We start from the raw sequence: 121,854 nt of genomic DNA, 5'->3' as shown, positions 1-121,854 counted from the left end.
ATGCCCTAAGTTCGAAAACGAGAAGGAAAAAAATTACAGCAGAGCGGAAATTTTTTCGACTTTCCATACAAGGCTGATGATTTGAAATCGATTTTTGTTATGTTTTTAAGCACTTCACACATCTCATTCTTCGTAATCAATGCTCCGATTGAGTTGAATTTTTTACTATAACTCGCCTACATATGTATAATATATCAAATAAAAGTCGAGAAAGAATTTTTAAATTGTTTTTTTTTTCTTATTGAAAACATCACATTTCTTCATATATTTTTGGAAATTTTGCTAAAATTTAACCCTCTACTTCCCATGGTTGCTCTAGAGCACCATCAGTTTTCGACGAACTCGAGACAAACGGAAGTAGATGAATATGATGCAATCGTTTTTGGTATATGATTGTAATCTCATTAGGTGAACCCAACTCCCAACTACTTGTTTCAATAGTGGAACTATTGATAAACAATCAAAATACTATTGATTTACAAATAAAATTTTTTTCATTGATTTCGAAAAATTTGGCCTATTTGCAATAATTTTTGTTCAAGCACTTTTTTTGGAAACGCTTTTTTGCTATAGAAATAGTCGTTCAAAGTCGTGGGAAGGAAAGGGTTAAGGAGATCGTCCCTAAAACTCGCCAATATCTTGAAATTCATCAATCTGACACAAAACCTGCTTTCAGATGATCGAATGGTATTATGTTCATCTTTTAATTTATGGAAAAATAATTAGAATTGGTTGAACAAAACGCAAGATATTTGAATTTGAGTAAATTTCCTATTTTAAAAATTTGTATAACTTGATACCGTCAGTGTACCAGTAGCCGATCATGACCCAATAGCCGCTCACTGTTGCAAAAATCAAGTTTTCACGCATAAATACCCCCTTTTCGTCGCTGATATTCTTGGACAATATAAATTATATGAAAGCAAAGCCATTTTATGCAATATTTACCAAATAACATACATTTTAGAAACAAAACAGTAGAATTTTTGAGCGGCTATTGGACCCAAAAAAGCTGTAGGAAATTTTATGTGTTCCAATAACCGCTCACGCAAAAAAATACGTGAAAATCGTAAAAATTGTCGAATTTAGTACACAGTGTATTTGATCACTATTATACACTCCCGCTGAATAGGAATAAAATAATTGTAAAAACATAGAGTTGCAAAAATAATTCACTTTTCCGCAAACGTCTATTTAAAAGATGGCATACATTTGTCCGTGAGCGGAATTAGGACCACTTTGGTCTCACACAAATTGTAATAAAATCATACTTTTATGAAAAGTTCTACATAAGTTTTGTTTAGTATCTGATTGTACTTAGATTAAACTAACTTAAAATGCAAAAACATTACAAATTGGCTTAACAGTTATTTAACAGATGACGTTTTTCTGCAAAACTGGCCTTAGATGAGCGGGATCTGGTACCCTGATGGTATTAAGCTAAAACTCAAAAACTGTTCTACTTATTTTTTTTGAAGAACTGTTTCGAAATCAGCGCTAAAATGTGCTTCAAAAATTTTGGTCGTTGACAGAAGTTCACGACATTCGTTTTATTTTGTAAACTAGTGTAATTCATCCTGGAGTTCTAAGGGTATTCCTTCCCCAGAAATTTATGCAGGAGTTCCTCCAGAAATTTCTGTTAGAGGTCCTCGGGAATTCCTCAAGGAGTTCTTTAGAAAGTCCTACAGGAGTTCCTCGGGAATTGCTGCAGAAGTTCCTCGGGAAGTCCTCCAAGAGTTGATCGGGAGTTCCACGGGAATACCTCCAGGAGCTCTTCGGGAATTCCTTGGTAGTATTTTCAGGAGATCCTCGGTAATTCGTCCAGGAGTTTCAAGGATATTCCTCCAGTAGTGCACCGGGAGTTTCATCAGGAGTTCCTTCAGGAATTGCTCGAGAATTCCTTCAGGAGTTCCTCCAGCAGCTCCATTGGAAATCTTCGAAAATTTCTCCTGGAATCCTAATGAACACCTCTAGAATTTCCACGTAAATTTCTTCGGGAGTTCTTGGGGAGTTCCTTCAGGAGCTCCTAGGGAATTCATCCAAGAGTTCCTCGGGAAATCATTCAGGAGTTCCTTGGTAATTTTTCAAGTAGCTCCTCGGAGTTTTCCCAGGGAATTTCTGCAGGAGTTTCTCCGGAAATTCCTGCTGGAGGACCTCTGGAATTCTTCCAGTACCTCCTCGGGAATTCGCCCAGGTTTTCCTCGGGAATTCCTCGGCACTATTCCCAGGAGCTTCCCGGCAACTCATCCAAAAGTTTCAAGGATATTCCTTCAGAAGTTGCTCGGAAATGTCTCCAGGAGTTCCTCTCGCAGTTCGACTGATTTTTCTTCTCGGGATTTCCTCCAGAAGTTCCACTGCAATTCCTACTAGAGTTCGTTGGAAATTGCTTCAGAAGCTCATCGGAAATTCTTCCAAGAGTATCTCGTGAATTCCTCAGAAATTGTTCCAGAATTTCTGGAGAATCCCTCCAGAAGTTGCTCTGGAATTCTTCCTAAAGTTCATCAGAAATTCGTTCACTAGTGCCTCGTGAATTCTTTCAGGAGTTTCTCGGAAATTCTTCCAGCAGGAGTGTCTCAAAAATTTCTCCAGGAGTTCCTCAGAAATTTCAACGAAGTTTCACGAAATTCCTGCAGGAGATTCCCAAGGAACTCCTGGGTCAATTCCAAAGGAACTCCTGGAGGTACTGCCGAGGAACTCCTGAAGCAATTCCCGAAAAATCCTGGAGGGATGCCCGAAAAACTCCTAGAAAAAATCCAAAGGAGCCACTGGAGGAATTCCAGAGGAACTCTGGGAGAAATTTCCGAGGAAATCTAGGAGGAATTACTGGAGATATTTCTAGGGAACTTCCGGAGGAATTTCCGAGGATCTCCTAGAGCAAATATCAAGGAATTCCTGGAGCTATTCCCGGGGAACTACTGAAAAAAAAAAACTCGGAGGAGTTCCCGAGGAGCTTCAGGAGAAATTTTCGAGGAAATCCAGGAGGAATTTCTGGAGAACTCCTGGAGGAATTCCCATAGAATTCCTGCAGAACTTCAGAAGGAATTCCCGGGGATTCCCTGGAGGAATTCCCGAGGAACTCCCAGAGGTTTTCCCGAAGAAACCAGGAGGATTTTCCCAGGATCTCATGAAGCAATTTTCGAGGAACTCCTGGAGCAATTCCTAGGACACTCCTGGAGAAATTTCTAAGGAACGTTTGGAGAAATTTCCAAGTAACACCTGGAAGAATTTCCTAGGAATTCCTGGAGGAATCCCCGAGGAGCTCCTGGAGTAGTTTCCGAAAAACTCCAGGAGGAATTTCCGAGATACTTCTGAAGCACTTTCCGAGGAACTTCTAAAGGAGTTTCCAAGGAACGCCTGGAGATATTTCCGGGAAAACCTTAAAGGAATTTACGGGGAATTTTTGAAAATATACTCGACAAACTGCTGGGGGAATTTCTGAGGAACTCGTGAAGGAATTCCTGAATGAATTCAGAGGAACACCAGGAAGAATTTCCGAGGAGCTCCTGGAGATATTTCCGGGGAACATTCTGGAGATATTCTCGAGCTGGGGAATCTCTGAGGATCTAGTGAAGGAATTCCTGGACAAACTCAGAGGAACACTAAGGAATTTCCGATGAACTCCTGGAGGAATTCCAGAGGAACACCTGGAAGAATTCCCGAGGAACTCCTGAAGGAATTTCCGAGGAACTCCTGGGGATATGCCCTAGAAACTCCAGGAGATATTTCTGTGAAACTCCCAGAGGATTATCGAGGAATTTCTGGAGATATTCCCGGGGAACTGTTGGAGGAATATCGGAGAAACTAGTGAAGCAATTCCCGAAGAAATCCTTGAGCAATTTCAAAGGAACACCTGGAGGAATCCCCGAGGAGCTCCTGGAGTAATTTCCGAGGAACTCCAGGAGGAATTTCCGAGATACTTCTTAATCATTTCCCGAAGAACTTCTAAAGGAGTGTCCGAGGCACTCCTGGAGAAATTTCCGGGGATTTTTTTTTTTGGAAATATACTCAAGAAACTGCTGAAGAAATTTCTGAGGAACTCGTGAAGGAATTTCTAAATGAATTCAGAGGAAGAAAGAAGAATTTCCGAGCAACTCCTAGAGATATTTCCAGGGAACCCCAGAGGAATTACCGTGGAATTTCTGGAGATATTCTCGAGGAATTGCAAGAAGAATGAGAAACTCATGGAGGAATTTCCCAAGGATACCTGGAAGAATTCTCGAAAAACTTCTGAAGGAATTTCCGAGGAACTTCTGGAGATATTTCCGGGGAATTCCTGGAAGAATTTTTTGAAGATATTCGCGAGGAACTGCTGAAGGCATTTCTGAGGAACTCGTGAAGGAATTCTTGGACGAACTCAGAGGAACACCAAGGAATTCCAGAGGAGCTCTTGGAGGAATTTAAAGGTACTCTTGGAGATATTTCCGGGAAACTCTTGGATGAATTATCGAGGAATTTCTGGAGATATTCTGGAGGACCTGCTGGAGGAATAACTGAGGAACTTCTGAAGATATTCCGGAAGAACTTCTGCAGGAATTTCATAGGAATTTCTGGAGATGTTTTCGGGCAACTTCTGGAGGAATTATTGAGTAATTTCTGGAGATATTCTCGAGGAACTGCTGGAGGAATTTCTGAGAAACTAGCGAAGGAATTTCTGGACGAACTCAGAGCAACACCAAGAGGAATTCCCGAGGAAGTTCAAAAGGAATTTCCGAGGAACTCCTGGAGGAAGTTCAGAAGGAATTTCCGAGGAACTTCTGGACGAATTTCAGAGGAACTCTTGGAGATATTTCCGGGGAACTCCTGGAAGAGTTATCAAGGAATTCCTCCATGGAGATATTGTCGAGGAACTGCTGGAGGTATTTCTGAGGAACTCCTGGAGGAATTCCAGAAGAACACCTGGAAGAATTCCCGAGAAACTCCAAGAAGAATTTCCTAGAAACTCCTGGAGGAATGCACGCGGAACTCCTGGAGATGTTTCCGGGGAACTCCCGAAACAATTATCGAGGAATTACTGAAGATATTCTCGAAAAACTGCTGGAGGAATTTCTGAGGAATTAGTGAAGGGATTCCTGGACGAACTCAGAGGAACTCCAAGAGGAATTCCAGAGGAAGTTCAGACGGAATCTAAAAGAATTTCCTGGAGGTATTTCCGGGGAACTCCTGGAACAATTATCGTGGAATTTCTGGAGATATTCTCGAGGAACTGCGGAATTTCTGATGAACTTCTGGAATAACTTACGAAGAACATCTGGAAGAATTCCCGAGGAACTTCTTAGGAAATTACCGAGGAACTCCTGGAGATATTTCCGGGGAACTTCTGGAGGAATTCTCCATGAATTTCTGAAGATATTCTCGAGGAACCACAGTTTTTGAGGCACTCGTGGAGAAAGTCCCGTGGAATTCCAGGATGAATTTCCGAGGAATTCAGGGATCAATTCCCGGGGAATTCCTGTAGGAATTCCTGAGGAACCCCAGGAGGAATTTCCGGGGATCTTCTGGAGCAATTCCCGAGCAACTGGAGGAATTCCTGAGGAACACATGGAGATATTTCCCGGGAACTCCTGGAAGAATTGGGTTCTTTGAGGGTATCCAGCTTATTTCATAATCAGAATCTCCGTATAAAAATTAGGCGAATTCCAAAATTTCATAATTTTTGGTGCCCGAGAACTATTTTTAAAATGCATTTAAAGTTTGTATGGAGAATTTGTTTTGTTCAGGGCGAACTGTTATTTTATCGATTGAACTCATTCTATCCACGGAAATTAAAACTGTTTTGTTTATTTAACCATCAAAACAAAAGAATTGGAACGCAATAAAATCACGTTATACTCAGAAAAATTAGCTCTTTCGATTAGGCTATAGAAAACAGCAATATTTAATACTTTAAACAACCCAATTATCGAGAAATTTCTGAACATATTCTCGAGGAACTGCTGGAGGAATTCCAAAAGAACACCTAGAATAATTCCCGAGGAACTCCTGGAGGAATTATCGTGAAATTTCTTGACTTATTCTCGAGGAACTGCTGTAGGAATTTCTGAGGAACTCCTGGAGAAATTCCCGAAGAACACCTGGAAGAATTCCCTAGGAACACCTTATGGAATTTCCGAGGAACTCCTGGAGATATTTCCGGGGAACTCCTAAAGGAATTCTCCATGAATTTCTGAAGATATTCTCGAGGAGCTCTTGGAGGAATTTCCGAGGAACTCGTGGAGGAAGTCCCGTGGAATTTCAGAAGGAATTTCCGAGGAAGCCATGGATGAATACCCGGGGAACTCCTCAAGGAATTCCCGAGGAACTCCAGGAGGAATTTTCAAGGAACTCCTGCAGCAATTCCCGAAGAACTTCTGGAGATATTTCCGGGGAACTCCTGGAAGAATTATCGAGAAATTCATGGAGATATTCTCGAGGAACTGTTGGAGAAATTTCTGATGAACTCCTGGAGGAATTCCCGAAGAACAATTGGAAGAATTCCCGAGGAACTCCTAAAGGAATTTCCGAGGAACTCCTGGAGCAATTATCGCGGAACTTATGGAGGAATTTCTGAGGAACTCCTGGAGATATTTCCGGGGAATTCCTGGAGGAATTATCGAGGAATTTCTGGAGAAATTCTCAAGAAACTGCTGGAGGAATTTCTGAGGCACTCATGGAGAAATTCCTGGAGGAATTCCGAGGAAGCTCAGAAGGAATTCCCGAGGAACTCCAGGAGGAATTCCAGAGGAACTCTTAGAGGTATTTACAAGGAATTCCTGGAGATATTTCGGGGGAACTCTTGGAGGAATTCGCTAGGAGCTTCTGGAGGATTTCTCGAGGAACACATGGAAGGAACTCCTGAAGGAATTCCCGAGGAACTCCTGAAGGAATTCCCGAGGAACTCCAAGAGAAATTTCCGAGGAACTCCTGGAGCAATTCCCGTGGAACTCCTGGAAATATTTCCGAAGAACTTCTTCCGAGGAATTATCGAGGAATTTCTGGAGATATGCTCGAGGCAGGCCTGGTAGTGAGTCACTTTTTAGTGATTTGTTCACTATTTTTCAGTCAGTCACTAAAAAGTCACTATTTGCATGAAAAAGTCACTAAAGTCACTTTTTTCAGTAAAATGGTCACTAAAGTCACTATTTTCGTAAATATGACAACATTTAGAAGAGCATATAAGAATTTTGGTAAAACAACAATACCAAAATTGCTGCACAAATTTTCCCCAAAAACTTTGTTTAAAAAAAAATTCGGCTGCGCCGCTTATTAAATCATTATTATGTCGACTTTTAGCTATTATTTTATTGTATGTATTTAGGAGAAGTGAAGATGGATTTGTAGCTAAGATTATAGATGAACATCTGAATTACTATACTTTTCAATAGTATTTAACACTGCAATATTCAATCTTCATTTAAAATTTCAGTTTAATTATATCACCCTATATCCACGTATTCAAAAAATGGTAATGATTAAATGTGTGAAATAAGTTTATCGGTTCAAACACACAGTTCCCCTGGATTGGTTTATCTCGAGTTAATTGGAAGTTTTCAATAAATTTTAGAGTTTGCAGGACAATTTCTGTTACAAATGCGAAATAAATTTCTGGAAATTACTAGAGGTAGTTGTGACGTCATTTGTTTAGCAGCATTTCGCTGAAATCCGAAAGCGTTTATGATGGAGTTCATTTGAGAGTTTCTGATAAAAATTTCCATGCACGTGATTGTGAAAAAAAATTAAGTTACTTCAAGAGTATTATGTATTTGAAATGAGTCCAGAAGCTTGTTCAAAACATTTCTTAAAACATTTCTTCAAGAATTTTTTGTTCATTTCAGAGTTTACCGATCAAACTGTTTTTTTCAAAGTATCCATAAGTTTCACCAGAGCTTTAATGATTCATTCAATTCTAGAAGTTCCTCCAAAATATGTTTGGCTGCGTTTTTCAGGAGTGCAGTATGAATATCTTAAATATTTCAGTAAGATTTTTTTTCGAGAAATTTCTTGTCGTAGCGTATGCCAGAGCTTTTATCTAAAATCTTTTTCAAATCTATTCTAGAAATTCAGCATTTTTAATCGATTAAAACCTACAGTTCTTCAGGTTTTTTCTTACGGAATATTTACTCGAATTTATTGCATAGTAATGGAGTAATTGTAAGATTACAACTGAAAACTATCATAATTTACTTTTGAACTATTGTTCCCATTACAACAACTGTTAAAAACAACTGTTAAAAAACAACAGCTATCCAATTGAAGGTTATTCTTAGAAATAATTTATTGCTGCCCACACCCATATTTATCGTCATTAGGGAAAGGAAGAATAATTCTTCTGAGGCACGAAATTTCTCTTAAAATGCCAGACAAGTTTAAACATTAATTAATTCCGTGTTGTCCTGTTTTTCCAGAATATTTCTGCATGAGTTGTGTCAGATGTTTGTCTCGAGAATCTATCGTTATTGTGACCTTAGGACCATTGAAAAACGTGAGACCAGTGGCGAATTTCGGCGCATAATTTCTTTGGAGAGAGGGAAATTTTCTTGCTGATGGGCAATAGAAAAAAATCGAATGAAGTTTACATTGGAATATAAAATTAACAATGGATTCTTTCAATCTCAGCAGTCAAATTTCATGGGTTTAATTTAAACATTTAGACAAATTTTATAATCACAATCTATCAGCACATGAAGTAACAAATATCAAGCATCGAAGGAAAACTTTTTTTTTTACCTGGTAACTAATTTGCTTGAGATTTCTGCTTGTCAGAGATTTTCACGGAACTTATTACCTGCAGTTTTGGTGTAATAATCAAACTGGGCTCTGGGCTTGGATTATACCCAAGAAACAGAAGTAGCTGAACAACAGTTTCTTAAGCTAAAATTTGCTTAAGAGTTGTTTATTCCACTCTTATACAGCAAAAATGTTTGCTGGGTATCTTCCAGGAAGCTTTGATTTCAGACTTGTAGCCGATGTACTTTGCAGTAACGATTGGAATAGCTGAATGTTTCAGCAATGGCACACAGTCCTGTAAAATCAGGTCTCAAAGTCATCTGATATACCACAAACGAATTCATCAAATGTTTTTTTGATTATTTTGGTCACTAAAGTCACTATTATTTTGCCACCTGAACGCTACCAGCCCTGGCTCGAGGAACTGCTGGAGGAATTTCTGAGGAACACGTGAAGGAATTCCTGAAGGAATTCAGAGGAACACCAGTTTCCGAGCAAATTCCGTTGGAATTCCCGTAGAACTGCTGGAGAAATTCCCGAAGAACACCTGGAAGAATTCCCGAGGAACTCCTAGAGGAATTTTTGAGGAACACCTGGCGGAATTATAGAGGAACTCTTAAGGATTTTACAAGGAACTCCTGAAGATATTTCCGTGAAGCTCCTGAAGGAACCCTCGATAAAAAAATTTGGTGAATTCCTGGAAAAATTCCCATCAAACTCCTGGAGGAATTTCCGAGTAACTCCAGGAAGAATTTTCGAGGAACTCCTTGAGATATTTCCGGGGAACGTCTGGAGAAATTCTCCATTATTTCTAAAGATATTCATGAGGAACTCTTGGAGGAATTTCTGAGGAACTCGTGAAGTAATTCCCGTGGAATTCCAGGAGGAAGTCCCGTGGAATTCCAGGAGGTATTTCCGTGAAATTTCAGTAAGAATTCCCGAGAAACTCCTGGAGTAATTTCCGAGGAACTCCTGGAGGAATTCACGAGGAGCTCCTGGAGGAATTCCCAAGGAACTCATGAGTGAATACCCGGGAAACTTCTCGAGGGAATTCCCGAGCAACTACTAGATCAGTTCCCGAGGAACTCCTGGAGATATTTTCGGCGAACTCCTGGAAGAATTATCGAGGAATTTCTGGAGGAATTTCTGAGGAACTCGTGAAGGAATTCCTGAAAGAATTCAGAGGAACACCAGGAACGCTTCCGAGCAACTTCCGTTGGAATTCCCGAGGAACTGCTGGATAAATTCCCGAAGAATACCTAGAAGAATTCCCGAGGAACTCCTAGAGGAATTTTTGAGGAACACCTGGCGGAATTATAGAGGAACTCTAGAGGAATTTACAAGGAACTCCTGAAGATATTTCCGTGAAGCTCCTGAAGGAATCTTCGATAAAAAATTGTGTGAAGTTCCTCAGGAACTCCTGGAGAAATTCCCAAGAAACTCCTGGAGGAATTTCCGAGGAACTCCAGGAAGAATTTTCGAGGATCACCTGGAGAAATTCTCCATTAATTTCTGAAGATATTCATGAGGAACTCTTGGAGGAATTTCTGAGGAACTCGTGAAGTAATTCCCGTGGAATTCCATGTGGTATTTCCGTGGAATTTCAGTAGGAATTGCCGAGGAACTCCTGGAGTAATTTCCGAGGAACTCCTGGAGGAATTCACGAGGAGCTTCTGGAAGAATTCCTAAGGAACTCATGGGTGAATACTAGTGTGGGTCATCGGAACCGTTTTCTCAGATCAAAGCTTTTTTGGTTCCATTTCGGGTCCTCAGTACCTGTGCAAAATTTGAGCACGATCGGTTGCGTCTACACTTTGCGCATTGCAATTGAAATTTGTGTGGGATTTTGTATGGGAAAACATACTTTTTTGCATTTTAGCCATAAGTTGAAAAAGTTTGTCTGAAACTTTTTAACCGATAAAATGATAGCCTAGGATGTTCTGAAAAAAATTGTTGAAGACCGCAAAGCGATCCGACGCTTGTGTCAATAGTTATAACCAACGAACCGCATGCATGTGTTTATGTTTTAACATGTAAAGGAATAACAATAGCAACAAAATCATGCTGTTTCGCCAAGCAATGCCAACGCTATAACTTTTTTCATAAGCATCAGATCACTTCTCGGTCTTCGACAAAGTTTTTCAGGATACCCTAGGTTATGTTTTAACTTTATAGGTTACACGGTTTTAGAAAAATTTGAGCTTGTTATGAGAGAAATGCAAAAAAGTGTGTTTTCCCATGTAAAACCCCATACAAACTTCAAACGCGATGCGCAAAAGGTAGACATAACCGATCGTGCCCAAATTTTGCACACTTGTTTGGGTCCTGAAATGGGATCAAAAAAGCTTTGATCTGATGGGATACCATTGAATTTTTCATTTTTCCATATAAACGATGACCCACTCTAGTGAATACCCGGGAAACTTCTGAGGGAATTCCCGAGGAACTCCTAGAGCAGTTCCGGAGGAACTCCTGGAGATATTTCCGGCGAACTCCTGGAAGAATTATCGACGAATTTCTGGAGCGGACAGGACAGCATACATTCGTGCAGACGTCCATAAGCGAAATTGCTTCAACTGCTCTTATACCATCAAACATTCTCAGCACTCCTCAGTATTTTCATATCTTAATTCACAGTAATCTTTACATCTAATCTCTAATTTTAAGGAAATTCTAAAAAAAAAGTGAAATTTCCTCAAATATTCAAAATTGATAAAAAATGTCATTCAAATATTGTCTTTCCAATAATTTGAAACTATAAGTTCAAACATTTGAAGTTGATTCAACGGAGTTATCAATTATCAATAATTATTAATCCCCCTGGAATAAAGTCATGTCTCAGGCCTTTTTACTTTATTTCTAACATAGATGCTAGATTCACCCATTACACGTTCCCGTTCCGGTCGGGAAAATTTTCTCGACTCCCTGGGTATAGTGTATCATTGTCCTTGCCTCACAATATACAAATTCATGCCATGGCAGGCACAGAAAGCCCTTCAATTAAAAACTGTGGAAGTGCTCATAGAACACTAAGGCCAAGTCCCAGTAGGGACGTAGAGCCACAAAGAAGAAAAAGCAGCATTTCCAAAAAAATATTTACTCGCAAAAATCATCCTATGATTTTCAAAGACCGAATTTGTACAAACATGCTTTGAGATTGAAAACGCCCCAAATTGAGCACTGAGTAGGATGCTAAGTTTGGGTTAAATATTTTGGAAGATCGTGTTGATGGTAGGGTCTGGGACCATTTGGGCAGGAGCACCTATTTTGGGCACTTGCTGCTACAACTCAGTCAATTTCAAACCGATTGACTTGAATTTTTGTTGATGGCTAGATACTGTGCCTAGCTGATCGTGAAAATCAAGTCAATCGGTTAAAAATTGACTGAGTTATAGCAGCAAGTGCCCAAAATAGGTGCTCCTGCCCAAATGGTCCCAGACCCTATCTGGATCAAAAACAAGATAATTACGGAACCTGTGATTGGCTGACTATATCAGATTACATCAATGCAAAAGCCAGCTTGATACAAATGGTTCTCTTGAAATTAATTTAAAAATTACCTGCAACACACCTCGCATTTTCCGTAATTAATGTCAGCTTCCCCGTAGCCATCTTCCAAAGCGGCAGCATCATATGGGCCTCGTAAGCCATGTTCCTCCTTAACGGCCTCTGAAAACGATTGAAAATGCGACGCGTCCAGGTTACTGCGATTTCGGCAGCTACGCTGAACCTTCCAGATTGCCACCAAGATCGTGATTTTCAAGTCTCCTGTGCTGGCGATCTTGTGCCAGGGCAATTCCGAACCATCTTTGGCCGGTTAGACGCAGACGGCGGTGATTTCTATTACAAATAGCTGCTCTTCATTTGCTTTCCCCAGCTGACCTTGAGGGAAGTGGTCCATGGGTTTGGAATCAATTTGCCCGGATCAACGACCTTCAACTCCGAATTGATTTATTTTACCGGGAATTCGACCAGATGAACCGATGATTGAAATTGGTCGATCAGCAGGAAACTTACCCTTGTTCTTGCCAGGGCGGAGAATATCTTGGCTGGCTGGCGGTTTTCTGAAATCAAGAAACAAACAAATATTGTTATTTTGGGAGATTTTTTGTACTTACTTTTACTTACAAAATAAAATAATTAACAAAAATCAACGACTCGCAACGCTCGCAACAACTGAGGAGAAAGTTAAAAATGGCCGCTTACTTGCCTGCGCGCTGGCCGACGACAACATCACCGCTAGGATGGGCAGCTTTCGTCTTATAGGGGGTTTTTGGTTGAGTTGTTGTCGTTATGCAGTTAAACTGGTTATTGTTTGGTTTTAAAGAACATGTGTTGAAGAATTCTTCAAAAGCAATATAAAATTAATTTTGCTGCTTGGGTAGTTTATGTTACGACATGAACTGCAACCGTCGAAACTTGCTAAATGCGATATTCCGTATATCATCAACCACCGTAACTATTATAATCAAATTAAGCCAGCCCCCTCCCTACACCTGTCTGTTTTAGCTCTTCTACCCCTATTGCATTTTATCGTACCCCAGAAGTCTCCTTATACACAGCTAGTTTCGATTACCGACTTCGGTAAAATTTTACTGGGTTTTTGAACTGCTGACTTCTCGGTAATGTTGCCATTACTGAAGAGTCAGTAAACTGGTAAGTTGATCATCTGTCAAAAAAATACTGGGCAAGTCAGTAATTGTTTAAGGGCGGACGGGACGGTCGGGGAAATATCCACCATTGCTCTGTTGCTACTAAGATGGTAATCTCAGATTCTACTTCATATTTTGCAACAAAAACCTATCACTGTGTATGCTCACTTGCAGTGCATATGCTGATTGTTTTTCAGCATCTTCAGTGCGATAGAACTCGAGATTACCATCTTCAAAATCGCGAGGCAAATTGTTAGAAAGAAAGGCAAGATAGGAAAAATAACACGGCGTCCCGTTTCACCTTAAGGGCAATTTTACCGAACTTCAGTAATTTGTTTGTTTACCGTGGATTACCGAGTTTTTCAGTTTTCCTAAATTACTCCCGCATCCCTTACCCCGGCTTTTCATTTCTAGTTTATTCGTATTTCATTCTGGCATTCATGAATACAGTGAAGAGGTTCGATTTTCTCTGCATTCCCGCCAACATGTGAGCGGAATGTGAGGGATCTGCGTCGAATTTGTGGAAGAACACGGAGTTGTATCGGTAGGTAATAGTATCCGGCTGGAGAAGCCTCGTCAGCACCTTCGTCGATCTAGTTGTTGTTGCTCCAAGATAATCGCCTGATCACTTGTTTCACAAATTTAACGCTGATATTCACTGCTTACCTGGCAGTTGGAGGGATTACAGAGAAAATCAAACCTCTTGTCCGTTCTGAAGACATTGTACAATTCTTTTGCATCTGGCTACTGCTGCTGCTGCTGCTGCTAGAAATGCTTACGCTTTGACAGCTTCTCGGTGGCGCAGTCGAATGTTTACGTTTATTTCTCGCGAAAGCTCAGTAGAAAAGCAAAAACTACTGAAAGTCGGTACTTGGCTTTACTGATTTTTTGACTGTATTCAGTAAAGTACCAACATTACTGTAGATCAGTTGTTGCAGTTGCCATACTCAGTAAAAAGTGATGTCTTTTCACTGAAAGTCAGTAAATGTTCGTGAGGAATACTGGATTTCCGCTAGTTTTGTGATTTACAATCTGAGCCCGGTTGAAAAAATTACCGAAACCCTAAATCATAAATAAGTGTGTATGTTTATAGCTGAGTGGTGCGAATAGAAACGGTTTTATTTTTCAAGCTAGCTAACACACACCTACACACTCCCGGCACACAGCTTGTAAACACGCACGAGCGTTCAATTTTCTTGCAGCCACCTCTCTCAGCGCGGTTGTCAAACACGCCGTCGCGACGCTGTTCGGAAATGGTAAACATGATCAATCCACCATTATTCCAATTTTGTTCTTCTGTTCAAAGTTTATTATTTTCCATTCGCGATGGAAATTTTGATGAATAGTTGTTACAAAATTAGTCAAAATAGGCTCAAAACAATGTTTATCCTTCTCCTCGCTTTCCAACGGCTTGACAGCGGCAAATGGAGATATCGTGACAACAGTTTCGATTACATCCTCAGCCCCTAGATAACAATACTCTTCAATCAATCACACAGGTTCAACAAGGTTTAACATAGCTTCCATTTTCAATGTTTGGCTCCCGATGTTTGGCTCCCGCTGAGAGAGCATATTGAGTCAGTCCGCGACACTCAGGTTTATAGGGCCCATATAGCCGAGGCGGTAAACGCACGGGTATTCAGCATGACCATGCTGAGGGTGACGGGTTCGATTCCCGGTCGGTCCAGGATCTTTTCGTAAAGGAAATTTCCTTGACTTTCTTGGGCATAGAGTATCTTCGTGCCTGCCACACGATATACACATGCAAAATGGGCATTGGCAGAGGAAGCTCTCAGTTAAAAACTGTGGAAGTGCTCATTGAACACTAAGTTGAGAAGCAGGCTTTGTCCCAGTGAGGACGTTACGCCAAGAAGAGAGAGAGAGAGACCATATGTTTATAATATCCTCTTTTCAAATATTTTTTCATGGACGCAATTTTTTCGTGTAAAATCAAGTGTAATTTTAATTTCGAATGTTTATTTCCTGAAACTACGTTTTAGACAAATGGACTATATTCTCCATTTATTAAAAGTTCAAAAAAGTTCGCATATTTCAAAATATTGAGAGCTAGATTGAGGGTGTCCATTCTGCCCCGGGTGTCCATAATGCCCCGCCTACCCCTATTTTAGAGCAATGAATTTAATCTTAATTGGAACCATCATAATCTTGGTTTAAACCATATTTAACGTTGAACTTTTCGTCATTGAAATCATCGTCATCATCAAACATTTGAAGGCAGTTTTTTGTTTCAAAACAAAAGTTTTTGCTATGAAAATATATTCACTGTACTCCACATGAGGAATATAATGCAGTGAATATATTTTCATGACCCTTGTTTTGATTTGCAGCGAGAAAACTGCTTTTTATTTTCCGAAAAATGATGACGGATGCTTGAGCCTTAATCTAGGTTTGAACTACTACCATCGCTACTGTTCCTCATCGTAATTGACGAGATTCTGGTTGATGTGATTGATCGTGAACCAAATCGTGGATTGCTGTGGCAACCCAACGGTGCTCTGATATGCAGAGCAAGCTCGATGATCTTGCCAATCACTCCTCAGCAACGTCAACAAGACCAAATCGTTGGATGTATCGTTGGAGAATGTTGAAGGCTTCCAATATCTTGGTAGTCAAATGACGGCACCAAGATCGACATAGGTGCACGGATCAAGAAGGTGAAAGCTGCTTTTGCGAGTTTAAGAAATGTTTGAAAAAAAAACAACCAGATTAGTCGACGCACCAAAATCCGAATTTTCAACTCGAACGTGAAATCTGTGCTGCTATACGCCAGTGAAACCTGGTGTGTATCAGTGGGGAACACGCAACGGCTGGCGGTCTTCATTAACCCTTTATAAGGCCGAGAAAACTAGAAGAGTTGTCATCGCATACTATTATGCAAATGATTATATACATGATCACATGTACAAAACAATTTTTGTTTGAAAGAAACTCTCAAAAATCTAGGTGGCAATATAGTTGCCACTGCCCGTTAACCCCAAAAACGAGCTTTTGAGGTGGCAATATAGTTGCCACTGCCCGTTTAGACCACCAGCGCTGGTGGACATATTCTTGCCACTGCCCGTTTAGGGTACTTTTCTTCTTTTGACTTCGACAAAAAGCCGGAAAAAAGATTTTAGAGTGGATTGGGGCTTAACCCATAATATAAACTGTGCAGTTCAGCTCATGTCAACCCAGAATTTGATTATTTCCTAAAATATTTACCAAATCTATAATTTTACAATAAGTTTGAGCTAATTTTCTTCACGCGGTCAAAATTAGCCATATTTGAGACTACAAATGGCTCCTAAATTATTGTTAAAGCTTTGTTTAGTACCAAAAAAATACCAGGCGTTGTTAGTAGTCCCAATTTTGCGTAAACCAAAAAAAAAAAGTTCGAAATAAATTGTTATAAAACAGAAAAAAATACAAACAGTAGATGGCAATATAGTTGCTACTGCCTTATAAAGGCTTAATAGATGTCTGCGGTATATAATTCGTGCATGGTGGCCTCACAATTGGATCACCAACGTGGAGCTCCATCGTCGATGTCATCAAAAGCCGATAGCGACAGAAATTCGGGAGCGAAAGTGGAGTCGGCCACACTCTCCGCAGGGGTGGAAACAAAATCTGCAAGCAACCGTTAGCCTGGAACCCAGCAGTACATCGCAGCAGAGGCAGACCCAGGGGCTCATGGCGGCGCAGCCTCAACGACGAAATCAAGCAAGTCGACAGGAAATTTGACCTGGCCACAGATCAAGGCGATGGCTGGCAATCGCTCAGGATGGAAATCCTTCAATTCGGCCCTCTGCACCACCGTGGGTGCCCAGGACTGAAAGTAAGTTTGAACTACTGGCGGCAGCAGCTCAAGCAATTCATACAACTGCCAATTTTATGCTAAACAATCAAAAATCACTTGAATCTGCTAGGTAATTCTTATTACTATTTTTCATTAGGCAATGGAATCTCAACTCAGAATGTTCAGAATTCTTCAGGAATTTGGAAACTAAATTTGGAATTTTCCATCCCCCAAGAGTGAACAAAGCAACCACTAGCGCAGTCTGTCGGCCAACACTGGGAAATCGCCCCCGTTTAATAGTTCAAACCTATAGATTACGAATGGTTCAATTCAAGATAACATTCTCCAAGCACGAATCACGTAAATTTATTATGAAAAGCCGTATACTACCGTTTTTGGGAAAACAATTGCCTAAAAAGTAGGTTCATAAAAAATCCAACATTTTTCGTAACATTTGGATATGTTTCCTTGTTATTTATTGAAGTAGAGTAGTTTATTGCTTGAGTTGCCTTCAAATCTATATATATAAAAATGCAGTGGCATACGTGGGACCGCGCATAACTTACAAACGGATGGTCCGATTCGGGTCGTTTGAGTTTTGTTCTGTTAGTTTTCACCCAAGGAAGGTTCATAAGACAAAAAACATAGAAAAATTGGGAGTTTTTTAAAAATCGGGTTTTCGTGCATTTTGAACGGGGACTTGGACTTGACCAGGGACTTGAAACGTCAAAAAACGCAGTAGGCAAGACAAAGTTTGCCGGGTACAGCTAGTGATTCATATTTTTGAAATGTTTACATTGGAGGTACCGAGAATAGGGCACTGCACTGTTTTGATTTTGTATGGGACTTTGACGTTTCGTGGCCTTGTTGTTTACAAAATTTCTGTAAGAGTGAAAGAGAAGGAGAGATTTTCATGCAGTGCCCTATAAGAGGTGATATTTTTGTTTGTTTGTTTATAGAAAGGCTACACAACTACTATCGTGCTTGATGATTGTTTGGAATAAGAATTAAATAAGAAGAGCTAATTTTGAGCTGACACGCTAAGGGGCCTTAAAGTATCTAACACTGCTTTTACAATTGTGTATGTAAACTTGTATCTTAATTATGTTCATTATTAGGGACAATGGAAATTCGCGGCAAAATTTCATAATCTTCGCGGACTACTATTGTGAATTTCGCGGCAATTCCGCGGTCTCATATTTTTGACCGTTTTGTTGAAAAAAAACTACAAATTTGCATGTCATATGAATAATTTACTTTGTTTTGTGAGGCGTAATCATGAATTCCCCCAAAAAAGCAACAAATTTGATAAAAAGTATAACCAAGCATACTGTCTAATATGTCATAAACTCGTAACTAACTTCACAGTTAAGTCTACAGTTATCAGTCAATTTATGCTACAATATTTATAATTGATCGAAATTTGCAGGGTATTTTTAAAATTTTACCAAATTTCGTGGCCATAGTCCAATTTCGCGGTTTCCACGATATCGTGAATTTCCATTGTCCCTATTCATTATTAATAGTAGTCTGATAATCCAAGTCTAGTGATTTTTTTTTCCCAAGGAATAGAAAGAGTTGGTGTCATAATCAATACAATACTTGAAACTGGAAACCCCTTATTTCCCCCTATGGGTTATAGGGAGGGGCGGGACATTCGAGCCTACTCATCAGTGGAAAGGACTTGATATGCTAATCGTTTTAGCATAGGGCAGATACAAGTCTACTGGTAGACGTATCGCCCAGCGAAACAACGCAGATTGGCCACGGCCAGGGGGTGCATTGATTATAACAGAATAACAGAATAACAGCTAGAAGCTGTAATAAAGAAACTGTTGGTTTACGAACACGGCTTGTCGGATATAAACATTATTGTCAAAACAAACTTTAAGCGGAATATATAGCTACTACACAAATTCTTTACAACTATCCATGTCTGTGCTGGGAAATTATTTAGGTTGCTTTTATTGCACTTTAATTAAATGGCGGAAGGTTTGCCGGAAGATGTGCAAATCGAGCAAGAGTCCCAGCCACTACAACAGCTGTGAAGAAGAATCTGTTGGCGCAACCACACAGCTTGTTCAATGTAAACATTATTGCGTTTGACGATTCACAAGCTTTTGCAGCAAGATGAAGCTAGGTTAGATTTCTTGTGGCACAATTATGAAGCCTTGTCTGGAGTAAAACAAAACGGGCTATTTTCTATGTTATTTACACACCAAATTTTTCGAAACGCTTCCAGCATAAAAAAAATCAGCAAAATAAATTGCTGAATTTCAGCAATTTTTTTGCTGAACTTCAGCACAACGTTGCTGATCAACTGTCAAAATTGCTGGATGGTTCAGCAAGTTGAAAAATAATTGCTGATATTCAGTAAATTCATATTGCTGAATGAAATCAGCACAAAAAAAATCAGCAAAATTTGCTGAATACCAGCAAACAAAATTTGGAGTGTATATATAGCAGTGTGGCAGCGAGGACATCATCGGGACCAGTGGATACGGAGATCGGGAGTTCGATTCCAAGTAGCGGCAAGTACTTTAATTATGCAATTTTAAAAGTGATAATTCCAGTTCCACATGTATTGCGTCACGGTATCCATAACCTAATTATATTTAATCGTTTAATTTGGGGATGCCGTAAAACTGTTATTTAACAACTGCGAAAAGGCTGAAAAAGCGCCTTCTCAAGATGTTATTCAGTTAGTGGTTACATAGGAGCCGAGAAAAGAGCTATGACTAGGTGGCATAGAAGCTGATCGCACAGCATTTACAAGTGGATTAAGTTCGCCAGATTCATTAGTATAGGGCTTGCATAGAAGCTTTCGTCCATATGTACAACACAGTAACTCAGCATCAAGCCGTATTGAGGACGCTTTGTTGACGTTTACATTCACAATAAATGTTAGTTAGGTGGTTGGTTCTACCTCCGGTCTCGTCACGATCTTTGAGTTTATCGTGGTAGTCAGCGTTTTTTTTTTATTCTTAATCACTTAACCTAATTTACAGCTCTTTTGTCCACTAGGGTACTACGTGAGCGATTCCAATTGGACGCTGCACTTCCACTTTGTACAGCGCCTAAATGTATTCTATTCTATTCTACTTTATTGAACTGGTTGCCTTTGTGCTTCTTTCACTCTTCTACCCTGTCCATGGTAGAATGATGAGCACGGTGATGCTGATGTGTGTCTGCTGTTCCTTTTCCCGTCCAATTGGGGGTCCATTATGAGTTGCGGTTCGCCGATATCCAAATTCCGGGTCCGTTAGAGCTATATGCTCCGAAGAGGGTCAGGTGCCAGCTGCTCTCGGGGGGAAGAGCAACTGACGAAAAATTGCAAGTGCCGGGGCTGGGTTCGAACCCATGACCATCCGCTTATGAAGCGAACGTGTGGACCACTGCGCCACGGGCCCCGACTGATAGTCAGCGTTTGTTGATATAATAAAGTGGGATCAAGCGCGAAGTATAATTTGAAAGAACAAACGTACAGATGAGGTCCCTCCCGGATGACGGCTTTTCGGGTCCGTATGAAGTTGATCACCAACATTAACTTCATTTCCCGATCAGCCTAGATAGCTGTGTAGTGTCGGTAGCGGTTGGTTCAACTGGCTAAGAATAGCATCAGGTGACCCCTAATTCAAGGTGCTATGCGGCTTTACGCGGAAGCCGCGAAATCCGCGAAATTGGGCTTTGGCCGCGAAATTTAAGAAATCCCGCGAAATGTCGCGATATTTGACAAAACTGTGAAAATACCTCACATAAGTATTTCCAATAATTTCAAATTTCTAGTCACAAATTGACAGATAATTTTCGACAGTTTGGGATTATTTACGATTCCGTATCTGTATATTAAAAGTTCATTGCATGCTTCTTCACTGATTTTTCATCAAATTTGTTATTTTTTCGCTGTATTTATTTTTGCGTCTAACAAAATTAAATTAATTATTCATTTGACATGCAAAATTGAAGTTTTCTTCAAAAAAAAAAAAAATGGTAAGAAACATGGGACCGCGACATTGCCGTGAAATTCACAATAGTATTCCGCGAAATTGGTGAAATTTTGCCGCGAATTTCCATTGTCCCTATTAATCACAAACGGAGCCTGTGGAGTACCAGGGCACCCTCCATAGTGTTTTGCCCTTACTGCACTAACCGGAGCAATAGTGCGGTGGACTTTGTGTTTCTCCGAGACAATCAGCTGCCCTTCTTCAATCTCATACTTGAGGCTGAATAAGGGCGGGATTATGAAGATGTTATTAATTAGTTTACACCTAAATCACAGAGAACAGACGAACATGCTCGAACAAAATTGCTTGAAAATCTTGTGTAAAGAAAAAACAAGCTCAGTAGCGACATCGACGGTGACTTTCCCACTAAAAAACTTGTTTCGACACCATGATGGCACTTTCTGAAGAAATATTTCACAAGCGCACCTTTAAATTTTCCTACTCAGATTCTGAGCTGTATTTGCTTAAATAACAAGAAGTTTCTGATTATTTCGCAAATCCAGCAACAAAATTTGAGCAACCCATTGATAATTAGTTTCATTATTTTCAATAAGAAACAAGTTGAACAAGAATTCAATTAATGTTTTCCAAATGAAACCAACACATTCTCTTGGTGGAACTATACTAGGGTGCATACTTGATGACACAAGCGCCAAAAGGTAAAACAACGGCAAATTTGTACCCCGATTCGAAATTTGACAGCGCCGCGTAATGGCCACATTCCCAGTTATTTCAAAACAACCGTTGCAATGCTTTACACAACTGCACGCTATGAGCTTGGACGTCTGTTCTCTGTGCCTAAATGGTTTCGCATTATGCGTTTTACACAGTGTATTCTGTGCATCCTCGCCTTTGGCGCACTCAAATCGATACCGATCTGGCTTTATTGTTGCTGTTCTTTTTTGTGCTGTGATTGATAAGAGTTTAATCTTGCCTAGTTTTGGTAGTGGCTACGGTTAGGATAGCTCAGATCAATCTTCAGCACAAAAGAACAGCAACGATCAATCTTTGTAGACTTATGTAAAATGGTACAGCCCAAGTGGCGTTAGTACAAGAACCTTACTTTTGTAAGGAAGGCGAATTTCTATCTAGGAAACCTTGTGAATCCGAAAAACACTCATCTCTGAACTAACTACTAGAGATGTATGTGCTATCACAATCGATGTATCTGTTAGAAACCTCAACAGGAAATACGTTTATTGTTCGGTTTATTTACCGTATGATGAATCATCCCCTACGGATGCTTTCAAGCAAGTCATTGCATACTGCACTTCAAAAGGCCTTCCGCTAATTGTTGGTGGTGATGCTAATGCTCACCATATAATCTGGGGCAGCTCAGACATCAATTTGAGAGGCTCCAGTTTGATGGAATACTTAAGTAGTACAGATCTTGGATTACTAGGCAACCGCCGAACATCCATGGTATCTGTTAGAGAGGAAGTGTTAGACATTATGGTTTGCTCTAGCAGAATTAGTCACGAGCTGACCAATTGGCATGTGTCAGATGAAGAATCTTTATTAGGTTGTCCCAAAATTTGCACATGGTCGAAAAGCTTGGGGGCTCACCCTGCAAATGATAGCTAAGGGTGTTAGAAACAAATTTTTGTATGACGGCAACTTTCAAAAATGACGTTTAGAGGTCGCCCCGGCGAGATTTTTGAAAAATGGCCATTTTTCGTAATAAATTTCATACAAATATTTTTTACCGTACAAAAATTGGCAATACCCACTATTTTTATATTTTTTACAGCTTGATATGGATCCAAACTTCATGGGAAAAATAATTAACGACATGTTTTGCAGGTAACTTTTTGATACTGAATTTTTGAAATTACTAAAATTTATCATTTTTTGATATACTTTGCATTTTACCCATCATAAAAAGTATCTGAACCTAATGCTAATTTAAAACAATTCTCATAAAAAGATAGGAAATTTTATGAGGAAAAACTTTGCCGAAGACAGCATGGCGTTTTTTCTATCCGTTTTAGAGTTATTCACGATTTACTATTTGGTGAAATCTGGATTTTTAGGTATTTAAAAAAAATCACAAAAGAACTGCCCAAAAACACATACAAAGTAAAAAATTACGCATGCTCAACAAGTTTTTGTCTTGATTGTGTTTAGGAATTATGGTAGCATCATTCATTGATTTTTTCTTTCCGTTGACAAATCCATTTTCTTTGATCTAGAAAGGCGCATACTAGCGAGAAACTTTATCATTAAGTACCATTTTGAGATGCCTCAGTAGGCCATGGCATTTATAACGGTTATGTACTGACAATGGTTTATACGAGCATAATACACATTCAAACGCACGGCACATTTTCTATATCATTTGAAGGTGATACATTCCGCAAAACATGTCGATTTTGTTTTTCAATGATGCTGTTCAAATCGTTCAAAGACATGAATAAAACGTAGGGACGAATGACCAATAGGTTAAAGTCCCTCTCCAAAACTAAATACACACATGAATAAAACGTTCTAGTAGTCCCTATCATTTTGATCAGCATATAGGACGATAAAAATGACGTCACTTGTTTACGTCCAAAACTGCTGTTTACCAATAATAGCCTACCTTGTCTTTTTGTATGCTGTGTATGTGTTATGGTAATCAAGTTGTTCTAACCTTGGATAACATTACGGTAACTCACTGGTTCATCTCATCCCACCCGTTTCAATTTGCCTCGGTGTATCTTATTTTCGGTGTTGATAAGATAGTAGATCAGTAGATGTTAAAAAAAGACATGGGCTGCTTTTCAGAATGTCTTGAATTGGGACTTAGTATCTAAAAATTGGTATTCTTACGTAAGATGTTCGTAATCGCGATTTGAATATGTCATGGATCAACGTATTCGCCTTTATTCACTTTGCCACTGTTTCCTGGGCTGTTTCACTGGTCCAGGACTCATACGTCTTCATGTAGAAAAATATTTGAGAATGTCGACAGGAAAGTAAGATAAACGCGAAAATATGGCTCAACATGTTGTGGAGAATATCTTTAAAAAATCAATAGGTTGTACGAAGCTTGTCAAGAGAACTAGCTTTTTAAGAAATCTTTGCTAGTTAATTTCCATATGAAGGGATTGAAAAAAAAAAAATAAAAATCAAATAATGATGTCACCATAATTCCATAACACAATCAAGACAAAAACTTGTTGAGCATATGTGATTTTTTACTTTGTATGTGTTTTTGGGAAGTTCTTATGTGAGATTTTTAGAAAAATACCTAAAAATTCAAATTTCACCAAATAGTAAATTGTGAATAACTCTAAAACGGATAGAAAAAACGCCATGCTGTCTTCGGCAAAGTTTTTCCTCATAAAATTTCCTATCTTTTTATGAGAATTGTTTTAAATTAGCATTAGGTTCAGATACTTTTTATGATGGGTAAAATGCAAAGTATATCAAATAATGACAAATTTTAGTAATTTCAAAAATTCAGTATCAAAAAGTTACCTGCAAAACATGTCGTTAATTATTTTTCCCATGAAGTTTGGATCCATATCAAGCTGTAAAAAATATAAAAATAGTGGGTATTGCCAATTTTTGTACGGTAAAAAATATTTGTATGAAATTTATTACGAAAAATGGCCATTTTTCAAAAATCTCGCCGAGGCGACCTCTAAACGTCATTTTTGAAAGTTGCCGTCATACAAAAGTTTGTTTCTAACACCCTTAGCTATCATTTGCAGGGTGAGCCCCCAAGTTTTTTAACCATGTGCAATTTTGGGACAACATAATCTTTATCTGACCATCGCTACATCTTGTTTGAACATGTGAATGTTACTTCGCAAACTTTGCGTTTCAGGAACCCCCGGTCAACCAACTGGGATCTCTTTACCGATTTGATTGCAGCCAAATTTCATGGATACTCACCATCAATTGACACTTCAAGTGATTTAGATGATGTCGTTGATACTACAACGGCCTTCATCATGGAAGCTTGCCCTCTGCGATCTGTATTCTCATTCCAATCCGAACAGCGGACTAGTACGGACGCGTGTGCGGTAACGAAAAGTTTATTTTCAAGCGTATAGTGAGTCAGTGAGCGTTGGAGATTTTTTCTCCTGTCCCCGTGATGGGTGATTCGGCGGCGAGCTCAGCCGCGATCAGTGAGTCGAAACGAGGGAAGCGAAAAGCGTCCCGCGAGTGCAAGTAGTGAGAACGAGAGTATTGCTTCGAAAAAGTTCCTCTCGAACATTATTTGCTCCGCACTAATGGATGGCGATGCCGGAAACCCAACGGCAACAACAAAGAAGCGAAAGCCGAAGCCTCAGCAGCAGCTACAAATACAGGAACCAGTGCGGAAGGAGAAGGTTCCCCCTATCTTCGTGAAGGGTGATCTGCCAAACCTGCGCCCCTCCCTTCGCGACTGCATATCTAATGGGTACTTCCGAGGCTCATTTCGACTGTGCAGCGACGGCGTGAAACTAATGCTGGAATCCAGGGCGTGCTTCGAAAAAGCAAGGGGCTACCTCTCCAAGCGGAAGTGGGAGTTCTACACGCATGACATGCCCGGCACCCAAACACTGAAGGTTCTGCTGCGAGGGTTGGACGAAATGGCCGAAGGAGATCCTCGCAGCGAACTGGAGCGCTGCGGTCTGAAACCTGAAAAGGTTTTCAAGATCGCTCGACACGACAGGTCCAAAACATACCGTGACCAGCTTTACCTCGTTCATCTCGAGCGCCGATCCACCACACTGAGGGACCTCCGAGCAATCAAGGTAGTCAACAGTACCGTGGTCGAATGGCAGCGATACAAACCGAAACATCGCGAAGTAACCCAATGCATGAACTGCTTGCGATTCGACCACGGTACCAAGAACTGCTTCATGGCTCCCCGCTGCTCGACGTGTGGTGAGAACCACGAAACAAATGGTTGCGGCCAAATAGAAGAAACACAACCACAATGTGCGAACTGTGGGGATGAACACCGAGCCACCGCCCGGAATTGCCCGAAGCGCGCGGAATTCCTGGAAATCCGCAAACGGGCTTCTACCAAGACCCAACCAACCAAGAAACCAGCGGCGCCCCCGGCGCTCAATGAAGCCAACTTCCCACATTTTATATCTGGAGAACCGGGACCAGACAATCACTTCTCAGACTACCACAACCAAACGGGAGGAATTGTTAAGTCCACTGACTTAATCGACTTTACTAATAATTTCACTGATAACTAATTATAATTCTCGGGGGGTTTCTTCTGGTGGAATTAAAACAGTTGTTGTTCGTTTGGAGTACAAAACTTAAGAGAGCGTCAACGCTCGGTTTATTTACATTTATAGTTTTGACAGCGCTGATGCGCATTCGCTTGCGCGTACTCTCGCGCAAGCGATAACTGATCATCAATGATTATAAATGATTGTTCGAAAGCACTCTAATATAAATTTACAAAAAGTGTTGTTGTAAGACACATTACCACATATCGCACAACCACGACGACTAATCCCGGTGCTACCACCGCTCCAACCCCAACAACGTTTGACCGCATCCGCCACCTCGGTTCCATCGCACGCACGGGCCCCTCAGGCACCATCAATCAACCAATGGAGTCAGCCTCCTCCAGGTCTCCGTCGACCACAGGACAACGCGCGTCTTCCCCCCGAGGATTCCGCTTCTCTCTACACCCCACAGCAGCTAGCTCCGCTATTCAGCGACCTTGTGGCTCGTCTGCGTAGCTGCAAATCGCGTTTCGACCAGATCTACGCTCTGGGCCTTTTCGTCGTCGAAAATGGCTGCTAGAGTGGGTCTGGTCAACTGGAATGCTTGTTCGCTTAAGAACAAAACACTCGAGCTGCGCAACTTCCTGGACGAAAGGGAGATCGATGTGACCTTCATCACGGAGACCCACCTCAAACCCGAGGTAAGTGCATACGTGCCAGGTTTCCGATTCATTCGTTTGGATAGGACTAGCTCCCGGGGGGATGGGTTGCCATTGCACATCAACTGCCGCCTGCTGCCGAGTCTACAGCTAGAAACAATCGAAGCCGTTGGAGTGGAAATTTCCGCATCCATCGGCGAAATTGTCCTCATAGTGGCCTACTGTCCCACGCAGGCTGATAATGTGGACATGAAGAGTGCCCTTCGCAGGGACATAATCAAGCTGACTCGGCGGCAGGAGCAATTCATCATCGCAGGAGACCTCAATGCCAAACATGAGAGGGGAATCCTCGGAAGAATCAAAACGGCATCATCTGGGGCAAAGACCTGGAGGAGGGCCACTACAGTGTCCTGGGCCCGGACAGTCCCACCCGGTTGACACGGTCTGGAGCCCATGCGACGCTGGATATCTTCGTGACGAACATCGACATCAACATCGGAGAGCCGGTTACCTACAACGACCTCAGCTCGGGCCACTTCCCGGTGGTGGCCGAAGTTGGGTCGACGGTAAATCGGCACTCGATCTCCCGGCGCGACTACCACCGTATCAACTGGGAACGATTACAGCAGTGCGTCGATGATCATGTCGACGCCTGAAGGCATCGATCGGCAGCTCCGGAGCATCGAGGAGGCCCTCTCTTGGGCCCGAGAGCAGCACGTACCAGTGGCCCGTCAGGTAAGCAGCACCCTTTCTTCAACCCACCATAGGGGGACAGTTGTCAGTCATCGTCTGATCTGTTCGGACGTCTTTTGCCGCAGAGCAGACTCTCGTACTCGATACGCGGTAAAGCAGCATTGTTAGTTGTGAACAATGAATGCTATACGGAAAAACACACTACCCAAGTAACCACAAGCATTATATCAGTGCACGAATAAGACTGCATATCAACCTTTGCAATGCGAAATGCAGTAATTCTACACTTATCATGCAATAATCCTTTAGATTGGCATTATCAATGTTTTGATGCATTACATTTTTTCGTTACATTAGGGTGTATTAAAAGGTGATATACGATAATTCAATAATTCAACACTGCAGAAACTGTATAAATGCAATGTACAAACTAGCAAAGGTTGCTCTAACAATACAATTATAAAAGCTTGACTCTAATGGTAAACAAATGAAATCAAGAAGAGCTAACAACTTCACGGTCAACTATAGCGGTCTTCAACACTTCTGGTTGGACTCCCGACCAACTTAATCCTCGTTTGAACCACCGATCGACGACTTTCTTCGGCAACACCATTTTAGAGATGACCTTTTCTCTTTTCTGATGATCACATGCCAATAATGATGGAAACCGCAATTAGCATAATGTTATGAGCAGTGCACGAAGGGTGTTTTAATTTTCTTATATTGGTTAAATATCTTCTAGAATGCATTATGTATTTATCAGTGATTTATCAGAATGTGATTACAGGGATTCTATTACATATGCCATAGTCGTTTTGCCCTCTACTGCAATGGTTGAGGCAGAAGAACATTTTCCTTTTAGTTAATGAAATATCTCTTGTTACCACTGTAGCAGAAACGGTCTACGGCACCAGCGCTCATGGAACTCATCTAGCGGTCTTCAACACTTCTGGTTCGACTCCCGACCCGGCAACAAAAAAAATGGTTAAAACATTCATCTGGGGGGGCATTAGTACCGTCGATAACGAAACGGTGCTAAAAATAGATTTTTGTTTTGGTTTTTCGTGTTGCACGTATTAAACTGTGCTAATGCAAATGTACAGCACATGCATTTATGTCACTTTAGCAATGGCTGTCAACGTGCTGCAATATGTGGCACTAATTTAATTTTAGTGGGGCCCTTTTCGACTTTAATATTGCTTCAATGATGTGTTTAAAGTAGTGCAGCATTATTTACACAATTCTAAATATAAATATATGGCCAAATTGATGCACTTATATACGGCTTCGTGGTTACTTGGGTAGTCGTCGATTTGAGCGTTCTTCCCGTTCGACCGAGTGCGGGAATCATAAAACAATTTCTCGATGAGAAACTGAAGCTGGACATAGGTTCTGTGAAGAACCTTCAGCTACACACCATCCGTAAATGCGTGCTCATCGAGATGTGTAGTTTGGAAGCAGCGGAAAAGCTAGCTTCGGCCCACCATCTCAAGCATTTAATTGTTGCTGAGCAGAAGAGCTTCAACATTCCCGTTTACATCGAGGACAGTGCAATTAACGTACGTATCCACGACCTTCCACCCGCTGTACCGAATGCAGTTGTTGCTGAACATATGCAGCAGTACGGAAAAGTGAAGTCAGTAGCGCGAGAACTTTGGAAAAAGTTCTTTCCCGGAGTTCCAAACGGCGTTCGTGTGGTGAGGATCGAGCTCGCCAAGCATGTGCCGTCTTTCGTTCGAATATCGGATCACATCACGACGGTTACCTACCGTTCACAAATTGCTACCTGTCGCCAGTGTCAGCGCAAAGCACATCCCGGTAAAAAGTGCTCCGAAGACAAAGGGGGGCACACAGTCAACCAACAGCCACCGATCGCACACAATGAGGCTGACAACCAGATGGATGTTACAAGTGAATTGGATCAACAGCGAGATCAACAGAAAAAGCGTTCCGTGAGCAGTACTGTCGCATCGTCCGTAAAATCGCCGCCGAGGAAAAAACAAGTCACGCGTGGGATTGAACACGATCGTCAAACGACAGCAGCTGAGCCGATAGAGGGTAATCGAGAAACCGACAAGAAGGAAGACGAAATTGTATCACATGACGACAGCGATTCAGACTCCGGCCCAGATCCATCATATGATGACGTCGACGCTTGGTTTGTTAAACTTAGGAAACGCACAAGGAAACAAGAGAAACGCATTGCCGAATTGATGAAATCGTAATTAAGTAGAATCGTAGAATTGTTTATACGTAGTTTTTTTTTAAGTATATTAGGACATGAATGCACCCCTTGGTGTAAAATGTCGTTAATAAAGGAAAAAAAAAAAAAAAAAAAAAAAAAAAAAAAAAAAAAAAAAAAAAAAAAAAAAAAAAAAAAAAAAAAAACCATAGGGGGATAATCTGCTCAACAGACACCCTAACAGAAGGTTAGGTTAGTGTAGGTCTGAGGCCGTCTTCTACAACAAAAGTAAAAGCCAGGACTACTCTCTCCTCGTACCCACTAAACCATTCCTATGATCGCCAAACCCTACGTCTCTCCGGAACCACCAAGAAGGTATTGCTTCAGAGAGGGGCTAGTGCACATCGCACCCTCAAGGTTAGCTGCGTAGCCTAGCAGCAACGAACATCGATGACTCGCTCTGGAGAGTCCATCACGGTAACATGCTGGCGCTTAGCCAGTTTCCCGAGTGGTCCTCGCCACTCCCTTTGTCCTCGGAAGGCGGGGAAAGGTCAACCCCGCCCGCGCCCAACTGCTTTGAAGACATCAACAACTGATGCCCACGTGCAACCCAATCTTACCTGCTGAAGGCAAGGGTATCACTACCCTTCAGGCCCTATCAGCTGCACCAGAAGGTTGCTGACAGCAGGGTCTCCACCTGCCCCGACCCTTGCCGGGGACCACTTTCCAACCGCAGGCTCGGATCCAACCCAGTAGACCGACGCCACGACAGCACCGCTACCGGGACTTCCTCTCCGCGGCCACTTAATCGCTGTAAGGGTCGATCTCGATCGCAGGGCACCGGTATGACCTACGAAGCCGACTCCGAGCCCCTGGACCACCTCTTGTACTGCATCTGAACTAGCCATTCTCCGAGTCCATGCGCCATCTCCTCTGTAGCTCCCAGACGATATGGGTGATAGCCGTTGAAACGGCGTTCCAGCCAAACTCATCCCTACACATCCTCTGGACCAAGTTGTCCGGGTTTGTGTCCTCCCCGCATGTGGCAAGCATGCGGTCACGCATTGTGCGAAAACGCGGGCACACGAACAAAACGTGTTCCGCCGTTTCCTCTAAACCATTGCACACTGGGCATTTGGGAGAATCCGCATGCCCGAAACGGTGTAGATACTGTCGGAAGCAACCATGACCTGTAAGGACCTGTGTCAGGTGGAATGTAACTTCCCCATGGCGCCTATTAATCCAACTATCTACCCTCGGTATCAACCTATGGGTCCACCTTCCTTTGGTGGAACTATCCCACGCGCGCTGCCATTTGACCATAGAGGCCATCCTGGCAGTCCTGCGTATGCCTCTTGTGCCGCGCATTTCGAAGCACTCCATGTCCTCACTGATAAGAATGCTGATAGGCACCATACCAGTAATGACGCAGAGAGCGTCGTGTGACACGGTACGGTACGCGCTTGCAACCCTCAGACACATAAGCCTGTAAGTACTTTCCAGCTTCCGTCGGTAGCATTTAGTACTTAGCGCGGTGCCCCACGCCGGGCCGCCATACCTCTTGTCGAAACAGCAGATGCGTTCTAGTCTGGCAATTATTAACTACGTCACACTTCACTTTTGTAATTAAATTCGCTTTTGACAATAACAAGTTCGCAAACGTTCGGTTTAGCAGAATTAGATGATACGTACTAGTAAACTGATCTTAAAGCTTGTAAGGAGGATCCTGCAAAGGGTCCTAAAATCCTTGGCTTTTGCGCCAGACGACGAAGTCTTCTGCCAAGAACTCCGATTTACTTGCCCAGCTAGCTTGCGTTTTGCCCAACCACAGGATCCTTCTTCACTCTCTTCCCAAACTCCCAAATAACTGACCGAAGTCCAATTCCGTCAATTCCCAAAATTCGTTAAGTAACTATTCCTGATATTCTTCTATATCACTAATTCATCCAAGAAGGACCGAAAAAAAATATGAAATAAGTAGAATTGAGAAAAACGTATTTATTGAGGAAAACAACCAAGAGAAAGAAAATCGTTCAATGTTTAAAATTTCGGTTTCGTAGATAAAATGAAAACAGACTAACAATCCCCTCATCTATCTCCTAGAAGAGCCAGCTGCTCACTGATTGACCATCGCGAGTTCTCCCGGAGCAATCCGCTAGCCTACGGTACCGGACTTCACGATGGTCACTCAGTCCCTGCTCGTGACGTCACTCTCCTGCGTATGATCTTCGTGAGTCTTCCTATCCCCTAACACTTGTCTTTTCCCCTACTATTTATAAATGTCGTTCCCTACTGGTGTCTGGTGTAAAGGTGTGTGTCAGCGGTTCTCTACTTACGGTTGGATGACGAGTCGACTCCTAGCCACCACCCCCCCCCCCCCCCCTTCGAGATGGTTTCGTCACTGTGGTGGCGGCCGATGACGAACGAGTACGAACACCACCGCGCTTGTCGAGAGTAGTGGCGCCGGTGGGCGCCTGAAGGTAAATCGTGACCTGGATGCGATCACCACGAGGATCGTTTCGGGAGATGTGGAGCGAGCGAGTTGAGCGAAGGCGCCGCCGAGAGACGCGAGTGGACGATCGCGTTACCGTCGCCGTGGGGCGAGTTGATGACGATCGTGATCGTTCCACGAAGGCAGCGTCCCGTAGAAGGGTTGCGGTATTGCACCAGAACGAGGCGAGTATCGGTGACGTCGTAGGACACAATCGATCGGTTGCTGCTGGTCGATAATATTCTCGTCGTATGGCGTCGCTGGGTGGTATTTTTACGGAGGGCCTCCGATTTCCGGACGTGAGTCGGGCGGATCCCGCTGGCGTTGGGAAAACTTTCCCCCTATGGACTTCTCCACGATTTTGCAGTCAAGTGTAGCGTGTGACGCACGTGGGCCGAGCTCTCTTCACCGATGACCAACGCTCTCTACACGCAAAAAAATCCGTTCCGATATACGTGAACTCTCAGTCACGGCAACGGGAACAAACGTGAACTATGCATAGCAACGATAACAACAATAAGAAATGCACACCGTGAACTAGATTTCACGTTTTCTAGAACGCCCATATTGATAGCTGGAACTAGTTCCAGTTCACGGTGTATTGACGATCTTGCGCCAAATACGACGCACAGGCAAATAAAATTGTCCCATCACAAAATATGCACACCGGTTTCAGCATACATTGGTTGATGTCGCCGCTACAGTTTTCCAGTAACGGAGCGTTATTTTGGGGTGGTGTTTCGACTAATCGGTTTGTTTATGCACTGTTTCCTTTGTTGTTGGATGTGTGAGCATTGTGTTGTCAAAGATTGAACATTTGCACGATCGTCGCGAAATCCTTGCAAAGCTCAATATATTTGCTTGCTCTCATATTTGCGTTTGTTTGTTCACGTTTATCAGAACGGTTTTCTGAGCGTGTAAATGTGCCTATAGTGGTATGCGACCACGAGGCGATAGGCCCACCTAGGGTGATTCCGCCAAATACCACCAGCTTGTCAATCGTAGGTTCACGCTCTGGAATCGATCGCACTCGCACTTTTGCCTCGGACACTCGAGTTCGGGGCGCTGAACCCAACGTAGATTCGCCACTAGGAGGTGGCTAAACGGGAAAAAGCTCCATGAGGATCCAACACACAATTTCCATACACATGACTACACATTTACCTGTGGTTCACTGCTTCTTATTCTCAGGACTTGTTTTTTTCTCTAACGACTCACGATCTCTCAATCTCAAAGATTCTACAAAAATTTAATAATTAATTCACTATAGATTTTTTTCTCAGTATGCTTACTTTCGGATACACTTTTATGTTTCGCGACTCACGATTTTGATTCAATTTCAACTTTCAATTGATTCTGTAAATATTTTAAAACATTAAAACTTTTTTCTCTTCTCATTTGGTTTAACTTTATACACACTTATAAAATTCAAGGATTTTCTCACTGCACTTATTTGGTTAAATATTCAACTTTTCGGCTCGGTGGTCCAAAAGGGAAAGATCCCAAGTAACCATGACGCTTTATATAGAGCATTATTTTCGCTTTATAGTGTATTATATGACATGCGATATAAAGTTGTTTTGTCATATAGGCACCATTAAAGTAGGTTTAAAGTCGAAAGTGGCGCTACTATTGTTGATTTACAGCAAGCTTTACTGTGGTGATTGCTAAAGCATATAAAATGCTTGTACCTTATAGCTAATGCAATCAAATCGCATGGAATGCACACTTAATGCATCATGTCAAAAAAGAAAAAAAGTATGTTTATCATTTTTCTATCTATTTTTATCTTCCGATACTCTCACTTTGATGTTTTTTATTGTATTTCGGGAATTGAACCTAGACTGCTGAAACTGACCACGATGAAACTCGGACGCGCTAATGCTGTGTGCTACGATACCATGTATTTTGCACCTGGAAAAATGTGCAACATAAAGTAAAGTATACTTAGCTAGTGCCTTATTAAGTTGTGTTTTCAGCAACTCTAAAAAATGTGCCGGGGTCTGAATGCCATCAGTTATGTTACTCTCGAATATAAATTCGTCTGTGTTGATTCTGTTTTTTTTTTTGTTTTCATATGTGCTCACTTCTACCTAAAATACAATAAATAAGAAACAATACAAACAGCGCTTCAATTCTTCCTTTTATGAAATCGGGTTAAACAAGGAAACCGATACCCCACATAATATTTGTTCCCTCAGCATCTGATTATTTTCATGTCCCAACCAGAAACCCAAAAAACCATACATAATATAAATTTTCACACAGCAACATCAGAGCATGATAATCTAAGTGCTCCGCAGCAATCCATGAAAATTTTGGTTTGTTTTGAATGGTTCTGTTTCTAAAAGTGTTTTACAGTTTTTTTTTTCGAACTGAGCGATATTTTTCTGTTTACAACGATGGAAGCTTTGGTAAAGGCACATATAAAGTAATAAATGCTTGCATTATTGATTGCTATAAAGCTTTTAACATGGTAATGCAATGAAGCATTTAACAACGGCTCTATAGAACTATACAGAACTGTCAAAATCTCGTAATGCTTCAATGCTTTCATAATGTAGAATAAACGCTTCATTACTTGACAGATGTAAAATAAAAGTTATGTTGCATTAGCTAAACTATAATACGATGGAATTAATGTTATGATATAATGCTTGTGGTTACTTGGGATCTTCTCAATCTCCCAGGTCCACCAAGTAACTTCTTCAATTCATTCCTTTCTTTATTTTCTTATATTTCAGGGTTTCCTGTTCTGGCTTGAATCTGATTTCTACAATAAAAATTTTCTGTCAATCATCATCAACTGTTCTAGGTTTCCTGTTGATCGTAGTTTCTCCTCCCACATTTATTTCTGCCAATTACCCACACTACTATAGCAAATTGATTCGAGCACTTTTTACTTTTTGCCTATTCCACAGGCGAAACTGAAACTAACGCTTCTTTTGAAACGACGGATTCTACACCGATCCGTTCGTTTCAAGCTTACAAAAGCTTAAAACTAAAAAACGAGCTTAGTTCTATTAGTTCTAGTACTACAAGCTCACCATTTGATAGATTTGTCAATCTGTGACTTTTAAGTGCCGACTGTTCGGCTTGTCATAACTAGATTATCAGAACAAGCTATGATAGAGATTATCGAATAATTATAACATTGCAGAACGCCATTGATGTAGAAATAACAGTGCGTAATTGATCAATCGGTTTATCAACGGAGTACACAGTGCCCCTCCCTTAAGGATCGGACATTTGTGCCGTAGCTATAGGTTCTAGAAGGCTAGACCAACGGTATTAGAAACTCACTTTTTATTAAGTCCATAGTTTGCAACATCGTCGTACTCCGTCCGGTAGACGGTTCGCTCAGCGGGGGTTAAAGTGCAGATCGGCCAGATCAGGGGCAGAGGGTGCGTTGTAGAGGTTTCAACCCGGGATATCCCGGGACAAAAAATCCCGGGATCTTGAAAAATTCGGGATTTCCCGAATCCCGGGATAACATTTTTCATCGTCCTGAAAATCCCGGGATTCCCGGGACGCACATTTCTTACACATATTTTTCGCTATGATTTGAATTTGGAGAATCTCTGAAACGTATTCGAAGAGTCGTGATTTTTTTTTTTTCAAAATCGCCTTCAACAAAAAATCACGAAAATGTTACATAAACCATTTCATCTGTGTGTGGACATCAAAACTCGTTGAAACTCGACTGAAACAATGCTGGAGCACTTCATTTACGGTTTTGATAGCATCAAAGAGAAATTTTTCGAAATAAGCCTTTCTAGACTTATGTTGGACATGGACAATGATTTTGAAGCTGCAAAAAATCATCAGGAAGCTCTTCAGCCAATCAGACTCGCTTCGGAAGCATTGGGAAGACGAGATGCTATATTATTGTCTACGGAAGGCAGCTTGAGTTTCTTGTATTCGAAGCTTACAAAAAGTAACTCCAATGTTGGAATTTCCGACCTCTTTCATGCAATTATGAAAAGAATCAACAATCGGCGCCAAAAGTAAATAATAACAGCGCTATAGTTCCTTTAAGGTCTTCCGTCGTCAACGCAAGTGCCAGCAGAACTGGAAAGCTTATCGAAAACGCAAATGATTAAGTTCATCAAGTTCATCAAGAATCAATGATGCTGCCGAGTTGAATGCTGGATTGTCCCGAATGCATAACACCATCGAGCATGCGCGAAGAACTGGAATCGACTATAAAGTAATATGGCAACCCGTCTTAGACTGATTCGGAAATGATTGAATTGCGAAAGAGTTGTCTTTTTTTGAGCTACATGGTAAGTTGACCCCGAATCTTAAAATCGAACTCCGGATATATCCGTTCTAAAAAGCGACCCCCACTGTTCGATGAAATCATCAAAAACATTTGCTTCTTGGAGTCGTATTTTCAGAGAACAAATTCAAATTGATAAGACCAGTTACTTGATGTGAACCATTTATTTATTTGATATGATGAATATAACATATTTCTGATGCAAAAATATGTTTTTAAGCAGATTGAAAAATTTCCCGGGATCCCGGGATTTCCCGGGACAAGCAACAAATTTTATCCCGAATCCCGGGACAACCAAAATGGTCGGGAAATGGAACCTCTTGCGTTGAGATTACAGAATTACATTTGAAAATAGTTATATTTAGTAGCTACATTTCCCTAAAATTCGCTAATAATATGGTTCTGAATATAGTGCCAAATAAAAGATTCTTAAAATAGAGAATCTCTAAAAAATACGTCTATATCTATTCTATCTATCTATATATATATATATATATAAAAATGCAGCGGCATACGTGGGACCGCGCATAACTCGCGAACGGATGGTCCGATTTGGGTCGTCTAAGTTTTGTTCTGTTAGTTTTCACCCAAGGAAGGTTTATGAGGCCTAAAACATGGGAAAATTGAGAGTTTTTGAAAATCGGGTTCTCATACATTTTGAACGGGGACTTGGGCGCTTGGATGGGGACTTGAAACGTCAAAAAACGCAGTAGGGAAGACAAAGTTTGCCGGGCACAGCTAGTATACTATAAATTCTTAAGGTAAAACATCAAGAAATCCCAATGCAATTTTGCATACAAACTTTAGAGGCACAAATCTGACGAACGAAGCATCGAACCAAGCCACACTTGATTTTCCTGGCTTTGCTCACTTGTAAAAGAAGGCAGCTTTTCCAAATCGAGCGCATTTGTTTACGAATTTTTAAGATTTGTGCTCTTGAAAACGTGAGTAGGGGTCCAAGTCGGCCATTGTGGCAGCCATATTGGTATTCTTTGAAGTTTCTCCTTAACCGGGTGTTGAATGAAAATGTTTTTAAAAACTTTTTTTTTAATTACAAAAAAATACTGTAAAAATAAAAAGGGTTCGTGCCAGGAACTACAAAGCAGTGAGAGTTTGACGATTTTGATGCAATTCAAACAATTCGAATCCTGTGTCGAGAAATGTGAACTTAGGGAAAATATTTTTCTACAGCTTCAAGGGTGCGATTTCTCCAACAAGTTTGGGAACCACTGCTTTGGACGAATCAATAGTGATATGTAATCACGTTCAAATGTATGCGTGCCTTTTTTGTAGATGTAGTTGTGAAACTGCGAGGAAACATTTGTACTCCTACCCCGGATGTTAGGTTTATTATTGTTTACCTGTTTTACCCAATTTGATTGGGTAATATTTGCATATGCAATCTGAATAGCCTTTGAATTAGAGTGCATTTTTGTGTGAGGAAAAACTCGTGCTAGTGTTCGTGTGTTGAAATGTCACTTATCTCTATATACGTTTTAGTGTTTTGGTGGCTTCTTTTCTTCTACGGTGAGTGTAGGCAACGAAAAATGGATGTTAAACGACGGCGAGGTGGTCATAAATTAGTGAAGAGTGATGAAGTCAATTTCCGTTCATCCTGGATTTCTTTCAATTCAGTCAGACAAAAAATATATATTTAGAATACATGTTTATTGATACACAAAATGAACACTTGCAGTAAATGTACTTAACCTATTATTAGCGATCCCGATTTATTGCCATGCCTAACTATATAACTGTATACGGATTTCCTAACAATTTCATTGGCACTTACATAAAGAGCATACAAGCACAGAGAACAGACGAACATGCTCGAACAAAATTGCTTGAAAATCTTGTGTAAAGAAAAAACAAGTTCAGTAGCGACATCGACGGTGACTTTCCCACTCAAAAACTTGTTTCGACACCATGATGGCGTTTTCTAAAGAAATATTTCACTAGCGCACCTTCAAATTTTCCTACTCAAATTCTGAGCTGTATTTGCTCAAATAACAAGATGTTTATGATTATTTCATCAATCCAGCTACAACATTTGAGCAACTCATTGATTATTAGTTTCATTATTTTCAATTAAAAACAAGTTGAACAATAATTCAATTTTTGTTTTCCAAGTAAAACCACCACATTCTCTTGGTGGAACTATACTAGGGTGCACACTTGGTGACACTAGCGCCAAAAGGTAAAACAACGGCAAATTTGTACCCCGATTCGAAATTTGACAGCGCCGCGTAATGGCCACATTCCCAGTTATTTCAAAACAACCGTTGCAATGCTTTACACAATAGCACTACATGAGCTTGGACGTCTGTTCTCTGTGATACAAGTTTATAGATGAGATTTTTAAGCACCGTTTTTGAGCCACTACTTATTCGAAAATTCTCAGTTTTTGGCGTCACGCCTGTATGAGCAAATAAAATAAAATCACAGACAAATAGACGTAACACTTCGAACATTTTTCGAATTAAATCATAGTCACGGAAACATGTTCGCCCAATGCTAAAAGGACTGAGTTGGGCCGACCATCAATTAGGTGGCGGTAGTGGGCAAACGTCAAACTCGAGCAAAAACGATGCGAGCGCCACGGATGATCAATTGGCCAACTATCAAATTTTAAAATAGACCGTTAAATCGGTGTACGATGCAAAATATCAGAGTGTTACGTCTGTTTGTCTGTGATAAAATCGTTTACTTATACAGTATAACTATTAGGATCTACCTCGATGTCAATTATTCACAGGTCCGGGTGAACGTATATGTTTGCCTGTTTTTGGCGATAAAAATATGTAAACAAACCGATCAGCTGATCGCGACGTCACGTTCGCCAGAAAATTTGTTCGCAGCTTCTGGAACGTGACGTCACCTTCGGCAACTTCGTGCGATTTCGGCTTGCCGAAGTTGACATGACACGACTCCTACTTCAAAATTATCATATCACAAACTGTGGGATGCTGCACCGATGCACCTTAACCACACCATGGCCCATCCATCATACTAACAGTGGGCCGACGAACTTTGACAGTAGAAAACCAGAGCGGCAACTGCTGCAAAATAAATTCCGTTTCCGCTATTCATTGTAACGCGACTTTTCTAGTTATTAAACGTGCTAAAGAGTAGCTCTCGTTTTTATTCATTTTCTTCGTCCGATTGTTCCACGTTCCGGTTCTCGTGTCCGCTTCGGTGTCTGTGGTCGGTTCGTCCGCTGCGCTTCCTTTGCCCACAGGTTATGGGCGCCAGTGTCCGGAGAACGCGGAAATTGTGACGATTTCGGCCGGGAAAATAGTGAGAAAGATCGCGGGTCTCGTCGTGTGTGATTTCTGATCGGTTCGCTGGTGTGCGCGTGGCCTGCAAAGAAGAGCAAGATGGCCGAAAGTGCGAAAATTTCTTTCCCCAAGCTGAACGCCAATAATTGGTGCTCCTGGAAGCAGCGAATGGAATGGCTGCTGGAGCGGGAAGGCTTGTGGGAGGTTATTAGCGAGGCTAAGCCGGAAGACGATGAAATCGACGATGAGTGGAAAGTGGCCGACAGAAAAGCTCGTGCGAACATTGGGCTTTTTCTGGAGGAGAGCCAGTTTAAGCTGGTGAAGAATGCCGACAGTGCGAGGGAAATGTGGCGTGCTCTTCGCGACCACCACGAAAAGGCGACGATGTCGACCATAGTGTACTTTCTCGGGCAGTTGTGTAGTGCTAATATGTCAGAAGGGGAAGATATGGAAGTGCATCTCTCGAAGATGGAAGATCTTTTTGACAAGTTAGTGGCAGCCGGTCAAACCATCGAGGAGCCTTTGCAGATAGCGATGATTTTTCGCAGCGTGCCACCATCGTATCACACGCTGGTGCAAAGTCTGCAAAGCCGGGCCGATGAGGATTGGACGGTGGCGTTGGTCAAAACGCGTTTGCTCGACGAGTATCGCCAGCGGCAGCAGAGAAGTGACTCGCTCTCGCACGAGATGCGTGCCCTGAAGTTGGATGCAGTGAGTGAAAAGAAGAAGATCTGCTTTTACTGCAAGCAGGCGGGTCATTTCAAGGCCGAGTGTAAGAAGTGGTTGGCGAAGAAAAATGCGAGTGATTCCGGGAAGAAGAAAAGTGGAAAATCAGATGGTGAAGGCCAGAAGGCAAAACAAGCCAAGGGAATGGGCGGTGCAGTCTGTTTTTTGGCAAGTGCTGAGGGCTCTGAAGGCTGGGTGATCGACAGCGGAGCCACGAGCCATATGACAAGTGATTCCGCTTTCTTTTCGTCGTTGCGCACCGATTTCGAGTCGACCGTTACTCTCGCGGACGGTAATAAAACCAAAGCAAGTGGTATTGGTGACGGTATAGTGTACGGTGAAGACAGCAGTGGTAATCGTGTCGAGGTAACACTAAAAGACGTGCTCTTTGTGCCTGGCCTTGACGGCGGACTACTCTCCGTGAGCCGATTGGCTGCTAAGGGATTCACTGTGTGTTTCGGTGCGAAGAAGTGCGACATCAAGAACTCGATCGGTGAAACGGTAGTGATCGGAGACAAGGTAGGCAGTCTCTATCGGCTGCGCGTTCAGCAGTCTTCGCTGAAGGTAACCGGAAGGCATCACGAGCGCTGTCAACACACCTGGCACCGCCGGGTAGGCCATCGTGACCCCGACGTGCTCAAGAAGATGGACGCCGACGACTTGGTAAGTGGATTTAAGCTTTCTGATTGTGGTGTCCGAATGACATGTGAATGTTGTCTGAAGGGGAAACTTTCTCGAAAGCCCTTTCCCCCAGTGGTCGAACGCAAATCGAAACGCCCCCTCGACTTGGTCCACACTGATCTCTGTGGGCCCATGGAGACCACTACCCCATCTGGCAATCGATACCTAATGACTCTAATTGACGATTACAGTCGCTTTACTGTTGTTTTCCTCCTGAAACACAAAAGCGAGGCGGCAGGGAGAATCAAACAGTACGTGAGGTGGGTTCAGAACTTGTTCGGACGTAAGCCGCTCGTTATTCGCTCCGACGGCGGCGGTGAATATCAGAACCGTGAATTGCGGGAATTTTTTGAGGCCGAGGGCATAAAAGCGCAGTTCACCACGCCATATACGCCTCAGCAAAATGGCGTGGCTGAGCGTAAAAATAGATCGATCCAAGAAATGGCGATCTGCATGCTGGCGGATGCCAGTATGGACAAATTGTACTGGGGGGAAGCTGTGCTTACCGCAGTTTATTTGCAAAACCGATTGCCATCTAGAGTGATAGGCAAATCCCCCTTTGAGCTATGGAGCGGTTCGAAGCCCGATTTATCCCATATTAAGGTCTTCGGATCCACCGCATACGTACAAATTCCAGCCTCAAAGCGCTCAAAGCTCGATCAGAAAGCGGTTAAGCTAATCTTTGTGGGTTACTCGGACGAACATAAGGGATACCGGTTCCTGGATCCCGAGACGAACCGCGTGACCATCAGCAGAGATGCCAGGTTCATGGAACTTGGTGATGGATCCGAGCAAGTCAGCCCACATGACAAGGAGGTGATTCCCGAGGGTTCACTCAACGATATCGAGCTTCCAATTCGGAGGGATCCCGAAGCCAGCGGTGTACTTGAGGATGGCGAGGCAACGGAAGGTGGAAACACATCCCACGGAGATTCCGTAGCAAGCGGAGCTCCGGAAGACGGCGAGTCATCGGACGGATGGGACACTGCGGATAACGAGTCTGAACCACCTCACGAGCCTGAACTGCGGCGAGAGCAGCGGCGTACACGAGGAGTACTGCCGAGCCGATTGGAAGATTTCGTCGTTGGAGTTGCGGTCGAAACTGGAATGGAACCCACCGATTACCGTGAAGCACTGCGCAATAAGGATTGGAAACAAGCGATGGATGCAGAAATGCAGTCGCATGCGCAGAATGCAACATGGACGCTTGCAAAATTGCCAGATGGGAGGAAAGCCGTCGGGTCACGTTGGGTATTTCAACTGAAGCGGGACGAAGCAGGCCGGATTGTCAAGCACAAAGCCAGGCTTGTGGCTCAAGGCTTTAGCCAGCGCTGGGGAGTGGATTACTGCGAAGTCTTTGCTCCGGTGACGCGGCACGAGACGCTGCGAGCAATGCTAGCGGTAGCATCGAAGAACAATATGCACCTGAGTCACTTTGATGTGCGAACCGCATATCTTCACGGAATAGTTGAGGAGGATATCTATATGCGCCAAGCCCCAGGATACGTCGCCGCGGGAAAGGAGGAGTATGTTTGCAAACTACAAAAGAGTATTTATGGCCTCAAGCAATCGGCGCGTTGCTGGAACCGGGCGCTTCATGCGGTTCTAGTGAAGATGGGTTTCCGGCAATGCCAGTCGGACTACTGCTTGTACACGCGCGGACATGGTCAGGACAAAGTGCTGTTATTGGTGTATGTCGACGATATGCTGGTGGGATGCCGCAGCCCGGCGATTATAGCGGAGGTGTACGAAGCTCTGGCGAAAGTGTTAGACGTGACAAATCTCGGAGCGGTGAAGTTCTTCCTGGGTTTCAACATTCGTTGTGAAAAAGGAATCTACAGTATGCAGCTAACCAGCTATATCGAGGCACTCGTCAAGCGTTTCGGACTCGACGATTGCAAAACTGCGAAGACGCCGATGGAGGCCGGCTATATGAAAGCGGATGTTCTTGGTCAACCTTTCGACGACACGACGCAGTACAGGAGTTTACTGGGTGCGCTCCTCTATGTGGCCGTTACAGCTCGTCCAGATGTGGCAGTCAGTGTCTCAATACTGGGCCGCAGAGTGAGTGCACCAACGGACATGGACTGGAAGGCAGCCAGGCGTATAGTCAAGTACCTCAAGGGAACAAAGGAGATGCGGCTAGTGTTCGGTCCCGGAGATGGCTGGAAGCTCACCGGCTACTCCGACGCGGACTGGGCCGGCGACCAGGAAAGTAGGCGATCAACAACAGGCTTCGTGTTTCTCTTCGGAAGCGGCTCCATTGTCTGGGCGAGCCGCAAGCAGTCCTGCGTCAGTCTTTCCTCAATGGAGGCTGAATATGTTGCCCTGAGCGATGCTTGCCAAGAGCTGATTTGGCTGCGGCGATTAATGACCGATCTGGGGGAGAAGCCTGACGGTCCGACGACTGTATACGACGACAATCAAAGCTGCCTCAGTTTCGTGCAGGCAGAGCGAACATCTAAACGTTCAAAGCACATTGACACCAGGCGGCACTTCATTAAGGATCAATGTGAACGAGGAGAAGTGAATCTCGAGTACCGCCCATCGGAAGAGATGACGGCGGACGCGCTAACCAAGCCTCTTGGAGGGACCAAGTTCCTGCAACTGCTGGGACAGTTTGGACTAGTTGATGGCTAAGGTCATCATTGAGGAGGAGTGTGGGATGCTGCACCGATGCACCTTAACCACACCATGGCCCATCCATCATACTAACAGTGGGCCGACGAACTTTGACAGTAGAAAACCAGAGCGGCAACTGCTGCAAAATAAATTCCGTTTCCGCTATTCATTGTAACGCGACTTTTCTAGTTATTAAACGTGCTAAAGAGTAGCTCTCGTTTTTATTCATTTTCTTCGTCCGATTGTTCCACGTTCCGGTTCTCGTGTCCGCTTCGGTGTCTGTGGTCGGTTCGTCCGCTGCGCTTCCTTTGCCCACACAAACACCACTTTGCCCGATGGGCCTAACCTGGTGAAATTTAGAACATTGGATCTACCTATCAATCCAATAGGGGATGATCACTAAGCACAATAGTCAATGAATATTTCTGCAGTAAAGTTAGAAAGAACAGCTATTTCGATAACAAAAGTTAGAAGAACAGCCTATAAATTGAAGGAAAAATTTCTAATCAATCTCTAAATCAAATTTCTAAATCAATTTCTAAATCAAACTCAATTGCCAATAAATACTACATTAGCACAACTTGAAAGAACAGCTTATAAACAAAAGAAGGAAAAATTTCCTAAGGATATGTTAGTGGCTGGAATGCATATGATTTCTATAACAGCACTACAACCACAGAGAACAGACGTCCAAGCTCATGTAGTGCTATTGTGTAAAGAATTGCAACGATTGTTTTGAAATAACTGGGAATGTGGCCATTACGCGGCGCTGTCAAATTTCGAATCGGGGTACAAATTTGCCGTTGTTTTACCTTTTGGCGCTAGTGTCACCAAGTGTGCACCCTAGTATAGTTCCACCAAGAGAATGTGGTGGTTTTACTTGGAAAACAAAAATTGAATTATTGTTCAACTTGTTCCTAATTGAAAATAAGGAAACTAATTATCAATGGGTTGCTTAAATTTTGTAGCTGGATTAATGAAATAATCATAAACATCTTGTTATTTGAGCAAGTACAGCTCAGAATCTGGATAGGAAAATTTAAAGGTGCGCTAGTGAAATATTTCTTTAGAAAACGCCATCATGGTGTCGAAACAAGTTTTTGAGTGAGAAAGTCACCGTCGATGTCGCTACTGAGCTTGTTTTTTCTTTACACAAGATTTTCAAGCAATTTTGTTCGAGCATGTTCGTCTGTTCTCTGTGATAGTAGTCACCATTGTGCACAACCACTACCAAATATTTTTTCGAATAATGTATTCCACTTCGATAAATTTGCCTTTAGATGCTATTCGCCATACAATATTTTTGCGATTTACTTTTAGCGACTTTTCGCGCATAGAAGCTAGCGCCACATTGGTCGATGCGGAGAGTAGGAAAACAGCCGATGTAGTTAATTCATTAATGCGATCTGCGACCGACCCCGTCATTACATACGGCAGCAGCCACAGCAACTACGAGTGCGTGCGCACTCGATCAGATAAGTTCTACTGATGAAAGAGTAGGGGGATTCACTTACCAGCGTAAACCGCTGATTAATTGTTATTCTGATTGAACGTCGTGAACACCAAAGCAATAGGGTGGCCCACATTTATATGAAAAACAAAAATTTCGAAAAATGCCAAGTCTTACCTGCTGAAGCAGTTGTTTTGGACTCCCAGAAGCTACGTTCAAAATTTAAGCAAAATCGATCAAGCCTAAGGGAACAAGCTTTAAGTTTGTATGGGAATACGTGGCCAAACGTATGCAGAAATCTAAAGTATTCGATTTTTTCGATTCACTAGGTGGCGCTGTTAGCGTTTCATAATTAAACCCTTTGGTATTCTTGTAGATGACTAGGGTAGCGAACCACTTGGGCAGCGGCCGGTATTTTGGGCACTCTTCGCTATAACTCATTCAATTCCAAACCAATCGACTTGAAATTTTGTACACGGCTAGACTGCCCTTCTAAGCATATCTGTTCCATGTTGTTTTGCATTCTTACCGTGTTTTTCACAGTAACAGAGCCATTGGAAGTTAATTTATTTTTTTTTTTCATTTTGCATCACAAATTAATATTCCACGATAACGTCAAGCATCTTTCTGACATTGATTTTTAGTTGTCACTTGAGTTAGAGCGGTGGGACAGTATGCGTAGAAAAACAACATGGTACAGATATGCTTAGAACGGCAGTAGATACTATACGTATCTCATAGCGATCCAAAAATTGTGTCAATTGGTTTAGAATTAGCTGAGTTATAGCAGAAAAGCACAGAGAACAGACGAACATGCTCGAACAAAATTGCTTGAAAATCTTGTGTAAAGAAAAAACAAGCTCAGTAGCGTCATCGACGGTGACTTTCCCACTCAAAAACTTGTTTCGACACCATGATGGCGTTTTCTAAAAAATATTTCACTAGCGCACCTTTAAATTTTCCTACCCAGATTCTGAGCTGTATTTGCACAAATAACAAGATGTTTATGATTATTTCAAAATCCAGCTACAAAATTTAAGCAACCCATTGATAATTAGTATCATTATTTTCAATTAGAAACAAGTTGAACAATATTTCAATTTTTGTTTTCCAAGTAAAACTACCACATTCTCTTGGTGGAACTATACTAGGGTGCACACTTGGTGACACTAGCGCCAAAAGGTAAAACAACGGCAAATTTGTACCCCGATTCGAAATTTGACAGCGCCGCGTAATGGCCACATTCCCAGTTATTTCAAAACAACCGTTGCAATGCTTTACACAATAGCACTACATGAGCTTGGACGTCTGTTCTCTGTGAGAAAAGTTCCCAAAATAGGACCCCTGCCGAGATAGTTCCACCACAGAGAACAGACGAACATGCTCGAACAAAATTGCTAGAAAGAAAAAACAAGCGCAGTAGCGACATCGACGGTGACTTTCCCACCTAAAAACTTCTTCCGACACCATGATGGCGCTAAATCACAGAGAACAGACGAACATGCTCGAACAAAATTGCTTGAAAATCTTGTGTAAAGAAAAATCAAGCGCAGTAGCGACATCGACGGTGACTTTCCCACCTAAAAACTCCTTCCGACACCATGATGGCGCTAAATTAAGAAATATTTCACTAGCGCACCTTTAAATTTTCCTACTAAGAGATTGAGCTGTATTTGCTCAAATAACGAGATGTGTATGATTATTTCACTAAGTCAGCAACAAAATTTGAGCAAACCATTGAAAATTAGTTTCACTACTTTCAATTAGAAATGAGAAGAACAAAAATACAATTATTATTTCCCTAGTAAATTCATACATTCTCTGGGTGGAACTATATTGGGGTGCACACTTGGTGACACTAGCGCCAAAATATAAAACATCGGAGAATTTGCACCACGATTCGAAATGTGACAGCGCCGCGTAATGGCCACATTGCCAGTTATTTCAAAACAATCGTTGCAATTCTTTACACAACTACACTTCATGAGCTCAGACGTCTGTTCTCTGTGGCTAAATTAAGAAATATTTCACTAGCGCACCTTTAAAAATTCCTACTCAGAGATTAAGCTGTATTTGCTCAAATAACAAGATGTGTATGATTATTTCACTAATTCAGGAACATAAATAGAACAAACCATTGAAAATTAGTTTCACCACTTTCAATTAGAAATGAGTTGAACAACATTACAACTATTATTTCCCTAGTAAATTCACACATTCTCTGAGTGGAACTATATTAGGGTGCACACTTGGTGACACTAGCGCCAAAAGGTAAAACATCGGCGAATTTGTACCGCGATTTGAAATGTGACAGCGCCGCGTAATGGCCACATTGCCAGTTATTTCAAAATAGCCGTTGCAGCACAGAGAACAGACGAACATGCTCGAACAAAATTGCTTGAAAATCTTGTGTAAAGAAAAATCAAGCGCAGTAGCGACATCGACGGTGACTTTCCCACCTAAAAACTCCTTCCGACACCATGATGGCGCTAAATTAAGAAATATTTCACTCGCGCACCTTTGAATATTCCTACTCAGAGATTAAGCTGCATTTGCTCAAATAACAAGATGTGTATGATTATTTCATTAATTCAGCAACGAAATTTGAGCAAACTATTGAAAATCAGTTTTACCACTTTCAATTAGAAATGAGTTAAACAACAATACAATTTTTATTTCCCTAGTAAATTCACACATTCTCTCGTTGGAACTATATTGGGGTGCACACTTGGTGACACTAGCGCCAAAAGATAAAACATCGGCGAATTTGCACCGCGATTCGAAATGTGACAGCGCCGCGTTATGGCCACATTGCCAGTTATTTCAAAACAACCGTTGCAATTCTTTACACAACTGCACTGCATGAACTAAGACGTCTGTTCTCTGTGGTTGCAGTTCTTTACACAACTGCACTTCATGAGCTTGGACGTCTGTTCTCTGTGGTTCCACTTCCCTATATCACAGAGAACAGACGAACTTGCTCGAACAAAATTGCTTGAAAATCTTGTGTAAAGAAAAAATAAGCTCAGTAGCGACATCGACGGTGACTTTCCCACCTAAAAACTCCTTCCGACATCATGATGGCGCTTAATTAAGAAATATTTCACTGGCGCACCTTTAAATATTCCTACTCAGAGGTTGCGCTGTATTTACTCAAATAACAAGATGTGTATGATTGTTTCACTAATTCAGCAGCACAATTTGAGTGAACCATTGAACATAAGTTTCACCACTTTGAATTAGAAATGAGTTGAACAACAATACAATTATTATTTCCCTACACGCTAAGAAAATGTTACTCTAAAATGAGTAAGATTCAGACAAAACTGAGCTAAACTGGAACAGCTCAAAAAATGAGTAAATTGCATTTCCAGCGATAGCGCTGGCTCAAGTTAGAAAATCCAACCAATTTAAGCCGTATAATATTCTTCACATCAGCAAGAATATTATACAGCTTAAACTGATGAGATTTTCACACTTGGGCCAGCGCTAGCGCTGGAAAAAAAAAATACTCAATTTTGAGTTGTCCCACTTTAGCTCAGTTTTGTGTGAATTTTCTGACCGTGTAGTAAATTTACACACTCTCTGGGTGGAACTATATTGGGGTGCACACTTTTTGACACTAGCGCCAAAAGGTAAAACATCGGAGAATTTGTACCGCGATTGGAAATGTGACAGCGCCGCGTAATGGCCACATTGCCAGTTATTTCAAAACAACCGTTGCAATTCTTCACACAACTGCACTTCATGAGCTTAGACGTCTGTTCTCTGTGCCTATATGCCAAACAACTTTGTCGAAGACCGCCGCAAAGTGATCGATTAGGATCACACCACAGAGAACAGACGAACATGGTCGAACAAAATTGCTTAAAAATCTTGTGTAAAGAAAAAATAAGCTCAGTAGCGACATCGACGATGACTGTCCCACCTAAAAACTCCTTCCGACACCACACGCACGGTCAGAAAATTCACTCATTTTCGAGCTAAAGTGGGACAACTCAAAATTGAGTAAATATTTTTTCCAGCGATAGCGCTGGCACAAGTGCGAAAATCTTATCAGTTTAAGTCGTATAATATTCTTGCTGATGTGAAGAATATTATACGGCCTAAATTGGTTGGATTTTTGCACTTGGGCCAGCGCTATCGCTGGAAATGCAATTTACTCATTTTTTGAGCTGTTCCAGTTTAGCTCAGTTTTGTGTGAATCTTACTCATTTTAGAGTAACATTTTCTTAGCGTGCGGTCAGAAAATTCATACAAAACTGAGCTAAAGTGGGACAACTCAAAATTGAGTAAATTTTTTTTCCAGCGCTAGCGCTGGTCCAAGTGCGAAAATCTCATCAGTCTCTCTCTTCTTGGCGTAACGTCCTCATTGGGACAAAGCCTGCTTCTCAGCTTAGTGTTCTATGAGCACTTCCACAGTTGTTAACTGAGAACTTCCTCTGCCAATGACCATTTTGCATGCGTATATCGTGTGGCAGGCACGAAGATACTTCTATGCCCAAGGAAGTCAAGGAAATTTCCTTTACGAAAAGATCCTGGACCGACCGGGAATCGAACCCGTCACCCTCAGCATGGTCATGCTGAATACCCGTGCGTTTACCGCCTCGGCTATATGGGCCCTTAAGAAGAATATTATACGGCTTAAACTGATGAGATTTTCGCACTTGTGCCAGCGCTATCGCTGAAAAAAAAATTTACTCAATTTTGAGTTGTCCCACTTTAGCCACAGAGAACAGACGAACATGTTCGAACAAAATTGCTTGAAAATCTTGTGTAAAGAAAAAAACAAGCTCAGTAGTGACATCGACGGTGACTTTCCCACCTAAAAACTCGTTCCGACATCATGATGGCGCTTACTAAAGAAATATTTCACTAGCGCACCTTTAAATTTTTCTACTCAGAGATTGTGCTGTATTTGCTCGAATAACAAGATATTTATAATTATTTCACTAATTCAACAACAAAATTTGAGACACCCATTGTTAATTGGTTTCACCACTTTCAATTAGAAATGAGTTGAACAACAACATAATTATTGTTTTCCTAGTGAAACCAACACATTGTCTCGGTGGAACTATATTGGGGTGCACATCTGGCAACACTAGCGCCAAAAGGTAAAACAACGGCAAATTTGTACCCCTATTAGAAATGTGACAGCGCCGCGTAATGGCCACATTCCCAGTTATTTCAAAACGACCGTTGCAATGCTTTACACAACCGCGCTGCATGAGCTTGGACGTCTGTTCTCTGTGCTTTAGCTCAGTTTTGTGTGAATTTTCTGACCGTGTGGGACAACTCAAAATTGAGTAAATTTTATTTCCAGCGATAGCGCTGGCCCAAGTGCGGAAATCTCATCAGTTTAAGCCGTATAATATTCTTGCTGATGTGAAGAATATTATACGGCTTAAACCAGTTGGATTTTTGCACCTGGGCCAGCGCTATCGCTAGAAATACAATTTACTCATTTTTTGAGCTGTTCCAGTTTAGCTCAGTTTTGTGTGAATGTTACTCATTTTAGAGTAACTTTTTCTTAGCGTGTAGAAAAAAAATTTACTCAATTTTGAGTTGTCCCACTTTAGCTCAGTTTTGTGTGAATTTTCTGACCGTGCGTGTAAGATTTTCGCACTTGGGCCAGCGCTACCGCTGGAAATGCGATTTACTCATTTTTTGTGTTGTCCCACATTAGCTCAGTTTTGTGTGAATTTTCTGACCGTGAAGTAAAACCACCACATTCTCTTGCACGCTAAGAAAATGTTACTCTAAAATGAGTAAGATTCACACAAAACTGAGCTAAACTGGAACAGCTCAAAAAATGAGTAAATTGCATTTCCATCGATAGCGCTGGCCCAAATGCAAAAATCCAACCAATTTAAGCCGTATAATATTCTTCACATCAGCAAGAATATTATACAGCTTAAACTGATGAGATTTTCGCACTTGGGCCAGCGCTAGCGCTGGAAAAAAAATTTACTCAATTTTGAGTTGTCCCACTTTAGCTCAGTTTTGTGTGAATTTTCTGACCGTGTGGTGGAACTATACACGGTCAGGAAATTCACACAAAACTGAGCTAAAGTGGGACAACTCAAAATTGAGTAAATTTTTTTTCCAGCGCTAGCGCTGGCCCAAGTGCAACAATCTCATCAGTTTAAGCTGTATAATATTCTTGCTGATGTGAAGAATATTATACGGCTTAAACCAGTTGGATTTTTGCACTTGGGCTAGCGCTATCGCTGGAAATGCAATTTACTCATTTTTTGAGCTGTTCCAGTTTAGCTCAGTTTTGTGTGAATCTTACTCATTTTAGAGTAACTTTTTCTTAGCGTGTAGGGTGCACACTTGGTGACACTAGCGCCAAAAGGTAAAACAACGGCAAATTTGTACCCCGATTCGAAATTTGACAGCGCCGCGTAATGGCCACATTCCCAGTTATTTCAAAACAACCGTTGCAATGCTTTACACAATAGCACTACATGAGCTTGGACGTCTGTTCTCTGTGCTGTGGGTGTGCGCCAAGCGGGTAGTCCATTGCAACGGTTGTTTTGAAATAACTGGCAATGTGACCATTACGCGGCGATGTCACATTTCGAATCGCGTTGCAAATTCTCCGATGTTTTATCTTTTGGCGCTAGTGTCGCCAAGTGTGCACCCCAATATTATTCCACCCAGAGAATGAGTAAATTTACTAGGGAAATAATAATTTTATTGTTGTTCAACTTATTTCTAATTGAAAGTAATGACAGTAATTTTCAATGGTTTGCGCAAATTTTGTTGCTAACTTAGTGAAATAATCATACACATCTTGTTATTTGAGCAAATACAGCTCAATCTCTGAGTAGGAACATTTAAAGATGCGCCAGTGAAATTTTTCTTAATTTAGCGCCATCATGGTGTCGGAAGGAGTTTTTAGGTGGGAAAGTCACCGTCGATGTCGCTACTGCGCATGTTTTTTCTTTACACAAGATTTTCAAGCAATTTTGTTCGAGCATGTTCGTCTGTTCTCTGTGACTTCGATAGTTATTGCGGAGATTCCACCTGTTTAGACTCCTGCGCGAAAATAAGTTGCGTGGATTTTTCTTGCGTGGGCACACAGATATAAAAACAGACCGCGTCCTGGTTAATATTTTACGTTGTGTTGTTAGGTACACATTCGGTGAAAGTTTTGCATTGTAAACAAATATTTATAACGCACATACGCTGTAAATGAGCCTAATCATTTATTTGCGTCGGAATCTATAAATCTTCACAACGGGCAATATTTTGCGCCCGTTTAAAAATTACCCTACTCCCGACCAGGGTTAGTTTTGACAGTTCGATAGTTACTTTTTGTTCGCAATGATTTGGCTGCGTACTTTATTTTGTTCCAAATAACTACACGTCTGTCAAATTTCAAATGGGCCGCCGTCGTAGTTATTTTGTAACTTTTCGATGGAAAATAACTATCGAAGTGTCAAATTTTAACTAAAAGTTAAACGAAGAAGCGAAATGGTTCACAGTCTCAGCAGCGCGAGACTCGGACGTAGTCACAGCACAGAGAACAGACGTCCAAGCTCATATAGTGCTATTGTGTAAAGCATTGCAACGGTTGTTTTGAAATAACTGGGAATGTGGCCATTACGCGGCGCTGTCAAATTTCGAATCGGGGTACAAATTTGCCGTTGTTTTACCTTTTGGCGCTAGTGTCACCAAGTGTGCACCCTACACGCTAAGAAAAAGTTACTCTAAAATGAGTAAGATTCACACAAAACTGAGCTAAACTGGAACAGCTCAAAAAATGAGTAAATTGCATTTCCAGCGATAGCGCTAGCCCAAGTGCAAAAATCCAACTGGTTTAAGCCGTATAATATTCTTCACATCAGCAAGAATATTATACAGCTTAAACTGATGAGATTTTCGCACTTGGGCCAGCGCTAGCGCTGGAAAAAAAATTTACTCAATTTTGAGTTGTCCCACTTTAGCTCAGTTTTGTGTGAATTTTCTGACCGTGTACACGCTAAGAAAATGTTACTCTAAAATGAGTAAGATTCACACAAAACTGAGCTAAACTGGAACAGCTCAAAAAATGAGTAAATTGCATTTCCATCGATAGCGCTGGCCCAAGTGCAAAAGTCCAACCAATTTAAGCCGTATAATATTCTTCACATCAGCAAGAATATTATACAGCTTAAACTGATAAGATTTTCGCACTTGAGCCAGCGCAAGCGCTGGAAAAAAAATTTACTCAATTTTCAGTTGTCCCACTTTAGCTCAGTTTTGTGTGAATTTTTTGACCGTGTAGTATAGTTCCACCAAGAGAATGTGGTGCACGCTAAGAAAATGTTACTCTAAAATGAGTAAGATTCACACAAAACTGAGCTAAACTGGAACAGCTCAAAAAATGAGTAAATTGCATTTCCATCGATAGCGCTGGCCTAAGTGCAAAAATCCAACCAATTTATGCCGTATAATATTCTTCACATCAGCAAGAATATTATACAGCTTAAACTGATGAGATTTTCGCACTTGAGCCAGCGCAAGCGCTGGAAAAAAAATTTACTCAATTTTCAGTTGTCCCACTTTAGCTCAGTTTTGTGTGAATTTTCTGACCGTGTGGTTTTACTTCACGGTTAGAAAATTCACACAAAACTGAGCTAATGTGGGACAACACAAAAAATGAGTAAATCGCATTTCCAGCGGTAGCGCTGGCCCAAGTGCGAAAATTTTATCAGCTTAAGTCGTATAATATTCTTGCTGATGTGAAGAGTATTATACAGCTTTAATTGGTTGGATTTTTGCACTTGGGCCAGCGCAATCGATGGAAATGCAATTTACTCATTTTTTGAGCTATTCCAGTTTAGCTCAGTTTTGTGTGAATCTTACTCATTTTAGAGTAACTTTTTCTTAGCGTGTAGTGATCGGCAAGATGGCCCCGATCTCGATGAATGGGGATTTGGGGACAATGGCAGTTTTCGGTGGGCTGGAATGGCGGTCTTCAGCGATGTGGAGCTGGTTCGAATGATCAGGCGCTTCCTTCCGACGAAACCGGTCGACGACGGCAAGGCCGCCCTATTGTCGAACCGTGAAGGGAATTCTTCTTGGAAATTAGGGCCACAGCCCTTGACGTGGATGGCCTTCGGCCACAGGTATTGCGGTCCTTGACAGTTAGGTCTTGGCGACTACGGAGGTCACCTTGACCGGCGTGCAATGGAGGTCTTCAGACGCGCCAACCAGAATGTACTACAGAAAAAAGTACAAGACAAAAGGTCCTGGCGATGAGGTATCAGGATAATTGCTCCTTAATTTGGTTCGAGCTATTGAATTACCTGAACTGCGGTGAACGGTCTCTCCAACATATCTCGATTCACTACTCGCATAAGTTTTCCTTAAAAATTCTCAACTCCACAGAGCACTTCTGGTCTACACGCTCGCCTGATTAAAACTGGGCGATGGCCGCCCAACAATCATCCTTCGAACCCTTCAGCCCACTCGATACTCCATGACCCATCTTGTTGTAATTGTGTTACGCCATGTTACAACGGCCGTTACATATGGCCGTGTCGGACTGATAAGTGAGTTTGAATGCCGATGATGTTCGAATTTTTGAATGTTCGACCACATGGTGCATTTAAATAAACTACAGGGCTGTTACAGCAGTCGCGGATTTCGCGAAAATCGCGATTTTCGCGGATTTGTCGCGGATTTATGTGCCACGACGCGGATTTCGCGGATTCTTCAAATTTGGTCGCGATTTTCGCGGATTTGTCTGATTTTAGTCGCGCGTTTCGCGAATGGCTATCTGAATGGCTTTAAAAAATTTAAAATCGCGTAGCAGTTGCGTTCTAGTAATTACACTTTGTTGTAGTTTATTTTAGGGCTGTTTTTAAATTCTAGATTGAGTTTAAATAAAGGCGAAAGTAACATGAGAGAGTTCTCTTCACCGACTCTCTCTTCTGCAAATTAAAGTGACAAGATGCAAATTCAATCAAACTTTTTTACACTTAGACGCTAGATTGCATCGCAACCTAGCGATTTATGACCAAAAAGTTCAACAATACTTGCATCTTGTCACTTTAATTTGAAGAAGAGAGAGTCGATAAAGAGAACTCTCTCATGTTACTTTCGCCCTTATTTGAACTCAATCTAGAATTTCTCTCAATCTTATTTCCATCGCAGCTTCTGTCAAACGTTATCTTTTGCAGCTTCTATTTAGTTACTGTTTGTAATTAATTAGATTGTCGAAACTAAATTAAAAGTCATACTTCTCCAAGTAGTCAAAAGTTTTTGAAATTGAACGACAGCAGATATCACGAATTTTAACGAAGAAACGGCCGTGCAATTTTATTTAAACGTTTTATGGCTTTGCAGGAAAAAAACATATGAAGAGATAAGTGGTATCTCTACTATTTCTTGCGATGGTAAAGGGTTTCTTATTAATGTTTAGACTACTGTTATAATGTGAGAATCCATCATCATTTCCCACCTGTTGTTCAACCGACGCCTCTGTCATGAACTCTACCGAACTTGTATGCGCCAGCCACTGCGAAGTCGTGTGCGAAATTCGACTGTGATAATAATGAATTCAGGTCGAATCTTGGGTCGAATCAAGGTGCAAATGTCGCAATATTTTCCAGAAATCATTTTCTCAATTAACTCGAAAAAATAGATGAAATTTCCTGCAGAGATATCACAGAGTTTCAGTTGTAGATTGTTTGTGCTGTATCTATACTAGGATATAGTGTAAAATCTATAGCGCTAAGACTTTTCAATTTTCAATAAAATAAGTTATATCGAACAGATCATTGTTCTTCAAAGTTGAACTCGTGTGATTTTGTTGAACTTCATAGATTTCGTAAAAACAGAGACGATCTAAGCTTTTTTTCTATCTTTATTAAGACTTTTAAAAATGGTACTGAACAAATATATGGTCAGTCAAATCAAGTCACAATGCACTTCTCCATAGGAGTGAATCCAAAAGGCTCATCACGATAAACCTCAAGAAAACCCAAAAACTATTAGGTCTCAACAAAAAGGATCATAATATCTACACCGGACTAATAACTGGTCATCATTGACCCTGCAGATACCATATAGAAAAGATCGGAGCAATCCAAACCTCAAATTATGGCTTCTGTGACGAGGAGAAATAAACACATCCTCTGCTTCTGCTATTATAGTTCACTTAACCATCGTTCAAAGTTTTCAGCAAACCCATCTTGGGCCTACTGACATATGGTTCTTATCCCCCCAGAACGTGGTTTCACTAGAATCACAGAGAACAGACGAACATGCTCGAACAAAATTGCTTGAAAATCTTGTGTAAATAAAAAACAAGCTCAGTAGCGACATCGACAGTGACTTTCCCACTCAAAAACTTGTTTCGACACCATGATGGCGCTTTCTGAAGAAATATTTCACTAGCGCACCTTTAAATTTTCCTACCCAGATTCTGAGCTGTATTTGCTCAAATAACAAGATGTTTATGATTATTTCATTAATCCAGCTACAAAATTTGAGCAACCCATTGATAACTATTTTCATTATTTTCAATTAGAAACAAGTTGAACAATAATTCAATTTTTGTTTTCCAAGTAAAATCACCACATTCTCTTGGTGGAACTATACTAGGATGCACACTTGGTGACACTAGCGCCAAAAGTAAAACAACGGCAAATTTGTACCCCGATACGAAATTTGACAGCGCCGCGTAATGGCCACATTGCCAGTTATTTCAAAACAACCGTTGCAATGCTTTACACAATAGCACTACATGAGCTTGGACGTCTGTTCTCTGTGCTAGAATGGAAGAATCGCACACTGTAACTCAGGGTTTTTATTCGTCAATAACACCGTTCAACACTAAATGTTGTTATGGGATGAAAAAAAAAAGAATAGGGGTTTGGGACTCTAGCAATGTCATAGTGAATGATATTTTGAAAAATATTGGACCAGGCCTTCACAGTTTATGACCGAAGGTTGTATGGAAAATTTGAAGTGTTCATTTGATAAGTGCATTAGAACGCGCTGTGCATATATTTAGGCGTTAGACAATAACGAAACAAGCCTAAATACCAAAAACGCCTAAATATATGCACGGCACGTTCTAATGCACATTTCAGTTGAACACCTCAAACTTCGGCCATAAACTGTTATGGTCCGGCCAAATACTTTTCAAAAATTCTTTCACTATGGCACTTCTAGGGTCCCAAGGACTTATTCTTTTTTTCTCATCCGGTATTTCAGTGATAAACATGTTACTGAGATAACTGGCATTCTTCACCCGATAAACAAGAGACATGGTTGTTCCTTAATCTTTGGAAATCTCAATACACTTTCTGTAATATCACAAACAGAGATTGACAAAAAAAAATAGGTCTTATTGAAAAATCGTTGTTGAAACCAAGAGATCAAACTTTTCAGTACATAGTGTGAGAAATCGTATCCCACTTTACATTGCTGTTTTTGACAATTTCAGAGGATCAACGATTCCTTAAAACATGTCATCTGGTTTTATTTGAAATTTGAATATTTATGTTCATGTCGCGGATTTGTTTTCCGAGTCGCGGATTTTATTTCAGAAGTCGCGAATTTCGCGGATGATATTTTGGAAATTTTGTAACAGCCCTGAAACTATTTGAAGCTTGTAACAACGGTTACAAATGTGAATCTTCTTTGGTTTTCATACGTAGTCCGCGAAGTCCCTCCAATTACCGAGTAGCATGCCGGCCCTGAGACCCAGCTCGAGGGGTCTCATGCTACTGAGCTTGTTTCCGGGTGTAATTGGGAGCCACTGTGGCTGCGGAGCAGCCCTGTAAGTCTCTGTAGTTACAAACCAAATGCCTCTAGAATAAGGGACCATTCCATAACTTTTATCAGCTCGTCTACAACTTTTATGTTCCCACATCTTGCTGCCACCTTCAAGGGGGTCCGTCCTCTATTGTCAGTGTAATTGGTATCCGCCGAGTAGCCATTTACAAGCATTTTCACAGCATCCAAATCGTTAAGTTCAGCTGCCAAATGCAGAAGAGTCTGCCCGTTCTCATCTGGACAGTTGACATCTAACGAAAAATCGGCGAGAAGCATCTCTACAATATCCCACTGGCCGTGCATGGCAGCTGCGTGAGAAAGAGTTTGGCCGTAATTGTTAGCTGCATAGAGATTTGCGCGATGGTTATCAATTAACATCTTGACCCGTTGACACTCACCCGTAGTGATGGCAAGATGAAGAGGAGTATTTCCATCATTGTCTTGTGCATTGACATCAGCCGCATAGTCGTCTATAAGCATCTGTACAATTTCTATATCATCTACTTCGGCTGCCAAATGAATAAGAGTTTGTCCGTCTTTATTGGCAATGTTGTAGTCTGCAGAATATTTGGAATCTTTGTCAATCAACATCTTGACCATCTCCCACTCATCATTTTTGGCAGCAAGAAGGAGAGGAGTATTTCCATCGTTGTCTTGCGCATTGACATCAGCTGCATAGCCATCTATAAGCATCTTAACTGTTTCCAATTTTCCGTCTGCGGCTGCAGAATGGATAAGAGATTTTCCAAATTTATTGACAATTTTGTAGTCCATAGAATACGCAACAATCAACTTCTTGACCATTTCCCGTGTGCTATACTGGGCAGCATAATGAAGAGGAGTATTACCATCAAAGTCTTGCGCATTGACATCAACAGCATAGTCATCTATAAGCATCTGAATAATTTTCATGTTACCTCTTGCGGCTGCCAAATGCATAAGAGTTGATCCGAATTTATTGACAATTTTGTAGTCCATATAATACGCAACAATCAACATCTTGACCATTTCCCGCGTACTATACTGGGCAGCATCATGTAGAGGAGTATTTCCATCGTTGTCTTGCACATTGACATCAGCCGCATAGTCATCTATAAGCATCTTTACTGTTTCCAATTTTCCGCCTGCGGCTGCAGAATGGATAAGAGATTTTCCAAATTTATTGACAATTTTGTAGTCCATAGAATACGCAACAATCAACTTCTTGACCATTTCCCGTGTACTATACTGGGCAGCATAATGAAGAGGAGTATTACCATCAAAGTCTTGCGCATTGACATCAACAGCATAGTCATCTATAAGCATCTGAATAATTTTCATGTTACCTCTTGCGGCTGCCAAATGCATAAGAGTTGATCCGAATTTATTGACAATTTTGTAGTCCATAGAATACGCAACAATCAACTTCTTGACCATTTCCCGTGTGCTATACTGGGCAGCATAATGAAGAGGAGTATTACCATCAAAGTCTTGCGCATTGACATCAACAGCATAGTCATCTATAAGCATCTGAATAATTTTCATGTTACCTCTTGCGGCTGCCAAATGCATAAGAGTTGATCCGAATTTATTGACAATTTTGTAGTCCATATAATACGCAACAATCAACATCTTGACCATTTCCCGCGTACTATACTGGGCAGCATCATGTAGAGGAGTATTTCCATCGTTGTCTTGCACATTGACATCAGCCGCATAGTCATCTATAAGCATCTTTACTGTTTCCAATTTTCCGCCTGCGGCTGCAGAATGGATAAGAGATTTTCCAAATTTATTGACAATTTTGTAGTCCATAGAATACGCAACAATCAACTTCTTGACCATTTCCCGTGTACTATACTGGGCAGCATAATGAAGAGGAGTATTACCATCAAAGTCTTGCGCATTGACATCAACAGCATAGTCATCTATAAGCATCTGAATAATTTTCATGTTACCTCTTGCGGCTGCCAAATGCATAAGAGTTGATCCGAATTTATTGACAATTTTGTAGTCCATATAATACGCAACAATCAACTTCTTGACCATTTCCCGCGTACTATACTGGGCAGCATCATGTAGAGGAGTATTTCCATCGTTGTCTTGCACATTGACATCAGCCGCATAGTCATCTATAAGCATCTTTACTGTTTCCAATTTTCCGCCTGCGGCTGCAGAATGGATAAGAGATTTTCCAAATTTATTGACAATTTTGTAGTCCATAGAATACGCAACAATCAACTTCTTGACCATTTCCCGTGTACTATACTGGGCAGCATAATGAAGAGGAGTATTACCATCGTTGTCTTGCACATTGACATCAGCCGCATAGTCATCTATAAGCATCTTTACTGTTTCCAATTTTCCGCCTGCGGCTGCAGAATGGATAAGAGATTTTCCAAATTTATTGACAATTTTGTAGTCCATAGAATACGCAACAATCAACTTCTTGACCATTTCCCGTGTACTATACTGGGCAGCATAATGAAGAGGAGTATTACCATCAAAGTCTTGCGCATTGACATCAACAGCATAGTCATCTATAAGCATCTGAATAATTTTCATGTTACCTCTTGCGGCTGCCAAATGCATAAGAGTTGATCCGAATTTATTGACAATTTTGTAGTCCATATAATACGCAACAATCAACTTCTTGACCATTTCCCGCGTACTATACTGGGCAGCATCATGTAGAGGAGTATTTCCATCGTTGTCTTGCACATTGACATCAGCCGCATAGTCATCTATAAGCATCTTTACTGTTTCCAATTTTCCGCCTGCGGCTGCAGAATGGATAAGAGATTTTCCAAATTTATTGACAATTTTGTAGTCCATAGAATACGCAACAATCAACTTCTTGACCATTTCCCGTGTACTATACTGGGCAGCATAATGAAGAGGAGTATTACCATCGTTGTCTTGCACATTGACATCAGCCGCATAGTCATCTATAAGCATCTTTACTGTTTCCAATTTTCCGCCTGCGGCTGCAGAATGGATAAGAGATTTTCCAAATTTATTGACAATTTTGTAGTCCATAGAATACGCAACAATCAACTTCTTGACCATTTCCCGCGTACTATACTGGGCAGCATCATGTAGAGGAGTATTTCCATCGTTGTCTTGCACATTGACATCAGCCGCATAGTCATCTATAAGCATCTTTACTGTTTCCAATTTTCCGCCTGCGGCTGCCAAATGCATAAGAGTTGATCCGAATTTATTGACAATTTTGTAGTCCATAGAATACGCAACAATCAACTTCTTGACCATTTCCCGCGTACTATACTGGGCAGCATCATGTAGAGGAGTATTTCCATCGTTGTCTTGCACATTGACATCAGCCGCATAGTCATCTATAAGCATCTTTACTGTTTCCAATTTTCCGCCTGCGGCTGCCAAATGCATAAGAGTTGATCCGAATTTATTGACAATTTTGTAGTCCATAGAATACGCAACAATCAACTTCTTGACCATTTCCCGCGTACTATACTGGGCAGCATCATGTAGAGGAGTATTTCCATCGCTGTCCTGCACATTGACATCAGCCGCATAGTCATCTATAAGCATCTTTACTGTTTCCAATTTTCCGCCTGCGGCTGCAGAATGGATAAGAGATTTTCCAAATTTATTGACAATTTTGTAGTCCATAGAATACGCAACAATCAACTTCTTGACCATTTCCCGCGTACTATACTGGGCAGCATCATGTAGAGGAGTATTTCCATCGTTGTCTTGCACATTGACATCAGCCGCATAGTCATCTATAAGCACCTTTACTGTTTCCAATTTTCCGCCTGCGGCTGCCAAATGCATAAGAGTTGATCCGAATTTATTGACAATTTTGTAGTCCATAGAATACGCAACAATCAACTTCTTGACCATTTCCCGCGTACTATACTGGGCAGCATCATGTAGAGGAGTATTTCCATCGCTGTCTTGCACATTGACATCAGCCGCATAGTCATCTATAAGCATCTTTACTGTTTCCAATTTTCCGCCTGCGGCTGCAGAATGGATAAGAGATTTTCCAAATTTATTGACAATTTTGTAGTCCATAGAATACGCAACAATCAACTTCTTGACCATTTCCCGCGTACTATACTGGGCAGCATCATGTAGAGGAGTATTTCCATCGCTGTCTTGCACATTGACATCAGCCGCATAGTCATCTATAAGCATCTTTACTGTTTCCAATTTTCCGCCTGCGGCTGCAGAATGGATAAGAGATTTTCCAAATTTATTGACAATTTTGTAGTCCATAGAATACGCAACAATCAACTTCTTGACCATTTCCTGCGTACTATACTGGGCAGCATCATGTAGAGGAGTATTTCCATCGTTGTCTTGCACATTGACATCAGGCGCATAGTCATCTATAAGCATCTTTACTGTTTCCAATTTTCCGCCTGCGGCTGCCAAATGCATAAGAGTTGATCCGAATTTATTGACAATTTTGTAGTCCATAGAATACGCAACAATCAACTTCTTGACCATTTCCCGCGTACTATACTGGGCAGCATCATGTAGAGGAGTATTTCCATCGCTGTCTTGCACATTGACATCAGCCGCATAGTCATCTATAAGCATCTTTACTGTTTCCAATTTTCCGCCTGCGGCTGCAGAATGGATAAGAGATTTTCCAAATTTATTGACAATTTTGTAGTCCATAGAATACGCAACAATCAACTTCTTGACCATTTCCCGCGTACTATACTGGGCAGCATCATGTAGAGGAGTATTTCCATCGCTGTCTTGCACATTGACATCAGCCGCATAGTCATCTATAAGCATCTTTACTGTTTCCAATTTTCCGCCTGCGGCTGCAGAATGGATAAGAGATTTTCCAAATTTATTGACAATTTTGTAGTCCATAGAATACGCAACAATCAACTTCTTGACCATTTCCCGCGTACTATACTGGGCAGCATCATGTAGAGGAGTATTTCCATCGCTGTCTTGCACATTGACATCAGCCGCATAGTCATCTATAAGCATCTTTACTGTTTCCAATTTTCCGCCTGCGGCTGCAGAATGGATAAGAGATTTTCCAAATTTATTGACAATTTTGTAGTCCATAGAATACGCAACAATCAACTTCTTGACCATTTCCTGCGTACTATACTGGGCAGCATCATGTAGAGGAGTATTTCCATCGTTGTCTTGCACATTGACATCAGCCGCATAGTCATCTATAAGCATCTTTACTGTTTCCAATTTTCCGCCTGCGGCTGCCAAATGCATAAGAGTTGATCCGAATTTATTGACAATTTTGTAGTCCATAGAATACGCAACAATCAACTTCTTGACCATTTCCCGCGTACTATACTGGGCAGCATCATGTAGAGGAGTATTTCCATCGCTGTCTTGCACATTGACATCAGCCGCATAGTCATCTATAAGCATCTTTACTGTTTCCAATTTTCCGCCTGCGGCTGCAGAATGGATAAGAGATTTTCCAAATTTATTGACAATTTTGTAGTCCATAGAATACGCAACAATCAACTTCTTGACCATTTCCCGCGTACTATACTGGGCAGCATCATGTAGAGGAGTATTTCCATCGCTGTCTTGCACATTGACATCAGCCGCATAGTCATCTATAAGCATCTTTACTGTTTCCAATTTTCCGCCTGCGGCTGCAGAATGGATAAGAGATTTTCCAAATTTATTGACAATTTTGTAGTCCATAGAATACGCAACAATCAACTTCTTGACCATTTCCCGCGTACTATACTGGGCAGCATCATGTAGAGGAGTATTTCCATCGCTGTCTTGCACATTGACATCAGCCGCATAGTCATCTATAAGCATCTTTACTGTTTCCAATTTTCCGCCTGCGGCTGCAGAATGGATAAGAGATTTTCCAAATTTATTGACAATTTTGTAGTCCATAGAATACGCAACAATCAACTTCTTGACCATTTCCCGCGTACTATACTGGGCAGCATCATGTAGAGGAGTATTTCCATCGCTGTCTTGCACATTGACATCAGCCGCATAGTCATCTATAAGCATCTTTACTGTTTCCAATTTTCCGCCTGCGGCTGCCAAATGCATAAGAGTTGATCCGAATTTATTGACAATTTTGTAGTCCATAGAATACGCAACAATCAACTTCTTGACCATTTCCCGCGTACTATACTGGGCAGCATCATGTAGAGGAGTATTTCCATCGCTGTCTTGCACATTGACATCAGCCGCATAGTCATCTATAAGCATCTTTACTGTTTCCAATTTTCCGCCTGCGGCTGCAGAATGGATAAGAGATTTTCCAAATTTATTGACAATTTTGTAGTCCATAGAATACGCAACAATCAACTTCTTGACCATTTCCCGCGTACTATACTGGGCAGCATCATGTAGAGGAGTATTTCCATCGCTGTCTTGCACATTGACATCAGCCGCATAGTCATCTATAAGCATCTTTACTGTTTCCAATTTTCCGCCTGCGGCTGCAGAATGGATAAGAGATTTTCCAAATTTATTGACAATTTTGTAGTCCATAGAATACGCAACAATCAACTTCTTGACCATTTCCCGCGTACTATACTGGGCAGCATCATGTAGAGGAGTATTTCCATCGCTGTCTTGCACATTGACATCAGCCGCATAGTCATCTATAAGCATCTTTACTGTTTCCAATTTTCCGCCTGCGGCTGCCAAATGCATAAGAGTTGATCCGAATTTATTGACAATTTTGTAGTCCATAGAATACGCAACAATCAACTTCTTGACCATTTCCCGCGTACTATACTGGGCAGCATCATGTAGAGGAGTATTTCCATCGCTGTCTTGCACATTGACATCAGCCGCATAGTCATCTATAAGCATCTTTACTGTTTCCAATTTTCCGCCTGCGGCTGCAGAATGGATAAGAGATTTTCCAAATTTATTGACAATTTTGTAGTCCATAGAATACGCAACAATCAACTTCTTGACCATTTCCCGCGTACTATACTGGGCAGCATCATGTAGAGGAGTATTTCCATCGTTGTCTTGCGCATTGACATCAGCCGCATAGTTTTCTATAAGCATCTGTACAATTTCTATATTGCCTCCTGTTGCCGCAAAATGAATAAGAGCTTGTCCGGCTTTATTGGCAATTTTGTAGTCTGCAGCATATTTGGAATCTTTGTCAATCAACATCTTGACCATCTCCCAACTTCGATTTGTGGCGGCAAGAAGGAGAGGAGTATTTCCATCGTTGTCTTGCGCATTGACATCAGCCGCATAGTCATCTATAAGCATCTGAATAATATTCATGTTACCTCTTGCGGCTGCCAAATGCATAAGAGTTGATCCGAATTTATTGACAATTTTGTAGTCTGCAGAATACTTGGAATCTTTGTCAATCAACATCTTGACCATCTCCCACTCATATTTTTTTGCAGCGAGAAGGAGAGGTGTATCTCCATCGTTGTCTTGCGCATTGACATCAGCCGCATAGTCACCTATAAGCGTCTGTACAATTTCCATGTTTTCTCCTGCGGCCGCCAAATGAATAAGAGTTTGTCCGTCTGCATTGGCAATTTCGTAATCTGCTAAGTATTTTTTGATTAACAGCTTGAATATTCCCGCATCCCCCGTTCTGGCAGCTATATGTAGAGGGCTATTTCCGTAGTAGTCTTGAGCATTAATACATTTGTCAGCACCATGTTGCGCAAGCATCTTCACAAACGGTTCGTTCCCATCAGATACAGCGTAATGAATTGGTAAAGCTCCCTCTGAATCTGGGGTATTTATGTCTATTTCAGATTCGTATAGTTCCGTTTTGTTATTGATTGCTCCGTGGTAAGTACAATCGCCAAATTGGTGATCACAGAGAACTAACTTTAGAATGTTTTCTTTCCTGGATTGAACAGCAGCATGCAGAAGTGTGGCTTTATTGCTTTGCCAACTATATTTAAACAGTTGCTTAGCCTTATGGTGCTTCAGGAGCTCTTTTAAAATTAATTCGTAACCATCAGAACAGACTAAATACATCATATCAGGTGTTTCGTGGCAAATTCGGTTAATTGCGTCCATTTGCGATTTACTGTTATCCCAATTTTCCTCAATCATCGAAAAATAAAAGGTTCGAACCACTTCATGTATATACAAAACATCGAATAATATCGCTTCCCAATCTAACACATGCTCATACAAAAATTTCGAAAGGAAATATTCTGCATACGATAAGTGAGTGAATTCTAACTGATTCTTGTTCGAAACATTGATTAATAGTGACTTTTCTCCGTCGTCCAATATTTGTTGCATGTTTTCCAGAAGTGTTTCATAATCGTTATTGGTCATTGTGTCACGTAGTTCAGGAACGTTTAATTGTTCAATAGCAATTATCTGATGGGCACGATAAAACTTGTTCACATTGTTTTTGAAAAAGTTCTTAATTTTTGAATCAACTGATGCGTAACCTTCCTCGTTATTTATTTTCTTAATAAATATATTGAACGATATGTTAACGAAACTTTCATACAAACGCAATTTACTGAATCCGTTTTCCAAATCTAATATTTCGTTCATTTGGTCATTTGTTGACCTCCAGTATTGCTCAAATTTTTCTTTGTTGACTTCTGCAAGCATTCGAACCATTAGAGGTAGACCAGTAAAGTTGAAATATTCAGATTGAATACTGTCATGCAAAAGCTCGAGCAAACGTTCCGCAAATGTTATAAATCTTTCGGAATCTTCCTGACTTATTTCAGAACTGATGTCCCAGTAGTTTCTCAAAAACATCAGCTGCTCATCCTCAACTAATGGAACAAGATTTAATGCCTCAACTTGCAATTCTTTCTCGAGTGTTCCTTTCACGTGATTTCTGCCACTTATGAAAACCCGAATATTATTTTTGCAGAACGTTTCTTTGATAAGCTGGATAGCTGTGCCCTGGTGCACAGCATCAATCTCATCGAAAGCATCTAGTAGAATGAAACATTGTTTTGTATAATTTTCCAAACTGTTTTGAATAATCTGTTGGATCGATTTTGAAAAAGCGGATTTAACGAGTGTGAGTATATCGGTGCGTCCCTCGTAGTTTTTGAACAACCTACTTAAGCAAATCAGATACACGTGTTTGTTGTAATCGGTTTGTAGTGAATATGTGATTTTTTTCATGAATGTTGTTTTCCCCGTGCCTGGTTTCCCTACTAGTATGTACCTATTCTGATCATACAGTTGCTCCAGCTTTGAAATAAATCCATCTTCTGTGAATTCTTTCTGTCCGTTTTGTGAGGTTAGCGTACGTTCCACATAACTACTGAAATCTGCTGCTGTAACCTTTTGAAGAAGCCTACGCACTTCTGCCTTTATCATTTGAACACACATATTCCCTTCGTAGCTGCTCAAAAAAGGTTTCTGATTTCCTTCCAGATTTGTAACCATGTGCCAGTTTTCAAATTCTTTTTCAAATACTACATGAAATTTTGCTTTATCACTAACCAAGCCACGATCCCTTTCATGAACCCACTTCCCCACAACCGATTCTGTAATGTTATCTCTCAGTGAGGAGAGTTTGTCAGGCTGGTCGGTGCATATTACAAGGCATTCAAAAAAGCTTCTCAAATCAGACTCTTCGATAAACCGAGGAAAACTTGTTTCACCGGATTTGTTTTGCAATAAGCGTTTGTCTACCTTCTTGCTGAAAATCACCTCTGATAGGCGTTTAGTCGTTTCGTCCTGGGTAATATAATGTGTTTGAAGCTCGTGCCATAACCATCGTTGATTGATTTCATCCTCATTTCCTGTAAATGTTTCTGAAAAGCGTACGGAGCTGTCTATCTTCAATATGGATCGTAAAGGAGTGGTGTATTTTCGTAAGACACTTTTTACTGCTCCGGATCTCTGAAGTTCGATTATAGCATCTTTAATGGCAACAGGTAATTCGTTTACCTTTATCAGTAAGGACAGAATTTGGTCGGCTTTGGGTACATATTTTTCAGTTTTTCTGATGAATACCTTATTTTCCAGTGGGTCATTCGAAGCACAGCTTTTTATGTCCATATGCTCTCCCAGCTCATGTCTAGTATTTTCATCAATCGTTTTATTGGTAAAGATAATAAATCGCTTGGTATAATTCCTGAGCTCACTTCGTTTCGAAACATTCAAGAACGATTGGATGTACATTGGCAGGGAAAATTGGCTGTTCTCTTCAAAACTTGAAGGGAAAAACTCTTTGTACTCAATTTTGGCTTTCGATGACTGACTGTGCTTGGCTTGAAAGAACCATACTTCCTTCCGATCGTCCAAAATCAGCACAGTGTCATCAAACTTACCGGCCTCCTTCATTTCCGTTGCCAGGCGGAACCGACGATCTTCGAGAGATGCAGCAACGAATAACGTAAAAGCAAGGTCTTTCTCATATGCGAAACCATGACTTGTCCGACTTCCACACCATGTGAACATTTTTGAAAGGGAAGATACCTCGGATGAATCCATATGAATGTAGCTGTAAATAGGAAAAATTGTCAATGTTAGTTCTAAAGCAATGTAAACCTTTAGTACATGAAGCTGGCTGTACAATAGAGTCTTAGTTGGTAATACAATTAGATCAATTTACTGAACGACAAATTGAGAGTCAATTCCCCTTTGCAACAACCATTCAAAGCGTGATGAAGGGCGAAAGTGGCGAAAAATATAAAAACGATGCGCTCGCTGTGGAAAGACCATTCTCAAGACGAACGTCGTAAACGACACACCTCAACAGAGCAGCAGCAGCACGGAGATCCAGTGACCGGGCGCGTGGAAATGCGACCCATGCGAGTCGCAACCGAACCGAATTAGGCAGCAGCAGCAGCTGTAAGTCCCCAGGGAGTTTTTGAGAGTTCTAGACCAACATTTGAAAAGGGCGGAAAAGCCAAAATTTAAACAAATCACTTTTCAGCATAATTTGATAAAACAACTCAAAAACATATGATTTTTCCTGACATTAGCTCAAAAATAAGTTTCCACTTCTGGAAAACAATAATTTAAACAAAGGCAGATTTCCACATCTGATTTTGATCACTTCATTTGGTTGTTCCGCCAATGATATTGCGCCTTTGAAAAAAGGACAAAAATACTCAAAATTGTTAACACTGCTGTATAAACAGTCGAAAACAGTATCTCGCCATTCATATTCATCAAATTTACTCCCACTTTTGATCGGGCGATTTTACCGAAACTACTTACACCGTTATTGAAAAGCCTTCATCATTACGTCGTGCTTCGGCGCCCATCAAAATGACTGAGTGGAAATCCGCCGTACACTTATTGCTCTTGTTGCGCACGGATGGTTCTTCCGCCCAAAATCAAATCGCGCGTTTTTTATTCTAATATACAATAAAGTCGCTGACTGACTGCAATAAGTAGCGATAATATGGCTTCAATATCTATTCAGGATATATTTTCTCCAATGAACCCACATTTAGATGACATGCAGCTGATAAAGCTTCAGTGATAAAAATGTTAGCGAGTGGTCTCAAATCTATTGACCGGCATAGGTTACAGCAGATAGATTCAGCAAAAGATGATATTGGGAGCCAGGCCGTGCACAGAATAAAACAATTCACACCGTCTTAAGCCAGAGGCTGCACAGACTGAACACTTATACGGGACGGGACGGGATCGCGTGGTATTATTAATATTTTTTCAAATTGAAAAGAACCTCTTTAAATCGGGTTTTTCAGTGTAACTTTCTTGTTTTTTTTTTAATATGTTTGATGTTCTACAAAGTTGTAGAGACTTCAAAACTATATACTTTTGTGGAAGACAGTATTGCGCTCTCTTCAAAATTTAACATAGAATATAATTTATTGTGTATTTTCTATATATATATTAAAAAAAATATCAAGAAAGTTTCACTGAAAACCCCGATTTAAAGAGGTTCTTTTCAATTTGAACAAATATTAAGAATACCACGCGATCCCGTCATGTTTCTTATGTGCTTCGATAGTGTATGAGTGATTATGAACTAAAATTGTACTAAAAAAGTTAAAAATGACCGTACTACCTTTGAATGGTGAGATAGAACTCTGCAGTCTTCAGAAAAGATATGCATTTTTACAGTGTCTGCAACTTTGCTGAACACTGTAAACCCAAGAAAATTGAAACAAGAAAGTTATGTCGAAAAAAACAGTTTTTAAGCTTGAAACTAATCGATAAACTATCAGTGCCGGGCCGACTCAAGACACAAGAGACTCTCCGGCAATCCCAGGGTCGGCTAGCTACTGGGTAATCAAGGGCTTTCGCGATACAAAAACTACAACACAAATCCTTCACTTTTCTTACATATTTTTATTAAAAATCCTAGTTGTGGCGTGTGCGTGTTGTTCTGTGTATAATTTGAGTGTTAATTTGTTAAGTGTGTCCTATATCTAACGGTGGTACCGGTACATACCGCTGCGTTGATGGTGCTGGGTTCGTTGGCCGACACAGCGACTCCTGTCCAGCTGTGCGGCCGGAAATCTCGCCGGATGGCAAGGCGAGCGGTTCTTCGGGCCGGTACTCGGCCGACGGGCCAGCGGGCGTTGCTGGGGGGGGGGGGGGGGTGCAGGCGTCTTCCCTCTTGGACGCAATCGGCCGGCCGTGGACTAACCACCTTAGACGGCCGAGAGGGGAAAGCTCCTTAACGTTTAGGCACGGGAACCGTTCCCGGTTCCACGGGCCGAGCCGTGTGCTGGACGGTAGACCTTTTTGAGGTCCAAACAAAAGAGGTCCTATTGGACGCAAACACATTACAAAATGTTCCAAAGAACAGTACAGGATATTTTCATTACCTGAGCTGGGTTTTTCTCCCAAGCATCCACTTAGCTCCTGCCAAGGGAAAGGGGGGGGGGGGGGGGGGTGCTCGTTTTCAACTTTCAAATCACTGCACTTTTAGAAAACACGTCTACAGCACACGGACGCCTGAGTTATTTTAAGAGGCCAAATTTAGGCAATGGCCGCTACAAATTACTTTTCTCCCATTCCGTCATTCTACCTTTTCCATTGCCGCTCATTGCTTCAGCCATGTCGAAAGATTGGTAGCAGGCAACAAATTTGCAGCGGTACTTGACCCTTTCACTACTGTGGTACTCTACTGTTATTACACGAGAAACGTGAAGGGTCCGACAAATACAACATTTTAAAAACAAAAATCAACAATTTGTAACCAAACGGTTACACTATCCACCACCCCGATGAAAAAAATGCGAAAGCACGAAGAGATTTTGCATTTTTTTTTTCAATTCACTCTCTCAAGTCATCTTCGGCCGCCATCGGTTCGTGGATGTACAACAAACATTTTAAAATATTTACAAAACTACAAACAACAACATATTAAAAACTGCTAAATACTATCGCGCGGTATCATAATTAAACTTTACAACAAATTCAAAATATAAATAATAAAACAAGCTAAAATAATACTTCCGTACGTGCACAATAAACATTTTAAAATCGGAAAACGAAATAAATTAAAACATGCAAAATATGTACACAAAAAAATATATAATCTTTTAAAATATCCCGTATCATGGGTAGACAACATTTATTAACAATTTACATTGATGCGCATCGAAAAAACAATTTTACAACCCTATTTACAAAAGATGTACAACACTTTAGATCACATTCCGCACGGCCGAATCCCCTGGCGGGATTGATTCGCCGGCGGGCAAACTGTTTGACGCAACAGTGACAGTGACAGTTTGCGAAATGTCATGAATCTGTCAAAGTGAACTGACACAGCATCTCTATCACGCTCGTTGAAAACTACTCTCAAGTGAGTAAATTATACTCACTTTCAAACTTTTGCTAAATCTGTCGAAGGTGAGTAACATGCATTTGTCAAAGTGAGTTGTTAACTACTCTGTCACATCAGATCTTTGCTTTACTCACTTTTGAGTAAGGCGTTTTTTCTACGAAAAACTCACTAGCCGTTGTGATGTGAAAAAAAAAACTAGTTGCAGGAGATTCTTGTGTGCCAAGATGAAACCCGACCAAAATTCTGAAATAGACGCTGAAATAGATCACGATCCGGCATCCAACAGGTGAGACTTGAAAAAAGCCATTTGAAGACATGTAAAACTGTTGTCGCCGGCGGAGCGGCGGAGCTGAAACAACACTTCTGGGAGGTTCATTTCCTTCGGCAACAATGCTTATTCGTAAGGGTAAAAGTAATTTGTGTTAAGTTTTTAATGAGTTGTAATGATCATCTGTTTTCTACTTTCAGTTTATGACTAACAACGGTGAAGATTAGGCTGATCAAGTGCGGTACATCCGCACATAGCTTGCATGAATCAGCCACTTCAAATGAGGCAACTGAACACCCAATCCAAAGCATCATCAAAGACCAAAGGAACTTTAAAGTGATTCTATAACTTTATTATAATGTTGTATTGTATATAATAAATACTATGTAGAATAAAAAGTAGACAAGATTTTTGCTCAACTTAATTTTTAATTATTTAAAAATGAATAACAATTCCAAAAACCATCTCGAGGACTATTTATCTACTCACTTTCGCTAGTTTTGCAAAAAAATATAAGTGAGTAAATACTACTCTCTTTCAACAAAATCAATGATTACTCTAAAGAGAGTGAATCCGCTTTACTCTCTTTTGAGCTGATGCACTTTGTAATGAAGTGAGTGGAATTCTACTCACTTTAGAGTAGTTTTCAATGAGCGTGTATTGTTCGTTATGTTGTTGTTTACTTTATGCTGTGCAGTTGGAATTCAACTTGAAGTGATAAAGTGAGAAAGTGGCCTTTTTCGTGTATTTGTGGTGAGTAGTACGTACGTTTATTGATGAAACATGTCGAAGACTGATCTTCGGATGTATGTGTTTTCTTTTAGGTGAATGAAACTCATTCATAGTTGGGTTTTTTGGCCAATGTGACGGCAATCTTTGCTCGGGAAGATTGGTCCATTGCCACCCATAAAGTCCCGGGACAACCATGATGACCATCTTGCTGCTGCAAGACGACATCAGGTAAGTAAAGTGTACACAATAAAATGACCAAACCATCTAATTTGGTTGGTATTGATTTTAGATTCTGGCCAATTTAATCAGTGGGCGATCCCCTCCCAACCGCTCCACAGGTGGAGGAAGGCGAAGGCAACTTCGTTTACCCCTCGCAACTCTCCCCCGGTCCTGCCAGGGCTGGTATGGATTCCCGTAATAAATCAAGGTAAGTTGGATCTAATTTCACACGCATGTTAGCCTTTCTTACGACCGATCGGAGTCTTTCATCCGTCGGTCCGACTTAACCAGAACTAACAGCTAACGATTCTCATAACAACTAACACAATCGACTAACAATTCCATAGTCCTTCGGTGTTATTTAATTGTTAAAAACGGTTCATTCTCTCTCTTTCCAGATCACTCCACTTCAGCGATGTTTGCCGCCGGCATCTGGGGAAAAAACAATACTCCCGCGGCTATCCGGATTTATGGCAAACTGCCGAAGAAAATTGAAGTGAAGTGGAAAGAAGCAACTGAATAAAGTTTTGAAATCTTAGTGGCATTTGTTTTTCTTTTTATTGAATGAAAAGACCTTTTGGGGGGTTCCAGGTGTGCGTCCGGAACGGGGAATATTCAATGAAGAGTAGATTTCCAAAATCGAAGTAGGTTCGCTGCACAGTTCTTTGGCCGTAGGTTCCGCTCGAAGATTTAGGTTGGCCTTTTTCCGGATCTTGAACGACCGGATCTGCTTTCGTAGGGATTCGGGGTTCGACGATTGTGAGTTTAAAGAATGGAAAGCTTCACCAGGTAAGTCTCGGGGAAATTTGAATGAAGGAAGCACCGACTTACTGGTGTCATAATCGGGAGAGAAATAACCAGAAGAGAAGCGTGACACAGGGCTCCTTTTCGTTCCCTTTTCGACCTGAAGTTGGTCTTCCGAATCAGATTCGGGCTCGCTAAAGGACATTTCAGAATCATCGGAATCGGAACTAGGGATGATCAACTCGATCTCTTCCTCTGGCTCTGATTCCGGCGCCCAATATTCGCATGTCGCGCTGGGGGGCAAATAACGAGAGTTAACATCGCAAGTGACGATGTTCATGTCACGCATAAACAGGTAGATTATTCGTTTAACTTTTAAGACGTCTGCTGGCATCATCACCCCCGAAGTCCTTTGCTCCCGTATGGTATGCAAAGTCTCTTCGAGGTCCAGCTCTAACTCCTCTAGCGGGTAGTTAGGATGCGTCGAGAGCAACGGACGAGGCATTTCGAAAGAGTCCTCCAAGTCCGACTCGTCCGCATCGTACGTCGTCGGCTGCCAATCAATTAATTTATAATTGGCCTTAGCCTTTGCTCGCCGCTTGCGTGTCATTGTATGAGAATCGGAGATGTGTTGTGGATGGGTAAAAATAAAATCATAAAACAATGGGACGGATCAAAACAAACATGTTAAAATAAATAGTGGGCTATTGTTGTCAGGATTGATTGGACAAGTAGGTAAAGTAAAGTTCAATTATGATCTATGTTTGGACAATGCATAAACGGTTCACGAAACACAAAATTTACCAACATCAACGAATTTTAGTACGGAAAAAACGACTATCGATTGTAAATGTGTCCGTGATGCGCTCAGGACCTCTTTTGAAGCAAAAGCTTCGATTAATCACAGTTTTATCACCTAAAGTGGCAGATCGCGCATGAGGGGAGACATACGTGCAAGCACGTATCCCTGCCACGTCCCGTCGGCAAAATCGTTAGATTTTTGTACACTACTTCGGTCCCTTGATTACCTTTCGCGGACTTTTGGCTGGGTGCCAAGTGAAACTTATCGGTCAATACTACAGTGCCGGGCCGACTCCGGACACAAGAGACTCCGGCAATCCCAGGGTCGGCTAGCTACTGGGTAATCAAGGGCACTTTCGCGATACAAAAACTACAACACAAATCCTTCACTTTTCTTACATATTTTTATTAAAAATCCTAGTTGAGGCGTGTGCGTGTTGTTCTGTGTATAATTTGAGTGTTAATTTGTTAAGTGTGTCCTATATCTAACGGTGGTACCGGTACATACCGCTGCGTTGATGGTGCTGGGTTCGTTGGCCGACACAGCGACTCCTGTCCAGCTGTGCGGCCGGAAATCTCGCCGGATGGCAAGGCGAGCGGTTCTTCGGGCCGGTACTCGGCCGACGGGCCAGCGGGCGTTGCTGGGGGGGGGGGGGGGGGGGTGCAGGCGTCTTCCCTCTTGGACGCAATCGGCCGGCCGTGGACTAACCACCTTAGACGGCCGAGAGGGGAAAGCTCCTTAACGTTTAGGCACGGGAACCGTTCCCGGTTCCACGGGCCGAGCCGTGTGCTGGACGGTAGACCTTTTTGAGGTCCAAACAAAAGAGGTCCTATTGGACGCAAACACATTACAAAATGTTCCAAAGAACAGTACAGGATATTTTCATTACCTGAGCTGGGTTTTTCTCCCAAGCATCCACTTAGCTCCTGCCAAGGGAAAGGGGGGGGGGGGGGGGTGCTCGTTTTCAACTTTCAAATCACTGCACTTTTAGAAAACACGTCTACAGCACACGGACGCCTGAGTTATTTTAAGAGGCCAAATTTAGGCAATGGCCGCTACAAATTACTTTTCTCCCATTCCGTCATTCTACCTTTTCCATTGCCGCTCATTGCTTCAGCCATGTCGAAAGATTGGTAGCAGGCAACAAATTTGCAGCGGTACTTGACCCTTTCACTACTGTGGTACTCTACTGTTATTACACGAGAAACGTGAAGGGTCCGACAAATACAACATTTTAAAAACAAAAATCAACAATTTGTAACCAAACGGTTACAAGCTAGTGTGTGCTTAAGTGTTACACTTTATGCTTATATTGGTGCTCATAACTTTGGAGATAGAATGTTTCCGTCTTCGACAAAGTTTCTCAAAATGGCTTAATCTACAATGTTTTAATAGAGGTCATTCGATTTGGACCACTAATTGAAAAAATATGTTTTCTATCTTGGTGTATTACCCCCTTAACCTAAAAAATGTTACACCTCTAAAAAGTACTTAAAAAACTATGAAACTTCTCCGAAGACACCAAATGGCTATAACCAATAGTTTTGCCGCAAAACCCAATGTCCCACTTTTTTTGAATTCGTCCCACTGTGCGACTGGAGCAGGAATTGAACCCACACTCCGAGGCTTACGATAGCCCTACCCGGATAAAAAAATTACCATTCATTACATGATAAATATTATTAACAAATGACTGGTTTTATTATTCACAATAATGGAACTGACGGAACCTTCGAAGGTTGACAACGATCCTACACTAGAACTCGGTGAAGCCGAACTGGACTTGAGCACTTCTCTTCAGCAAAGAGAGGTAACTAGTTTTAATTATGACAATTTACCGTCAACGTGAATAGCGTATTACCATTAATTTCTTCAGTTACAGAAATCTTAATTTATTGTCAAAATTTTAATCGCATGAAAAGCGCTTCAAAAATGAGCGAAATTCATAAAAATATTTTAAGCTCTTCATTTTTGGTTATTTTAGGAACCGAAACAAGTTGGAATGACAGCGTTAAAAGTGAAGAAATTTTTGGTAGTAACTATAATGTTTTCCGTAGTGATCGCGATTTAAACTTGACACAGAAAAAATCGTTGCTATCTCCTCCAATTTTAATTCCGAAATCATTGTCTACCCAAATTCAGAGAATTCGAACATGTGTGGGTTAAAGCGAATTTTAATGGTGATATTCATATTTTTGCAACACTTTACTTTCCCCCAGATCAAGCTTGTAAATCTACATACTAAGTCTTCTTCCATGCAGCGGAGGAAATCCTATCTAAACTTCCTCCCGAATATAAAGTACACCTTTACGGTGATTTTAATCAGAACAGTGTCGATTTCATTCTAGATTTCGAAAATGAGAGTATCCTTCTACCAGTCATAGGGGAGAATGAAACATTACAATTCATTTTTGAGAAGTTTGCATGCCTAGGTCTTAATCAAATCAATCATGTTAAAAACAGGAGAAATTGTTATCTAGATTTTTTATTGACAAACATTCATGAAGACTTTTGCGTAAATTTGCGTTGCGTTGCGTTGCGTTGCGTGGTAACGGAGTAATTCGTAGATTGCATACTGAAAGTTTTCATGTTAAAACTTCAATACTTCTATTCTAATTGCTTATGGAATGCTATTTGGGAAGGAACAGCTATCCAATCAGAGGTTGAAGTAAAAAAGACATGAGAACTTCCATTGCCGGCCACGCCCATCTTCTCCGTTACGAGGATAGGGAAGGATGTGATGATATGACACCTACTTTACAAGAGGTCAGCGACTCACCGACACTCCCATAGGTGTCATGGAGTTGGGTATTTGGAATGGGGTGATTTGGGAATCACTATAAGCGAGTGATGCGACAAGATTCAGATTGTGTAAGTATATTGTGTAGATGTGTTGGAGTTAGTGAAAGCGTTTTGGTATATTTAAATACCAACGTTGGGAGTGACATAGCTAAGAAATGTTGTCACTCCATGGGCCTTTTGGGTTCCGGGATGGGGCACAGGCATTTACACTGTGTCCTGGCTAACAAGCCTAGGCTTAAGCGCCATTGCTCGCTCTCTGAAACGATAAGAAACTCGTTATGTGGATGGGAAAGGATCGTAGGGAAGGGATAACTATTCATCGAGATGCCAGCGACTCACCGGCGCCCTCGAAAATAGAAAGGATATTGGATTTTGGTACAGGAATGGTCAGGAATTCAGTATGATTTAGTTATGCGTTAAATTTGTATCTTAATATGTTAAAATCGGTCGCTTTAATTGAAACCAAAAGTCGAATTGCGCTGAAAAATTCATCGATTAATTACTCCTAACTAACGAATAAATCGGAGTATGTAGATATAAAAGGAACAATCTCACCCATTTTGAAATTCGTCGTCAACGCTGGGCTGGAATTTTCGGAAAAAAATGCCCTGGAACGCCAGCGAACGACAGCGTCAGCCATCGGATGTTTGCCTACTGCCCAACGGTTTTGGCACTTTTCCTTGTGTAGCCGCATTGTCTTCAAACTTCCGACAAACGCGGAACACCAATCTTCTTTCTCCTGATTCTTCTAATTCATGAAGACTTTTGCGTAAATGAGTCGTTAGTGCCTTTGTGGAAAAACGAGGTTTTTCACACAGCAATCGAGTTTTCTGTGTTTCTGCATAAAAATCACTTTCCCGATGAAAGTGTTTACAAAAATGTTTTCGATTACAGCAGAGCAAATTATTCTAATATCAGACAAAAACTAAATAAAGCAAATTGGCAATCTGTCTTAAAAAATCAACAGAATATTGAAACTGCTGTTGAAGTTTTTTATAAGTTGTTACGGGAAATTATTCAGGAGAAAATCCCGGTTATTAGGAAGCGTAGAAGTTTCGATTCGAAGAATCCTATTTGGTTCAATAGGGAAATCATTTTAATCTTAAAAATCGTAAGCAAAAAGCACATAAAGCTTACAGAATTAATGAAAATCATGCCAATTTGATGAAATATTTGGATATATGTGATCAACTTAATGTTGCTATTTCTACAGCCTTTACTGAGTACAATCTAAAAACAGAAAATGAAATCAAATCATGTCTTAAGAACTTCTTCAATTACGTCAAGACTAAACTAAAATCATGTAGCTTTCCATCAAAAATGACATTAGATGAAAAAGAAGGAAATAATTCAGAAGAAATTTGCAATCTTTTTGCAGCTTTTTTCCAAGAAACGTATTCAAATTTTTCAGACAATGATCGTGATTTCGCGTATTTTTCACATTTTTCTGAATTTTCGAGAGATGTTGGTGTTAGCCATATTAATGTTCAAGACATTTTGCTAGGTCTTAAGGATTTAGACGGCAATAAAGGGCCAGGACCAGATGGAATTCCACCAGTATTTATGAAAAATTTAGCAATCGAGCTCACAACTCCTTTATTTTGGTTATTTAATATGTCACTCGATTCTGGTGTTTTTCCCAGGGAATGGAAAAAATCCTTCCTAATACCAATTTACATATAAGTCAGGCGAAAAATCTGATGTCTGCAACTATCGTGGCATTGCAATTATTTCATGTATTCCAAAACTTTTCGAGTCAATCATTAATAAAACTATGTTTGGCCAAATAAAAAATCGGATAACAAATGCTCAACACGGCTTTTTTAATTTGTAAATTACTCATTGAATGTAATGGATAACGGCAATCATGTTGAGGCACTCTACACTGACTTTAGTAAAGCTTTCGATAAACTTGACATTCCTATGTTGATTCACAAGCTTGAAAAAATGGGAATTGAAATAAGTCTTCTTACCTGGATTAAGTCATATTTAACTGATCGTCAGCAAATAGTAAAATTCAAAGATCAAAAATCTAATCCAATTCAGGTTACTTCGGGAGTACCCCAAGGCTCACATTTAGGTCCTCTTCTTTTTATTTCATATGTTAATGACATTTCTTTTGTTTAAAATAAATTGAGGATTCTTATATACGCGGATGATATGAAGCTATTCTTGGAGATCAATAATGACGATGTCTACATAGTTTTCCAGAATGAAATAAAAGTTTTTCATACCAAGTTATCCAGTAGTATTAGGAAGCGAATATGTTACACGTTGTGAGAAAATAAAAGATCTAGGGATTGTTTTAGACTCCAAACTGACATTTGTGGATCATTATAATCACAGAGAACAGACGTCTATCTTCGCTTTCTGCCTTGTGTAAAACTTTGTAACTGTCATATCAGTGTATGTGGTTATGCTTCCGTTGCGCGGCGCTAGCGTCCCATCACTTACATTGTTGTGTTGTCAAATTTATTTCCAGTGCTCGCCGTTTTTGGCCGTTTGGCGCTCGTGTCGCTTTGTGGGCTAGTGTATTTTAACGATGAACACTGCCATCGTGGGGTGAAATCGACTTTATAAGTGGGGCAGTCTCCGTTGGTGGCGTTGAAGTACACTTAAATCCTTTACACACGATTTCAACGTATTTTTGTTCGAGCTTAAATGTCTGTTCTCTGTGTTATAATGCAATTACTCATAGAGCAGGCAACATGCTTAATTTTATAAAACGTTTTAGCTATCATTTTCAAGATCCTTATACACTCAAAACACTTTATATTTCTTATGTACGTTCAATTTTAGAATACTGTTGTGTTGTTTGGTCGCCTTATACTAAAAAATATGAAGAACGCATACAGTCAACTCAACGTCAGTTTTTACTATATGCATTACGTAACTTAGGTTGGTCTGTAATGCCTCTGCCATCGTATGAATCACGTTGCTTGTTAATTAATCCACAGAGAACAGACATTTAAGCTCGAACAAAAATACGTTGAAATCGTGTGTAAAGGATTTAAGTGTACTTCAACGCCACCAACGGAGACTGCCCCACTTATAAAGTCGATTTCACCCCACGATGGCAGTGTTCATCGTTAAAATACACTAGCCCACAAAGCGACACGAGCGCCAAACGGCCAAAAACGACGAGCACTGGAAATAAATTTGACAACACAACAATGTAAGTGATGGGACGCTAGCGCCGCGCAACGGAAGCATAACCACATACACTGATATGACAGTTACAAAGTTTTACACAAGGCAGAAAGCGAAGATAGACGTCTGTTCTCTGTGTTAAATGGAAAACGCGCGAAAAGAAAAAAAAGTTAGCGATCCAAAAAAACACATCCAATACACCCCCGACATTACGAAACTCAGCTCGAATGATTCTTCTGTTCGTATGATTTTCAGAGTTGCAGTATCCTCAGTCACAGAGAACAGACGTCCAAGCTCATGTAGTGCTATTGTGTAAAGCATTGCAACGGTTGTTTTGAAATAACTGGGAATGTGGCCATTACGCGGCGCTTTCAAATTTCGAATCGGGGTACAAATTTGCCGTTGTTTTACCTTTTGGCGCAAGTGTCACCAAGTGTGCACCCTAGCACAGAGAACAGACGAACATGCTCGAACAAAATTGCTTGAAAATCTTGTGTAAAGAAAAAAACAAGCTCAGTAGCGACATCGACGGTGACTTTCCCACTCAAAAACTTGTTTCGACACCATGATGGCGTTTTCTAAAGAAATATTTCACTAGCGCACCTTTAAATTTTCCTACCCAGATTCTGAGCTGTATTTGCTCAAATAACAAGATGTTTATGATTATTTCATTAATCCAGCTACAAAATTTGAGCAACCCATTGATAATTTGTTTCAATATTTTCAATTAGAAACAAGTTGAACAATAATTTAATTTTTGTTTTCCAAGTTAAACCACAACATTCTCTTGGTGGAACTATACTAGGGTGCACACTTGGTGACACTAGCGCCAAAAGGTAAAACAACGGCAAATTTGTACCCCGATTCGAAATTTGACAGCGCCACGTAATGGCCACATTCCCAGTTATTTCAAAACAACCGTTGCAATGCTTTACACAATAGCACTACATGAGCTTGGACGTCTGTTCTCTGTGACCCTAGTATAGTTCCACCAAGAGAATGTGGTGGTTTTACTTGGAAAACAAAAATTGAATTATTGTTCAACTTGTTTCTAATTGAAAATAATGAAACTAATTATCAATGGTGTTCGTTTGTACAATTAATCACTGGTTCAGGAATCGTCGGATAATCGCGCTTAAAAGAATTGAACTCGCGGAGTAACTTTGACGGAGATAGTTAGTTTTATTGGTGCTTAAATTTGTTCACAATAGTTCACTATGCAAACACTCGATTTGATGTATCGAAAAATGGACTGTATCACTTGGTGGTTTATTTCTGACTAACTATGTACACTGTGACAGAGTGGCTGCTGACCGCGTGCGATGTTTTCTGGACATCGGTTTTCTACCTGCGGTCGGCTCTATCGACGATCGTGAGGCGATCGATACGACCTAGAAATGTGCAACAGACTGATAATTTGTGTTTGATAGAACGGTACAACTATAACTGCTATCAATATTGCTCGGACACTAGCTACCTAATTGACTTTGTCGTGTTGGTCAGTCGATTAGAATTTGTACAGTAGTGATCAAAATTTTACAATCGATATTTGGCGCAAACATACCGGCCGCCTTGAAATGACCAAATTTCAAAACAAAACTCTTAACTAACTTAATGTCTAGTGCTATAGGATAAGCATATGGGTTACTATCTACACTTTCAATCACTACAGCAACGTCGAACGGGACCGATAATCTGCTTGCGGTGTCTTGGGTTGATGGGATTCACTGATGCTGATGAAGTTCACTCTCGTCTCGTCACCTCGTCCTTCCTTTACGCACGAATTCGCTCACACGGCCTGTGTAGCATCGTCCATTTGTAAGGCTTGTCCACGAGTTCCTCCAGTACTCGTCTTCGGTGGGAACCCAGTCGACCTCGGTTGAGGGATTCTTCAATGAAGTGCTATGAATGAGATGAGAGGCGATTTTTTAACTGGAAAAATGAAAATGATAACGACTTCCCTGGTTTGCGGAGGCCGTCCGCCTCCGCAGACGCCGAAGCGTCACCGACGATTCCGTTGACTTTTCTTCTGGCATCGCTGCATCTCCAGGGTTGAGGGTGTGTCGAAGGAATTCCTGCTAGCAGCCATCCCAGGTTCGCTTAGAACAGTGCGAATTGTCGGTTGAAGCTGCTTGCACCAAACGATGGACTTCGGTACGGTACCCTGCTGATCAAACGGAAGGGTGTTTGATTGCACGAAAAGATGAACAACATGCAAGACACGTAACTTTGTGTGGGGATTCCTAAACCCCCACAGAATACTTGACGCAACAACTTCATAGAATGACATGAACAGGAACTGAGTTGAGATTGAACCGAGGGGCATCTGGGTTACGTGGACATCATTGGAGGTTGGCAAACGGAGCTTCACGAAATCGGATGGGCGGCTCCGGCCGCCGTCGACGAACTTGGCTATGGAGGACAAACATTCTCTGAGCTTTTTGACTATAATTTGAAAAACAAAGACTTAACTGGGACGCGGAGACCCGAAGGCCTCCGCAGCGCCGGAGGGCGCTCGATGGAGAAGGAATCAATCCTCCTCGAGAGTTGGTGTTGACGTTGCTTCGTTGTCCTGTATTGGCAGGACACACACTTTAGAGATCGCTCGAAGAAAGTCTCCATCCTTCGTGCGAACTTTGACGACACGGATGTTGCCGTCCTTCCCTGGGTGAATCTCAGTGACCCGACCCAGTCGCCATTTGAGAGGTGGTACGTTGTCCTCGGATAGCAGTACCATAGTGCCGACGAAAAGATTGTTCCGTTGCCTGGTCCACTTTGTACGGGTGTGCAGGTTCGACAAGTACTGAGTAGACCAACGATTCCAAATTCGTTGGAGGAAATACTGCACACGCTGCCACTTTGAAAGTCTCGATTCATTTAGGTCTTGCAATGACGGTTCTGGTATCGCTGTGAGAGGCCTTCCCACAAGAAAATGACCGGGAGTAAGGAACTCCAAGTCATCCGCATCGTTAGAGAGCGGAGTGAGAGGCCTTGAGTTGAGGCACGCTTCAATTTGTACCACTAGAGTGGCCATTTCATCCGATACGAGAACTGTGTTGCCTAGGGTACGCTTAAGATGTTCCTTCATCGACTTTACGGCAGCCTCCCACAGGCCACCAAAGTTGGGTGACTTCGCCGGGATGAATTTGAAGTTGATGTTCTCCCAGGAAGTTTCCTCGGACACCCCCTTCACGAATTCTTGGTTGTTGAATAGTTTGCGAAGCTCATCCAACTCACGCCGAGCTCCGACGAAGTTCGTGGCGTTATCGCACATGAGTATTTCAGGCCGACCTCGGCGAGAGACGAACCTTCTCAGTGCGGCGACAAAAGCTTGAGTTGTGAGGTCTCCAACGACCTCCAAATGGACAGCTTTTACAGCAAGGCATACAAACACAGCGACGAAGCACTTAATAGGACCACCCTTGCGATATGGATATTGAATGTAGAACGGACCGCAGTAGTCCACCCCAGTGCGCAGAAAAGGTGGAGCCGGAGTGACACGTTCTGCTGGTAAGTCCGCCATGAGTTGTTCGTGAGCCGTCGGTCGTGCCCGAAAGCATTTGATGCAACGATGTATGACCTTGCGGGCCAGATTACGTGCTGATAATGGCCAGTACTTCTCTCGCATGCTGGCGATTAGTAGTTGTTGTCCAGCGTGCAGGTTCTTCAGGTGGTAGTGAGCGGCGATAAGAAGCGATAATGGATGGTGATTATCAAGAATGACGGGATGCTTCCGTCCGACCGAAATGTTGGCGTTCCGCAGCCGGCCGCCGACCAGGATGATTCCGTTCACTAGGTGTGGAGCTAGTTTTCTTAATCGCGATGTGGGTTTCACTTCACCAGTTTTGCGTAGCGCTACTAGATCTTCTGGGAAGGTTTCTTGTTGCGCTATGATTAGTAGTTGACGCATTGTCTCTGACCGTTCTTCATGCGTCAGAAGTCCTAATCTTCGATCATCAGGACTTCGGCAATTATGAGCGAATCTTCGAACGAGAGAGAGGATTCGAACTAAATCCTGAAGTGACGAGCGTAGACCGAAGATCGGGTTGGGTTCGACAACTTGAGCTGGGACCGTCACTGTTGTTCTTTCTTCGAGTAGTGAAGAATCCAAATCCTCCAGGTTGATTGTAGCGGTTTTCGGCCATGAAGAGTTGTCCAAGCACAGCCATGGTGGTCCTTGCCACCACAGTTCGTAGTCCTTCAGTTGATCTGGAGTCATTCCTCTAGACAAAACGTCCGCTGGGTTTTCCAGCCCAGCGATATGGTTCCAGATGCCTCCACGGGTGATGTGCTGTATCTCGGACACTCTGTTGGCAACGAACATGTTCCAGCGTGACGGAGCAGCAGCGATCCAGCACTTAACGATCATAGAGTCTGTCCAAAAGTACGGTTGTGCCGTAATCTTGAGGCTTTGGATGACCTTCTCAAACAAATGCGCACCGGTGAGTGCTGACGACAACTCTAGGCGAGGAATAGATGTTTGTTTCCGCTTCCTCTCCAGATCTTCGAGCGGAGCCACTCGAGACTTTGCTGTAAGTAGTGCTGATGTGACCGTACCGTCGAACGAAGTGCACCGCAGATAGATGCAGGCACCATACGCTTTCATGGACGCATCACAGAACATATGGAGTTCAGCAGATATTGTGTCACTTCCAAAAGCAACCCAACGAGGAACTTGAAGATGAATCAGGTTCTGCAAACTTTCTCTGAATTCTCTCCACCAGGATTGAAACTCGTCTGGCAAAGTATCGTTCCAGGAACACTTTGTTCTCCAAAGATCCTGGAGAAATATCTTGGCTGGAACTAAACTAGGTCCAACCAGGCCTAGTGGGTCGAAGAGCTTCGCGAAATCAGACAGGATGATCCTCTTAGTGATCTCAATAGCGGGGTTCCACTGAGGCACAGTGAACCGAAAAATGTCCGATCGGGGTTCCCATTTGATTCCAAGGGTCTTAACGGTGGGGTTTGAGAGTTCGAGGTCCAAAGACGAGCGATCGTCCCGCAGATAGGGTGGAATTTGATCCAAAAGTTCCCGAGAATTTGAACTCCATTTTCTCAAAGTGAGTCCAGCTGTGCCCAGAACGTGAATCAGGTCCTTAGACAGCTGAATCGCCTCTTCAACGCTGTCGACGCTCTTCAGCATATCGTCCACGTAGAACTCGTAGATTATCGTGTTTGCGGCGACAGGAAACTTAACCCTTTCATCTTCTGCCAGCTTTCTCAGGCAGCGTGTTGCCAAGTACGGCGCCGAAGACGTCCCATACGTGACGGTCGTCAGTACGAAGAATCGAATCGGCTTGGTTGAGTCTTCTCGCCACAAAATGCATTGAAGCGAGTGGTCCATAGGGTGCATCTTAATCATCCTGTACATCTTCTCGATGTCAGCCGTCATTGCGAATTTTCGAAGACGAAAGCGTAGTGTAATCGAAGTGAGGTCCTCCTGGACTACAGGACCCACCATCAGAGCTTCGTTTAGCGAAACTCCAGATGTACTTGCACACGAGGCATCAAATACGACGCGCAGTTTGGTGGTCGTGCTGTCGGGCTTAAGTACCGCATGGTGCGGCAAGAAGTACGTGACTGGAAAAGTGATCAACTCTCGTGGTGAAGTCTCTCGCATGTGTTGCATGCGAAGATACTCGTCGATAAACTCGATGTACATCTTCTTCACGGTAGGATCAGTATCCAATCTTCGCTCCAGTGCCATGAAGCGACGAGTGGCAATAGCTTGAGTGTCCCCTAGGCGATCAATCAAGAACTGCTTCTTCGGTAGTTGGACGACGAATCGGCCACTAGAATCCCTCTTCGTCGTGTTCTCGAAATGTGTTTCACACGCTGACTCCTCCAATGACAGCGTGCTGGTAGTGCGACACGATTCCAGCTCAAAGAAACGTGCCAATCCTTCTTCAATTTTCTCGGTTGCGCATGCTGATACCGCGGGTAAAGATGCAGACTCGTCCGGAATGCCTCCGGAAACAATCCAGCCCAGCAGGGTGTTCTGCAGAATTGGACCGGAATCTTCTAGTTTGATTTGACGCTCGGCGATCATCAGCTCCAGGTACACTTCAGCTCCAATTATCAGGTCAACTTTTTCGGATTCGTTGAATGTCGGATCAGCCAACACTAGCTCCTTCGGCACGTTCCAGGATCGAATATCGATGCTTCGCGTTGGAAGATCGACTGTTACTTGCGGCAGCACGTGGAATTTGAGATTCGTCACGTACTTAGTGACAAGCGAATGAACCTCAGCGAACACTGCTTGAGTGGAAGCAGTTCGCGACCCACCAATTCCAGCAATCGGTAAGTGTTCACGAATTCGCTTGAACTTAAGCTTTTGCGAAATGGCTTCAGACATGTAGCATCGCTGGGACCCAGAGTCCAGCAATGCATGAGCGAGCAAAGAATTACCGAACTGATCGTAAAGATTTACGACAGCGGTAGAGAGCAAAACAGTGTGTGAAACGTGTCGTGTTGTTGCAAGAGGTGCAGTGTGGTAACTTGTACAGTCATGACTCGCTGGTTGGGGGCTTAATAGTTGGGTGGCTTTTTAGTTGGGGCCCCGTTAGTTGGGCTGTCAGCCAACTAAAAAGTACCTGGATGTCATAATTCAATGTCAAACTGAAAATGACAACCAATCTATAATTCCGAGGGGCGAGCTAATGAGTTTTTGGTTTTTTAAACTTTACTGATAATCGAGAAGAATTTCTATTTCATATTTCTTAAAAAAAAAAGAATATGTACAATTACTTCGAAACAAATGCAAAACATCGGCAATCCTTATTTTGTCGATCATTGAAAGTGTTTTGTGCTTGCTTTTGGTCCGGGTGGATTCATAAACATCTATATTTTCACTTCACCGACTGAAAATGGGTGAAAATAATTATTTCTCGCATTGGTCATATATGTATCTTGCAAAACGTATCAGTTTTGCTCTAAATGTAAAACAAATTGAAAAAAATTCCTTTTTGCTTCCAACCTAAACATGATTAAAAAAAACAATGCGTACGCCCCTTGTGCTGCTGTCACTTCACCCAACTAGCGAATCGAATTCGTTGGTTGGGTGGAGGTTGTGGCTCAACGAGCGGGTTCCGACTGAACTGGGGCAGTCTGTGGCGGAAATGTGTGATTGAGCATTACTTGCATTTGTGGGAGTTTGTGGATCTGTGCGTCCACCTTGTGTAGGCTGAGTGTGTGTTGAGTGACCGTTTGGTATTGGCTTAGCTTGTGGTGGTTGCGTGTTCTGTCCTTGTGGCTTCTTCATCGGTGGATTCCCATTTGACTGTCCAGATTTGTTAGACGGATTCGCGGTGGTCGATGAGTTCGCGTGAAGCAACGAGTGGTGACGTTGACCACAGTGGAAGCACGATCCTCTGGTGCAGAATCGCGCGATGTGTCCTGATGACAGGCAATTCAAACAAAGCGAATGTTTCTTCACGGCATCGACCCTCTCCGAAATCCGCAGATTCGAAAATTTGGTACACTTAAAGGCGGAATGTGCTGACTCTCCGCAGAATGGACAGGAACTTGACGGTTGTACTCCAGTATGGCTTATCGATGGACGAACAGGCTTCCTTACTTCAGGTTGGAACTGTTTTCCAGGGGTGATGGACTGCAACACCGAACAGTGACTCTTCAGGAACTTGACCAAGTCTTTGTACACTGGAACTTCCTTGGAGTTGTAATGCGATTCCCATTGTCTTAATGTTGTAGGATGCAGACGCTTGCAGAGCATGTACTGCAGTAGCGTACTCCAACCATCTGTGTCTTCACCGATCTTGGTGAGCATCTGGAGGTTCTTTTCAAACCCATTGACGAGCTTGCTCAACGTCTCGAAACTTTCTTGGCGAAGTGGTTCGAGAGCGAACAAAGAATCTAGGTGCGTCATCACCAAAAGCTTCTTGTTCTCGAAGACGTTCTCTAATGCTTCCCACGCAATAGCGTAATTGGCGGAGGAAATATCAATTGATGCAATCTCTTGGAGTGCATCTCCGGTGAGAGATGTGCGTAGATATGTGAACTTGTCCATGTCGGACAGGCTAGTATCGTTGTGGATCAGGTTCTTGTAGGTATCACGGAACGTTACCCAATCCGAAATCTTCCCGCTGAAGGTTGGAAGCTTCAACTCGGGAAGTTTAACTTTAGATTGCGGTACAGCTGGAGCAGCTGCCATCCGCTGACGTTGCGACTCTTGGCTCGAGCCTGCTTGGAGTTGCTCAAACATGAGCTGCTTCAAATGGAAAACTTCGTTCTCGAATTCCTTCAAGATTTTCGCATTTTCACGATCACGCTGCTTTTTGATCTTGATGTGACGTTGCAGCTTGGCTTCTTCCGTCTCCTCTGTGTCGGTCGAAATCTCATCTTCAGCTGCATCGTCGGTTAGCAACTCGATTTTCATTCGCACATTGAAGAACTTGTCACAGATTTCATCCAATTTGGCAATGCGTAGGTCCAGTGCACGACGATCCACACGATCACGGTTGGCATGTACAAATTCCTTCAGGTTCTCCAGGGAATTCAGCAATGCACGCTCCTGCTTGCACAGCAGCCGCAAATCATCATTCGCTGGCATAATGAATCACAAATAGGTCACTTTGACACTTAAGCACTTCACTCGATCGCGGAACTCAAATCGACCACGCGGTTTGACTAGACAATGGAGCTATTGATTGGGAATAGGACAAAGCAAACCAACCTACAAAGCGAAAAAAGCCAACAGAGATGGTGGAAAGGTCAGGGCTCAACTCAGCAAAAATGATTTGGATGACACAATTAGATCATGCAAGCAATTAAATTGAATCTTTATTGATGTAACTTCGATTCACTTTAGCTCAAGTCACTTTCCATCGGCGGCGATCTCACATGCATCAAAGATTCGCGCCACAGACAAACCTGTTTAGCCCTCAGTACTTATCCTGATTTTGCTCCACAGATCCGTCCGGTTCCACTAGAAATTCCGATGGCAGCTTCAGATCCGTCAGGTCACTTCGCAGGAACAACTGGAACAGCAGAATGATGGCAGGAACACACTTAAAGATGAGGACGCCCGTGTCCTATTGTTCTCCCTCGTGGAGAATACTCAGCGACCACGTGGCTTCTCACAAACGGTGCCAAAATTCACTTCACTTTCGCGTTTCCCGACGATCCGGCTCGATTCGGACCAAAGATGTTCGTTTGTACAATTAATCACTGGTTCAGGAATCGTCGGATAATCGCGCTTAAAAGAATTGAACTCGCGGAGTAACTTTGACGGAGATAGTTAGTTTTATTGGTGCTTAAATTTGTTCACAATAGTTCACTATGCAAACACTCGATTTGATGTATCGAAAAATGGACTGTATCACTTGGTGGTTTATTTCTGACTAACTATGTACACTGTGACAGAGTGGCTGCTGACCGCGTGCGATGTTTTCTGGACATCGGTTTTCTACCTGCGGTCGGCTCTATCGACGATCGTGAGGCGATCGATACGACCTAGAAATGTGCAACAGACTGATAATTTGTGTTTGATAGAACGGTACAACTATAACTGCTATCAATATTGCTCGGACACTAGCTACCTAATTGACTTTGTCGTGTTGGTCAGTCGATTAGAATTTGTACAGTAGTGATCAAAATTTTACAATCGATATTTGGCGCAAACAAATGGGTTGCTCAAATTTTGTAGCTGGATCAATGAAATAATCATAAACATCTTGTTATTTGAGCAAATACAGCTCAGAATCTGGGTAGGAGAATTTAAAGGTGCGCTAGTGAAATAATTCTTTAGAAAACGCCATCATGGTGTCGAAACAAGTTTTTGAGTGGGAAAGTCACCGTCGATGTCGCTACTGAGCTTGTTTTTTCTTTACACAAGATTTTCAAGCAATTTTGATCGAGCATGTTTGTCTGTTCTCTGTTCCTCAGTGTAGCCACAGACAAACAGACGTAACACCTTGAACGATTTTCATGGAAATTCATCGGCCAGTTCACACTACCATCACAGAGAACAGACGAACATGCTCGAACAAAATTTTCTAAAAATGTTGTGTAAAGAAAAAAACAAGCACAGTAGTGACATCGACGGTGACTTTCCCACCTAAAAACTTGTTTCGACGCCATGATGGCGCTAACCCATGAATTATTTCACAAGCGCACTTTTGAATTTTCCTACTCAGAGAATGAGTTGTATTTGCTCGAATAACAATAAGCGTATTGCACGCTAAGAAAATGTTACTCTAAAATGAGTAAGATTCACACAAAACTGAGCTAAACTGGAACAGCTCAAAAAATGAGTAAATTGCATTTCCATCGATAGCGCTGGCCCAAGTGCAAAAGTCCAACCAATTTAAGCCGTATAATATTCTTCACATCAGCAAGAATATTATACAGCTTAAACTGATAAGATTTTCGCACTTGAGCCAGCGCAAGCGCTGGAAAAAAAATTTACTCAATTTTGAGTTGTCCCACTTTAGCTCAGTTTTGTGTGAATTTTCTGACCGTGTGTAATTTCACTAATTTAACAACAAAATTGGAGCAACCCATTGACAAATAGTTTCAACGTTTTGAATTAAAAATGAGTAGAGCAACAATATAATAATTGTTTTCCAAGGAAAACCAACACATTCTCTCTGTGGAACTATACTAGGGTGCATACCTGGTGACACTAGCGCCAAAAGATAAAAACGGCAAATTTGTACCACGATTCCAAATGTGGCAGCGCCGCGTAATGGCCACATTGCCAGTTATTTCAAAACAACCGTTGCAATGTTTTACACAACTGCTCTTGATGAGCTTAGACGTCTGTTCTCATTGCTACCATCACCTGGTGGAAAAGTTGCACGAATCACTGTGTTGTGCAATATCGTCAATAGAAGGCGCTACTGTAAAACGTCAAACGCATAGAAAAACGATGCGCGCGCCTCTGATTGTGAAAGCCACAACTATGAAAATTTAAAATGATCGTTAAAAGCGTGGTCGATGGAAATTTCGCAAGTGTTACGTCTGTTTGTCTGTGGTGTAGCGTTACATCCGCGAAAGAAACCAGTTTGATTATCACACCAAAACTGCAGGTAATAAGTTACGTAAAAATCTCTAAGATATATAAATCACCAGCAAATCAATTACCAGGTAAAACACAAGTTTTCTTCGATGTTTGATATTTGTTACTTTATGTGCTGATACATTTCTGCATGTTGATTGTATAATTTGTCCATATGATCACATCAAACACATGCAATTTGACTGCTGAGACTGAATGAATGTTAATTTTATACTAATATGTCCGAATTCCATCGTAAAGTTTCCTCAATTTTTTTCTATTTCCCGTCAGCATGAAAATTTTCTTTTCTTCGAAGAAACTATGCGCCGAAATTTGCCCACTGGTCTCATGTTTTTCAATAGCCCTAAGGTCACAATAATTATAGATTCCCGAGACAAACAACCACATAACTCAAGTAGGAATGTTCTGGAATAGGACAACATCACTGAATTAATTAATGTTAAAACATTTGTGACATTTTGCGAGCAAATTCGTGCCTCAGAAGAATTATCTTCCTTTTCCTTCTCATGTCGGCAAATATGGGCGTGGCTAGCAATGACTTCTTTCTAAGAATAACCTTCAATTGGATGTTGTTGTTTTTTAACAGTTATTGTAATTGGAACAATAATTCAAAATAAAGTAAATTATGGTAGCTTTCAGTTGAAATCTAACAATTACTCCATTATTACTGGACTGGAGGTTTTAATCGAATGAAAATGCTGAATTTCTTAAAGAGATTTGAAAACGGTTTTAGATAAAAGCTCTGGCATATGTTACAACTAGAATTGAAGATATTCATATATGCACTCCTGAACAATGTAGCCCAACATGTTTTGGAGGAACTTGTAACCGTTCGGTTCCCAGTTTACACTTGCTGGCTCCACCGCAAGTCCTTTTTCCATCCCCCTCCCGATTACAACCCTGAAAGTAAAAATTCAAACAAACAGATGGCACTCACTTGTTGATGACTGGCAAGTGAGTGAGCCTGTTTCATTTTCCCCTTGTTTCGGACATGTACGTCAAACGAAAGTCGAACAGTTTGAGCGTGGGTAAATAGTACTCACTGATTTCAAAGGAAATCTGACTCATAGATGTCGCTAGAAGAAAACGGAGTTTAGGGTGTGGAAACACTAACAAATAGTACCGATGTGTCAAAAATAGTAAAAAAAAATAAAAAGATTGGTAAAAGAGGAATTTCTCTATAAAATCCCCCCATCTTGGCGGAGGAAATTCTCTTGTGAAGCTGATTCTCGAAAAGAATAGCAGTGCGCGCGTGACTCAAGCAAATTATTCGAGGTGTGAAAAGTTAACCTCGAGTGGTGAAAATTTGTCTAATTTTAGTTTGTTTTTCTTTAAATTTTAGAATCTAGGTGGCATTTGTTAGTAAATTGTTGAAATCAATTGTTTTGTTAGTACCTACAAACAATTCGTATATTTGAGGTTAGTTGTGTAAAAATGTTGTCAATGTGTATATCTAAATCTAAAATGTATTAAAATTATCACAGAAAAAGTATCATGCAAGTTACATGCCACAAACCACAAGTAAAACAACAGATTAAAAAGTGATAAAACAAGAAAAAGGTAATTATGACTAGATAAAAAAGTGATAGTGTTAGAGGTTAGGTTTGGGACGTCACGGGTACTAATCCAAGGTGATTAGGTCCATATTGGGCCTTTTTCTTTCCGTTTCGTTTATATGAGCTTCTAAGCAGTGCCGAAACCGGGCTCGTTAAGCTACTCGAGTGGACAGCGATGAAGTTCGACGGTACCTAGTCCAGAAAGTCCGATCTCCAAGCCACCACTGGATCGAATACCCCGGCATTATCAACCGTTCGCCATTGTTGCCACCAACGACGTCCAAGCCCATCCGCCATCTTTGCTCAACAACCAAGCATCGAGGTCCGTTGTCCTGAAGCGGTAGAACCATTGATGTCCCTACGGTCTACAGCCGACAAGCAACCATAGCTCGCAATCACCAACCAACAAACCACCCCCCCCCCCCCCTCCTCGGCTCGACAATCTGCTGGAAGCCGATGAAGGGGAATGCACCACCAGCGTTCGGCTATCGCCGGTTCCAAAGCACCGTCAGCGCTCGGCTACAGTCGGCCTCAAAGCAGCGTCAGCATACGGCTACCGCCGGTCGCAAAACTCCGCCAGCGTTCGGCTGCCGCCGGTTCCAACGCCAGAAACACCTCTACAACCAACTCGCTACCACCAAGAATCCGGATTCGCACCCCTGCATGCTGATACAGATAAGTACCCTATTAAGTGACGATCCCGTAATAAACCATTGTAAATAGAATAGCTTCCATGGTAGCACTATATTTAGAGTGAGCAATCCTGGAATTACCGAATTTTAACCACTTTTGCCTTGTTCGTATTATCGGGGTTCGAAAAGGAACCGTCCAAGCCTCGCTTTTCGAGTGATTAGTTTCGGTTCAGCGTGTAAATCCTCTTCGTTAAGTTTGGACACTCTCACTCCGACAATAGTTCATCTATGGCACAGTTTTCATTCTTTTTCGTTCCTGTTCCGATTTGAGTACCATTCATGCCCGTATATGTATGGGGAAAGAAAGTCATTCAACGACCCTGTAGATACCCACCCCGAGCTAGCGAGTTACAAACTTCTGGAATTGAATGAATCCTTAAATTCCTGGTGAAACTTATGGAATTTTGGCAAAAACAGTTTGATCGATGAGCTCAGAAATGAACAAAAGATTCTTGAAGAAATGTTTTAAGGAACGCTTTGAACAAACTTCTGGATTTATTTCAAATACATAATACTCTTGAAATAATTACACCATTTTTTTTTTATTATCACGTGGAAAGAGATTTTTTTCAGAAACTCTCAAATGAGCTCCATCATAAACTCTTTCGGATTTCAGCGAAAAGCTGCTGAACAAATGACGTCATAACTACCTCCAGTAATTTCATCTCGCATTTGTAACAGAAATTGTTCTGCCAACTCTAAAATAACTTAACTTGCGATTAACTCGAGATAAACTAATTCAAGGGAACACAATGCACTGTGTGTTATCGTATTTTGATCCAATAAACTTATTTCACACATTTAATCATAACCAGTTTTTGAATTCGTGGATAAAGGGTGATATAATTAAACTGAAATATTAAATGAACGAATATTGCAGTACCACTATTAAAACGTATAGTAATGCGGAAATACAAAAACTGCAAAACGGTGAGTCGATAAGGAGAGCGTCCAATATAGCTCTGGTCCTCACAAGTTCCTACCTCATGCTTCCACGGGTCAAGAGATGACAAAGACCGCCAGCTAAGAGTTGTGTGCTTAGCTGGTAGTGCAGCCTGGGCACTGTTGTCCTTCTGACTTCAGCTAGATTGAGGAGGTACGATCCGAGTGTCTGTTCACCAAAGAGGTGCGGCTCAAACAGCGTCTGTTCTGGCATCCAGCGGCTGAGTAAGAAACGCTGCACCACGCCCAGCTAGATCCAAGGTGGTAGCCCCATCAGCGTGGTCATCCCAGTGTTGGTTGGGACGTTAAACAGAACTGGCACGATGGCCCTCCGGCGAGACAGGAGTGTTGGCGTAGGCCCAATAAGCCACCCGTAAAAATCCCCATTGCGAATAACATAGGAGAAAATACGACTCGATACAATCGGCAAAGACCCAGGCGACGAAATAAGGACTACGATTGGAAACTTGGAACATGGAATTGCAAGTCACTAGGTTTCGCAGGATGTGACAGGATAATCTACGACGAACTACATCCCCGCAACTTCGACATCGTGGCGTTGCAGGAACTTTGTTGGACTGGACAGAAAGGTGGAAAAGCGGGCATCGAGCGGCTACCTTCTACCAAAGCTGTGGCACCACCAATGAACTGGGAACAGGATTTATAGTGTTGGGCAAGATGCGACAACGTGTGATCGGGTGGCAGCCGATCAACGCAAGGATGTGCATGTTGAGAGTTAAGGGCCGTTTCTTCAACTACAGCATCATCAACGTCCACTGCCCACACGAAGGGAGACCCGATGACGAGAAAGAAGCGTTCTACGCGCAGTTAGAGCAAACATACGATGGTTGCTCGACGCGTGACGTGAAAATCGTTGTCGGCGACATGAACGCGCAGGTAGGAAGGGAGGAAATGTACAGACCGTTAATCGGGCGAAACAGCCTGCACGCCGTATCGAATGATAACGGCCAGCGATGCGTAAACTTTGCAGCCTCCCGTGGTATGGTAGTCCGAAGCACCTTCTTCCCCCGCTATACCACGTTCTAATCGACGGTAAATTCTTCTCGGATATAACCGACGTCCGCACATAGTGGTTTCTGTGGTCGCTGTATGTATGCGCTCAAAACTTTCGACAGTTATCACCACGCGTCGAAGTCGAACGCCGCGGCTCAACATCGAGCAACTTCGTAACGTAGAAGTGGCTCAAGACTACGCGCAGCAGTTAGCAGTGGCCCTACCAACGGAAGAGCAGCTTGGCGCAGCTACACTTGAAGATGGCTGGAGGGACATCCGATCCGCCATAGGTAGTACCTCGGCTACAGCACTAGGCTTCGCGACTCCGAATCACAGAAACGACTGGTACGACGGCGAATGTGAACAGTTGAAAAACGAGAAGAATGCAGCATGGGCGAGAATGCTGCAACACCGTACGAGAGCGAATGAGGCACGTTACAAACAGGCGCGGAACAGGCAGAACTCAGTCTTCCGGATGAAGAAGCGCCAGCAGGAAGAACGAGATCGCGAAGCGATGGAAGAGCTGTACCGCGCTAAGGACACACGAAAGTTCTACGAGAAGCTGAACCGCTCGCGCAGAGGCTTTGTGCCACAAGCCGACATGTGCCGAGATAATCACGGGAATATTCTCACGAGCGAGCGTGAGGTGGTCGAGAGGTGGCGGCAGCATTACGATGAGCACCTCAATGGCGACGTTGCAAGTACCGAAGGTGGCGTGGTAACAGATCTAGGAGTATGTGCACAGGACGAAAGACTTCCGGCCCCTGACCTTCAAGAGATTGAGGAGGAGGTTGGCCGGTTGAAAAACAACAAAGCCGCTGGAGCAGATCAACTACCAAGCGAGCTTCTAAAATACGGTGGAGAAGCACTGGTGAGAGCACTACACAGGGTCATTACCAAGATTTGGGAGGAGGAAGTATTACCGGAGGAATGGATGGAAGGTATCGTGTGTCCCATCTACAAAAAGGGCGACAAGTTGGATTGCGGGCCCCGGGCCTTCACATTTTAGGGGCCCCACAAAATTTCACTTTGCGAAAAAAATGTGCAAGAATCTTCTCTTAATTTTAATTTTGTCATTAGAACTTCAAATTACTGTCTACTGCATTATTCCTTTTGAGAAAGACTGGAATTATTTGTCCAGGTATTAATTAAATTTTAAATGTTGCCTTTAGCTTGCCGATAATCATGAAAATCTCTACGACTGCTAGATGAACTCCAAAACTCTACTCTTACAGAGTCAAATGTCCTGAAAAAATTGTTTGTGTTATTCTGACTAGAGTTTATGAAAACATTTTGTAAAATTTTCTACAGATATTGGAAGATTTTAGGGTTTTTTTTTCGAAATTTAGACTTATTTTTGAAAACTTTTGAACTTATTTTTGCTAAAAAAATATCGGACTGAAACTCATGAATATTCATGTTAGATTTTCTACAAATCATCAACAATTTTAATGTGTTTCAAAACAAGCCAGTTGTGAGCTGTCCATTTCGATTTACTAATATCGGAGTACACTAGAACTTTTTATTTATTTTTTTGAGGAAATCTAGCATGAATTTTGATGAGATTTTTCTAGTAAACAGATTTGCTTACTGAAATAAGGAAGAGTCCATGGCGAGCTAAATTGGCGAACCAATTGCTTCTGAAATTTTCTCAAGGAATTTATTGAATATATCAAGATTCAATAGTTCCTCTGAGAAAATTTTAGAAGAAATTGGCTAAAAAGTCGTCCGGGTTTCCGCCGAAGATTTTCACGAAATTTAATAAGAAATTGCACTGGAAATTAAGTCAGAATTTCCATCAAAATTTTTTCATGGATTCCCTCTAAAATTTCTGCAGCATTTTCCATCATAATTTCTTCTTTGATTTCAGAGTTTTGTGAACATTATTTCGCCAGAACCTCCCCTAAAAATCGCATGAAAGAAATTTTTTGAGATTGCAGCAGGGATCTACCAGAAATATTATTTGTATTTCGTAAAAACGACACCACCGATTGTAATACACATTTTACAAGAAATTTCTTGAAACTTTCAGCAGTACATTCTTCTTGCAGTTTCTCTATGAACTCTGACATGAATTTCTACGAAATCTGGGATCTAACGCCGCGAACACAGTCGTGTTTTTTTTACTTTTTATAATGTTCTTTTATCATTGTTTTTGTGTTATGAATAAATTTAGTGGATGTCAACATTTTTCATAGCTCTGCTTCTGCTAAATGTTCGACATTTAAACACTCTTACAACGACATTAATACCTTCAATAACAAATTTGTAATAACCATTATTTTTTTAGATTTTTTTCCATGTTATATAGGCAAAAGTGTATCCTCTATATAGAGGGCCCCCACAACATTGTGGCCCCGGGCCCCCACATTTGTAAATCCGGCCCTGGTGTTACGTCTGTTTGTCTGTGGTTTGGCGGTTCCATGAATGCAGTTTTGTTATATATTTGTGCTTCTAAAGTTTGTATACGAAAATCAAATGGAATTTCTGGATGTTTCACCTTAACACTTACAGATTTTACGGGAATCTCATTTGCTCTTACCTCGGTAAACTCGAGGATACATTTCCAGTTGAAGGTCCTGGTTGTTGTTCGTCCACGTAGACCATTGGTTTGAAGGGGTTTTGCTTCTGGCTGTGTGTTGATGTCATCTTGTAATTGTATTCTAAATTCGGCCCAGTCACACCTGAAATATAAAAGAAACTTCCATCACTAATTCTCACGGCTGACGAAGATTTACATCGAACGCCTAGAAACAAATCTACTTAAGGACTTCTGCACTTCTGGCCTGCTTTCTCTCACAGACAGTTTTAACGTTTGAGCGGTTCCGCTCAGCTCAAACGTCGAACTTTCTGTGAGAGTAAGCAAGCCAGCAAAAAATGCTGTTTAACTTCGTCAATCCACTTTTCAGCAAGCTGAGATATCCGAGCGTGTTGAGTTCGAATCTTGTTCGGATCCAGATGTTATTTTGTTCTCTTTAAACAGTCACATTTTCAAATCGCACAAAAATTTCCAGCATGTATGACGGGGTCGATCCATCATAATTTTACAGGTTTTGTTCGTACTGTGCAGTTTTCGATTTTTTACGCCATTGGAATAACACCTTCCCATGTTTGTTGCTAACCAAGAAATTTAGGATTAAATTTATGGATAAATACCTCATTCACACTTACAAGCCACACTAGTAACCACTAAATTGTTTGAAAATGTGAATATTCTTGGTTTTCATATGTAGTTCGCGAAGCCCCTCCGATTACCAAGTAGCATGCCGGCCCTGAGACACAGCTCAAGGGGCCTCATGCCACTGAGCTAGTAATTTTGGAGTCACTGTGGCTGTGGAGCAGCCCTGTAGTCACAAAAAACATGAATTAACGGGATTTGGATAACAAAAAGATTCTGAAATCGAAATGAAAAATGTGTGTTTATCAAAGGCTTTAAAAGCGATCAGATGAAAAGCGGTCTACACTCGGAGGTTTGCAAGGTGATAGCTATCACTTTTGGATATACAGCTTTGTGGAAAAATAAACGACGATAAGCCGTATACACGACCCGGATTCCTGATATGCATTATCTTATCAAGAACGGCAATACGTAACGTGTCGAAGACAGTTACGTATTGTTACGTTCGGAAAAAAAATAATAAATCACATAGTTAAAGCAAAGCCAGTCTGCTGAAGTTATGATGTTATTATTTGAAAGTGAAATCGCTTGAAGCAAAGTTTACAGTATTAACGTAAACATCTTGTGGGACAAGAACATAGTAATGGTCGAATATATTTACACAGACAAACAGACGTAACACTACAGAGAACAGCGTCCAAGCTCATAAAGTGCAGTTGTGTAAAGAACTGCAACGGCTGTTTTGAAATAACTAGCAATGTGGCCAATACGCGGCCTTGTCACATTTCGAATCGTGGTGCAAATTTGCCGATGTTTTATATTTTGGCGCTAGTGTCGCCAAGTGTGCACCCCAATACACACGCTAAGAAAAAGTTACTCTAAAATGAGTAAGATGCCAAATCCAACCAATTTAAGCTGTATAATACTCTTCACATCAGCAAGAATATTATACGACTTAAGCTGATAAGATTTTCGCACTTGGGCCAGCGCTATCGCTGGAAATGCGATTTACTCATTTTTTGTGTTGTCCCACTTTAGCTCAGTTTTGTGTGAATTTTCTGACCGTGCAGTTCCACTGAGAGAATGTGTAAATTTACTAATGAAAAAACAATTGTCGATGTCGCTACTGCGCTTGTTTTTTTACTTACACAAGTTTTACAAGCAATTTTGTTCGAGCACACGCTAAGAATAAGTTACTCTAAAATGAGTAAGATTCACACAAAACTGAGCTAAACTGGAACAGCTCAAAAAATGAGTAAATTGCATTTCCATCGATAGCGCTGGCCCAAGTACAAAAATCCAACCAATTTAAGCCGTATAATATTTTTCACATCAGCAAGAATATTATACAGCTTAAACTGATGGGATTTTCGCACTTGGGCCAGCGCTAGCGCTGGAAAAAAAATTTACTCAATTTTGAGTTGTCCCACTTTAGCTCAGTTTTGTGTGAATTTTCTGACCGTGCATGTTCGTCTGTTCTCTGTGGTAACACTACGAACATTTTCTGATTGAAATCTTAGTCACGGATCCATATTCGCCCAATGCTAAAAAGACTGAGTTTAGCTAACCATCAGCTAGGTGGCAGTAGTGGACAAACCTCAAACTGGAACAAAACACATGCAAGCGCCACGGGTGATCGGTTTCCCAACTATCAATTGTTTAAATAGACATTAAATCGTCCAACGACGGGAATTATCAGAGTGCTACGTCCGTTTGTCGGTGATATTCATTTAAATTAGCCATGTTGCCGTAACGAGTATTTAAACACTGACAAACAGATGTAACACTCAGAACAACTCCTTAAAAAATCATCGCTCGGTTACACTATTGTGAATTTAGCACCAAATTGTTGTCGGAAATAACTTCATTGACTTCCGCTGCCTTTCTTATGCGTTAAATATAACGTCGGAAGTAGTGCCACCGACGAACCGACGTGACAGTGGTGTTTCAAAACTGTCCCTCCCTAAATTTAACGGTCGACCAGCAGAGCGAGCGAACGCTTCAGTCAAATCAGCGCAGGCACGAACCTTTTCCTATATGAATACACAGGGGTTTGGAGTCAAGCTATCAAAACAACGCGAATCGTTATAGAGGAGGCAGTAGTGTTCGGCTATTTTTCATCATGGCGTCGGGGACAACAAATTTGAATTTATTTGTTCTAGCTGTCACGTCGGTTCGTCGGTGGTAGTGCGCTGTATAGCAAATCTGATGCTCTATTCAACGCCCTATTTCCGACGTTATGTTTAATGCACAGGAAAAGCAGCGGAAGTCAATGAAGTTACTTCCGACACCAATTTAGTGCTAAATCCACAATAGCTAGCACCTGCTGGTGACGATATTGCGCGATGGACTGAGCAAAAAGTACACTCAGAAATAAGAGTATACACGGAATTACTATTATTTATGCATTTTGTATCCGCATCTCTCTCACTCTCTTTCTGTTTTCATGCTATCTGCCGTTTAGCCTGGGTTGAAGCGAAGTGATTTGTCAACCCAGACGAAGCAGCGGATAGCATGAAAACAGAAAGAGAGTGAGAGAGATGCGGATACAAAATGCATAAATAATAGTAATTCCGTGTATACTTTTATTTCTGAGTGTAGAAGGCACGACCACAGACAAACAGACGTAACACTCTTCTAAAGGGCTTGGCACATGCGTTTAACGATGAATTTGAATTTCATTTGATTTGCGCGATCGTTCCACCAGAGGTGCTAGTATTCGATCGCTTTGACGTTTGCTAGTGTACACGTTGCTGAATGATGCAAACGAGAATTACAGGCAAGTTGTGTAGTAGTGAGCGTGTTGGCAAACGTCAAATCGCAATCCATCATGGCGGACGATGTCTCGCGCGGTTATACCAACAGATGGCAGCATGTTCATGAAAAACAGACATCGGGCGAAAAGTTTAAATGAATTTCCCCTAAGAGTTACGTCTGTTTGTCTGTGGCACGACTTTCACTGAAGATGCGTCTTCATATTTCACTGTCAATAAGGATCCAAGGTAATTGATAACTTCCCACGAGCTCATTCGCTTCAGGTCATAGATGACGGAACATAATCTGGAATAGCACTTTGTAGACGGCATTCAAAAGAGTGATCACTATAGAAGTATTCACATTTCAAATGGTCGCCTTTCTCGTGATTTGGATAGATTACCCCTTACGTCCAATGCTCCGGTAACTGATCGGTTTCCTAGGTCCTGAATATGTATCAACATCCTCGATATCAACCGGTGCTGATAGGTAGACAACTTTTCTAGGCCCATCTTGATAAGGCCAGCTGCCATTACCTTCTATACCAGCTGCTTTGTTTATTTTAGGCGGGTAAATGGCACCCTCAATTTTCATTAGCGTGAGAGCTGGTTTATTCACGCCTCCGGGTGCATTGACGTAGCCGTTTCCGCTGTTACCTTGGTCTAACATGTGTACGTTCTGCTCGCCATTCAGGCAGTCATCGAAGTGTTGCTTTCACCTTTCAATTACATCACTCTCACTGTTAAGTGAACATTTCTCGTAATATACTAAACCAACGCACCTCAATGAGCAAGAATCAAATAAAAATTTCACTTTCGCTATGAGATTGGTGCATCAGATGTTCTGGTTCAATGTTGAACAGAAATTTTCAGACGTTTGTTAGTTCAAATCTCTTTCTCTCTCTTGAAAGCTGCCGCGATAGTCCAAAAATGCAGACAAAAAATTTTTCATGGAAAGTCAGAGAATTGCTATATCTGTTCTCCGGTTCTTACTCTCAAATATTCATTTCACAAATAAAAACTCTTAGACAAACTTTGAGTATTAAGTAACCATTACTTACGTTGCTCGATAATTGTAAATCGTTTTTACACTAATCACCAAAAAATTGTATCACTATGAACTGGTCGCTCTTTCTGAACTTGGTGCAGCTTTCGGGATAACTAGATACAGACTGAACCAGGCACACCTAGTTTTATACCATTGCGATATCAGTGGTACGGAAAATGAGGGGCGCGATAAAATGCGATAGAAAGTTTTAACACACGCAAATCCTCGTTGGTAAAGATAACCTAAGCAACCAAAAGTTCGGATAAAATAGCATTCTATTCAGCTCACTTTTTAAGTAATCAACCGAACTTGAGTTCACAAAGAGTACACTTGTGTTGCTGAAAGGAACGTAATTCAGCATAGAAATAAGCTTCGAAAAAATGAAAAAAATGTGCTTAGTCCTCAAAAGTAATTTATTATTAAGAATCATTAGTTCATGTAGAATCCAAATTGGCTTCTTTAACGGTGTTGAGATAATTTAATATTCTAAATCTGCATGTCAAAATGAACCGAAATCCAAATTTTCATGAATTTTGGAGCCCGGGAACCTATTCAAAAATCAATTTGAAATTTGTATGGGAGCGATTTCTCGCATCACCCCACGTCGCAGTTTGTACTGGGCGGAGCTGTCAAGCAGTTGCCTAGCTGTCAAAAGGTGATTTCAAAAAATATCTTTGAAATTGATTTAAGGTACCAAAATAAAGTTCTAAAAATCTGAAAAAAATCATAGTGGCTCAGAAAAAGGTGCTCTTTCGTATGAAATCAAAAAATAAATACATTTTTCAAAATTAAAAACCCAATTGACTAATACCACAGAGAACAGACATCCAAGTCCAGTTCCCAAACTGTGTAAGGAATTTAACGGCTATTTGAAATCGGCAACACAAGTGGCAATAGCGTGGCGCTGCAATCGATTGATTTTCCATACTAATTTAATTGACCACTTGAAATGTTTCAATTCACCACTGACTGTGGCAATATGGTGTTTGGTGGCGTTAGTGTTGTCATCGTGTATTGGTTTGCAACCTTACTCAAGTAATGATTCAAATCCTTACACAACTTTCCGAATGAAATTTGTTCTAGCCTGGATGTCTGTTCTCTGTGGCAACACTTCGATGACTGCCTGAATGGCGAGCAGAACGTACACATGTTAGACCAAGGTAACAGCGGAAACACAGAACAGACATCCAGGCTAGAACAAATTTCATTCGGAAAGTTGTGTAAGGATTTGAACAAGGGGGAGTCGCTGAGCACATCTTTACTTGTGCCAATTATTTTCAGTGTGCTAACGGGTATTCAATTGTGCCTCAGTGTGCCCCGAAGTGCCACTGCTTGATGATTCAGATTTTGCTTGGCAACTACCAAGACAACCAACTGTTTGTTTTCATTTTGCAGGTCAAATGCACATGGTTGCCTAGTTTTTTCACCCAAACTCAAGTGTCAAAATTGTGCCTCAGAGTGCCTCGGTGTGCCACACAGCGTATAAGACGGTGTGCTTGGCACCTCTTGGCACAATGTTCCAAGCGACTAGCCCCTTGGATTTGAATCTTTACTTGAGTAAGGTTGCAAACCAATACACGATGACAACACTAACGCCACCAAACTATAGACACTATAGATTCCATAGACTCGCGGAGACATGGTTGAGCAATACGATTTTAGTGTGTTTTTCCGTGAATTTAGAGTGTACCGAGCGAATATGACGTCACGCAATTCATTGTCGCTATTGAAAACGTGACGTCATGCTCGTTTGGCTACACGAACTGACAGTTCGTTTGGCTACAGTTGTCTTCGCCTTCGCGAGTCTATGGAATCTATAGTGTCTATACACCAAACACCATATTGCCACAGTCAGTGGTGAGTTGAAACATTTCAAGTGGTGAATTAAATTAGTATGGGAAATTACCCGATTGCAGCGCCACGCTATTGCCACTTGTGTTGCCGATTTCAAATGGTCGTTAAATTCCTTACACAGTTTCGGAACTGGACTTGGATGTCTGTTCTCTGTGGTGTTGCTTTCACCTTTCAATTACATCACTCTCACTGTTAAGTGAACACCCAACAAACATTTTTGCTGTATAAGAGTGGAACAAACAACTCTTAAGCAAACTTTAGCTTAAGAAACTGTTATTCAGCTACTTCTGTTTCTTGGGCATTTCTTGTAATATACTAAACCAACGCACCTCAATGAGCAAGAATCAAATAAAAATTTCACTTTCGCTATGAGATTGGTGCATCAGATGTTCTGGTTCGATGTTAAACAGAAATTTTCAGACGTTTGTTAGTTCTCTCTCTCTCTTGAAAGCTGCCGCGATAGTCCAAAAATGCAGACAAAAACACTATTTTCATGGGAAAGCCAGAGAATGGCTATAGCTGTTCTCCGGTTCTTACTCTCAAATATCCATTTCACAAATAAAAACTCTTGGACAAACTTTGAGTATTAAGTAACCATTACTTACGTTGCTCGATAATTGTAAATCGTTTTTGCACTAATCATCAAAATATGGTTTCACTTCGAACTGATCACTCTTTCTGAACTTGGTACAGGTTTCGGGATAACTAGCTACAGACTGAACCAGGCGAACCAAGTTTTATACCATTGCGATAACAGTGGTACGGAAAATGAGGGGCGCGATAAAATGCGATAGAAAGTTTTAACACACGCAAATCCTCGTTGGTAAAGATAAGATTCCTCCCTAACTCTTATTTTAGGTTGCATATGCATATGGAAACATGCACGGTCAGAAAATTCACTCATTTTGGAGCTAAAGTGGGACAACTCAAAAATGAGTAAATTTTTTTCCAGCGATAGCGCTGGCCCAAGTGCGAAAATCTCATCAGTATAAGCCGTATAATATTCTTGCTGATGTGAAGAGTATTATACGGCTTAAACTGTTTGGATTTTTGCACTTGGGCCAGCGCTATCGCTGGAAATGCAATTTACTCATTTTTTGAGCTGTTCCAGTTTAGCTCAGTTTTGGGTGAATCTTACTCATTTCAGAGTAACTTTTTCTTAGCGTGTTGAAAATTAGTTCCACCACTTTGAATTAGAAATGAGTTGAACAACAATACAATTCAGTAACAAATTTTGAAAACGACGTAAAATCAATGCTACACCATTGATTATACGTCGTGTAAGTAGGCATTTAGCCTATAATAGAAGATATGGAACATGCGACTTACCTGAGTCTCATCCCAGGGGCACCTAGTCTGGTGAGAGTAAGGATGGGGGCGCTACGATGGCCCACACCGTCGTCGGTCGCTGGGTTGACTTCGTCGGCACTTCACACACTTTGCACACTACGCTCTCTTCACGACCGTTCAGCCAAGTCGTTACACTCAGGGGCACTTACGGTACGGATATAGTTTTCTAATTCTGTTCTTCGTACACACTCGTTTTATGTGCCAAACCGGAGACGCGTTCCGAAGCAACTCTATTCGCACACGCGGTCCGCGGAGGAGGTCTACGGCACTAGCTCACTCGTTCCCCACGAGGAATCTAATCTTCTACTTCTCAAAACCATGGGGCACGATTCTCGCGGACACGGAGTTATTGCGAACACTTGGCTATCTCGAAACTTCACGGCACGCCTGGCCAAGTCAAAGCCTACTTCTCAAACTTTCCTCTAAATCTTGCACCCACGCCGGTAGCTTAATAATCTTCCTCTCGGTTTTTCACTTGTGTCTCGCACAACAGCTCAAGGCAAAAGAGCCCCTAGCTTCGGGGTCGAGCCCGGATGCTGCCTTTCCCACTCTTCTAAACCGACCGTGCTCCGTTTTCTCGGCTAATTTGCCCTGATCAGCTTGCCCATTATTGCAGTCAGAGCGAGCGTTTTATGGAGACGAGTGTAGTGACGGTGTTTCGAATGGGCAATTTTAAAGGGAAATTTAACAATTTTAGACCTAACTCCTAACACAAAACAATTTACATAGTTTATATATTTATTTTAAATTTTATGGGACATGCACATGTTACAGTCGTTTTCAAAATTTGTTACTGAATTATTATTTCCCTAGTGAATTCACTGGGTGGAACCCAAGCAACACACTTGGACATTAATAAGTTCCTGTAATTTGTATGCAACTATATTGAAAGTTATGCCATTTGAACCAATCGTCTTATTAACGACTTAATTGCAACCAAAAAAGCGCAAGAGGTGGAGCCAATATAAAACATTCATTCGTGATATAGACGGTTTTAATACGCAATCGAATTATAACCAAGATACAACTTATAGTCGACTTAAAAAATGGTGACCGATTCGACAACTAGTCTCACCACATTCGTCACTGCCAGTTATTATGCATCAACAGTTTCGTTCATGTGATAAATAAATTGTGTGCATAAATATACCGCAAATAAGGCTGACCGAGAACGTCAATTTGCGTGCCGTTCCAGATTTATCGATAAGTTACGCATTTTAGCTCCGTATTCTCAACGCGCCTCAGTCTACCTATCATTTTGCGAGTGAAAATTTAGGCATTTTTGGTAAAAATTAACTCGCCATATTGCTTTGGCGGAGTGCATTTCAGCAGCTTATTTAATGCACCCATAAAATGCTGAAAATTAATTTTAGAATATAGAAAGATACTACATATTTGTTGAATCATGTCTATGGGAATCCGTACTGACAAAGTACACGGAACCACCAAACTACCAAAAATTGGATTCTTTTGACGCAATCCTATAGTTCGGTAAAATAAGTCAACATTTGAGTGAATCGATTAAAATCACGCAAGGTAAATTACCTTTACCTCCAACTAAAAATATACTCAAGAGTAGGTAAACTCAACCCAAGACCCACTTCATTCAACCCAAATTTGGGTAAATCTACATTTACCCAAAATTGGCTTATTGGCCTCAAGGACCCCCGTTGGATAGACGCATCATCTGTGGGGGAGAGAGGAAAACCAACCTAATTTTGGGTAACTAATCAATTTGATATACTCATTTTAGGGTAAAATCGACCCAAAATAAGGTAGTTTGAATTTTCCGTGTAGGGCATAAATAATCAAAAAAGCAGACACTTGGACGTGTACTTCTCATTTACGTCGACAAGAGGCTGTCCATTTATTACGTACCGAAAGTTTCACGTTTTTTGTAAAAAATGTAAACCCATTGTAAAACTTTTCGTGGGTAACTCCTAATATTTTTGTACATTACGTTAGATTTCTCAAAACCCCATATATTGAAATCTTCCCAGTGGTAGGTGCCAGTCGTTCAGTACTGCGAAAATGAGGCATTATTTTTTTTTATTGGGTCAATCAGATTTTTTTTTTCTATTTTACCCACTTTAATTTTATAAAATTTGGAATATGTCGATAAATTTATGAAGAAAAGGTTACATTTTATTTGTACATGATTTCGTTATTTTTCAAACATTTTGGTTTTTTTAGTGCATTTTATATTTTTCGTGATCACAAAAACATTTTGCCGCACATTTTGGAACTTATATCTCTCCTGTCAAAATTGTTCGTTATGTTCTAACTAAGTTCCAGGTGCAACATGTATACAACAATCAGAATCAATGTTTTGGTTGATTTGGTTTGTAAACGGTTGTAACTACACAGATCGAAAAAAGAGTGTAAAGTTCTTTGACATATGATGCACATAATTGGAGCGTGGGATATCACAGAAGTTTACATGACATATCATGTAAAAGTCATAAAATATCATGTAAACTTCCATTATATGTCATGTAATACAGCATGACTCTGAATGTTTACATGACATATAACACAAATTTACATGATATATCATGTAAACCATCATAACATTAAGTTCACATGACTGAAATGAAGTTTACATGACGTGTAAATCTCATTATTTTTATCTGTGTAAGATTCGTTGAAACAATCATATTATACTTCAGTTACAAATTGGTTTCGCAAGTTTCGACTAATGATGACGTTTGTTTTTATTTTGCTAGTTGTTATAAAACTGTTACACCTCAGTTTGGCATTAACAACAGTATTTTAATAGGTTTTAATTTTGTTTGTTTCATGAAAACTCAGTTGCAACATGTTTGCAACGATGATCATTTCCATTTTAGTTGCAGGTGCTACTTGGGAACTATATTGGGGTGCACACTTGGTGACACTAGCGCCAAAAAGGAAAACATCGGAGAATTTGTACCGCGATTCGAAATGTGACAGCGCCGCGTAATGGCCACATTGCCAGTTATTTCAAAACAACCGTTGCAATTTTTTCCACAACTGCACTTTATGAGCTAGACGTCTTTTCTCTGTGGTGAAACTTTTGCCTGTCCCGATCATTTTGTCTATCCCCTGTATATGGCTATGTTGGAACGAAACACTCAATGTAGATACAAAAAAAAAGGTTTTGTTAGAAAAACATTTTTTTCTTAAATATGTCACAGCAACATTGTTCGGAGAAAATGTAGGTAATTAAAATACCTTTCTCCAGAAATAAAATCATAGGGTTTTTTGCAATATTGATTTTTATTTTTAAACCCTTTTTTTCAGTGTTGTAAGCAGTTAATATTCCCACTGCCAGAAAAAGCTAGGAAATATGTTGAGCCGGAAGACGTTCCTCCTCACATGCCGGAAGAAAGGAATCTTCCCATCGCACATCACAAAAGCGCTAAAATGCATGCACGAAATGATCGCCGAAAACGGTCCGTTCGTGAACAAGGTAGATCGCATAATGGCAAGGTTCAAAAAGTCGATACTGAATTTGGAAATTAAACAAACCTTCCATAAAATCAATACCCTTCGACGCGACATCCAACACCTCAGCATAAAAATCAACCGGCTGACGTGCAACGAAGTAGCAGACAGCTTTGTCGATCTCCAGAAAGCTTCTTTCCAGCACCATCTTCATGATGATGATATTGTTCTACCATCTATTGTAGCAAGGCAGCTGCCTATAGCACTGGAATAATCTGAAAAGCGATTTGATCAAGATTGTGCTGTCGTTAGTGGTCAGTCATTCTCCTGAAGGGCCAAAAAGGTTTGTGCGGACCCGCAAGCAGAGACACTTGCGCGAAACCCGCGTCAGGGGAAAAGAATCTCCTTCCAGAAGAAAGTTCTCACGAACAACCGCAAAATCAAGCCCTCGATTGACAGAATACTCCCAATAGATGGGGTCGAAGAGCCCGCCCTCAATCCGCGAAATGTTAACAACAAGGAGGAGGCAGTTCGAAGCTCCTGTCCAAATCGTTTCAATCGGGTGCCCTGATGGTCCCTCCCTTTCCCAATATATGATGAGATATGTATATGTAATGTATGTAAGTGTGTGTTGTGTATGTTTTGTTATACATTTGTTTGAAAAACAATCAAAATCATGATTAATAAGCATTTATAAAATACGCGAAACATTTACCTGATTACTCCTGAAATAAAATGTGGATTAGCAACAAAACATTAAAAAGCACATCAAATCTCGATCCTGGAATGTCTGCTCACCACAAATCAGCCACTTTAGGCATGAAAACATTAACAAGATCGAAATTTGATGTGGTGGTAGATCTTACGCCGCAACGCACCATTCTAAGGTGATCTACCCACGTTACGGGGCGCTTCTTTCCAGCACCATCTTCACCAGAAAAACAAAACCACTGGGAAGAAACTACTTGCTATTTCTCATGGTCTCACCGAGCAATCCACAATCAACTTCAATCAAAGCGCCGTGCTGAATGCTACAACTATCCAAGTTCCCAACGAAACAATGCACCTTCTAAGCTTGGGACCGAAGTTCGCTCTGCCAGAAACAACAATACAGCATGTCCCTCTATACCACGTCATGGCAGACGTTGAGTCCATTCCTGCGGACGGACCGAAGGAAAGATGTGCAGGACCAAAATAGATGCCGAATCACCAATGCGATAACGAACTTCATTCACGGTTTCAACAAGTCAAACAAGCAGCACGACCCCGTGGTAAAATTCTGCACATCTGCGACCCGAGCCACGACACGGTTCCTCAAACGAAACCCGGACATCTGTATTCTATCCGCTGATAAGGGCAACAGAACGGTTATCATGTACCGAGAAGAGTACAACCAAAAGATGAGAGCGTTGATCAACGACGATGACACATACGTGGAAGTGAAGAGAGATCCGACCCCAAGTATCCAGTCAAAGAACAACAGCATTGTAAGAAGAATGAAAGATCTCCAACTGGTCGACAACTACACCGCACGCGAACTCAGCAGATACGATTCTGTCTGCCCAAGAATCTACGGGCAACCGAAAGCACACAAACAGGACGTACCGCTCAGACCTGTAATCCCCAACATGACAGCTCCAACCTACATGCTGTCAAAATTCGTTGCGCGCATACTGCAAGAATCTCTTGTAAGCAAGTATAACACCGCCAGCTCTTTCACGTTCTGCCAAGAAATCCAACAAATCAAGCTACCAGAAGGATACGTCATCGTGTCGCTAGATGTGGTGTCACTTTTCACAAATGTCCCCAGAGAATTAGTCCGCAAAAGCATAATCGATAGGTGGTCCGAGATTAACACCGAAATCAATCTGGACCTGTTCATCGAAATAGTTGATCTGTGTATGGACTCAAGCTATTTTAGGTTCGAAGGGAAATACTTCAAACAAATTTTCAGTACAGCTATGGGAAGCTCGTTGTCACCTATCCTAGCCGACATTGCATTAGACTCAGTAATCGATAAAGCAATATCAACCCTTCCCTTCCAAATTCCCGTCCTAAAAAAGTATGTCGATGATATATTCATAGCTGTTAGTTCAGTGGCAATGAGCAGCGTTCAGATTATTCAAAACTATTTTCTGTGCTAAATTTCTTCCACTAGATCAGCACAACGGGGACACAGTCTAGTACCAAGGTAAGTTTATTCTTTTCTTTTCAGGTTCACACTTCACTATGGCGTTTGCGGTTTTCAAAGGTAAGTATTTATTAATTCACTTTATTTCACTTACTACAGTCCTTAATTAAATTCACTTTATTACTAATCACTAACTAAATTTAACAAATTCAAATTCACTGAGTAGAATAGTTTGGTTCAGTTCTTCGCTCGATGACCGGTTCGTTGCTTCGCTCACGGTGATAGTTGGTTGACGTAGAGAAAGAGGTATTCGATGATGATGGATGGCCTTTTATATTCGTGGTTTCTCCATCTTGTTTAGGTTGTCCCGGAAGATGAAATAACAACAAAAACGCAGCCTATCGCAGCGCGCCATGATCGACTATTGGGGATCAAAAATGCTGTCAGTCGAAGCGATGTCACACATAGATGGCCGTAGTGCTGCTTTTCGAGTGAATACTCGAACATCCGCCCTCAGAAATCCCATTTCTGCAGTAGATCATATGCGGTTGCATAACTCAGACGTCGAATTCATTGATGACCTCCAATCAGAAGTTACGCTAGATTTGCCTCATCCCATTTGTCGACGAAATCGATGAAGCGGTGACGTTTGGCTCGTAGACGTCAAACTCAATGATGATGATCATCAGCTCCCATCCGCACGACGCATTCGACGTAAACAAACATGGAAACGAGAAGAAAAGACCCGGTAGCGGGTTACGGCATAATTTTATGTTATATGACAGGTTCTTACCTTGTCCTTTTTTTAAAAAGGACCTTTAATCTTTATTTGTAGGTGCTCCGGACTGGAATCACAGAGAACAGACGCCCAAGCTCATGCACTGCAGTTGTGTAAAGCATTGCAACGGTTGTTTTGAAATAACTGGGAATGTGGCCATAACGCGGCGCTGTCAAATCACAGAGAACAGACGAACATGCTCGAACAAAATTGCTTGAAAATCTTGTGTAAAGAAAAATCAAGCGCAGTAGCGACATCGACGGTGACTTTCCCACCTAAAAACTCCATCCGACACCATGATGGCGCTTAATGAATTAACTACATCGGCTGTTTTCCTACTCTCCGCATCGACCAATGTGGCGCTAGCTTCTATGCGCGAAAAATCGCTAAAAGTAAATCGCAAAAATATTGTATGGCGAATACCATCTAAAGGCAAATTCTTCAAAGTGGAACACATTATTCGAAAAAATATTTGGTAGTGGTTGTGCACAATGGTGACCACTATTAAGCCTACCAAATATTTTTTCGGGAAAAGCTTTGTATTTCAAGTAATTCAAGTTTAGATGCATTTCGCCATACAAAATTAAATTGATTTACTCCTGCTGATCAACTGTGGCTGCGCGCAAAGCGGGTAGTCCATTAAGAAATATTTCACTAGCGCACCTTTAAATATTCCTACACTGGGAAAAAAATCTTCATTTCTTCTATGTGTCCGGGACATGGATTTTTGCAATGGGGGTAAACAAATGTTTTCCATTAGTGCGACTCATACTTTTGATGAGGCACCATACAGCAGCGACTCATACTATTTAGAGCACATACTATTCATGTGCTAATTTGCCTGCGTAATCGGGTATTGGTTGCATATACTTTGGATGTGGTTTGGCACATGGATATTTGCCATCAAGTATGAGGCAATTTTCCTGAGTGTACTCAGAGATTGAGCTTTATTTGCTCAAATAACAAGATGTGTATGATTGTTTCACTAATTCAGCTACACAATTTGAGTGAAGCATTGAACATTAGTTTCACCACTTTGAATTAGAAATGAGTTGAACAACAATTCAATTATTATTTTCCTAGTAAATTAACACATTCTCTCAGTGAAACTATATTGGGGTGCACGCTTGGTGACACTAGCGCCAAAAGATAAAACATCGGCGAATTTGCACCGCGATTCGGAATGAGACAGCGCCGCGTAATGGCCACATTGCCAGTTATTTCAAAACAACCGTTGCAATTCTTTACACAACTGCACTGCATGAGCTTCGACGTCTGTTCTCTGTGGTTTGATGCTGATTTTATTGTTAATGGCCTTGCGTGAGTAAAACAAGTTGTTTTTATTATATATTATATATACATATAATATAATATACTATGTACCGTAATGTTCCGATTTTATCACGCCCTCCGCGCATTAGTCGTTTATTCATTAATTTGCTGTTACATTTGAGGACAAGTGCTTTCCCTCTTCTTCAAGATTAATGTTGAAAGCGTGTTTTGCAACGTTAAAAATATTGAAATGGGTATAGATGTTGAAGAATATTACAGGGCATTTTTGAAAAGGGGCGTAATTAAATTGTTTAAACAGATGTCGCTGATGGCAATTTCTCAGTTGTTGTCGTTTTCGAACTTCCTGCGCCCTGCTTAACCGATGATATACAGATGGCTCGTTTGTCAAATTCTAGACGGCAGGACGTGCAAATGCGTAATTTTGTACACAATGTGGACATTTGGGCATAACCAGTCTCTTTCAGTTTATCTATGGTGCTTTCGGTGAGATTTCGTAACTCTTTTGAACATTTTTTTTCATCAAACGGTCTACAAGAGAGCGTTGAGTTGAAGACCTTTGAGAAAGCGACTGTTCATCTTGTTCGTTAGATTATAATAAACAAAATCACTTATTAATTTTAACTTACTTGTTTGGTGTTGGTGGCTGAAGAAAAAAAATACTATACAATTTTTAATATTCATAGCGGTAGTATTTTTTTGTTTTTTTCGTGAGCATTGTCAGGTATGTATACAGACAAACAAACGTAACACTGGCGAAATTTTCATTGACCACGCCTTCAACGATCATTTTGAATCTTGGTTGTGGCTTTCATAACAAGAAGAGCGCCCATCGTTTTTCTTTGCGTTTGACGTTTCACACTAGCGCCTTCTGATGACGATATTGCACAACGCAGTGTTTCGTGAAACATTTCCACCAGGTGGTGATAGTGTGAACTGGGCGATGAATTTTCACTAAAATTGTTCTAGGCGTTTCGTCTGTTTGTCTGTGGTATGTACCTCTTATGCATTTGTTGTTGTTGAAGTTACTCACATTCTTCCGATCATAAAGTCTGTTCTCTACACACTTAATTTTGATTACCGAGTTCGGTAATTTTTTGACGAGATTAAAACTGCTGAGCACCGAACTCGTTCAGCAAAAATGCATTGTTTACCTTTTCCATACGATTTTGACAGTTGTTTTACTGAGCCTCAGTAAAATCGATTACCGAAACTACCGAGATCGTACTGCTGTTATAATCTCGTCAAAAAAGTACCGAACAGGCAATTCAGAAATAAGTGTGTAAGAGGGATTTTTTTTGCGGATAAACTAGACGTATACGCGTATAAAAAAACTTTTATTATACAGCTTTTGTCTTAAAAATAAATTCAATTCCATTTTTCTTATAATCAACAGCTTTTCAACACTATCAAGGGATTTTTTCACCAGTCACGTACAATAAAAAGTATGACAATCTCAATATTTTTGATCACAACACTGGATCGCGTCTAAGTTTCAAATAGATACTATAGTAATTACGAATAATCAAACTAAAGTATCATGAAAACAACTTGTTTAATTCAGGCGGTAGCCTTTACAATAAAATCAGCATCAAAATATAATTCTCGAAATAATTTACACAGAAAAAAATTTTTTTTTGTTACTAAATGTAAAAATTGTGAAATGTTTGAAATGTCATAACTTTTTTGTTTATCAGTTTACCATCACCAAAATTTTATGGTAGATAGCTGATATAATGGGCCATTTCCCCTAAAAAATTGAAGTTGGTAAAAAGATAGGGTTTTGAGATATTTGAGTTTTTGTGACAAATATCATATTTTTTCAAAGTAGAAAAAGAAATTTTTTACAGTGTATATTTTCTAAGGAATCATCATTTAGTTATCTAACTTTGCTGAAAAATTTATAACAATCGAACAATCCGTTTTTGCTGTACAGCTTTTAGAATATTTTAGAACTATTTTCGCATACACCCTTTTGAAAAGTTAGTCGTGAGTGAATATGAAGGTTTAATATCAAAAAATGGCGATTTATATGAAATTGAAAAACTGTGCAAAGTTTCAGATATTTTTGAAATGGTCGCTCAGGATCGACTGACATGACTCCGTGGAATTCCTCATCTTCCTTCGGAGTCACGTCTAACTGTGCGTCGAAAATATTCCTCGCAGGTGGCCTCTTCGACGGAGTGATCTGGAGAGGTGAAATCTTCTTCGAGCTTCCAAAATCTCTCAAGTAGCTGGTGTACATCAGGAAGCGTCGCTACGTTGGCAATAATTGGAGAATTTGGAGTACTGCGAGATGTTTTGCCAGAAACGATCCACCCAAGAACCGAGTTTACCAGTGTTGGAAGGGAGTCTCCAAGCTGAATTCGACCGGGTACCTTAAACAGATCAAAGAATATTTCTGCGCCGATAATGATGTCGATTGGATTTCTGTCGCAGAAATTAGGATCGGCCAGTAGTACACCAGGAGGAATTTTCCAAGAGGACGTATCGAGTGAGGCTGAAGGTAGATCTATGGTGACCTTTGGCAGCACCAGGAATTCAACCAAAGTGGAGAAGTCCCCGACTCTGGAGCCTATCGACGCAGAAAGCTTATGTCGGGCGTACGTAGATGCTTGTCCAATTCCAGATATTGGAACGGAAATTTTCTTACGTTGTGCCTTGACGAATTTTGAGAATGCCTCGGTGATAAAGCAGCACTCACTGCCGGAGTCAAGAAGTGCCCTCCGATGTGTACTGTACCATTGTCATCGATCACTTTAACTATGGCTGTTGCTAGAAGAACACTCCTGTGAGCATCTCCAGCGCTCGCATAGCTTGTCGGTTCGTTGACGGTGGCGGAAACGGAAGCTTTGGGTTGATCCACAGAGAACAGACGAACATGCTCGAACAAAATTGCTTGAAAATCTTGTGTATAGAAAAAACAAGCTCAGTAGCGACATCGACGGTGACTTTCCCACTCAAAAACTTGTTTCGACACCATGATGGCGTTTTCTAAAGAAATATTTCACTAGCGCACCTTTAAATTTTCCTACCCAGATTCTGAGCTGTATTTGCTCAAATAACAAGATGTTTATGATTATTTCATTAATCCAGCTACAAAATTTGAGCAACCCATTGATAATTAGTTTCATTATTTTCAATTAGAAACAAGTTGAACAATAATCATGGGGTGGGACACTATTAATATGGGGAGTAATACACCATTAATATCGATTAATATCATATTAGTTCAGTAATATCGATGATGCACATCAAGCTGGCCGTGACGTATGAAGGTAAATATATTGAATTCTGCAGTTCATTACGGTAAGTTTTCATATTCATCTTAATAAATAAACTTATAGCAAATGTAATGTTTCAATTTTAGGCTGAACTTTTCCTGGGAGCATTCCCATGCGGCTCGCAGTGTAAAAAATGGGACCCATAAGACGACCAAATTCCTCCTCTAAGCAAGGTTCCAGCATCGTCCTGCGACCGAGACCGTTTCCGCCTGAAAACCCCTACCTAATCGATTGGTGGCGTTGGCCGATGATTTCACACCGATCAGCCAGCGTGCCAGAATCAGCCCGAATCACTAACGCGATGTGATTCTCTAAGGGATTAGAAGTGACCCATGCTGACCAATGCCAACAGGCCAGGCTGATCTTCGTGGACATGCTACCTAAAATAAGTTTTCATGTTTGATGCTATACCTTAAATAAATCTTCACAATTTTACTATAATTTAATTTGTTTTATTTTGCCAAGAAAAAAGGTCATCGTGAAACGCTTTCAAAATATCCCTTGATGTGAACTATCAGAGAAGTTTCGGACAATAGATGGAGCACAACAGATAAATCCACATGTGACATCATCCAGAGTACTAACTACTTTGGCTGATAGCTTTTTAATCAATGTATTTTTTTGTGGGAAATAGGATTTATTCCGGCCAGAGTTAGGATCATAGGGGTTAGGTATCCACCCTGCGAGGCCTTTGCCAATAAACCACCCAAGCGGTCGTCGACCATAACTCCCTGAAACTGAATTTAATAGTGTTTTGGGTCCCATTGTGCGGTGGACGGGATTTTGCCGTAGCACGTAATGAGCAATGCACATCCTTGTATTTCATAGTTATTAATCGTAGATCCAACGCTCATTGAGTATAATGTTCAAGATCTGGCACATAAAAAATGACTGCGAGCAGCAAAAATGGAATTACGGAAATCATAAAAATAGAAACTTGCTGTATGCGGTACTTCGACCGGTTAAAGCATCCAAATTATGTGGTTTTCTTTAGTTCCAATGTGATGTTTTGACAACTACAAACAACGACTATATATCAATGAGCACTTGATAATATTTTTAATATCAGCATTAATATCTGTAATATTTGTAATACGAGATCGAGTGTCTCACCCCATGACAATAATTCAATTTTTGTTTTCCAAGTAAAACCACCACATTCTCTTGGTGGAACTATACTAGGGTGCACACTTGGTGACACTAGCGCCAAAAGGTAAAACAAAGGCAAATTTGTACCCCGATTCGAAATTTGACAGCGCCGCGTAATGGCCACATTCCCAGTTATTTCAAAACAACCGTTGCAATGCTTTACACAATAGCACTACATGAGCTTGGACGTCTGTTCTCTGTGCCGTTACTAATCGAACGGATCGCCATCTGTTGAGAGTTTTAATAGTTTTATTGCGGTAATTATGATTGCCAGAAGGTTTACATATCGGAAAGTTTTGTTTACTCTTAAAATCTGTCTTTATGGATATCTTCAAGTATACTATAAAGCATTTTATTAATGGTTTTCATAAAAGCAGTCATAAAATTGTGAGTTTTAATTATTGCTATAATAAAACATTAATAAAAATCAAACAAAACCAATCAGCGATGGAATTGTTACTTGGGGCGTATAATCTGCCCAACATACCATAGTTTGGACAAAATATAGTTGTTTAAAATCCATATTTTTTGTATTATATTTAAATTTCTAAATTTTGCAACGAAAACCGATTGTTTGATTTTTTTTAAGCTGTATCTCGTACATATTTAAAATAGTTTCATCCCCTGATGTTCTGAAGGTTATACCCAAAACTCTCAACTCATTAACCTTATTAATCTCTCCACATTCTAATTGAAGATCGTTAAAACACAAAAATACTTTTTCAAATTCAATTTGATTTTTTATAATTAAACAAATATCATCCGCATATACTACCATTTTAATAAAATTTCTATCAAATAAAATATCGGGTATTTCCACGGAGAGCATTGCTAGCAATGGTTCAAGATATAGTACGAAAAGGACCATGCTTAGTGGACACCCTTGTCGTACTGAGCGATTTATTTTGATTTTATCAGTTAAAGTTCCTGCCACAAGCAAACTTGAAAATGCTTCATTAAAGAGATTTTTCAAAGTTTGAATAAAGATTTCAGGAAATGCGTATTTTTTCAGAACTGCCCACAGATAATCTCTGTCTACACAAGATTTCTCTTTGTGGCATGCTGCTTGAAATAGTCCAGTCAACTCTGGTAAAATGTACTGAATTCTGGTGGCCAGAATCTGTGCAAAAAGTTTATAATCCGTATTTAATAACGATATTGGTCTGAAATCATTGACCGACGGGTTGTTGCATTTTGGAATAAAAATTACTACCCCATCTTTGAAACTAGAAGGTGGCACCACCCCATTAATAAGATACATAATCGTTGAATAATTTCAAAAGATCGCGGTTAAGAACTTCATAGTTTTTCAAATAGAACTCATATGATAGTCCATCGACTTCAGGTGATTTTTTCTTCGCTACAGTGCCTAAAGCTTCCAATAATTCCTCCTCAGTTATGGGCTGAACTAAGTACCGTTTCTGTTCTTGATTCAATCGTTTTTCTAAGTGATTAAGCGACGGAAATTCATCTGAGGTCGAACATTGCTCTTTGTCTTGAAAAATGGCTGTATAAAGTGTTATGAACTCGCTCCTGATCTTGTGGCTATCTGATACTATATCGTTTCCTATCATTATTCGTGACGTTACTTGTTTTCGATCATTGTTTTAGGCAATTTGAAAAATTCCTACTTTCTCATTTTCAATCAATGTATTCGGTTGAAATATATATGAAAATTCTGACAACTTTGCTTTTTCAATCTCGAACAATCTTTTCTTCATAAAATCCATTTCTTCGTGAACGTTTTCACCTGCGTTCAACCTAACAGAAAATTCTTGCATTGCTCTGTAGTACATGCTCTTCTCATTCATCACTTTCATATTACGATTTATAGTGTAACTTCTGAAAAAGTTCCTAGTTGTAGCTTTAAAATCTGTATTCCACCACAAACTAAAATTCCTTAGATATTTTTCTCTAGTTTTGCATTGATTGATCTTGTGAACATAATCCGAAATCAGAGCCTCGTTTTTCAAAATCGCGGAGTTTAGCTTACAATAGGCTGGCTTTGAAAATGCAGCGGGGGATAATTTATCTACTTCAGTTTTAACTATGACCGAATGGACGGGCTTGGTGGTCTAGTGGCTACCGCTTCTGATTCGCATGCAGAAGGTCATGGGTTCAATCCCTGGCCCGTCCTTATCATCCTACTTTGTGTCTTTCTATCCACTTTCTCTCGCTCTCTCTTCTCTACATATACAACTCATGTATATTCATATGTTCATTAGCGTGGTTCAGAAAATCATGTTTGCTCCACACCGCTTTCTCGATTCCTAGCCAGATTATATGCCTTCTCCCAAAATTTGAGCTAATTTGGTTGAAAATTGAGACTGCACAAGCCCTTCAAAGTTTGTATGGGAATTACTATGGGAAAACGATGTTTTTCATTCAATCCACCGTATCATTTTCACAAGTGCCCTAGTGGGTTAGTTGACCCTTGGCAATCCTAGGCTACTCTATCAGCTACAACTTTGCCGAAGACCGCATTCTAATCGGACGCCTCATTAATTAGTTACCGATTTTAATCCAGAATCGAAATCTTTACTCATGATGGTTAAACCACAGAGAACAGACGAACATGCTCGAACAAAATTGCTTGAAAATCTTGTGTAAAGAAAAATCAAGCGCAGTAGCGACATCGACGGTGACTTTCCCACCTAAAAACTCCTTCCGACACCATGATGGCGCTAAATTAAGAAATATTTCACTCGCGCACCTTTGAATATTCCTACTCAGAGATTAAGCTGCATTTGCTCAAATAACAAGCTGTGTATGATTATTTCATTAATTCAGCAACGAAATTTGAGCAAACTATTGAAAATCAGTTTTACCACTTTCAGTTAGAAATGAGTTGAACAACAATACAATTTTTATTTCCCTAGTAAATTCACACATTCTCTCGTTGGAACTATATTGGGGTGCACACTTGGTGACACTAGCGCCAAAAGATAAAATATCGGCGAATTTGCACCGCGATTCGAAATGTGACAGCGCCGCGTTATGGCCACATTGCCAGTTATTTCAAAACAACCGTTGCAATTCTTTACACAACTGCACTGCATGAACTAAGACGTCTGTTCTCTGTGGTTAAACTATTCGGTGGGCATCACTGCATTTTGCAGTGAAACATAGTAGCCATGATTTCAGTGTGCTATCTTTGGCGCCATATGCAGCAATGTTGCCTGCTGGGGAGCTGGAGGAGCACTGTTAAAGTTTGTCCAGTCGGATACAAATCGATAACCAATTAATGAGGCGCCCAATTAGAATGCGGTCTTCGGCAAAGTTGTAGCTGATAGAGTAGCCTAGGATTGCCAAGGGTCAACTAACCCACTAGGGCACTTGGGAAAATGATACGGTGGATTGAATGAAAAACATCGTTTTCCCATAGTAATTCCCATACAAACTTTGAAGGGCTTGTGCAGTCTCAATTTTCAACCAAATTAGCTCAAATTTTGGGAGAAGGCATATAATCTGGCTAGGAATCGAGAAAGCGGTGTGGAGCAAAAATGATTTTTTGAACCACGCTAATGTTCATAGCCATCGCTAGAACCAGAAACGAATTGAAAAAAGTCGTTTCCCTCCCTTCCAACTTCCACTCACAGCACAGTGTATATATAACGCCTATAAGTTATGCAACCAAAGCGTACTGTGCCGCTTGACCTTATTCACCTTATTCACCACACAATCGATCACGAACACTATAAATAACCCTATCCATGGATCGCATCACCGACCCAACGGTGACTCCCAGATCTCCCATCCTTTCCGTCTAACAAATACCCCAGTCCGTGCGGGTTGTGGGGACGCAGAGTGCTCTCGGTCTCTAGTAGCAACAACCAGTACACTCT

The 121,854-nt window shown here is 41.2% G+C and overlaps 3 protein-coding genes across 3 annotated transcripts; 1 reads left to right on the top strand and 2 right to left on the bottom strand.

The window, feature by feature from the left end:
- Window positions 1-57,575: 57,575 nt before the first annotated feature.
- On the bottom strand, window positions 57,576-105,537 carry LOC115254570 (uncharacterized). Its single transcript, XM_062857231.1, has 10 exons — window positions 105,207-105,537; window positions 98,371-98,512; window positions 61,434-68,593; window positions 61,230-61,334; window positions 61,026-61,130; window positions 60,414-60,926; window positions 60,210-60,314; window positions 60,006-60,107; window positions 59,190-59,906; window positions 57,576-59,087 (listed from the first exon to the last, which is right to left on the bottom strand). Exons 2-10 carry the CDS (start codon window positions 98,475-98,477, stop codon window positions 58,189-58,191), a joined length of 9,813 nt encoding a protein of 3,270 aa, XP_062713215.1. The 5' UTR covers window positions 98,478-98,512; window positions 105,207-105,537; the 3' UTR covers window positions 57,576-58,188.
- LOC134291435 (uncharacterized) lies at window positions 73,160-75,287 on the bottom strand. Its single transcript, XM_062859167.1, has one exon. The coding sequence runs from the start codon at window positions 74,440-74,442 to the stop codon at window positions 73,624-73,626; it is 819 nt and encodes a 272-aa protein (XP_062715151.1). The 5' UTR covers window positions 74,443-75,287; the 3' UTR covers window positions 73,160-73,623.
- Window positions 105,538-110,492: 4,955 nt separating the features above from the next.
- LOC134290171 (uncharacterized) lies at window positions 110,493-111,521 on the top strand. Its single transcript, XM_062857230.1, has one exon. It carries the CDS (start codon window positions 110,493-110,495, stop codon window positions 111,519-111,521), a length of 1,029 nt encoding a protein of 342 aa, XP_062713214.1.
- The last annotated feature ends 10,333 nt before the right edge of the window (window positions 111,522-121,854 follow it).

Source organism: Aedes albopictus, chromosome 3 (genome assembly GCF_035046485.1).
Source record: "Aedes albopictus strain Foshan chromosome 3, AalbF5, whole genome shotgun sequence".
NCBI lineage: Eukaryota > Metazoa > Arthropoda > Insecta > Diptera > Culicidae > Aedes > Aedes albopictus.
Note: the sequence above shows the minus strand (reverse complement) of the source record. Positions and strands in the feature narration are given on the sequence as shown.

Coding starts and splice junctions, on each gene's coding strand:
- LOC134291435 (XM_062859167.1), bottom strand. CDS start 74,442: ATGACACGCAAGCGGCGAGCAAAGGCTAAGGCCAATTATAAATTAATT.
- LOC115254570 (XM_062857231.1), bottom strand. CDS start 98,477: ATGACATCAACACACAGCCAGAAGCAAAACCCCTTCAAACCAATGGTC. Junction 60,108..60,209: donor ACATGATGCTGCCCAGTATA/GTACGCGGGAAA, acceptor CAGCCGCAAGAG/GTAACATGAAAATTATTCAG. Junction 59,907..60,005: donor TCATTATGCTGCCCAGTATA/GTACACGGGAAA, acceptor CTGCAGCCGCAG/GCGGAAAATTGGAAACAGTA.
- LOC134290171 (XM_062857230.1), top strand. CDS start 110,493: ATGTCCCTCTATACCACGTCATGGCAGACGTTGAGTCCATTCCTGCGG.